At 36.0% G+C, this 110,976-nt stretch overlaps 3 protein-coding genes and 2 long non-coding RNA genes across 6 annotated transcripts in view; 2 read left to right on the top strand and 3 right to left on the bottom strand.

Moving 5' to 3' along the window:
- Positions 1–4,579, top strand: part of klf5a (Kruppel like factor 5a) — a 17,630-nt gene extending 13,051 nt beyond the window's left edge. Inside the window, exon 4 of the mRNA XM_087237344.1 lies at positions 684–4,579. Within this exon, the coding sequence (XP_087093470.1) occupies positions 684–862 (179 nt within the window). The 3' untranslated portion in view covers positions 863–4,579. The remainder of the gene's footprint in view (positions 1–683) is intronic.
- LOC147846911 (uncharacterized) overlaps positions 1–7,235 on the bottom strand; it is a 405,197-nt gene extending 397,962 nt beyond the window's left edge. Inside the window, exon 1 of the mRNA XM_087237342.1 lies at positions 7,077–7,235. The gene's annotated coding sequence lies outside the window, so the exon portion shown is untranslated. The remainder of the gene's footprint in view (positions 1–7,076) is intronic.
- Positions 7,236–41,518: 34,283 nt separating this feature from the next.
- Positions 41,519–44,115, bottom strand: LOC147846910 (uncharacterized). Of its 2 annotated transcripts, none has more exons than XR_015476002.1 (7): positions 44,041–44,115; positions 43,730–43,767; positions 43,406–43,433; positions 43,096–43,155; positions 42,659–42,781; positions 42,449–42,552; positions 41,519–41,870 (listed from the first exon to the last, which is right to left on the bottom strand). It is a non-coding gene; the product is annotated as an uncharacterized LOC147846910 (long non-coding RNA). The 2 variants fall into 2 exon arrangements; XR_015476003.1 differs by having other exon boundaries at positions 43,096–43,149.
- Positions 44,116–49,164: 5,049 nt separating this feature from the next.
- Positions 49,165–108,809, bottom strand: klf12a (Kruppel like factor 12a). Its single transcript, NM_207062.2, is given in 6 exon segments — positions 49,165–50,479; positions 55,950–56,107; positions 62,874–63,012; positions 68,696–69,260; positions 76,579–76,660; positions 108,607–108,809. Coding segments are annotated over 5 exon segments (1,122 nt in total). The 5' UTR covers positions 76,645–76,660; positions 108,607–108,809; the 3' UTR covers positions 49,165–50,285.
- Positions 52,426–55,210, top strand: LOC147846909 (uncharacterized). The gene is made up of 6 exons (XR_015476705.1): positions 52,426–52,485; positions 52,804–52,916; positions 53,884–54,010; positions 54,185–54,270; positions 54,573–54,615; positions 54,713–55,210. It is a non-coding gene; the product is annotated as an uncharacterized LOC147846909 (long non-coding RNA).
- Positions 108,810–110,976: the final 2,167 nt, after the last annotated feature.

Here is a 110,976-nt window from a genome sequence, read left to right as displayed (position 1 = left end):
TTAGCTTAAAACTAGACTAACTACAACTAAAATTAAAATAACTAAATAAATAAATTAATTAATAAATATATATATTAAACAGGAACATAAACTAAAAAAAGGAATTCATACTTTTACTAAAATAATAAAAATTAAATTATTAAAAATTACTATAAACTTTTTTTTTCTTTTTTGCATTTAAATTTTATTTTTCAACAATCTTAATTTCAAACTTTATATTTTACCTGTGAGCAATATTGTGATTTTAAATTTTTTAAATTTTTTTTCATGTTGATCTCATCTGATTTTCCATAGGGATTAGGGAGCTGACTTGATTTCAGTAGAAAGAAATAACCCTGTCGTCATTTAAAAAACATGCTAAAGCTGAGTTTTAGAAATGCAAACATCGCGCTGCTATTTATGGCCGACTATGAGTTCAGTCTTGTCGGCCTTCACCAAAATACTGAAATACTTTAATCTGAGAGATAGAGTAAAGTGAAGTTTATGATCTCGCTCCACACCTCACGGCATGTGTTTGTTATGGTTACCACCACCATGACAGAAAGAGAAATGCTGCCCACACAGATTATTCATTTAGCATTACTAATATATCAGTGAAAAGAAACCAGTTCTTTCTCTCTGCATGTTTTTTGTGTGTGTTCTATTCATGACTAAACCCAGTGTCCATTGTGCTTTGTGTTCAGGTGAGAAGCCGTATCGCTGCACGTGGGAAGGCTGCGACTGGCGGTTCGCTCGATCCGATGAGTTGACACGTCATTTCAGGAAACACACCGGAGCCAAACCCTTCCAGTGCGCCGTGTGCAGCCGCAGCTTCTCTCGCTCCGATCATCTCGCCCTACATATGAAGAGGCATCAGAATTAGATACACTAACTCCAACAGACACACATACTTATTATTATGCACTTGAAGTGATCGACTTCTTTCTTTCTCTACACCACGACGAACCTTATAACGTTTAGGGTAATCTCTCTCTGACCTGTCGAGAGTGTCGACTATAAACAGACAAACTTTTGATATTACTATGAAATCCAGTTTCTTTCCTTTGGATATCGTAATGTCCCTTTTTCTCTCTCTATACATGAACTTTCCGTTAAGACCCTCATCTCATTTTGGCTTTCTCAATTAATAAGACAAATAAGCTGTCTTGTGTTTGAGGCTTTCGTCCTCTGATTGGAACAAGAAATGGAACTAACACAGGACTTTTTCTTGTACATCTGCAAAGCACTAATGCTGGGTTCAGACTACACAATATCAGCCTGATGTTGGCATGATTTGGTTAAAGTTGTGGTGATTTGTTAACAAAAATGGATGTCCCAAGGCAAAAATTAATAGTGGAAAACAATTGACACTGTCTGGAACACTTCGGAAAGACTAGCGTTTTTGGGTTTGACAAATTGGGTAAGGATAAAGACCATAGAACACGCAAGAAGTGTCACTTCTATAGTTTTAATTAGGGGAAAAGGTAACAGTCAATTTGGCCACTGCAGTGCAGGAAGTCCTGCCTTCTAGTAAAGGAGCCAATAATCGATTATTGTAGACTGACAATTCTCCAGGGGCGGGGGAGCTCCATGTTTTTACAAATCTCATCAAATACTTGCCTCGCAATCATGATAAATAGATCTACATAAAGCTTGAAATCTTTTAATTGAAGCAACTACAATTGAAAACAAATGTTTCCTGGTTTTGTTATCTGAACGAATGTGAAATACAGTCCGTCTGATCTAACCTTATGAATTCTTGCCTCCGCCATTCAAATGCAAATCACATGGCAGCAACCATTGAAAGCCCACAAACTTGTAATTAAACAGGTTGCTGTTATTTTGGGAGGAAAACATCAGTGTATATGTCAAATTCACCATCAGGAATAAGATGGTAATTACTTCAGAAGGCGAGCATGATCGAATGCCACATAATTTAGAGAATCATCATGATTAACAACCAAGTTATCTGGTGTTCAGTTTAATGGGTGATTCCAAATATGAAATTTAGTCATTATCTTGGCAAACCGTTTTCTATAGTCAGATGTTTCCCCATTCAAAGAGATTGTATCCCCGAGAGGCATTTCAAAAATGGCCACTGAGTACAAATACTGGCCTTAAAGGAACTTTGGTATGGATATGTCCTCTATATACACCCTTTCGTGTAGATTTGAAAGATGCATATGAAGAATATATCTTTACCAAAGTCCCTTTAACCCAGCAGACACACAACATCATAAGACAATAATATTAGGTTAGATTTAGGTCATCAATGTTTGACGTTCAGTAATGACATGAAATGACGTTGATATTTTGTTGATTTTGATTTGTGTTGGAAAGTGACCAAAACCCAACGTCGAGCCAACATCGTAAACCAATGTCATATTGACATCAAATACTGACATTTATTCATCAGGTATGGCAACCAAAATCCACCGTCTGATAGACATCATAGTGGTAACGTCCACACATCATCAAGCTGTAATATCATCAAACCTTGATATATATATATAAAAACTTGAATTTTTTTACGTTGCGTTGGAAAGTAACCAAAATGCAACGTCTGTCCCATTTTGGACATTGACGTCAGCCTTTCGTTGGCTTCTGACATCAACCCAATTTTCAATTAAAATGTAACGGGGTACAACGTCAGTCTGATGTCATGTTGACGTCCTGTGCCTGCTGGGTAAGGCAAGTATTTGAGGTTAAGCCAGATAAAATGTTAAACTCATCCGGGTCACGGCACCAATGCAACCCCTCTAGTAGGCTTTTATTCTTGTTAGTGTGTTTACCACCTACAGTATGCCATGCTGGTTCCCATCTCGCTCAAACCTGAGTGAGAAGAACCAAATTAAGTTGTACAACTGTAGGTCTGCTAAATGATCTTAATGACTTACAAAAATGTAAGTACAAAGTACAAAGCTCACTACTTTCTCAAGAGGTGTACTAGCAACTGATACATCCGTTTAACATCTCTGTTAGCGTGTTCACATCACATCCTAAAAAATGTCTGTTTGACAATCTTGCCCAGACTGCAGTGAGTAAAACCAGAGGGGTTATATTGGTGCTGTGACCCATGTGCGTTTAACCATTTATCAGGCTTTATAACCCTTTTAAGTCAGAGTCTTGTAATCTCCCCCATTAACACTGCATTGTTTTTTTAATGGCTAGGAGCTGAGGATACATGTTACTCTCTCCATAGTTTAATCGCTTCTTAGTGCGCCAAAGATTAAGACCTGTAATTCAAATAGTGCACAGAGTGTGCTGAATCTAGAACAAGATTGTGTGACCCAGGGTGTTGTGACCCAGCTGGGAGTGAGGTTTATGGGGATGAGTGTGATGGCTAGTAGAAACTGTGCGAGTATTCCCTTTTTAAGAGGCACACTGGCAACTGATGCTAACAGCTGCAGTCTTAAACATCCTTGTTAATGTGCCTGTCTCCCATTTCAAAAATGCCTGTTTGAATGCTGAATATTGAAAATTGGTGCCGTGACCCGGATGATAGTGGGGTATGGGGGGTGAGTGTTCTTATTATAGTTCTCACCTCCCATGGGTCTCATGATGGTTTAAATTTTGCTCAAAGCAGGGCAAGTAGAGCCAAGGGTGTTAAACTGACATGTTGGAGTTTATTTTGTCCACAACTCAACACATCTGAAAAAGTGACTATCAAACCAGACAAAAATATTGTATAATCTGAACCCAGCGTAAGACACAACTCCTATTTTACTTTGCACTTGAATTAGACTGGAAAAGCTAAATATCTATGTATGATAGATACTTTTAATATATATCACTGGAATAGTTACTGCTCATACTGGGGTTTCAAGTACACAGCCTCTACTGCTATTCCCTCTTTTTAGTTTCTGAAGTGTTTATAGCTTTGGATGATAATGTGCTGCTACTGAACAGCAATTATTCGATGAATTATTAAACAATGGTATAGAAAAAGCAATGAGGAGTGGAAAAGGGCTTTAGACCGCTGTGTGATTTGTACAGTCTCCTTTATACACAGAAGCATGCCGAACATTCGTTTTCCTACTGTCGTTGATGCATAAGCTCATATGAATGTACGAGACCACGGTGACTGTTCTTTTGAAGTAATGCCTTTGGAACACATTTCATCTAAAAGTGCCTTTTCGTGTTTGTTTTTATCAGCAGCACACACTGAAACCTTTTGATCATAAAAAACAGACAATAAAAAGTACGGTTAAGGTTACCGTCACTGCAATTCGGCTGCCTTTCATAAGTTAAAAGAGGGTTAAAATATTACCTGGTTCTTTCTTGTAAAATCGATGTATTTATTGCATTGGCTTTGTGAAGTGGAATTTGACAAGTTTTGTGTAATTGAAATGCCTTAATGTAAATACTATCATGACATTTTATTGTAAATATTATTTTGATTTATTTTGTTGCCTTTTTTTTGGAAAAGGAGGGCATCACATTGCTCTGGATTTTGGCTGTGTGACTATTCTCATTTTTTTTTTTTTTGGATTTTTATATTTCACTTAAACTTATTTTGTAGATTATATTTCTAAATTTGTTGTCATTTTTGTCTACTGATTGAAATGAATTCTAATAAAATCATCTCCATAATTTTTAATGCTTATCTCAAAGTAATTCTCTCTTGCATACTTTTTTTTTGTTAAAATCTACAGGATTCATTTATTTACAAAACTATCATGATGTGTGTCCAATAATTTCCTGCTGCTAGAAAATAAAATAGACAGAAAAATAATTAATCAACCTCCCTCAAAGCAGATAATCTACGTTTCAGTAGTTTACATTGGTGTATACTTAGGCCGGGGTTCCTGTTCACTCCCTCTAAAGACACTATAAAGTAGTTGACCAATTTCTATTTGTTGATGTTTCTAAGGTCCAAGAAAAAAATACTACAAAGAAGTGAAGATAAAACTATCATCAAAGCAGAAACTATGTTTCAAAGATCACTTGAACCCTTGCCACAAAGTTTGAATGTCCCTTATCTGATGGTTGACATCGTAAAGCAACAATTTTCACAAGTCAAACAAACCTTCAAGCTCTGAAAAAGAAAATTAATGGGAATTCCTTTTTATGTCAACAAACGTCAAGAATTAGAGTGACGTTAGCACAATATCTCAGTGTTATGCTTCAGTATCCAGTGAAACACATTTAGATTTTAACATCTTGCCCACTAAAATATAAAACATGTACAGTAAGTGATAGTTGATTAGATATTAAAATGTAGTTGTCCGTAAAATGAAAGCCAATGGTAATTTAAAAAGTAAAGAATATGTTTTTTTGTTTTTTTTCCTGCAGAGGACTGAAACTGTTTTGAAATGACATGAGAATTAGTAAATAATGAATTTTTAGAATTGTCACTTTGGCTGTTTGTAGACATATGCCATATACACTCACCCGCCACTTTATTAGGTACACCTGTCTAACTGCTCATTAATGCAAATTTTTAATCAGCCAATCACATTGCATCTACTCAATGCATTTAGACATGTAGAAAGATGATCTGCTGCAGTTCAAACTAAGCATCAAAATGGGGAAGAAAAGCATGGATACATCCTGCCTTGTATCAACGGTTCAGGCTAATGGCGGTAGTGTAATGATGAGAGAAATCTTGGCACACTTTGGACCCATTAGTAGGAATTGAACATCGTGTCAATGCCACAACCTGAATGTTGTTGTTGACCATGTCCATCCCTTTATAACCTCAGTGTACCCATCTTCTGATGGCTACTTCCAGCAGGATAACGCTCCATGTCATAAAGCGTGAATCACCTCAGACTGGTTTCTTGAACATGACGATGAGTTCACTGTACTCAAATGGCCTCCACAGTCACCAGATCTCAACCCAGTACAGCACATCTGGAATGTGGTGGAACGGGAGATTCACATCATGGATGTGCAGCTGACAAATCTGCAGCAACTGCGTGATGCTATCATGTCAATATGGACCAAAATCTCTGAGGAATATGCCACGAAGGATTAAAGCAGTTTTGAAGGCAAAAGGGGATCCAACCTGGTACTAGTAAGGGGTACCTAATAAAGTGGCCGGTGAGTGTATGTTCAATAATTCAATATATTGTGATAATGAACATGCACATAATTATATCATGGCCACAAAATACAGTGATTGATTAACTTTATAGAGTGTTTTTAAAAAATCTTCACATTATCTTAACATTGTTAATTTCTTAGTTAAACTCTCAGAACTGAACTAAACTGTTTCAATTCAATATTATATTCTATGTGAAGTTGCTTTGACACAATTCATTTATTCATTTTCTTGTCGACTTAGTCCCTTTATTAATCTGGGGTCGCCACAGCAGAATGAACTGCCAACTTATCCAGCAAGTTTTTACACAGCGGATGCCCTTCCAGCCACAACCCATCTCTGCGAAACATCCATACGCACATTCACACACACACACACGCTAAGGACAATTTAGCCTACCCAATTCACCTGTACCGCATGTCTTTGGACTGTGGGGGAAACCGGAGCACCTAGAGGAAACCCACGCGAATGCAGGGAAACCACGCAAACTCCACACAGAAACGCCAACTGAGCTGATGCTCGAACCAGCGACCCAGCAACCTTCTTGCTGTGAGGCGACAGCACTACCTACTGCGCCACTGCTTCACCCGCTTTGACACAATCTACATTGTTAAAGTGCTATAAAAATAAAGATGACTTGTATTAAATTAATGCTTAATAATATGTTAAATTGTTGTACATTGTAAACATTTTATAATATTAAGTTCAGTGTATTTTTTTAAGTGAAGTTTTTTTTATAAATTAATTTTATGAGAATCCCCCTTCCACTCCTACTCCTCCTCCTTTCCTAGATGGGTGGCACGGTGGCCCAGTGAATAGCACTGTTGCCTCACAGCAAGAATGTCACTGGTTCTAGTCCTTACCAAGCCATCCGGCGTTTTTTTGCTGAGTTCTGTGCTTTTACACGTTCTCCCCGTGCTGACGTGGGTTTCCCTCAGGTTCGCCAGTTTTCTCCCACCATACAAAAACATACAACTTAAGTTAATTAGATAATCCAAATCAGCACCATAGACATGCTCCTAGTAAGTAGTTATCTCTTGAGAGCAATCACTATCTGTTCATTAGCTACTAGCATTGAAGTTCTCGAGATCTACCTGAGCTCAAACTCCCCTCTCGCATTGCAAACGGGAGGGAGCCCTGGGCTCTAGGATCTTATAAGCTCAGGGCTCTCTCCCAGGACAGCATGCCAAACAAGTTTTATAATCAATCAAAAGTGTGAACTTTTTAACAAATTTTAACATTGTTACTGTCATAAATTGTAAAAGTCATAAATCTCTATTTCTCACTGTTGATTTTAATTCATTAATAATAATTAATAATTCATTAATTCAATTTAATGTGGTTGAAACATTTGTTTCTTTGTTATTTTACCTGTTAAAGTAACTTTTATTTTTGCAGTTTCAATATCAAGACAATACCATATACACCGATATAACCACAAAAAACTAAATCTGATACTTTCAGAAGCCTAGCTGGGGGTTAATTGAAGATTGCAAAATTACAGATGGCATTAAAGCACCATAAAACATTTGCTGAAAAGTAAGTTGATTTAGGCTAAGTGGTTAGCATGATTGCCTCACAGTGGGAAGGTTGCTGGTTCAAATCCCAGTCCTTTCTGTGTGGAGTTTGCTTGATTGTGTGGGTTTCCTTCAGCTGCTCTGGTTTGCCTCATGTAGTATAGGTGAATTGGTTAAACTAAATTAACCATAGATTGTGAATGTGAGAGTGTGTGGGTGTTTCCCAGCACTGAGGGTTGTACTGTCATTGCTGGGTTGTGGCTGGAAGATTTGTGAAAAAACAATTACCGAAGTAATCAGTGGTTCATTCCAATGGGGACTCCGATAAAACAGGGAATAAAGGAAAGGAAGAAAAGGGAGTGAGTAACTTGATCTTAGAATTTGGTTTCTATTTTAATAGTTGGTCCTTCATGATATTACTGGAGAAAGTGATGATTCCTCTGCTGACAGGCCAATAGATCCCGTCCACAATCCACTTTGACTACTACAAACATCCTATTTCACTTCTGTCAAACTGTTTAAGCAGTGTCAACCACTGTGAAATAAAAAAAATGACATGTTGTGTTCCGAATCAGCATGCACGGACAATGGGTGAAGGCACTGTTTGCTTTTAGAGGCATCAGCGGTTTCTTGGGGTGCAACCGAATTACAAGCTGCCAAAACGTTGGGGACCCCTGCGAGCAAAGAAACAATACAGCTTTTGATATGAGATCAGGAAACACCACAAAGGAAAATAAATGCTTTCATTGCTTTTCAAGAGAAGGGGAATTTCTGCCTCTCTTCTACATATGTTCTTAGTTTGATTCCTCGGACAAACCTCAGCCCCTGGACATAATGAACTTCAGATGTCAAAGGCAGGCAAACAATGGAAGCTCCACTGGACCCAATCAGGAGGTTCTTCAAGGTTCCTCCTGAGAATTGTTACTCCTACAAGTCCTCTAGCTCTTTTTTCCTCTCCTGCCTCCCCCTTTCCGTAGCCTACATGGAGGTTTGAAACCCCTAGGGTGAACATTATTTCTCTAATGCATAGGGCCCCTAGTTTTTTCTTTCTTTCTTTACTTTCAGCCCTCAAAACATCATAAGCTGCACTTTCTCATAACCTGTCCCAGTCAGATCAATACAAATGAGCCTCCCATTGCTGTAAACAAACAGAATTGCCAAAGATGAAGGAAACTGATTTATTTCTCACAGATACTGCATGATGTGAATGGTAGGATAAAAGGTGATGGTGACCTGCTGAAATTATAATCTGTTCTAACACTTAATGTGTCCATTTGTCATGCTGACCAATACAAATGCTGTTTGGTTTAAGTTATTTTTATGTGAGCTTTGTGCTTTATAAATCATTACACTTTTGTCAATGGAAAAAAATCAGTGGTTTAGCTACATGCTTTTCCCTTGTATGAACACAATTTGTGTGTTATCTTGATTACCAGTTTCAATATAAACCACAGTGCATTATCTGATTGTTAGTTTTATCCTTTCAAACTTTTATTATCATTAAAACTTAATTTTGAAGACTTGCTGTAAATCCTGTAATATTCAAATTAGCTGTTATGTAAATTCATGTTAAATAATAGATATACACTCACCGGCCACTTTATTAGGTACACCTGTGTAACTGCTCTTTAATGCATATTTAATCAGCCAATCACATGGCAGCAACTCAATGCATTTAGGCATGTAGACATGGTCAAGACGATCTACTGCTGTTCAAAAAGAGTATCAGAATGGAGAAGAAAGGTGATTTAAGTAACTTTAAACATGGCATAGTTGTTGGTACTAGACAGGCTGGTCTGAGTATTTCAGAAACTACTGAGATGCTACTGGGATTTTCACGTACAACCATCTCTAAAGTTTACAGTGAATGGTCTAAAGAAAAAATATCCAGTGAGCGGCAGTTCTGTGTGCTTGTTGATGCCAGAGGTCAGAGTAGAATGGTCAGACTGTTTCGAGCTGATAGAAAGGCAATAGTAACTCAAATAACCACTCGTTAAAACCGAGGTATGCAGAAGAGCATCTCTGAACGCACAACAAGTCAAACCTCGAAGCAGATGTGCTAAAGCAGCAGAAGACCACACCGTGTGCGACTCCTTTTTTTGGCACACTTTGGGCCCATTAGTACCAATTGAGCATTGTGTCAACACCCCAGCCTACCTGAGTATTGTTGTTGACCATGTCCATCCATTTATGACCACAGTGTACCCATCTTCTGATGTGGCTACTTTCAGCAGGATAACGCATCGTCATAAAGCGTGAATTATCTCAGACTGGTTTCATGAACATGACAAGAGTTCACTGAACTTAAATGGCCTCCAGTCACCAGATCTCAATTCAATTGAGTGCCTTAGGGATGTACCAACCTAGTACTAGAAAGGTGTACCTAATAAAGTAGCCGATGAGTGTATATTTATATATAGAGTTAACGTTTGGTGCATTTCTTTAACTTAAAACATGTGCAGTGTATTATTGATAATACTAAGGGGAAGCTTGACTAAAATTGGTAATCAAATCACAATATCAGCCAGAAAATAGTATAAATCGCTAAAACATAAGTAAACAAATCCAAAAGCCACAGAACCTTGTTTATGTCGCTTGCCACAAAATGGCATAAAGCTGCAATTTTTAGATTTTGTTTGTTCATTTTCAGATTCAAAACATTTATTTTTGTAATGTAAACAAAATGAAAACATTAAAAACTGGACTGACAATTTTAATTTAGAACTTCTACATTAAGCTGCTTTGACACGATCTACATTGTAAAAGTGCTAGAGAAATAAAGATGAATTGAATTGAAATGAATTTATAAATTTGGTCACTATAATCTTGATGAAATTTTTACACTGTTACATGTCAGTTGAACCACGAGGTTTTAACAATGTTATTGGTTCCTTTTCTAGACTCTTCTGCGTTTTCTGACCATTGCATGGTGTATGAGAGAGCTCTTGAATTTCATCTAAAACATCTTCATTTGTGTTCTGAAGATGAGCGCAGGTCTCAGGGGTTGGAATGACATGAGGGTGAGTAATTATAAACAGAATTTAAATTTTTGGTTAAACAAACCAATTAATTTGCAGTTTTTTGGATTGGGAAAATAAGCAAAAGAGTCAATTTAATAGGTCTTTTTGTAACCCAATAAAGTTCAAGCACTTCAGGTGTCAGTTTTTGGACAAAAATGGTGGTGTGATTTACAGCAGTCCACAACTTTTACGTCTTCCCTCCAGCAATAATCATGCAGCTGGATGCTTGGGTTAAATTTCTAAAATCAAGGCTGCAGCCTCTTAAAAATTCTAAAGGAGTTTCCTGGACATGCAGTCTTCAGTTTTTCTAAACTTTATAATACCCCCCAATTAAGAGAAATATTCAATTTATTTCATGTTTATTTCTATAGTGTTTATACAATGTAGATAGTGTCAAAGCAACCTAACACAGAAGTTCTAGTAGTATTGAAAATGTGTCGGTCCAGTATTCTGAGCTGAAGTTCAGTTTAGTTCAGTTCAGTGTGGTAAAAATCTAATATATTTGATTTAATAAATATGACAAATGAATGAGTACAGCAATGTGCTGATTCTTTTGTAGGCCAGCCAGAAAGTTAGATTCACACTAGTTCCCTTGACAAAAGCCATTGGCTTTTAAATAAATATTATAGATAAGTTTAGTTTATAATAGAATAGTTTTGGATTCTCACATGTTTTTTTCATCATGATAATCTTTACAAATTAACATTTTTAAGTCCAAATCCACCAAATACAAAAAACAAAAAAGCAAAAAAATAAATAAAAAAAAATAAAAATTAAATAAATAATAATAATAACAATAATAATAAAAATAAATCATCACCACAATTAAACTTCTAAAATCTTTCAGCTTTTATTTAAAGAATTTATATTTATTTACATTTTTACTGAAATTCTGAGAACACGGACATAATGAGGCTGTGGATGTACTAGTGGTTTTCACATGATGGCCTTTAATGCCACTTACAACCTCTGCATTATCAGTTAGCCAATTGTTCACTTATTCAAGACTAGTAAATATTTTCCATACTCACAAAAATACATTTTATTTAGTAAAATATAGTGTGGAAATCATGATTTTGTGTTTACAACATATTTATTTCAAGCCTCTAAAGATGAATGCATAAAAACCCAATGATTTCAGCTAGAGGAAATTCTTCTGGGTTCCGGCCTATGAAAACACATCATCCCAGCAGCAATAAAAGGAGGATAATCATAACACTCGCCAAGGAGAAAAGTGTCAAACTGGCTTAGGAGAACAAATCAAATGCAAATGCAAATCAAATTGTTGGCTGGTACTGTAACTTTATTATGAACACATACTGTAATCAAGTACATTTGTGACTCTGGACCATGAAACCAGTCTTATGTTGCACAGGTTTATTTTTGACAATTACTAAAAACAAACTGTATGGGTAAAAAAAATTGATGTTTCTTTCATGCCAAAAATGGTTAGAATACTGAGTAAATATTCAAGTTTCGTGTTTCCAAGTTTCATATCTTGTGAAATTTCAACCATAGGTATATCAAGTTTAGACTTTAAAAATAAGTTTTATCAGTATTTTGCTTTTTTTTTTTTTTTAAGAATCTTGGTCAAATATTGTTTTATCATGTTAAAGTACACATCAGTGGAAAATATTTTTTTCAGCTTCCAGATGATGTTTACATCTCAGTTTTAATCAGTTCAAATGGAAGAAAATGATAAAATCACCATATCAAAACGTGCCAAAAGCAAACACAATCTACAGTCTGATAAAAGCCAGTAGATAGAAATGTTACAACATTTAATACATTTTTGAGCAAGTATTAATGGTGTGCTGAATTTTCTGTTTGCTTTAATTCTCAATTTCAGATATTTGACTAATATTAGTTTGGTTGTCCATGGTTACATTTACCCTCATAAGCTTTTCTGAAGCTTTCTTTAGAACTTGGTGGTGACATGGAATTTTAGAGACATAATAAATTCCAAAATGATGAGCCATGATATATCTTGACATTTCTGTGACAAAAGCAATTTCACTAAAGACTTGAGTGACAAATAACAAAACATTTTTTTCTTTTCTTTGATATTCTTCAGTTGTTAGGCACTTTGAATAAAAATGTCAATGAGTAATGAATAAAACAAACCACATTAAACCAAACATGTTCAAACACAAAAGTCTCCTAAAAGGCTCAAAATATACATTTACAAGTCAAAATTGTTAGCCCTTTTGTGATTTCTTTTTTCTTTCAAACATTTCCCAAATTATGTTTAACAGGGCAAGGAATGTTTCACAGTATTTCCAATAATATTTTTTTCTTCTGGAGAAAATCTTATTTGTTTTATTTCAGCTAGAATAAGAACATTTTTAATATTTTTAAAACCATTTAAAGGTCTAAATTATTAGCCCCTTTCAGCAATATTTCTTTCGATAGTCTACAGAACAAACCATCATTATACAATAACTTGCCTAATTAACCTAACCTGCCTAGTTTACCCAGTTAACATACTTAAGTCTTTAAATGTCACTTTTTAGCTGAATACTAGTATCTTTAAAAAAGATCTAGTAAAATATTATTTACTATCATCATGGCAAAGATAAAATAAATCAGTTATTAAAACTATTATGTTTAGAAATACGTTGAAATCTGTAACCCTGTAAAAAATGCTTTTCTTACTTTGATTTTGGGTCTTGATTCTAGTACAAACATCTAAAAATTCTTATATCAAGAAGAATTTTCTAGGCAAAAACCTAATGTCTTGTTTTCAGAAATAATAAGCCAATATAAAGTGAGTTTTTCCATAAAAGAAGCAAAATAATGTGCCAATGGGGTGAGCAAAAAACACGTGTTTTCTTTTGAAATAAGATTTATTGGTAGATTTTTTTTTCTTGTTATAAGGAAAAACCTATTTCATTTTGGCATATCGTTTCTTAAAACAGGACATTATGTTATGCTTGTCTGGAATCTTTTTTTTTTTTTTAAATTAAGAATGTTTAAATATTCAGTCTAAAAACAAGACAAAAATCCAAGTAAGAAAAGCATTTTTTGAAAGGGGAAGATTATACAGTATTCTGATTTCAACTGTGTAGTCTATTAATTTTTTATGCTCAGATTACTTGTTACTAACAGGTGAGTAAAAATAAAACTATCCTGATCTCAGTGCACTTTTCTAAATCGACAGAACTCATGTAAGCGTCTGCTCCAATTACTCCAAAAACATCAGATTTTCCTGTTTCTCCTTACGCAACTCAAATATGAAGTTTGACTGTTTAACTTACAAGTGCTCCTCATATTTACTGAGTGTGAAAACAGGGACTACAGGCTCAATGAGCAGATTAGAAACAATTAATGTCACATCTGGGCTTCTGGCCGTGGGCCGATACAACATGCTGCTTTTGGTGCAATTTTTCCAGTGTAGCTTTACAGACCACCCACACAGAAAGGAGGACCTGTTCCCTACACACTGTGGAAACATAATAAGCACTGAACGAACACATGGGAGCCCCGGCTTATGGTTCTAATCATGTTCTTAATACCTTAATGGACAGTGGTTTCAAATGGGTACTTTCCCCTCTTAAACATCAACATTGCTGCTCCTGCGGGGGAGGGTTGGCTCATGGCGGATCTCCACATTTGTTTGCCATTGCTGAAGACAAACTTAAGCTTCCAGAATGCTGGTACGCATCTGTGTGTCAAACCAAGAGTGATTCAGCAGCCTGCAGGCTCTGCATTCGTGATTCAGTCTCTCTGAACTTTCACACCTTAGCGTGAGGAAAACAAAATGGCAGCCCGATAGCCATCAAGCATTGTGAGTTGACACAATCTCATGAGCTGATGCACTAAAACAGCTGCCGCTAAAGTAGTTAGCACGGGTGCGCTTTAGTTGATTGTGTCATTGCGGAAGCGCGTTAACATGTGGTGAGCGCTTTGTTTGTTTTTATGCTTTGTTTAATAAGTAGGCTACTTTAGTGGGCCATTTAAGTCATACGTAGGGATGGGACTAAACAGATTGTTTATATATTCTGAGTTAGCTTAAGAAAATATAATGACACAACCACAAAAAGAAATTCTGAATGAATGTTCAGAACCACTATGGATAGAGGATTTTTCACATTTAATTTAAGACTCATGTAAGACAGTTATGATGAATCCGGGAAACCACAAAGCTTATATTTCAGCTCTGTGACTCATAGGAGGAGTCTTGTAAAGGATGTAATTGTGAGGTTCAAATAAATAAATACACTACCACAATAAAGTCTTGTCGCCTATTTACGTTTTAGGAACAACATATAATAACTTGTGTTCTAGTTAATCATTTGGTATGAGAAGTGGCTTATATAAAAGGCAAATGCCTTTAGATTACGTTTATTTTACCAAAATAAAATATAATTATGCCTTGATTTTTAAATATTTAATTAGGACAGTATAAAATCATGGTGCAGTGGAAAAAGAATGAATATTGTGTCTGACTCCCATGAGCTTGGAGGACTGCATCCATACATCTCTGCAATGATTCAAATAACTTATTAATAAAGTCATCTGGAACAGCAAAGACTCCCAGAGTTCATCAAGATTCTTTGGATTTATCTTCAATGCCTCCTCTTTCATCTCACCCCAGACATGCTCAATAATATTAATTTCTCGTGACTGGGCTGGCCAATCCTTGAGAACCTTGGCCTTCTTAGCTTTCAGGAACTTTGATGTGGAGGCTGAAGTATGAGAAGGAGCGCTATCCTGCTGAAGGATTTGCCCTCTCCTGGGGTTGTAATGTAATGGGCAGCACAAATGTCTCGATACCTCAGGCTGTTGATGTTGCCATCCACTCTGCAGATCTCTTGCACGCCCCCATACTGAATGCAACCCCAAACTATAATTTTTCCTTTATCAAACTTGACTGATTTCTGTGAGAATCTTGGGTCCATGTGGGTTCCAATAGGTCTTCTGCAGTATTTGTGATGATTAGGACACAGTTCAACAGATGATTCATCTGTTTTTTTTTTCTCCCAATGATCAACTAGAAGTCAAGTTATTATTTGTTGCTCTTACACCTGGGATTTATGACAAGACGTTTGTCAGGCAGTAAACTATTTTATTTTAGTTAATTATTTAATTGATTTATTACCATATTTATTTAAGATAAAACATGCAGGTGTTAAATTGTATGACAAATGGCTGTGGTGCAATGTTATTTAGGTATTGTTGATATATCATTCGTGTTTGTAAAAAGTTCGAATTTTCATATTTTATTTATATTTTGTTTAACATTTTTATCATTATTTTATATAATTGAAATATATTTTATTCATTCAATTATTAATTAATTAACTTTTTAAATTTGTTTTGTTCCTTTGTTTATTTGTTCATCCATCCATCAATCTGTTAATTCGTTTGTCCGTCCGTCCATCCATCCATCCATCCATCCATACATACATCCATCCATCCATACATTAATATGTTCTTTCATTTGTTCATTCATTCATTCATTCATTCATTCATTCATTCATTCATTCATTCATTCATTCATTCATTCATTCATTCATTCATCAGTCTGTTCGTTGGTTCATTCATTTATTCATTCATTCATTCATTAGTCCGTTGGTAACACTTTAGAATAACTATCCATTATAACTAGTTAATAGATCATTAGTAAACTTTTAGTTAATGAGTTCTAAATGACTTGTTAAATAAAAGTTAATAGTTTGTTAATTATTTATAACTGTGCCTTATAGATGGCCAATACATAAATTACAAGCTGTTAGTTAACAAGTTCTAAACAACTTGTTAACTGTATTTTAATGATTTATAACTATACCTATTAAATTAGTAATAGATCATGAACAAGATGTTAGTAAATTACTTGATAAACACTTAAGTATCAGTTAATAGTTTATATATGTTATTGGGACTTTATTCTAAAGTTGCAACTATTCTTCATTTATTAACTGTTAGTAAATCAGGAATAGTTGCAACTTTAGAACGTCCCAATAACACACATAAGCTAATAACTAACATTTAACTAATGTATTAATTCACACTTTACAAATCAGCTGTTTATAGTTTGTTAACCATCTAATAACACCAGTGAAACTTTTGTTGAACTTTAATAAAATAATTTTTGTTTATTTTGTTTTCATGTTTAGCACAGAAAGTGCCCAAACTTCATGGGTTTGTACTCTGATATACTGCTGTTCTGCCATGTGATGGCTCAGTAAATGTGTTTCTATACATTAAACACAATGTTCAACATTTCATCTGTGAAGTTTCTTTGGTAAAATACAGCACACAGAAAAGCCTATGAGTGGAACAAGATTAAGGTAAAAAAAAAAAAAAAAAAAAAAAAAAAAAATATATATATATATATATATATATATATATATATATATATATATATATATATAGTTTTTTTTTATATCACATCATAATTCTGTAGCTTGAAATGGTTATTTCAACTATTTGCTCTTCAACTAAGTATCACTGGTGTTATTAGATGGTTAACAAACTATGAACAACTGATCTGTAAAGTGTGAGTTAATATATTAGTTAAGTGTTAGTTATTAGCTTATGTATGTTATTGGGACGTTATTCTAAAGTTGCAACTATTCCTCATTTACTAACAGTTAATAAATGAAGAATAGTTGCAACTAGAATAAAGTCCAGATAACATATAAAAAAATAACTGATACTTAACAAGTCTTTAGTAAGTAATTTATTAACAGCTTGTTCATGATCTATTACTAATTTATTAGATATAATTATAAATCATTAAAATACAGTAAGTTGTTTAGAACTTGTTAACTAACAGCTTGTAAGTTATTTATTGGCTATTTATAAGGCACAGTTATAAATAATTAACAAACTTTTAACTTTTATTTAACAAGTCATTTAGAACTCATTAATTAACAGTTTATTAATGGACTATTAACTAGTTATAACAGATAGTTATTCTAAAGTGTTACCAGTCCATTTGTTCATTCGTTTGTTTGTCTGTTCGTCCATCCGTCCGTCTGTCCATCTCTTTATTCGTTCGTCCGTCCGTCCATCCGTCTGTTCGCTCGTTCGTTCGTCCATCTGTCAATCCATTCATTCATTCATTCATTCATTCATTCATTCATTCATTCATTCATTCATTCATTTGTCTGGCTGTCTGTCCATTCATTCATTCATTCATCCCCACATTCATCCGTTCATCAGTTCGTTCATTCATTTATTCATTCGTTTATTAGTTCATTCATTCATTCATTCATCCACACATCCGTTCATTAGTTCGTTCAATCATTCATTCGTTTATTTTTTAGTTCATTCATTCATTCATTCATTCATTCATTTGTTTAATCACTCTGGTTTCATGTTAATTATTAAAATAATTTCTATCCATGTACAGTTAAGTGAGAACTGAAATGAAACACTTCTTTGGCAACTATCTGAAAATTTGTGCAAAGGAATACATGAATATAGGGTGGCACAGTCGGTAGTGCTTCTACTGTTGCCTCACAACAAAAAGGTCACTGGTTTGAGCCTCGGCTGGATCAGTTGGCATTTCTGTGTGCTACATAAAACATATGCTGGATCAGTTGGAGGTTCATTCCACTGTGGCGACCCCTGATTATTAAAGGGACTAAGTTGAAAAGTAAATGAATAAATATATCCACCTTTTCCTATGTCTAATGATGCTTTGCCTGAATAATGGCAGTAGCGTAAATAAACTAAAAACAGTAAGTGAAGGGTTTTAAAAACAGTATAGTGAGGTGTCACTATGCTCCCCACAGTTCATCTATTGAAAATTACAATACAATAAACAATAAATAACCCCAAAAGTCTTTCTGCAGCACTTTCACGAACACACATTGAGCATTATAGTATCGTATGCTGTAGTGAATGTAAAGATAATACACAGTAGATTTGCCACAGATATCTTTGTGGTAATGTCATGTTAAATACCAAGCCAATGTTAAATACCATTTTTTTCATGACTGTAATAAAAACAAAGCAAAAGGCCAAACATATGTCTCACTTAGTTTTCACTGTTTTGTTTGCATTACTTGTAACAACCTTATCATTCAAAGCGATCGCTTCTGTTGTGTTGAATTGAAGTTCTCCAAATTAGAAGTGCAGCCCATAAGAACTGACCATCTGTCACTAACAGCTCAACGTAATAAAAATAAAGTCAAATAAAATGCAGAAGTAATGCTGGAGAAAATAATGCCAGAGAAAAGGCTCTTATGAGTGTATGTTGTACAAGTGCAATTGGCACAGATTGCAAAGAAAATGTCTGATTATTACGTGTTGGTTTCAGCTCTGTCACAGAATGCGCCGGTGTTTCTCTGCATTTCAGACTGTTTCTCTGTTTATAAAAATACCCCAAAGCCTATAAAATGGTGTAACAGCTTAACCATTGTAATGGCTGATCGCCAAAAGTTATTACACCTTTTTATATGTTTAGCAGTTTGTCAAGATCGTGGGTGACCTCACTTTTCATTGAAAACTCCATTAATGATTACTCAGCCATGCAGCCTGTGTTGATTTCTATAGGTTTTTGCTCAAAGTACACTGTAATAAGTCACCATTTAATCGGTTAATGTTTATGTAAATATAAAACTAGGGTGAAGACCCTCTTGAGTGTTCTAAAGAAAGAAAAAGCATCTGCTAACACAGCTCCAGAAAATCAAGACATGAATGAGAGCATTTATTGATTTACTATCCACTGTCACACACACATATGCCATAAACCTGACGGATTTTCTCAATGGCCACTTATCAAATGTAAAACAGAAGAACGACAGACCTCCTCCTTCTGTAAACAGCCCACTCTTACCTGCCGCACTCACACGCATGATTAATGCCGGCCATTCAGATATTAGATTAGTTTATGGCAAATCTACATTCAGCTTTAGAACTAAGAGTTTTTAAATAACTCTTTGTTGGATCTTGTTTTTTTCTATTCCTTTGAAACTACGTCAAAGCGTTCTGTTTCCGTCTACGTCATTGACAGGCCTGGAATTTCTGCAGATGTTTTCCTTCATCTAATTTATTATAATTGCGTTTACTCTGTTTTGAGCGATCGGACACTTGTGTTGGGATCAAACTCGAAGGCATGCACAATTTATTTTAAATAATTGTGATTTTGGCAGTTTAATATTCCATTTATGTTTGCACTGTAAAATACATTAGCAACAAATAATAACTTGACTTCTTGTTGATCATTTGTAAAAGTGGCAGAAGGTCAATTTTTCTAATGAATCATCTGTTGAACTGCATCCCAATCACTACAAATACTGCAGAAGACCTATTGGAACCCACATGGACCCAAGATACTCACAGAAATCCGTCCAAAAGAGTTATTTCTATATTTGTCTGTAGCATGCCAGTTTGAAACATCAGTTTACATTTCCAAACATAATTTTTGTCATTAATTTTAATTCTACAGTGAGATTATTGTCTGCCCACAGCCAGTTCCACACAAAGATCTGATCTGATCATCATCCAGTCTGTCTGGAATTCCATGAAGAAACAGATCAAACTGGTGAAAATAAATCCAGAAGAATTGCCGGCACCATCTTTATAATGCTTAAAAAAAAAATAACATTAATAACTACCTGCAAAGCTACAGTACTGTTTAGTTTTAGGCACTTTAAAAATCAAATCAACATTTGGTAGACCACACTTTGCATTTAAAACACTTGGAACATTTGTTCATAGTTTTTCAGGTAAGTTACATATAGAAATATTGAGTGGGCAGGGTTTTAATTTTTACTCAATTCCTCTTAGCTTTCACTGGCAGCAAACTAATGGTCACTGCCATTATCAAAGAAGAGCTGGCATCTGTTTGCACGGCACTTCAGGAAGCACAGACATTTTCAAATTATTTGGCACAGCCAACCAGTTAACTGTCTCATTACATAAACAATAGAGTTACAGAATCCCCAAATCATCACCACTTTGTCTTCTTTACTTCTATATTTTATTTTTCAGTGGATCAACCTTCACTGATAAATTGTTCACTTTAAGACTAAACATAGTATATTTTGAGTTTATCCAGACTTTAAAATGATATGGAAAATATTAGAAGAAACGTTAACACTCTGTGACTGTTATAAGCTGTCAAATGCAGCTTTGTTGAACTTTAAAGCTGTGGTATAAATGAAACCTATAGGATTTTTTAAAAGAAGGAGCTGCGTATGAGACTGATTAAAACTTCCGAGGATTTGTAATGTAATACTTTTTGCCAAGCCACCCATTTCAGAGAATACCTGCAACCATTTATAAACAGTTAATTCATAGTGCACATTTAAGCTAAACCTTTAAAAAACTCACATTGTAGCCTTACATCTCTGGTCATTCCTTTCATGGAGTGTTCATCATCAGTCAATCGATCAATAATATTTTTTGTTAGTATTTATTCGATAAATATGATTATGTAGGTGCCACTTTTGACTGCTTCAGACACATTTGTCATCTTGGAATTGTTATCACTCAGTAAAAATCAATAGGTTTCCAAGACTATCTTAAAATATTGTTTTGTTCCTGAGTTCCTAAAAAAATTAATTCCTGAAGAAATGAGATGACCTGTCACAGGTGAAAAGCTCTACAATTTTAGAGTTAAATTTGACATTTATCTAAATGTGTTCAAAATATAATTTACATAAACTCCTAAATTTGTTAAAAAATAATATATGTGTTCAATATTTTTTATATGACTGTTTATCTAACTTAAACTTATAATAGCCTCTATAAATTGCTGCTCTGTGGTTATTTGATTGATTCTTTTATCCTCATTTGTAAGTCACTTTGGATTAACGAGTCGACTAAATGAATAAATGTACCATAAATATAAATATTCAAATTCTGTAGAACATAGGGTTTGAATACTGCTAAATGGATTTACTTAAAAACTGAAAACAGTTTGTCCTGTTCTGTTTATTTGTTCTATTTGTTTGTTCTACTGCTTGCTATTTGCTTCATTGTTCCAATTGTTTACTTGTCTTTAATACACGTAGTCTATTTGGCTATCAGGGCCTGCGTGTTCTTGTTTCTCACTGTATATTGCAAAATAGTTTTACAAACATGACAAATAATTCACGATATGATTATTTTTGGTCACATCCCCCACCCATGTAGACAGTAAAGTGTCAATGAGCTGTCTTAAGGTATTATGGTGCTTTGAAAAAGGGTGGAATGACACACAATCTAAAATGCACAATCATGCACAATAGACAAGCAAATGGCAAGCAAATGTCACGCAAATAAGAATAAACTTGTCAAGATGTGTCATACTTGACCAGACTCATAAAAGCACAGCAGAAGTTCACTCAGTCCATCCTTCTTGCTTTAAAAAACAAAAAGGTTTATTATGGTGAATAGCTGAGCTCTATTAATGGATAATCCGTATGATGATTGGCAGCAACCCAAGCCTCTATGACAACAGATAATTGAAGCTAATGGGTTCTCATAATGTTTTCATTCACTCTCTATGTAAGATGAGCGCCATCACTGTTGGCTAGCGACACACACCTGCTATAAAACACACAATTTCCCATGGACATAATGGTTTTTATACTGTACTGTACATGCTGTATAATTTTTTCTCGTACCCCAAGCCTATCCCTAAACCCAATCCTCACCGAAAACATTCTGCACTTTTATATTTCCAAAATACTTCATTTGTCATGATGTATGAGCAGTTTTACCCATGGGGATGAAAAAAATACAGGGACCCAAAAAATGTGACAAACCCAGATATTTACGTTGTGGTTATTCAGTAATTTTCTTTCAGCTTAGCCTCTACTTTAGAGGTCGCTACAGTGGAACCGGCAACTATTCCAGCATATGTTTTATGTAACAAACTTCTGTCCAGCCACAACCCAGTATTGGGAAACATCCATACACACTTACTCACACACATACACTATGTACAGTTTAATTCACTCAATTCACCTATACCGCACATCTTTGGACTGTAAGGGAAACTGGAGCAGCCCAGAGGAAACCCACGCCAACACGAGAAGAACATGCAAACTCCACACAGAAATGACAACTGGCCCATCAGGGACTCGAACCAGTGACTTTCTTGCTGTGAGGCGACAGTGCTAACCCCTGAGCCACCATTTCACCCGGTTGAGGTTATTTAGGTATGTTCAGTGCTATTTGCACGAGTTATGAGAAACCACAGCACATTTTCTTAATTTGTTCGCATTGTAAGGATTTGCAGCATGTTTTATTAATGTTTCTAAATTGCGAGGATTTATAATTTGACATCACACCGATGTTCTTTCACCTTTCTTAAGGCGTCACAAAACACTAAAACACATTTTTTGAGATGTTGTCAGTCAAATATCCATCCCATGTTGCTAAAAACACTATTAGAACACTTATATTTCACAAAAAAAGTAAAATTGGTTGTTTTTGCGTTGTTTTAGAAAATTTGTTCTTCCGGTTTGAAAATACATTTTTAAGCTTCATCACAACAATGAGATCATTGTGTAAATTCCAGCATAGATATTGGCTGTTTGTACTGGTGGGTACAACGTGACGACTTTGAGTTTTCATCATTAATTCATGAGATAGACTTGGTTCACAATTTTCCCTCAGTCACATTTTTCCTGCGATGAGAGCACAGCTCCCAACTCACACGTCTCACATTTGTGGATTTTAGTTATCTGCTAACATGCAACAAAAATATGTTTGTAAGGAACATTTTTTACCCGAGAGTTTTGCATATCTGGAAATGGTGAAATCCGGATATGCCACTCATCTTCTTTAAAAAAAAAAAGATGGTCCTGTCAGATTTGGTAAATTTGTGATATTTGTTCATGTTCATTCAGATGTCAAAGTTAGTTAATACGGTCAGCAGTACTCTTTCAGTTTTTAGAGACATACCTTAGTCAAACTTATTTAGTTAATAAGTTTACAGTAATATCACTACAATATTATAGACTGAAACACCTGCTGTAAATGCTGCTCTCTGAATGTAAACGTAAATACCTTTAATCAAGCTATTATGGCCATGTAGGATTTTTGCTGCAAATGATTTTCGCCGCAATTTGTGACAAGATACACACACGGCTTTTTGATGCTTTTCTCTGCACCTACTGAGTCTCTGCATCTACTGAGAAATGTGGAGTTTTTTTTTCTCCCATTACACTGCATAAAAATGCATTTCTTGCTTAGATTTTTTGACTTATTTCTAGTGCAAATATCTAAAATTTCTAATATCAAGAAGCATTTTCTAGACAAGCAAAACATATTGTCTTGTTTTGAGAAATAATACGCCAATATTATGCGAGTTTTTCCTTAAAACAAGCAAAATAATCTGCCAATGGGGTAAGCAAATTAATCTTGCTTTTTCTTTTGACGTAAGATTATTATTGCTTACCCCATTGGCAGATTATTTTGCTTGTTTTAAGAAAAAACTCACTTAACTTTGGCATATTATTTCTCAAAACAAGACAATATGTTTTGCTTGTCTAGAAAATTCTTCTTGATTTAGGAATATTTAGATATTTGGACTAGAAACAAGACAACAAATCTAAGTAAGAAAAGCATTTTTTGCAGTGTAGGCATGCATAAAATGTCCCTGAATGAAAGTGAAAGTGTCAAACTGCAGTTTGAAACTCTGGAGGAAATGTTGACAGCCTGGTGACACAATGACGTTAATTGAATTATGTGCTTTAACATGTAAAACAGGATCATGAAAGGAACATTCAAAAATCAACTCATATCAACTTATAAAAACACCTAAATCATATTAATGTCTTATTCAGATTAAGCCAAATACTTTGATGACTGATGTAAACATAGTCGATGTCTTTCTCCCCTACGTCTATATTTGTGTTGCCTCTGTCAAAATCAGCATGTGCATGTCCTGAAACTCCACTTTCTCTCTTTTGCCCCAACACTCCCACCTAAACAAAGGACTGACCCACTTTACTGACTATTTTCAAATTAGAGGTGCAAAAACCCTCTGCTGAGACATAAGGGGTTTCAAGGCCCTTTAAGGTAAAAAATAACTGGCATTACTATAGTTTTAGAGATATATGATCGCCACAATGTGATAAATACTAGGCAACAAAAAACATAACGTACACGTACATACACACACTTGAAAATGTGGAGTTTATGACGACACTCCAAGGCAAAATGTAAAAAAATCTATATAAAAAAGTAAGTAATGCTAAAGTAACTCAAAAGTAATGTACTGCATTACTTACCATAAAAAGTAACTAAGTACCGGAACTAGATACTCAATATTGTAACACATTACTTTCAAAAGTAACTTTCCCCATTACTGCGTACTCCTACTCCTGAACCCAACCCTCACACGAAACCTGCAAAATTTTGAAGGTTAAAATACCCCATTAAGTAGGTTTTTAATGGTTTTGAATTACATGAACATAAGGCACACACGCATGCAAGCACATACACACACACAGCGCTAAGGAGAAAGATATTGATTCATATTAAAGGTTTAAGCATTTGTGTAATGCCACAGTCATGTTCTCTGTGTTTTCCTTTTTCATTTGTTTACAGAAAACAAACGCTGCAGGTGTGTCTGGCCTTGGAGAAACAGGTTAGATGTGTCTTGTTATTAGATGGACACTGGTTGATGTCAGTGAATCTGCCACAGGGCAGTAGAGAAGATCCTTCAGATTCTTCAACCTCAGATGAAACAGACCAGGTGGAGCTTGTATTTAAAAGAATCTGCTAGTTGTCTTTGTGGGTGTGTGCAATTCAAAAGTAAATTACTGTTGAGTGTAGATTAAGATGAAAGAGATAATGATGTGAGGTGTGAATAAACATGGGAAACAGTTCATTTTATCATACACTGTAGTATTGCAATTTAAAATACACGTTTTAAAATTGTATACATTTTAAAAAGTCATTTTGTCATATAGTGGTGGCAAAACTAAATTTTTAGAACTATTTCTCCATCCTTCAAAAGTCTGTTTTATTAAAGATTTTACTATTTAATGTAATTTTATAAACTTTTAAGATTATTTTATAAATTTTTTTAACTTTCTATAGGCAAACAATTATAAAAGAATCATCACTTTTTTGTTTGATATACTTTAACTAAAAAACTACTTGAACACTGAATTTATAATTTATAGTTATGTGTTTCAGAAAAACACTATTTTTTTATGCTGTGAAGTGTCTTTTCAATTAAAAACAGAAATTGAAAGCATTTTGTTTTGCACAATGACTTGTATTCAAACACATTTCTATAAATTTTTACACAACACAATATATATTTAAAACTATATATATATATTATATATATATATATATATATATATATATATATATATATATATATATATATATATATATATATATGTGTGTGTGTCAAGTCCCATGAAGCATTGCACTTTAGGCACACTATGGTCATGCTTTTTATCAAAGCAACGTGACGTATTTTTAATGTGGGTCAAGACAGGCCAAACTTACATGGCCCACATATCAGTTTTTATCATCTGGGCCAAATACTACACTTTACATCTGGCCTAAATCTTAAAGGTTCAGGACACCCTGGAGAACTTTTTTTTTATATTAACAGATTTGTTAAGACAATGTTAGCACCTGTCAGCTTTAATTGTGGGGAAAACTGGATAATTTTGAGCTTTTGTCAGCTAATTTCAGCTTCCGGGTTTAAAATGATTTTTGGGGCGGGATCAAAATCGGCGACGTAGCGCAGTACTGCAAGTGCAGTGATGACGCGTCGGTTTCTCATTATTATTCATAGCGGAGTTTTCTTATCCTATGAGAAGAGCCGGCTGCTTAATTATTCATGAGAGCACGTGCTTTCCGAAGGCAGACCTGCCAGTTTCAAGCAAGCTGTGAGTGAGACACAGACCAACGGCACGCAGTAGCCGTTCATGAAGGCTCGTATGCGTTTGTTTCCATGATCCACGGGGTTTGTTGCATGTTTTTTCCCCGCGATCCTGTCAGGGCCGATCATACAGCAAAGCTGTGTGTGTGCTGCAAGCATTTTTGTCGGGAGAGCAGTGCGAGAATTGAAGAATGGCGGATGTTGACTTTTATCAGGAGTTCGTTCACATTCAGACACATTGCCGTGCTGTTGTGTTTGCCTAAATCCTCCAGATTACCAGCAGGGCTAATGGTTAAAATAGACAGGTCAGGAGACCTGAGCACTGAGTCTGCATTGAAGATCTGTAATTTACACATGGGGATAGAGGAAGAATCCTCATTTATAGTGTTAACATAAACACACTTATCTTTATAATGATATAAATTGTGGTTATGTGTATATGAAATTACGAAAAACAAATGTAGCAGGGCATTAAATTACTGTTTATTTCTTTGCATTTTTACTTTGTGAACTATAAACTCATGCATCTCCTCACGGTTTGTGTCTCAGTGAGCTAACTGTCAAAACCAGTTATTTGCTCCCCTTCTCCCCAGCTGGCCACGCCCACTTCTTCCCGATGCTCACAGAGCTCCACGACCATTAATCATGCATCTTTTGAAAAAATTCTGAAGTAGATTTTAACCGAAAGTGGGGCGTTTCATGGCCCTTTAAGTGCCGTCTTAAAGACGATGCCACCTCTGGGCCATGTTTGGCCCACATGCTGTATGCCAGTGCCGGATGAATGCCTATATACAGGAGAAATCAATATTTGGTGGGGTATTGATTTTCGGTCACAACAAAAGAAAAGGTATTCATTGAAAAAATGCTAGAAATAAACAAAATATATGATTTTAAATGATTATAAATCATTTAAAATATGAAATAAAAATGAAAAACCTGAACAGCTATTATGGCATAAGTACATATTATAATGAAATGATACAGATGTTCAAATAAGATTAAAAATACATTTTTACATTTCTAAAACATTTTATTCCTAAAGGAAGACCTTCTGAGAGTGAATGAGTTTAGGAAAATATGAAGTTGAAGCTGAATTTAACACCAAACCAGTCAAGTTGTGACAGCAGTTAGAATGAACATAAACAATGTGTTTTCCATTTACTATATATATTTATATTCTAATGTACTTTTAACCCAACCGGAACTCCAGCAATCTGGTCATATGTGGGTGGTGGAGATGTAATAAAGCCCTGTTTGACTTTCAAAGTCCCAGGACATATCTTTTCTGTTAGTTTATGGTATGCATATATGTCTCGGAGGTGGCGAGGCAATTGGTGCGCAGGCGGACAGTCATTCCTTAACTTTCAGAGCGACTTTCTCTTCCCCCTCACTCTTCTCCAGGGGGTTTCCTAATATGAACTGACCGCTCACATTTTCTCATGCTCTTGGAAGCTCTCATTTTTAATGCACACGCACACACACACGATAAACACGTGGATAAGACACTTATGCGCACACACATCACAAATTCACACTTGGGGAGTGGGATGCCATTTGTAGGGACATTCCAAATGAAGTAAACATGTGGATCTCTTTATAAAGGCAAAGGAATATTCAATGCTTTGTAAAACATGACTTAAATCATTTCAGTAAACAAAGACATTTTTTTAGTAGAACTTTCGGTAACACTTTAAAGTCAATTCAGGCTATTAACCACTAGTTATTACCTGCCTTTTATTAAGATATGAACTTTTATTATCATAAAGAATCATCTTATTCCACATCCCTATTTATACCAAAAGCCTAAACTCATCAGTAAGCAAATAATTAGTAATTTATCATGCTAATTAATATTTGTTAATAGCGAGAATTTTGACAAACAACTAAAGCTTTTTATATACATTTCTGGAGACTGCGAAATACATCCCAGGAGGTACGTTTTTCCGCAGTTTTTATTTTAGAGAAAAAAGGCTTCTGTTTACACAATTTCAGATTTCAAATTTCTCTCACGAGTGGCAATCGTGCTTGATGTTCTCAAGTAAATCCACCAGAGACCACTGTCGATTGTCTCACTGAGTCATTGACTGACCCATCCTCCATCCCTAAACCCAACAGATAGTGTTTTCAATAGCACAGTCTTACCAGATTCATCCACTTTCCTCAACCCAACCTACAGTTTAAAAAAGCAATCCAGAAAAAAAAAAGTTCTCATTTTTTTTTTTTTTTTACCACATTTTTGGATTTTACCACATTTCGCCCTATTTATTTGTTTATTTTATTTTTGTCTTACCTGCTTTCTGGAACTGTTCTTTGCCAGACTCGAACCCCATAGACAAAGTCAACTCTGCTCTGTGTCTCAAGTTTACCTAACGAACATGTCGAGCTAACTGACAAACTGGTAACAGCGGGAAAGCCATCCAAACATAAGGTAAGCAGTCAGCTGGTAAATGGGGAAAGGAACGGCATTATACCGCCCCGTAGCATTTGTTTTAAAGAGGAAATGCAGTCATACATTCCTCTGGCTACATTATTCACGATCTCCAGAAATGTATTTTGGGCTACGTTTTCAAAATGAGCCTATGTTAGACATAAAGTGTTACCAAACTTTTGCGTGTGTGTCATGAGTGGGGCAACAGATTGTTAATTATAATTACTTGAAATATTGAATGCACTGTTTTGTGTTTGTTTGCACAAAAATCACATTAACACAAATCTTTAAATGTCATTAATAGGTTTGTGTAACTATAACAAAATCTCTCTTTTTTTTTATTTTTACAATAGCTGGCCTAATTTTACCTGTGGATCATGCAGAAAAGTGATCAAGCATTTTCAGTAGTTTTTCTTCACTACAACAGTAACAGTAATGATGATGTCAATGTACTAAAACACATTATAATAACTTCATTTCAAAACAACTCTCAGAATAACACTTCATTTCAACACATTAATGTCTGATGTAAAGCATGCTGGGAACTAGAAATATTCTTTCATGCTCAAAAAATTACTTTTGCTGCTTGTTAAAATGAGTTAAAGCAACACAATTCATATATTTTTTGTACAATCCATTTAAATTTGTAGAAATGAATAAGTAAAATGAACAGATTTGAGTTGGGACAAGATGAAGGAGTTGTGGAACCCAGCATTTTTTTTATAGTGGTTAGGTTAATTTTAATGTAATAAAATTTCAAGTTTACGTAACTGATTTTTATTAGGTACAACAAACTTTTCAATAGGGGTGGGACAAAATATCGATATGCCAATATATTGTGATATTTCCAGCCACGATACATCATCAGTACTCTGGTGTCAAGCATCCATTTTTACACTGCAATGCCAATGCAAAGGTGAAAATCCTGAAAATCAGGCAAATGAATACCTTCTGTTCAGGCTGGACCAGGTATTTGTGTGTTTCAGACATCCAGCTCTCTCCAATCTTCCGCTATTTTCTCCCTAACAGACCTGCTTTTAGTTCGCTAGGTTACATGCAAGTGCCCGCAGTCAGTGCTGTGTGACTTTATACAGGAATTTGTGCTCAAACTATTGCATTCTGCCAAAATGAATTAGATAAAGATATCAACAAGACATAATTTGAAGGGCCTTGCATTTGCTTAACCAATGCAGACCTTTAGGGAAGTCTTGTAGATGCTTTTATGAAAACTTTGGCTGAAAATATTAGACAGAAAAAAATGCTAGAATGTCCTTTTTGCTGGAGACATTATATGTGCTCAGAGGAGTCTGTGCTCACCTTTCTGAGCATTCTGATCAGTTACTGTTCTTAAAAGAAATGTATTAATTTAGTAGGAATGCAGGATTTTGCATTAAAAATAAACCAGGGCTAAGCCTAAAATACATCAAATGAGTTGGCCAAGTCGCAATAAGTGTCTCAAGTTTGCAGAAAACTAGAAAGCAAAAAATTGCTATTTTGACAGTTTTTTCTTAATATGTATATTCCACAAATCCAGCAGGCATACAGCGTCATAAGACATTAATATTAGGTTAGATTTAGGTCATGAAATCAGGTGACCAAAATTTAATGAATTGCCGGCATCTAAGGATAACATTTTTTTTCCAATAATGACATCAAATTACGTTGATATTTGGTTGATTTTAGGTTTTGGAAAGTGACCAAAATCCAACGTTTAATAGACGTTATAGTGGTATCCTCCACACAACGCCAAGGTGTAACATGATTAGGCGTTTATATTTGGTTGATTTAGGTTGAGCATTAGGCATTGACGTCGGCCTGATGTTGAGTTCTAACATCAACCCGATTTTCATTTCCAAACAAAATCCAATATTCCCACGACGTTGCGATACAACATCAATATGACGTCCTGTTGACGTCCTGTGCCTGCAGGGAAGTTGAGCTGCTGCTGCTATGACTAATTTAGAGATGTGCACTTTTCAGTCACTGCTCTCTGCACATCAGCATCTTTAAGCTTATTTGATAGGTGTATGCTTTGTTACAGTGTTTCAATTCTGTGAATTGTGCTGTTAATAAAAGAAATGCGTCTTATAACTTTTTTTGATGCATTTGTTTTATTCATATAGACAATTTCAAGGAATGTAAACAATAACAATTGTCCTAATGTATTTTCTGTTTTACATTTTAATTTCCATAACTTCTGAGATTCCAAAATGTCCACATATTGATAAATAATGTTATGATAGCTGTTTTAACTTGAAGATATAATTGAATTATGTTACAGTCATGAAATAGTATAATAACAAGCAGGAAATGTTCATGCGCCAATGACATTATCACATTGAAATGATCTATACAAGCATTGTGATATATCATGGATGATTTTCTTCTGATATATCATAGAATCACTGATATCGTTATTATCGTGATCAATACCATGGGCAAAATATTGTGATAATATCAAATCCTCAATTAACCTATGATTCCCACCCCTACTTTTTAAATATCTCAATGAAATGAACCCAATCATTTCATTTAATTAATATCTCTGTTTGGTTTTAGAGTGATGCCCTACACCCTTTCAAATACTCAATTCAAAAGAATAGGGGAGACATCCAATAAAACTCTGGGTATTATTTTAACTCAAATTTGGGGAAATTATGCACAGACTGGGTTGAATTTTTTATACAATTTTATAACCTCATAGATTTTTTAACTCTCATAGAGCACTGAGTATTCACTGGAAAAACCCTGGAGTGTTACTGGGGGTTATTATCGGACCGTTAAACATTTATGACTTGACAAAAAGTAGCAATAAAAATGTACATATTGTAATCAATGTCAATGAAGTTACCATGTAAGGTCTCTTGCCCAATAAAGAGTTCGCAACATTTGAGTTGAAGCAACTCTGTAATGTTAAGGGATGTTCACTTGCATTTGGAATTTGCCCCTAGTCTGCTTGTCTACTTGATGGATCAGACGGCTGTGCATTTCTTCAAATCTCTTTCGCTCCCCTTTGCACACAGCTGTGCTGTTTTCACTGTTCACATTCTCTTCAGTGTTGATGGAAAACAGCATTCTCAACTCCCTTTTCTAATGTTACATTAGGGAGCTTTGACACAATAGCATAAAAAACACCAAACAGAATTTAGCTACCGACCCCTGAACCTTTACCTCCCACCCTCACACACATATACACACATGCACGCACACACGCACTGACTCACTGACCTGAGTGGGAAGCTTTCTGAAGCTTTTTGCTCATACCACTGAAGAAAGTGTGCAGATGTTTCTCAATCACTTCCATCAGGAGCACTGGTTAATCAGGCTAAATGTCACGATTCCCAGACATCCTAGAATGTCTGTATGGGCCATCACAGCTGAACTGGCATATCTGACATATCTTCAGCCATATCTGTCCACATGCATGGGCATTATGCCTCACGGTAAACGATAGCTACATGTTGTACTGGATTTTAAGATTCACTGGAGGGCTCAAAAGTAACAGTCCACCGCAAGCGACACATGTGAGCAAAATTAATTCTCTAATAAAAATGTCTTTGCAGGACAGAAAGAAACTTTATTTAATAAAATACCAAGTTTATGTACATTTTCTCCACCAGTACTCTGTTTAGAATAATTATTGTTATCAGCCTCCACAAGAAAAATATATAAAATGTAATGTAAACTTTTTTTTTTATCTTCTTCACATTTATATACGTTGCAACTAACTGCACAATTTGTAAGAAATGTTACAGGTAATGATATTAATATTATTAATTAAATAGAATAATGCAATATTCTGTCAGTTATTTGCATGGATACCTAAATTAAATAAATAATAAATATGACAATTTATTACTATGCTTACAATTTTATTTTACAGTTTTTCTCAGTCACTTTGGCACATTTCTTACAAGACTGTTTACATTTGCACAACAGTTCATACATCTCTCTAAACAATTAGTCATTTGTGCACATCATAGTAGCAGTTTCTCATTCCTTCCAACAAATTGCAAATGTTTTTGGACATGCTTCAATTGCTTTAATACAACTCTCCGCTGTTTTATAACATTACCATTTGCTTATGTCATGTCAGTCAAAATTAACTAAACTTGAGTGAATGCTGAATAGTCATTCCATATGAAACTAATAGTCCTCATTTCATTACTTGAGTCATTACATACAGAAACGTTGAACTAGTTGTCAAAATCTGTCAAGAATTTTTTTTTTTATTAAATCTTTATTTTTCTGAAAATGTCTTCTAAATTAAACAATTTGATGAATGATTTACAGACCTGTATACGTTGTAGATTCAGTTCCAATATGTTCTGTTTATGTTTGTTGTAAATAAGAGTGTATTAATTCTTTTGTATAGTGCTGTGAATAATTTTTTTTTGCAATGGAATGAGTAAATTTTCATACTAAAACATGACAGTCATTGGACTATCGTGTTCATAAACAGTGGTGTCAGGACTTTTCATCTTGATGATACTGACGCTTTGATTGACATCAATACCTACTTTTGAGGAATGAGCTCTCCATTTTGAGCATGCGACTTGCGCTTGCAGGTTTTCAACTAGGTTTTGCAGTTTGTACTAATTTTTTTGAGAAATGCATTAACTGTTGTGCAAATGTAAATAGTGTTGTGAGAAATGCACCAAAACCACTGAGAAAAACTGTAAATATCACCGGCTAAAAATAACAAGGGCTCATGTAGTGTTCAGACAAGTACTTTTTACACCAGCATATTTACTTGCAATTGAAGATTATTTTAGCAATGTAACAGTACTTGTTCATAAGTAGGAGTTTTAGGTACTTTTTTCAACCTACAGTAGACTGTTATGTTGGGGTTAGTTAAATAGGTTTATATGTTTATGTAAAGTTACTTGTCCTTGCTAAGTAAATGTCTATGAAGGTTCAGTCAAAACAGCAGAGCAGAAATATAATGAATTCTAATAGCTAGCTGACATGCAGTTGAAAAGCTACCTAAAGTTAACAGAAGGTCAAAAAAGGGACTATCAAAACAAAATGCTTCCAAAATGTTTATAAACATCTTATTTATTTATTCAAAAGAAATATTGGTCACACTTTACAATGCTAATTAATGTTAGTTAATGTATTTTAACATGAACTAAGAATGAATAATACTTTTACAGCATTTATTAATCATAGAAGAACATTTGTAAAAAAATTATTCAAGTCCAAATTCAAGCTAAATAGCATTAGTTAACACAAACAATGAACAACTGTAGTTGAAGAAAATACTGTATTAAATGTATTGTTCATTGTTTGTTGATATTAGTAAATACATTACCATTAACTAATACAATCTTATTGTAAAGTGTAACCAGAATATTAACCAAAATACGTTTTTGGATGCCATAAATGTAACAAAAGTAAATCGTTAACTTCAAACGGCATGGAATAACTGGCTAATCTGGAAAGGGCAGTGTGTTTGGTGGAGGCAGATGAGTCAACGAAGACAAAACACACACTCTTAGCAAAGCAGGCAGGGATCTGGGGCATCGTTCTGTACACTCTCAGAAAAAAATGGTACAATGTTGTACCAAAGAAGGTACAAACCCTTGTCACTGGGACAATACCTTTTTATGGAACAGAATTGTACCTTAAGACAAAGAAACTAATTTGTACCATTGCAGTTTGTACCTTTTAAAGACATGATTTGTACCATGGAAAACCAAAATGTACCTTTGGTTTTAAACCTGCAGATACAATATTGTATCTTCATCAAAGGTACACTCATGAAGGTACCACAACAGAGACAAGACACTTTGTACCTTAACATTGTCAAATGTGTTTATAAGAACTATTTAAATGCATTTTGCTTTATCCAAAATGTGTCAATAATAAAAAAAGGTTATTTTTGTTTAGATGCACCTTTGCCATTTACAATAAATAATAAAAAATATTTAACATAAATCAAAATATCTATTTTTGCTAAACATTTTACTTTGTTCTCCAATTTTCACACAATACCTTTGTAATCACTTAAAAGTTAATTAGTTGACTTAATTTAAAAATAGAAATAGAATTATGCAAAAGTATTGTAACGAGATTTGCACAATGTTTGATTAGATTTACAATACTCAAATGTTTGCCTGAACACTTTGCACAGGCAGGACTTTTGCAAGCTCACGTGCGTAGTTGAAAGCAAACGCCAAAAGGTGCAGATATCAATAATGAATTTATATTTATCAGAAAATTCTTACCGAATGTTTTATAAAACTGCCTTAAATGTTTAGTCTACAATAACTATAGTTTTGTTTTACCAGAACGTCCAACATCCAATAGAATGTTTATGAGTTTCTTTAAACATGTTTTTAAAGGATGATTTATGTTTTAATTTGGAAATTATTCATAAAATCACGTTGCCTTTCCAGTCATATTTATTTTCATAGATATTGTAATAAAGAAGCAATTGTCAAACACTTTTTATGAGAACAATAGTGTACCTTCATTTCAGTTGTACCATAAAAGGTATAGAACAGTATCATAAGAGGTCTTTTCTGTACCATATAAGGTACAACCTTTACGAAGGCACAAAATTGTTCCAATTATTATTAATGGAACATTATTTGTACCACAGTATACCTTTTTTTTTTTTACCTTTTTGGTGTGTAGACAAACACCTTCTGTCCTGGGCAAGTTCATAGGGATTCCCTCACTTCCGTGAGAATACTGATGACTCAATGAGGAAACTGGGGAAGAAAAAAAGACAAAAAAAAAGAGAAGAAAACCCAGCTGTCCATCATCCTAACCAGACACAACGGCCTCCCTCATTTCCTCACCTTGTCGTGACCATTTGTGGATCATTACACTTGCGGTTTTCCAAAAATCTCTCCAGGTCCTAAAAAGGGTATATAACCATGGCTTCATCCAACAAATTTGACCTCTCAATCTCATTCCTGACACGAAGAGGAGTTACCAGATATTTACCAGAACTCCCCTCCCCGATGGTCAATTAGTTGTATTAGAAATGCAGTCTCAGAGCTGCCTGTAATGGGAGTAAATGGGAAATAAATGATTACGTGACTGCATTTGTTTAGCTGCTCGGCGGTTAACCGTCTCTGGAACATTATGTCACAGAATTCTGTTATGGCCATAAATGGTTTCATCCTACATTTTACAGTGTGGTTTTTTAGCCATCATTTACAGGGTTTGCTGAATGCCATAGACAAAAATATATATAGCCTATAGTTATTTTGTGACACAACAGTTAAGAATTCATTGTGTCAATTCATTGTGGCTCACTGTAAGGTATTGTACACATTTTCAACCTAGTTTATTGGGGAAATATGGCTATTTTACATTTTGGTGAATTAATGGGTACACAGTAATTTACATTGGTTTAATCTCATTCACAGTGCTTGCAAAATGTTAGTTTCTTACTAATTACAAGAGTCTTTTTACAATTGTATTCAGTACTGTAATCTTGATTACCAATTTTAAGTAAAGACTACTTTTGAATTATTTATTGGATTATTTTTTATTGTGAAATCTTGATTTTAACTTAGATTTAAATAGAATCATTGTTTTAAAAACATGACAAAACATTCTTTAAATAAATTAATTACATTCTATTATATTAACATTATGAAAAGCATTATATATATTTTTTTAAGTTTTCCAAAATTGGTTAATATTAATCAAATAATAATAAAAAAATCTAATTAAAATGAACGTTTGAACTCCCATTTAAAAAAAATCAAACAAACAAAAAAGTTTGCCTGCATGACACTGTGATCATTAACCTGTAGTAATGAGTTAAATTATTCACTCACACTTTACAATAAGACTTCATTAGTTAATGTATTTACTAACATCGACTAATAATATTTGAACAATACATGTACAGTATTTATAGTTCCACATTTTACTAATGCATTATTGAAATCCAAATCTATTCCTGTTAAAGGGACCCAAAAAAAAAAAAAAAAGTATTTTGAAGAATGCTCAAAACCTGTAAACATTGACTTCCATAGTATGAAAAACAAATAGGAAGGCAATGGTTACAGGTTTACTGATTTAAAGCGTGTTCAAAAGAAAAAAAGAAAGAAACTCATACCTGCCCCGTAGCCAGCCTATTAAAAGGGGTGGTTCTTTTTTATTAAAAATTGGGCCTTTTTGTAGTTATTCGCCTCAAATTATAAGGTTCAAATACTGCCTTTTAGTGACATTTTACAAACTAATTTGTGCTGGATTAGTTTGTCGGATGGCTATGATTACCACACCTTTTGATGCAACAAAAATACTTTCTACATTTTTGTCTAAGTGCTCATCAAGCCATTTTTTTGTTGACAAAAAATGTTTATTTAGAATTTTAGAAGTATAAAAAAAAATATTGTTTTTAAATGCTAATTTAAAATTTGTCAATCTGTTTTAAACTTAAATTAAAAACTGTAGTCTATATTCAAATAACAAGCTGGCCAGCTCATTTCCTCAGTCTGCGTTTGTCCATTTAAATAATAAAAGTCTTTTTTCATGGGTTATTTTGTTGGTTATTCTACTTAGAGTCTTCTTCTATTGGTTATTATCACAATTTATGATGGCATACTGTCAAAAATGGGACAAGTTATTTTATATAAGAGCCAAATTCTGTACTTTGTCAGAAGAGGGGTGGGTCTTTCAAGTTGTCACCTATTTAATTATTCATTTATTATTTATTTATAATATATAAGACATAGAATGACAAAATAAAATATTATCAACAAGAAAAAATGTAAATGAAAACAAATAAAAAAGCTTAATTATTGACTGTCTTAGTGCTATCACTTTAAAATAACAAATGCTGTACATCTCTCTATTTTTAGGCTAAAACACTGCTTTATTTATTTATTTATTTATTTGTTCTTGTAAGTATGCAAACTCCACACAGAAACGCCAACTGAGTCGAGGTTCGAACCAGCGACCCAGCGACCTTCTTGCTGTGAGGCGACAGCACTACCTACTACCTAATTTATTACTAAATAATAATTTTATAATTAAAATTTTATTACTAAAGTATATTTGTAATCTGATAATGTAATCCAGATTATACTGGGCAGAATGTTCAAATGACTGAAAACATACATATTCATATAAAGAAGCCACTACATTGCTAAAATGTGAAACAATTATGAATAGCATATTTTTAGCATATCAGACTATTGTGTTTAATTAGGATCTAAAGGCCTTTGACAGGACATAAAACTTCAGAATATGATATTACTTCAACTTCAAAAACATTCTTTGAGGCACCATGCAAACATTGCCAAACATTTACTCTCTCTCTCTCTCTCTCTCTCTCTCTCTCTCTCTTTCTGTCACTCTCTCTCTTTCTAGATTAAACCTTCAAGTTGGTTCATGCAGCAGTATTGTGCGTAACAAAGCGTGACTCATAGGGTGGTTATAAAAAGCACACCTTTACAATTATCAGTTTAGCCTTTGAACCTCTGGGTGTAATTTTGCTGTAATGGCACCAGTATAATTGTGACTACAGCATGACAGAGACTTTGTGGAGTCTGGCAGCCTGCAGTACAAGTATACTGCAATCACTTTTTTTATTCGTTTGGCACTCTCCTGATGCCCTGCGGTCTGTTGTGAAACCTGTAGCTTTGCACCGCAGATTTGTACGGACATCTGATTCATGCTCAAACCTGCAACCGCTTCACTAAACCTCGTGCGTTTGGCTTCTGCTCATCTTATTTGACTTTTTTTTATGTGACTTAGGTAAAAGTGCTTTTTGATCACTGGTGCACAAGATTTTGTAGCCATGACAATATCTTCAAAGGCTCTGAGCCGGAATTTGAGTTTTTAACCATTTTTTTTTCATGGGCCTAAATTTCATGCATGACAATCATTTTACAATTCAATTGTAGTAAAATCACCCTCACTCCCAAAGAATTGCCTACAATGTAATATTAATATCACTCGCTGGCCACTTTATTAGGTACACCTGTCCAACCGTTGTAAACAAAACAAATTTAATCAGCTAATCAAATGGCAGCAACTCAATGAATTTAGGCATGTAGACAGGATCAAGACGATCTGCTGCAGTTCAAACCGAGCATCAGAATGGAGAAGAAAGGGGATTTAAGTGACTTGAAACGTGTCATGGTTGTTAGTGCCAGACGGGCTGGTCTGAGTATTTCAGAAACTGCTGATCTACTGGGATTTTCACGCACAACCATCCCTAGGGGTTTACATAGAATGGTCTGAAAAAGAGAACATGTCCAGTGAGTGGCAGTTCTGTTGGGGCAAATGCCTTGATGACGCCTGAGGTCAGAGGAGAATGGCCAGACTTGTCAAGCTGATAGAAAGGCAACAGTAACTCAAATAAGCACTCGTTACAACCGAGGTATGCAGAAGAGCATCTCTGAACACACAACACATCCAACCTTGAGGTGGATGGGCTAAAGCAGCAGAAGACCACACCGGGTGCCACTCCTGTCAGCTAAGAACTGGAAACAGACTATAATTCGCACAGGCTCACCAAAATTGGACAATAGAAGATTGGAAAAAAATTGGCTAGTCTAATGAGTCTCGATTTCTGCTGTGACATTCAGATGGTAGGGTCAGATTTTGGTAAAACATGGATCCATCTTGCCTTGTATCAACAGTTCAGGCTGCTGGTGGTAATGTAATCGTGTGGGGCATATTTTCATGGCACACTGTGGGTACATTAGTACCAATTGAGCATTGTGTCAATGCCACAGCATACTTGAGTATTGTTGCTGACCATGTCCATCCCTTTATGACCACAGTGTTCCCATCTTCTGATGGCAATTTCCAGCAGGATAACGCACCATGTCATAAAGCTTGAATCATCTCAGACTGGTTTTTCAAACATGACGATGAGTTCACTATACTCAAATGGCCTCCACAGTCACCAGATCTCAATCCAGTAGGGCACCTCTGGGATGTGGTGGAGCGGGAGATTTGCATCATGGATGTGCAGCCAACAAATCTGCAGCAACTGCGTGATGCTGTTATGTCATGATGGGCCAAAATCTCTGAGGAATATTTCCAGTAGCTTGTTGAATCTATGCCATGAAGGATTAGGGCAGTTCTGAAGGCAAAAGTGGGTCCAATCTGGCACTAGTAAGGTGTACCTAATAAAGTGCCTGGTGGGTGTATATGTTGTTTGTGATGTGGCATCATACAGTACATTCAAATTGGTGGATGGATGATGAAATTTCATCAGGTGTAAGCACACTGTAAAAATGCTGGGTTCCACAAAATCGATTTATGTGGGGCAACAAAGGAATTAAGTCAACTTTTTACAAATTTAAGTGGATTGAACATAAAACAATTATGTTGTAAACAAAAATGAGCAGTAAATAAATAAACAAGCAGTTCGAACAAACACCATATGTGATTTTTTAAACATACTTCAGGTTTTTTTTCTAGTTTTTCTCAGAAAAGCAGACAGGTACAAAAATATTTTAAAAGCTAAATAAGAGGTTGCAAACAGCATTAAAGGTATTTCAGTGCTTCCAGACTCTTTTTATTTATTAGGTCATATTAACCCTTTGACTGACCTTCTACCAAACTGTTGACCATGTTCTTACTGTTATAAATAATGACTGTTAAAGTCATTTAAAGAATGACTGTTCTAAATAATAGCTTACACACAGCATTTCTGGTTTACAAAAAATAATAACAAAATATAATACTGTTCCACTACCACACTTGATTTTGGTTTTATTGTTTAAAAAAAGAAAAAAAAAGAAAAGAAAAACAAGAAAACTTGTTAAATGAGAATCTGAAACATTTTATGGCATACTTCAAAAAATAAAGATTATTTAGTATTCAATTCTTTTTTTTATTTTAAACAGACATATACCATTCGGTAAAGGATGATATTTTAGAAATTATGTGATTTGTTGAAAAAAAATGTATATTGAGTGTGTTAACTAGTGACATTAGGAGTTAGAAATGCAATCTAAACTTTTTTTTTTCTTGGTGGAGTTAAAGTGTTAGAGTGCAGGAAAATTGCAAAGGACATGGTTATGTATGTGTGTGTGCAGTGCACGCATATTTATTTTATTTAAAATAAAATTTGGCTAATCTCTACTCTAAGTCTCGGTTGTTATTTCAGGTTATTCTGTGTATTCAGCCAACAATTTAGTACACTGTAAAAAATTTGACCTTAAATTCACAGTAAATTACTGGCTAATAATTGCATTACTTTCACAGTAAATTATTGTATGTAAATTCACAGTAAATTATTGTGAGGTAGTTCACAGTAATTTACTGTGGTTTTGTCACAGTAAATTATTGTGAAATTACAACCATATATTGTAACTTTACAGTAGATAATAAAGTTCGTTACGGTAATTTCACAGTATTATCTTGTAGAATTAACTATATTTTACTGTGAATTTGCAAAACGATTACTGTGATTTAGCAGTAGGTTGCAGTTTAAATACCTGATTTAACTGTAAAGTTACAGTTTTATCCCGGATTACTGTAATTTAACAGTTTGGTGCTGTAAAATTTCAAAGCAATTTTAGGTCACACAAAAATGAAAATTCTATCTTGATTTACTCACCCTCAGGTTGTTCCAGCTCTGTTAAAAATGTTTTTTTTTGTTAAACACAGGAATAAAAATATCAAATATTCCTCTTTGTGTCCAAACAACCTGAGGATGCGTAAATGACGACAGAATCTTCATTATTGGGTGATCTGAAAAGACTCTAAAATCAAAATAAAAACAAACACACATACATTTTACAGATTTATTTAACAGCTTAATGACATCCGTGTAAACATTTCAGAAAACTTTCAAAAGGTGAAGGTGAAGCCTCAAAAAATACTATAAGAACATATTCATAAAAAAATCTGACATCATATGTAGCATACATATAAAAAGCAGTGCTTCAGAGTGCGCTCTCTCTCTACACATATATACACACACACATGAGAGAGAGAGACAAAACTTCTTGCTAAATTAGGCAGTCGTCTATTCAAGGTCAATCATTTTCCTGATAATTTTACACACTTGCTGGTTGATGTGTCTTCTCTGCTTCTTTGACTTCGTCTGTCTTCCATCTCCAAACTGGTGCCCAAAAAGCACCTATAAGCAAAAGAGCAGACAAACAGTTAGCTTCATACAACACTACTGGGACACTACTGCTGCACTAGAGAGCAAAATTACTGTTAGCTCAGTTTGAACATGCTGACAATACTGTAGCTCAGTCAAACTGCAATTATTTAAACAAAAACATCTGAAAAACATTTCCATCACAAACACACAATCAAGAACAGTCCAACAACAAATAGTGGTTTTAATGACCTAGGCAGAGCATTTTAAAACAGTTGATTTGATTTACACCTTCTGTTTACAGACTATAATCTAATGCTGGGTTCACACTTATTGCAAAGTTAACACATGCATCACAGTACTTGCTCTTGAATACTAGCAGGATGTTTCTTGCATCAAGCTAATTTTTCATGATTTAAATATTAGGACAATTTTGCAAAAAAAACTTGATTGAAGTGATATAGCACTTGTGTTGTATTCATTTCAATCAAGTTTTTTGCAAATATTCCAAATATTTTTCAACGTTTTTTGAGTTTCACTTAATTTGTGCTGCCCAGTAAAAATTTCCCACTATTTATGCATTTGCAATGACTTGTATGTAATCCACTCACCTGAATAGGTAACTTCACATATGGTATAAGAGCCCCATCCTTTTAAAGACAGCTTCCCCTCTGGTCTCCAGCACAGACAAACAAATTGTGTCTGCAACACGGCCCTTTATAACAAGGGGACAAGGGGAGTCATGACTTGTGCTCCTATACATTCCTTGTTTAACCCCCCCAAAACAAGCCCTCAGTTACAATATTTATTGTTGACATTACCTTAAATTCCAGAGTGCAAAAGGCATCTTCAGCATACTTCAGTTTCAGACCAGATCCAAAGTCAGTTGTGAAATCCAGGTGAGGTCCCATGACCACTCGACCCTCCGAGTCCAAGGAATAAGACTAAAAGGGGGAAAGAAGGACTAAATTAGAGGTGTTTGTGAATAATTACATTTTGTTTGTAGAAACGAAGTTGACATTCCATGCTCTGCCTATTAAAAACCAAGCAAACAAACACACATGCCCAGTAAAATTGCTAATAAAAATAAAAACTATAGTTTAAAAAAATCTTTGTCTAATATTTACTATACTACTGGAGGTACTGGTGGAACTTCTGGAAGAAGAAAAAGAGTTTGTACAAGAAACTGCTCACAACAAATCTGTGAAAAACCTGACATTTAAAAATCTAATAAAAATGAGGAAGGCATCAACATTACCTTTAATAATCAAGCGAGGGTTGATTGGTAGCATCAGTGTTTCAACATCAATGGCTGTGGCTGCAAAAAAAATATGAATATAATAAGATTAGAATAAGACTCAACCTAACACACGCACACACATACTCTCACTCTCTCTCTCTCTCTCTCTCTCTCTCTCTCTCTCTCTCTATATATATATATATATATATATATATATATATATATATATATATATATATATATATATATATATATATATATATATATATAGGTTTAGATTGTGATAATGAATTTAGGTTATATTTGTGTGCTCAGAATTTACACTCACCTCACACTTCAGCTATTATCAGGTACACCTGAACACCAAAAAATAAAATCTACAGTTAGTGACATTATACAATTAGTTCTCATTAGTAAATGTTAGCACTGCATTAACACCAGTGAGAAATATACAATATGTACTGTGTTAGTGTTAGTTTAAAAGAATACAACTGAATTGTATTATAAGCCTCATTTAATAAAACAGTTAAGACTTGTTTCATAATGAGTTTAGTTTAGTTAACTAACTTAACGTTAACGTTACAGTGAACAAAATTAACGTACATGATGGTGACTAACCGTAACGTTAACTTAAGAGAAGGTCAGAGCTTACCTTAACTTTAGTCATTTCACCTTTACTTCAGTCTTGTACTGAAACAGAAAATGCAGTTAACAAGAAGTTAATTAAAGAAAATTCCCTTTCTTTTTTCAGGAACTAACGTTAACGTTATGCTAATACCTCAGAAAACACTACAATCACCATCTGGCGTCGTTAATTTCTTGTTTTAAAAAAAGGCGCGCTTAAACCCTGTACGTGCGAGTACAACTGAAGTACTTGGTAAATTCCTGTTAAATGACATGCACTATACAGAAATACACATACAACAATCATTTAACGGACAAAAGTCATATTTTAACACTTACCGAGGATGAATCCGTTGGGTGAAGAGACGACGCGTTGTCTGTGGTGATGGCGCTTGTTTGCGGTTGAGTCGAGTCGGTTCTGTTAAATGAATCGGCTCCTTTAAGTGAACAGTAAAGAGTTGAATTCGGCTCCTTTAAGTGAACAGTAAAGAGTCGAATTCGCCTGAAAACGATTCCATTTTGTATAATATTGTAAGACGCAAACATATAATTCATTAATATTTCATCATATTGCTTGGTTCGTGTACTGCTTGTACACGAATTGCTTGTTGATGACTATGAGCTCATGAACACGTCTGATAAAATATCTGAATCTGATTCAATGTCACACGAGTCCTGAACCGAAGCAGTGCAAAAGTAATATATTGATTGAAATATAAAGTTAATTATTTTCTTCGCCATTCAAAATATTACATATCTCTGATTTTAACAATAAGAATAAAGTTCGTTTGGAGTGTATTTATTGAGAAATATTATTTTTTCCTCCCAGGATTCATTTTGCACCAAGCTGCATCAAGCTGTAATGGTGGATGAGAAGGCACATAATATTATAAATATTGCTTGTAATATGTAATGAAATAAAGTTTTAACACTTTTTCATGCGAGAATGTAGTTCTTCAAAACTCAAATCTGTGGATTGTTAGTAAAGATTGTGTGTAATTTTAAGTGTGTTTTGCCGGTAGCAGAGATCTATGACTTCCAGGCGGTAACGGCGCTCATTACTCATGTATCCGCCGAGAGGCGCCTGTCTTCAGGCTAGACATTGGGACAATTGCCCCGTCTTCGATGGCTCTCTATGCGTCCGAAAATGAAGTTTTAACTGTTTTTCATGCTAGAATGTAGTTGGTTAAAACTCTAATCTGTGGTTTATTTATATAGATAAAAATTTATATATATATATTTAATTCTAAATTAAAGATTAGTGACCTCCAGGCGATGACAGGTGCCCAATACTCATGAAACCGTCTAAAGCAGACATTTACCCTGACATTGAAATAATTGTTGGCTGTTTAACAGTCTTTGGTTTCATTAATTAATTACTTTTTATTCCAGTTTATTATGTTTTGGCTAAGCACACAGTTATGTTCATTAAATATTATTTCCTATTCTATGTTAACTGTATAAAATTAAATAAAGGTGCAGTACAACCAAAAAGATGTTGGTAACCAAATCGTTTTGGGGGCTATAACATTCTGTTATTATATGTTAAAAGTTCATTTGTATTAATTTCTGCGTTGAATTAAAAAAGGTTTGAATTTCTATAACTAACGTGCAAAAGATATAGCCCTTTTCACAGTAATTTGCTGTAATCATGCTACCTGCCGTAATTTCACAATAAAATTATGAATACAACATATTACTGTGAATTTTTCAGTTAAATACTGTGAAGGGGTACTAATGTAATTTACTGTGAAAAATTACAGTAACTTGTTGTGAAAACCTGGAAATTTTTTACAGTGTATTTTTTTCAGACCATTTGATTTTTTTATACTACAAATACATAGTTGAGTGAATAGACGTGTTGAAAGTACATCAGAATATGATTTCTAACATTAAAAATAACAGATGTTTAATGGCATGAAATTCTTCTTAAATGTAAAAACCCAATTAAAACATGACATTGTGATTAAATAACTCATGGATGCGTTAAAGTAGGAAAAAATAAAGAGAAAGTAAGACAAGTGAGCAGAACTTGTGCCAACTAAAATAGGAACATCCTGCCTGTCCATTCTCTCTCTTTTTACCCTTACACATTCATGCTGAATCTCTCTCCCTCTCTGTGTTTTGAAGAGCGCTCAGCAGTTGTGTTATGACAGAGATTCTTTTGTTTGGATTATGAGGCAGAGGAAAGGGGAACAACAAGCCTCACTTCTGTTTTTACTGTCAGATAAACAATATTTTCATAAGGTGTTTCTCATCCTCTCAGATCAGAGGGAGATGACTGATTGAGACATGCAGGATCTATTTCCAACTAACACAAACACACTCAGTGTGTTCATTCGCTTCTCATCCATGTGGCTGTGGAAGTGTGACTCTGGCCTTTGATCACTTTAGCTTTTTGAAGCGGCAGTCATTTTGCTGGATTCATTGCGCATCCAGGTGCTGTTACTCATTCATTTGTTTAAATTTGTATGCATAAACTCTAAAAAAAAATAAATCATAAAAAGATATCCAGTGCTCAGCATTTATAAGTACACCCATCACAAATCTATCTTTTAAATATTTTTAATAGGAAGCTACAATATTATATTTGTGCATATACATTAGATTAGTCAGTACTGAAGCCAATCCGAAGCTAATCTAACAAAATAACTTACGATATTATGACTATATATTATATGGATTATTTGTTACAGAAAAATATTAAATACAAAATTTAAAAAAGGTAAAATCAAGAAGCAACAAAAATGGAAAATTTAATTGAATTATCTTTCAATATCAAAATTTGTTTGGTGACTAAAATATTTTTAATAAATATATCTGTTTAATAAATGTTTAAATGCACCAAAATACATTGCCTATATTCACTGAAAAATGGATACAAATATTCATTTTTAAAAATAGGGTGTCCTCAATTATGCTGAGCACTGTAGCAAATCAAATTATCTACTGGCAGAATGATGTATTTATATTCTGTAAATAATACCAAATTTTTTTTATTTGTATTTACAAAATACACTATGAATGAATTTGCATGTACATGAAGTTACAAAGCAGGAAATCCAGCAGGAATGTCATTAATCATGCAGGTAAACCTGTGAAACTGATCTTAGATCAACATTAAAAGGTCATACCAACCACAGACAAATAAACGCAAAAGGTATGTTCCTGAACAAAGATTACTACACACTGTTAACTATACTACATAATAATAAGTCATTCTTTCTACAAATTCTGAAAAGGTATTTTTTGAAAAACACTGAAAAATACTTGTTTCTGCTGTTTGTCCAAATTACTTATTTAAAATGAGTTGAAACATTATTCTTTTCAGATTTCTTTTGGAACAACTTAATTGTTGCATGTTCAGTCAACTTAAATGTGATAAGCTAACTTAATCAATTTGGAACCCAGCATTTTTTTACAGCGAATATTTCACTTTTTCAACAACAAGAATGTAGTCAATTTTAAGCTAAAATATTTTAATATTTTAAAATAGTCTTTCATTCAAAAATAATTGTGTTAATCCATTGTTTATTTAAAATGTTTTTATATATTCTATTTTTATTCGTGTTCGTGTGGGTTTTCTATGGGTGCTGGTTTAACCCACAATCTAAAAGGCATGCAGTATAGGGGAATTGGATAAACTAAATTGGTCGTAGTGTATGTGTGTGTATGAAAGAGTGTGTATGGGTGTTTCTCAGTACTGGGTTGCAGCTAAAAAGGCATCGGCTGCATGTGTAAAACATATGCTCTAAGTTGGCGGCTCATTCTGCTGTGGTGACACCTGATGAATAAAGGGACTGAGCCGAAGAAAAATTAATGAATGAATTATATTTTATTATTTATATATATATATATATATATATATATATATATATATATATATACACACACACACACACACACACACACACACACACACACACACACGGTTGGCGGTTCATTTTGCTGTGGCAATCCGAGATTAATAAAGGGACTAAGCCAAAAAGAAAATGAATGATGACTGAAAACTAATCATTGAGGACATTTGCAAAAGGAGGACCGATTAGAAAAGTGTTCCATATGATGCAACCAGACACGCAGATAAAATCTAGAACATTTCTGAATCATTAAATACTTTGTGCCAATATCCAAATATGTGGAGGTCACGAAAAGGAAGACGCTCCCTGATTGAACCCACGCACCTGCGCAATCACCAGAGAAACCAAAGGTGTTTCATCATTACTTAACGAACGCTGACAACACCCAATGGGAAAGATGGCATTTGTTTTCATTTCGTTCGTCAAGAGTAGGGTAAAGGTGGGTTAAAGGTTAAACTGCGTGTAATGAACTGACCTGCGAGATAGTGTCCAGTTTAGGACTTAACAGCTGTTTGAATAGAGGATAGTGAGACTCTTTTTTTTTTTTAACCCTGGTAAACTGCTGCACCCCTGTGGTGGGTTTTAAGAAGCACATTTTATATGTATTAAAACTGCACATATTATGTATAATATGCAACAACTGCACTAAATAGGAATATTATATTATTACAGATTACCAGAGAGTAAAATAATAGGGGAAGAGCAGTTGCAACACTTTTTGCATTTCCTTTAGTTTTACAGAGAATGCCAAACTTTTAATACAATAAAGCCACATCTATTTGACACCAACCGACATTGCTGTAATGTGTACATATGATAATGTACAGTATGCAGAAACCTCAACAGACAAAGTCAAACTTTGCAACTGACTCCGAGCAGGGGGACGATTGCAACATTCATTAAAATGTAATAATAAGAAAAATTCTAAAACATCAGTTTGGATTTTAGTTTTATTTATTGGTAAACAGATTAAATGTAAATTGGTTAAATTGTTAAATGTGTTAAGTTGGTCATAAAATTACACTAAAGGAACAAGCAACAACCAATTGCCAGGCTTAAAAAAAACTGAACAAAAAATATTTTTTTCACTGAAAATCTACACTGAAACTTTACTAAAATACTTCTTTGAACTTTAAAATGAATTAATTGTTAAAAAAATTACTTAATAACTTGTAAATAACTTTTTCAAATTAAATAACATAGTGAAACAGTGATAAAATTAAAAGTGTACATTGTTATTATGGTAAGCTCTTAAATGAATTCTGTAATTGGGGACAGTTGAGACATCCATCCATCCAAGTCTAAGCATTAAATCATATGCAACTAAGATTATTCAATAAACTCTGCTCTTCCTTTATCCTCATGACCGACCGTCATCTGCTTCTGCTTCTTAGTCAACTCTTATATTTAAGAGACTGTTGAATAAAAGGTTTGGGCATTGGTGAGTCTGCTCGCTGGCTTGTTGTCTGGATACCCAAAGAAACAGACATTTTCTGACAGGATCTGGCATCCGGGGCTAGATCTTATTAATCTGGAGTGAAGAGTGTGATCTAACATTTTAACATTTCATAAATCATGTTTAAATTCACACAAGAGTCTTTTCTGAACATACAAATCGGTGCTTTTATTCATGCCTTTTTTTCTAACATATACTGTATTTATGTATAAATTCACAGTTAAATCCATATAAAACTGAAATGTTTACCATAACATCATTTACAGATACATCATTGTAAAAGAAAATAATAATAATAATAATAAAAGGACTGCCCATTTGACGATCATTTACACTCATGATTTTTAGTCATCAGGGTTCCCTGTAAAATACTATAGATTTTGGCATCACATATTAATGGACAGCGGGGTGCAAACTTGGAATACAGAACAAATATATGACATACAATACAAACAATACAAACAAACAAAATGATATACCACATGGTAGAGACTATAAAATATACAGACATCTGCTACACTAGTTTTGTGCACAAATGATGCAGGGAAAGTTTAAAATGTTACGTCGGTCTCCTCACATTCAGTTATACATAAAGAAACAAAAACAATTTCAAAATTCATAATAAAGTGATAACTGGAGGAGCCCATGCAAAGCTGTGAACTTGCAGTAAATACTGTGATGTTTGTTTTATTGTCTTTTTGTGTGGGTTTTGATAATGTTGTAGGCCTATGTACTAAATTCTACACACTTACAGCCATGCCTTTATTACCCTGCAAACTATATTTTGTTTGTTTTTTGTTTTTCAAAGTGACTTTTACTTGCCAAACGCATAACCAAAGCTTGCACAGAAAATATTCAGGCTCCTCTTTGATGCTTTTTAAACGAGAAAAATAAGTACAACATGATTTCTAAATAGTTTTGAGAGTTAAAAGAAAAACCTTCAACTCCATTAGGTGTCCATGAGTAAACCTGAAGGAAACCTGTAGGCCTATATAAAACACATTTAACAGCACATGGCTTTTAATAGTTCATTATTAAAGACTCAAGGCTCCCACCTTCACGAATAAACCTCACCTAAAAGTGCAGAACAATAAACCGTATGAGGGAAAGGCAAATAAATGCTGATACATATCTATCCAATTCCATGAACTGACCATACCTTTCTCCTCATTATTGTTGTGCGGGGAATATTTCCAGAGCTTCTGCATGCGGCACTGGCAGAAAGAGACCCGCTCTTTCTGCTTGTTTTGTCCGTTGAGTGTGTTTTTTCACACTAGGCATGTTTGTGGAGCGTGTCTGCGGCGATGGAGGGCAAGGTGGTCCGAGCGGGAGAAACTGCGGTCACAGTCGCTGCATTTGAACGGTTTGACGCCGGTGTGTTTGCGGTAATGTCGCGTCAGTTCGTCAGAGCGAGCGAACTTCCATGTGCAGTTATCCCACGTGCACTTATATGGCTTTTCACCTGCGAGATGGAGAAAACCAGTGACATGTCAATAAAAGAGACGTGTTGCGCGACAGGAAGAGACCATTTATGACAAGCCCATACATCGTTTAATTTCTATTTTCATGCTATTAACAGTATTTTCCATTAAGTACAAGGGTGTTTCTGTAATTGCATGTACATTTGGTGTCCAAAAAGCCGTAATTTTCTTTCAGCTTAAAAAAATGTTTACATGTTTAATTATTTATAGAAATTTGTCACTTGTTAATATAGATAGCAAGATGTTAAATGCCATAACAACAATATTTTCTTTAAAAAAGTGTCTTATATTGGCAAAAATCATGATTTCTTATGTCTAAACTAGTGTCATTTTTCTATAATGTAGGCCTATCATTGTGAAATCAAAATATTTCGTTTTACTTTTATTTTGGTAATTTTTGACTTTTTTGTATTTATAAAAGTTTCAACTAGTTTTCCTAATTTTACAACATTATTTTTTTTATCAAAGTTTTATTCAACAAAAATGAGTCTGCAAATAAATTGTTACCCTACCATACCTTGCCTTTAAATTGGTGGAATTATCTCACACAACTATGTAAAAAAACACCCATTAGTGGCAATTACATCACTTTTTCTAGCTGATAAGATATTTTAAATAATAAAAAAATTACACAGTTATTTTTGGAAACTGTATATATGTATACACTGCCTGACAAAAGTCTTGTCGCCTATCCAAGTTTTAGGAACAACAAATAATTTGACTTCTAGTTGATTATTTGGTGGCTTATGTAAGGCTCTAGATTATGCTTATTTTAGCAAAATAAAATATGATCATGCTTTGATTTTTAATCATTTAATTAGGACAGTAAGGTCTGACTTTGCTAAGACAAAAGTCTTGTCACTTAACAGAAATATACATTAACAGAACCTCTGCAATGACTCAAATAACTTATTAACAAAGTCATCTGGAATGGCAAAAAAATAAAAAAAGCATTCCTGCAGAACTCCTTTAACAACATTTTTGGATTCATCTTCAATGCCTCCTTGATCTTACCCCAGACATGCTTAATAATGTTCATGTCTGGTGACTGGGCTGGCCAATCCCGGACCACCTGGACTTTCTTTGCTTTCAGAAACTTTGATGTGGAGGCTGAAGTATGAGATGGAGCGTTTTCCTGCTAAGGAATTTGCCCTCTCCTGTGGTTTATAAAGTAATGGGCAGCACAAATGTCTCGATACCTCAGGCTGTTGATGTTGCCATCCACTCTGCAGTTCTCTCGCACGCCCCCATACTGAATGTAACCCCAAACTCTAATTTTTCCTTTACCAAACTTGACTGATTTCTGTGAGAATCTTGGGTCCACGTGGGTTCCAATACAGGTCTTCTGCAGTATTTGTGAGGATTGGGATGCAGTTCAACAGATGACTTATCAGAAAAATTGATAAATCATCTGTCAATCTAGTTGATCAATTTCCAAATGATAAACTAGATTGATCATGTTATTATTTGTTGCTCTTACAACTGGGATCGACGACAATACTTCTGTCAAGTATATATATATATATATATATATATATATATATATATATATATATATATATATATATATATATATATATATATATATATATATATATATATATAAAAAGTAGTAAACAATTCTGTTACAGTATGTGAATTGACAGTCATGTATGTGTGAGTTAAAGAGAACTTGTGTTTCTCTCTTTTTGTGTATCCACAGGTGAAATGTCATCTTGCTTGAAAGTGTTGAAAGGTACACAGCAAATTCACCAGAGTTAAATTCTCGGTGTTGAAGCATTTGAGAGTAAAGTGTTGACGTTAAAGAGTTAGATTTTGATAAATGAATATAATAAGAGTTAGAATTGTTTTTATTCAGTGCGAAATCAAGGAGTTATCTTTTCAACACTTGGTGGTGTTATTTCCAACATCCGGGAATTCATGCAGCCCCAGTCACTGAAGAATTTTCCAGATGCCATTTTCCATCTGAGGTTTAGAACAGCAACTGGTGAGTCAAACTACCTAAATGTTGGTATTTTACTGACTTTCTTTAAGGAAATACAGTTGTAAACATGTTGTTAAGTTAATAACTTTAGAATGGAGTTACAATTTTAAACTTTTGCGGTTCATTCATGGTCGTTTGTGTATCTAGCTTAACTGCATTACTATTGACTTCTTTTCAAGAATGTTTTTATATGCTCACGCATACATAGTGCATAAAAACATCAAATGTACATGTTCAACACATTTCTGTCACGCTTAATGCCATTTTGTGCGTTGTTACCCATCTGTAAAATAAAATCGACACTTCTCCTTTAATTCCAAGCAAACTAGCGAGGGAATCCCCGGAGCCGCCTAACGTTAGCCTACTCTGCCCGGATGCTAACGGCAACACAGGACGGTTTCCATAAGCTCTGGAGAGTTTCTAAAACATATCTGGTGAGTAAATGAACATATGCTTACTTGTAAAAGGCTTTCTGACTGAAACAAATGATTGTTTGTTATTCGTGTACGTTAATTTGGTTATTTTAAACACCGCGGCCCTTTTAAACTGGTTCATTCGTGGCCGTCCATATACCGTTAACGTTAGTCCATAACTTAGACTCGTGTGATAACGTACGCTTAAATTATATTAAGTGTTGACAACCATTAAAGTCGGAATGTTAACATTAATGTCTTTAAATGACCGCGTTTGCACTTTATCAGACATTTAACGTTACAGAAGTCTCCCGGAAGTTGCAGGACTAACGTTAACGTTATCCCGCAAATGCACAGAGACTCCCAGATGCCCAAGTAGATGCCCGCAAATGAATGATCATCTCCCGGATATCGCGCGTCTCCCGCCCGGTCATTAAACACTTTGCACGCCCCTCTCCACGACTCCACCGCATCCCTCCCAGCTCTTCAGGTACGTCGCGCGCAAGTCACCCCCACCGCTCTTCAGGTACGTCGCGCGCAACTCATCCCATTGCTCTTTAGGTACTCATCTCTCCCGCTACCTCCCGCAAATCAACTCTGTATCCCCCGAAAATGACTTTTCCCAACTCGGGATGTCTGACGTTAGTAAGTTAGGCTATTTCTGTTGTCAGGAACATCTTAGTCAAGCTTTTTCTCCCGCATGATATTGTGCTTAAAATTAGGCTAAACTTAGCATGTACTGTACACAACATTTCCGTTTTATTAGTGCGTTGTAAACAGCCACCTGTCTGTAAATTAATCAACTGATTCATATTTGAGCAGCCTAATGATGATACAGTTTGATTTGTAGATTTATTATCAATAATCAACATCTGAATCAAAAGATATGTGAAAATGTTTGAGGCATACTTTGTGATGTTCATCTCTCTTTTTTATCTGAAGGTTATGCATATGTGTTAGATACTAATGTGTTGTTGTTTTTTAACAGCCACAGTTCTCTGTACAATAACACAAGACCCTGTGACGGTGGCTGATTAGAGACGGATGGTGTATTTCCAGAGTTGGTGAAATGACCAAGCACACCTTCTTGGTCATATGTGGTGATAATAATGAAGGTATGTTGTATAAAGTTCTGTATTTGTTTTACAATAAGCTGAGAGGGTATTAGAGCATTAGAGAATAACAAATGACATGAAGGTGATAAGTTTTGTATTGTGGGTGAACTGTTACTTAAATAATGTTTTGCTCTGCTTTGCACTTTTTCTCTTCTGCTTATCCTAATATTTTAGATTATATTTGGACCTGAAACATCTGCTAGACTCCAGGAAAGGTGGCGTCAATACTGGACCTGAAAGGGCCTAACAAGTTGAATCTGGTAAAGAAACACGCACACACACACACAAACACACACACACACGCACACGCTTACAGAAAACTGTAAGTTTATGAATATTTTTTACACTGTGGCCAATATTTTGGGGAAGTCAGCATCACTAAATGATATAAAAGATTTTAAGCTCCTCTAAATTTTGCTCCAAGTGTGTTAAATTCAGGATTGTGGACAGACAGCTGCCTGTTTTCCAGTTCTAGTCATAGTGGTTAACCTAATTGTTTTTGGAGATCCAACAGTGATATATGTGTTTTTTCTACTTTTCCATATCCTGTCACCTCAACCAGCTGGGAGAGTCAAGTTGTGGATCATCATGTGGATTTTCAAAAGGTGAGTTTAGATTTCTTGAATGTTTTATTTACTTTAAATGTTATTTTAAATATATCATAGAATTTGATTGCAATTTGTTTTCAAACATTTTTCTTAGTCATGCTGGAGTCTTGAAGAGTTCTTAGATGAGCATCACCCTACAGTATATCCGTGCATCAGGAACCACCAGACGAGCGATCAGCAGCTACTACTGTACATCGTCATGGATAAAAAGGTCATCCTGTGGCTGGGAAGCACTTCATTCACAGGACATGCTTGATGAGATTTCCTAGCTCCAGTTTGTTTTCACACAAGTTTACAGCATTTATACCTTCATTTAAACTGCTGTGTTTGATATGGAGGACCAAGGAAACACCAGAAGTGAAAGATTTGCACGCCAAGTTGTTTAAAATGTAATTTCAGAAGAAAACTATGAGTGACGATATATTGAACTTTCAAATTGCTCTGATGAAACATCAAGTTTGGACATCATATTTTGTTGATACTGTCTTTACTAATAAAACATTTAAAGCAAATTTGACATTGTTGCATTTTAAAAATTGAATGAATTGTTGAAGTTGTGAATGTTTTCAAATAAAATGTTTTTATTTTGTAATTTACAGTCTATTTGACCTTTTTACCATATTTACACTCAAGAGAGTTGAATAAAATAATATATTACACCAGGCGGTGTTAAATATAGTTACATTTTTTAACTCTGCCCTGAGTTAAAATTAACCCTTACTTCGGTGTCAATGTGCCAACCCTTTTGAAAGTGTTGATTTAAGTCTGTTTTGAGTGGACCCCATGAGACACTTTCAAAGTGTTGAAATTAACACCCATAGAGTTGTTTTGGGTCCCCATATTTTGCTGTGTAAGGACTGTTTTTCTAATAGAAAAAAAAAAAATCTTGCAATGATTTATTTTTATTTCTAGAAATTATCCGATTTGTCTGTAACAAAGTTGACTAACAATACTATGAAGAAATCTGTTTTCCCTAAAAGTAAAGAAGGGTGTTTGGCTAGCACCAACTTATTAAACTGAATATGCTTTTAATAATATAATGGACATAATTGTTGTTTATAAAGAGTCTTTCCTTAATTTTTTAAATGCCAAATATACCTGCAGTTATAAAATCACCCACAAGAACTTATACATTAGCTACAGTAGCTACTAGTGCTTATTCTTTAGGTCTTGTATATTATATAGGCAACTAGTACTCATTTATCTGACTTATTTACAAAGTATCTAAAAAGTAACATGGAAATTGATATGTTTTACTGACTAAATGGCTTTCCTTAGAATGATTAGAAGGATTAGAATGTATATAATGAAGTAATTGTACTCTGGCTTACCTGTGTGTGTGCGTCTGTGGGCTTTAAGGTGAGAGCTTTTGGTGTAAACCTTATTGCAGCCCTCAAACTCACACCTGTGAATGCGTCTCCTCTTTGAGTCTGGTGATTCTGAAGGCCTGGGCCTCCGCAGACTCTCAATACTGAACGGCAACAGGGAACTGCAATTAGAGCACATGATTTCCATTATTAAAAGCAACTAGACCATATAAAGCTTATTGCTTATGAATACATACATTCATAAGGCCTCTAAACTATCAACTAAGAAACTATAAGCTATCTATCAACATATCAACAAACTTTCAAAAATTATGAAAAAGCATGTTGCGCACATATGCTTTGATCCCAATAATTAAACACAGGCCTACAAGCCTTAATCGAAAGCTTTGGTCTTACAGATAATTTAAAAACCAGCATCAAAACAGTATACTGTAAACTGATATGTATACCCTATTTTTATTAAATAAAAATGGAACAATGTTAATGTGTAAACATCATGCTATAACAATAGTATTTCAATCAGAAATACTATTCAAATCATTTTAAAATATTATTTTATCAAATAAAATAACGTTTCCCTCAAATATAATTTTTCTTATCCTACTGTATGAAAAGGTGTGTGAACTAAATCACACTGAACGTATACTACTTCATATAGCCACAAGGTGGAGCTATTACACTAATCACACTAAACGTATACTACTTCATATAGCCACAAGATGAAGCTATTACATTCTCAGAAATAAAGGTACGCGAGCTGTCACTGGGGTGATGTCTTTTCAAAAGGTACAAATTTGTACTTAAAAGGTCCGTAATAATACCTCAAGGGTACATAATAGTACCTAAAAAGAACAAAAGTGTTCCTCTTAAAATTTTAGGTACTAATATACACTATTGAGGTACCAATATGGACCCTTTAGGTACAAATGTGTACCTGTTGAAAAGGTACCACCCCAGTGACAGCTCACGTACCTTTATTTCTGAGAGTGTATAAAATTCATAGAATCAAAGAACTGCCTATAAAAGTCGTCATACAAATGTCTACACAAGAAAATAGCTTCTTTTGTTTTCAATGTTTAATTATTTCTTCTTTTCCAGCTAATAATTATCAGTTATAGCAATTCTTAGTTGGATTTCCCTGAAAAGTTTGAGAGTGTAAAGGGATAGTTCACCCAAAAATTAAAACGCTGTCATCATTAACCCACACTTAAAACATATTAGACTTTCTTCTATCAAACACAAAAGAAGATAATTTGAAAATAACTAGATACCCAAGTAACTATAGACATATATGCAGGGGTGGATTTAGTGATTTGGGGGCCCATGCACCCTTTGTTGTTTTATAATTGTTTTATTTATTTATATATTTTGCAGGGTTTTTTGTATATTACTGAATCTCCTTTTTCATGTTTTATCTGAATGAAATCTCACATTTGAAATTATTTGTTTTCTTAAAATAAATTCACAACAACAACAAAAATACATTTAAAATAAAAAATTGTTTTTAAAACTGAATCTTTACCTGACTTGACTGTGGATTGCTCCATGATGAGGGGTGCAAGACAAATATAAATATCTATACCTAAAACCTTTACACAGATGCAGGTAGAATTATAAGTGTTTTGAAATATGTTTTTGTATATTACACTTTGCCAGCTGCAGGTACAACCTGTGTTAAATAAATGCTATCTTTAGCCAAAAATGTCCTCCCTGTCATTGTCCACCCTGTCACAAATTCTCCTTGACAGGGTGGACATATGCATTCTTATTGACACTTTATTTATTTATTTTATTAATAATTTATTGTTAATTAGCTAATGTTTTTATGTTACAACACTTATACACACACGCACGCACGCACACACACACACACACACACACACACACACACACACACACACACACACACACACACACACAGACTACACCAGTATATTCAGGAGGATGTCCTTTTAAGGTCTGTATAATGGAACTCATTGACTGTTTAAAATAAAAACTTACAGTCCTAAGCATTTGTACATTTATGTGAACATCTGTAATCTAATTATTTACATTATTCTGACCCCCCCCCCCCCCAAAAAAAAATTCTTTATTTTCCCATTAATTATCATATTGATAAAAACTAATTGATAACAGAAGAGCAGTCATAGTGGCTCAGTGGTTTAAAGTAGTTGGCGAAAACAGAAGTTGAATTCTTGAAAACTTTTACAACCCTTTTAAATTAACCCTTTAATATTTCTTGTACCTGTTGTTTTTCAAATGTTCCTCCATATTTAGTTCGCTAAATAAAGCCAATGTCCACTCTGTCATCTTGTTTTTCACCATCATGTTCAACTTTTATGAAAATAAACAAATTACTTTTAACCTCACCAAAACATCTTGTGTGATTTCTTAACCAATACGGGCCAGTTCATATTGTTTGAAAGCTTGACCAAATATTATAGATATTTTGAAAAGAATGTGCAACGATTGCAAATTTTATGGGGAAATACATGTTTGTCCATTATTTCATTGTTATAAATAGGCTTTTTCCATAATCTAAAACACGGGTCACCAATTTCACCAGTTTAGGACCAGTGTCCCTGCAGGGTTTAACTTGCCTCAACACACCTGCCTGGATGTTTCAAGTATAACTAGCAAGACCTTGATTTGTTCAGGTGTGTTTGATTAGGGTTGGAGCTAAAATCTGCAGGACACCAACCTTCCAGGAACAAGTTTGGTGACCACTGATCTAAAAAGTTGGGTCTGTAAAGGGACACATTACCTTTCTGAAAATATACTTTTTTATAATCAGACTGCAATGAGAATATATTTATACTACTTTAAATTTGTCTATGATATGGTTGACACAATTGTTGATTATTTGTAAAAAGCGCAGGAGCTTGACCAACATTTATTTCTTAAAGCCTTAGGCCTAATTATTACAACAACTATGGGGTTAAAATTGAAAATCTCAAACTTTTTAATGAAGATTTTGATGTCTTTAAGGCACTTTATAGTGATAACGACCCCCCAACACAATACAGAATAGAAACAATGGCTTAACCAATAGAGTTTAGATACTTATAAAACCAACATGCAGCAGATTGAGCAAGAGTTTGTCAAATCTGTTCCACGTGGTGGCGCTAATGGTGCAGAAATTATAGCCTATTTTACAAAGCTACGTTGACATTATTTCTCATTAAAGATTTGAAAAGAGCACCAGGGGTTGATTGAGGTAAAATGATCCTTAAGACCTCACTGAAATCTGGCTTTATAAAATGTTATCTTAAATTGGATAAAGGAAGGCCTACTTTGCAGAGGAATTCTTTTCTGAGTGGCAGGTATTTTCACCCCCCACAGAGACACTTCCTGTTTCTTTTGGGTAGCAGGAATGAGGGGGGTAAATGTGTGTGTGCACGTACATGTTCATGTGCAGTCAGAAGGGGGGGGTCATTCATGGGCACCTGTAGCTTTTGGCTCAATGTCTTTTGGGGGCCCAAAGAGGAAAAAAAAGAAAGAAAACATCCTAGATATCTTCTCCTTCCTTTAACAATATCTACATTTTTAAAAACACATCACTATTTTCCACATTCCATCATGTGCAGCTTGGAATTTTTTCGTCCGAGGTCAGAGGAACACCATTTATATTGTGTTTTAAGGTATGAATCAATGCTAGACTAGACTGTTGTCAACAAGAAAGAGGCAGAGAGGGAAACTGCAGCTGCCATCAGACTAAACTCAGCACAGTCATTTATGTTCCGTCTTTTGTTTGTATGTTTCCCAATGGAGAAAACCAGAGGGGCTTTCCAATGGTGGGGACGTGCAGTCCAGCATCGCTGTCTGATGATCAGTTTTATCAGCTGAATACAATAACAAAGGTAAGAATAAAGTCCATTTATTATTCGCTAGCTGATCACAGGTCAGAGGATACATAAACCTGCATGAGTCCTGCACCTGTGTCCACAACACATTCAACCTGAAGCACACACTCCCATGGAGACTGAGAGCACTTCCTGAACATCAACTAGTTTAACAAGGTCGTGCGTTTGGCTTTTCAGGAAACGCACGTACTGGCAAAATGCTTTTCCTGAATACGCTGTAAATCTCTTTGAATAGGCATTTGCCAAATGCAAGAATGTAAACATGTCTATATTAGGATGTACTATAAATGTTTATGCAAATCTTTAAATCTATTCGTAAGTGTTAATTACTTTTTAAATTGCAAATTTGGGTTAAAACTCGCAAACCTAAAAAATGTGGAAGGATCAATGAAACCCCTAGACTGAAAGTTAAGGACCTCTGTTGAACATAACAGTTTGAATAGTTTTTTAATCACAGAAGTCAGTGGTTGCCATAATTTGTACCAAGATTCTTTAACATATCTACTGTTGTCTTCAAATATAAAAAAAAAAGAAACTCAAAAAAGTTTGGGAACAATATAAGGGTGAGTAAATGGTGATTAAATTATTATTTAAGTCAATAATTTTTTCAAAAAGCTCTGAAAAATGATAATCTGATAATAATAATGACAATAATAATCATGATAATATTAATAGCAAAGCAGTGGCGCAGTAGGTAGTGCTGTCGCCTCACAGCAAGAAGGTCGCTGGGTCGCTGGTTCGAGCCTCGGCTCAGTTGGCGTTTCTGTGTGGAGTCTGTCTGTGGGTGCTCCGGTTTCCCCCACAGTCGAAAGACATGCGGTACAGGTAATTTAGGTAGGCTAAATTGTCCGTAGTGTATGTGTGTGTGTGTGTGTGTGTGTGTGTGTGGATGTTTCCCAGAGATGGGATGCGGCTGGAAGGGCATTCGCTGTGTAAAAACTTGCTGGATAAGTTGGCGGTTCATTCCGCTGTGCCGACCCTGGATTAATAAAGGGACTAAGCCGACAAGAAAATTAATTAATGAATTAATGAATGAACAATAATAATAATAATAATAATAATAATACACTGTAAAACCTAACAGGAAAAATCACTAAACAAAATAAGTTAGTTTTATAACTTATAATAAAAAATAGTTACTTTGACTTAATGAAAAAGAGTAACTCATAAACTGATTATATTAAGCATAACTCAAACTAATTGAGTTATGAATGAATTAATTCTGTTTTTTTGTGGTTATTTAACTTTAATGCTACAAGCAATATCAAAATATTTGAGTAGCTATAGTTGTTTATAGTTGTAATAGTTCATTTTGTTTGAATTCACTCTATTAACTGAAATCATATAACTGATAACTGAACTTTGTTTATGTTGATAACTGAAATGTTTAATATTCTAAATATTTGATCCTATAAACACGAATAATCTGTACATGACTCTCTCTCTCTCTCTCTCTCTCTCTCTCTCTCTCTCTCTCTCTCTCTCGATATATATATATATATATATATATATATATATATATATATATATATATATATATATATATATGAACTTTACAGTACTCAAATCATTTGGTTTCATAACTTGAATGGTTTGTCGCAATCGGTTTGCTTAAACAGTTTGAGTTAACTTATCAGGTTTTACAGTGTAATAATAATAATAATATGAATTGAGTCTTTTTTATTAAAGGTTTTGTGTCAAATTTTATATTCACTGCAAATAAGCAGCATAAACAACTACTACATGTATCACTGATTTCTTATTGAATAAAAAACCAACAGATCAAGTCACTCGCTCACACTCCTTTCTCTAATGAATACCTGTGTCTTTTCCAGACACAATTAGACAGCATTACCTACTGCTTGCCAATTTGCACCCATAATGAGGTGACTTTTCTTATAAATAAGAAAATGTATGTTGCTTTGCTAGGTTTTAAACAACTAACCGTAGAATGTGTAAAGGGGGTCACATAAACCTTTGTTTTAAGATATTTTAACTTGTGTACTATTACCTACACTCTAATTTTGCAGAATTGTTTCAACTTAAATTTGGGTCAAATATTGACAAACCCAAATTATTTTACATCAAAATTCTAAATCCAACAGCTGATTTTGTCCATATTTGACCAAGCATATTTATAGACTCATATTAACCCTTATTTATGTCACATGGGATAAAAGCAGTCAACATTTAAAAAGGATCAAAACCTTTTATCAAAGTTTTCCTTTAACTATTAAACAACACCAATTCTTGATATAGGCCAATTCTGCTTTTTTTCAATTGTACTTTAAATGCTGACTACTGTATATGTATTTACTATGGACTTAAAGGGACATTTTACTCCAAAATCTATTAAAATCATTTACTCATCACTTTTTCCAAATACAATTGAGTTTCTTTCTTCTATTAAACATAAAGAAAAAAAAAAAGAAAAAAAAAGAAAAACTGACATCCATAGACATTTATTAAAGTTTAGAACCCATTGAGTGTGAGTAAACTATCCCTTAACACTATATTTTTGTAGTTCTCTGTTGTAAAAAGATCCGCCTATCAGGTCACTCAAGCAAACTGGTCACATTTATACGTGGCTAAAATCTATGGAAAACTATGGGCATTCTGTTCATTGGCATCTAAATTGTGGAACTCTTCACCCTCTGATATTCGCAAAGCAGAATCCCTGAGTATTTTTAAATCTCTTATCTCTTAAAACTTACATATTTAGGGTAACTTTTATTTGATTTTTAGATCTATTGGTATTATTTTTATTTCATGTGTTTTTAATTATTTTTTATTATTATATTTTTCTTTGCATACATCCTTGTATGTGTTTTTTACTGCTGCACATTGTAAATGTCTGTAAAGTGCCTTGAGATGCTACTTTTAAAGGCGCTATATAAAAATAAAGGTTATTATTGTATCTTAAATCTTACATCTTTTAAAATTCCACAGGATCATGTTATTGCAGGCAGGGCTATAAAAAATCATTGATCACATTAATAGATAGACATAGGTTAGTTGTAGATGGATTATAAATATTGCAGATGAATGATGAAAGTGTCTTTACTCTTGGACAGCGCGGGCGATGGTCAAGGCGGTGGATCCTGTTTCATTCACACTCTCCAAGGTCACGTTGGGCAAGTCGTCATCCTCGCTGTCACTCAGAGATCGTCGCGGTGACAGTCCATCTGCCATTCGGTGCATCACTGAATAAAAACAAAAGGTAGGGGGAGTTGATTTACAATATGTGCGCACTGTATGACCAACATATTGTTAAAATACATCCCAGCCCAGTTTTCTGTATTTGATTCACAGTTTGTGAATCGTTTGCATATTTAATTGAATGATATTTGTCAAGAGAGTTGTGATCTTAGGTTCTGCTGTTTACTGGGAAATGAATCAGTTGTACTGGCTCTTTAGTTTTAAAATGTGATTTAACACATTTAAATCTGTTTTAATCATTTTTAATTTATTATATTTTAATAATTTTTATGTTTCTTGTTTATGCAAAGCACTTTGAATTACCATTGTGTATGAAATGTGCTATATAAATAGACACTTTTTACATTTCTGGGTTTCTCAGTAGTGGAAGTCGTCATAGTTGGGAAAACTTACAGCGCAGTGAATAGGAGAATACAACAAATATTTTTTCTTACGATCGTATTTGCTGTAATAACAATAAAACATAAAAAAACTCCACGATGATGCTATCAAGACTTTCAGAAAAAGAAAAATAAATTGTGTGAGACTGATGACGGCAGCCAGAGGAGAGAATAACGTCAAATTTACTGTCTTGTCCCATAGATGCTGCATTAGAAACACCTCGCACAAGTTGTAATTGTTTTTGTTTTATTTGAAGCAAAGATTAAATTGTACATTTATAAATTTATATCACTTTTTTTTTCTTAGAATATTCGAAATATTAAACACCTTCAAGGATTTAAGATGCTGATGACGTGTCATAATAGGCTTTTGAAAAGGGTCCCTTAATGTGCCTTGCCTTGCCATAGCACTGACAAATGTATAATTGTAAACTAATGGCACTATGATTATCGTTCTAATAATAGCTTGGTACAGCAAGGAATATCTTAAAATAGTTCTTTTACCAATTTATTTACTTAACTTATTTCAAAGTTTTTTTTTAAAATAATGCATATACAAGGATTCATATTCATTATTTCCATTTAGTGAAAGAACAATTTTTTTTTGTGCATGAAAACAATATATACAAAAATAAATATACATATTGTCACCTTGGATTTATAAGGTTCTATATGCGTTCTAAATGATTTTGACATATTGAGCTTCAAAGTTTTTGCATTACATAGCAAACAGTATGCGTGTAATATTTGTTTTTTAAATAAAAAGTCTTAAGATGTAAACGCCTAAAAAAAAACATCTGATAATGTAAATAAGTTGTCATTTAATAAGAATATGTCAATAACTCAACTTTGACAAAAATGTCAAATAGAACCTTATAATTCTAAGGTGACGATATATTGTTTTGATTTAAATGACTTTAGTGTTGTAACTGAAAAATAAACAGATTTTATTCAGATTTATAGTTTTTTTTTTATTAAAACAACATATATACACCAAAATATCAATCTAAGATGACCTAATTTATTTATTTAGAAATTTAATAATTTATTTATTTATTTGCCATCTTAGATTTATGTTTTGGTGTATATCTGCTATCCATCCATCTATCCTTCCATCAATAATTATATATAAAATACAAAATACTAATCACTGAAATATTATAATTATTATAAACAAAATTAAAGTTCAATGGAATATTTAAACTTAAACAAGTAATTTTGATTCAAACAATAAGAAATAATTAAAAATAAAAGGAAATAACACACTCTCATAGTGTATTCAATTAACATGATTAATATTATTATTATACATATTTACCCCATTGGAATAAATCTATTTTCATTAAACTCTTTTGACTTCATTTTTGCATAACATTTCTGAAACCTTCATACTTATTTCAAACAGAATAAATAAAAGTTTACTTGTTCCAAATGTGTATGAGTTATTTTCTTCAGTTGAACACAAAAGAAGATATTTTAAAAAATGTTGGTATATGAAACATTGGTGGTCAATGTTGGCTTCCATAGAGGGGGTAAAAAATTGGTAAATGGAAGTCAGTGGTGCCCATTCATTCTGGAAATTAACTATTTTACTATTCCTTTAATGTTTATTTAATTCCAAATATAAAACAAGTAAATATTAAGAAATAAACCATTCGCTGTATAAACTATGTAGATTTTACATTTCAACATTCAGTTATGACAACCTCAAGAACTAATGCCCCACACTTGCCATTCGGAAGCACACAAACATGATAAGTGATGGCAGAATTTTCAGTATTTTTGGATGAACTCCACCACAGCTCAAATACCAGAATACAGTTCAGTCTGTTCCAGTAATAAGAGAGCCGGGCATGTTTGTATTGGGTTGTTTTGCTTTGTTTGGTCATAATAGCAATTTCAAAGGTCTCCGTTGTATTCGTGTCATTCCATGTCCCATCTTGTTGCCATGGATACTTCATGAGAGACTGCAGAGCGTAAGGGCACGGACCCTCAAGACAGGGGGCTGCTCTCCGTGCGCCAATCTTCAACCGTTTTAATGAACCAAAATTGGATCATCAAAGTGTGAACGGCACAGGCCTAATTATGTGTCAACCTGCTTGTTTGCACACACTGTGTTCTTCTGATACTGATAAATGCTCTTCTCTGATTGGTCGGTCTATAGCAGAGAGAGATCCGAGACACTAATACAGGACATAAGACAGAGTTATATGACATTGGACATTCTCCAACCTCTATCTGTGCCTCCCCCCAGAGGAAAACAAGAAAAAAAAGAATGAATAGAAAGCCTTCCTAGCCCATTAAAAACAGATATGTTGCCCAAAGGCAAGCTTTCCTTGACATAAAAAAGGGTTTTGAGGACGAGTTTGTATGTTGGAGACATGAATGACTGATGAAATACCTCATAATCAAACCGAAGTTAAATTTAGAACATCACTCAAATCATTTTTTATATTCAATCGTCTTTTATATATCCCTCCGGTTTTGTGTCCCTCCAAATATGCCTCTTATCGCAGTTGCTATTGTGTTTCCGCTGAATGCTTTTGTCCCTAATAAACCCAGGTGCCCTCTTTTAGCTGAGCAGAATTTCTGCCGTAGCATGTACTTCCTGCGGGGATGTAGAGACTGCCTGTTTTGAGGAATAGAAAGAGGCGAGCACAATGGAGCTGCACTTCATAAGAGCTGAGGCTGTCTAACACACAGCCAGCTCTGGGTTCTGTCACTGACCCTGCCAGCAACACGGAAACTCGCAGAGAGGCTTTTAAACACCTACAGAAAAAAGAGGGAGGAAGAGCTTTGCAGGAGGATGGGATTTGCTGCAGTCGTTGAGGCCTTGTTACTTTTAAGTGACCTTATGGCAGTGATTACTTAATGGACTGTCAAACAAATGATGTCAAGTCGACTTGTTTGAGGAGGCACATGAATTAATTCATTTTTGATGTATGGTTACAAGGGGAATTCTAACATACAGTATCAAACAGGTCACATCAAAATTGAGTCACACTTTATTTTAATGTACAATTCAATAATAATAATTCAATAAATGTGATTATTTTTTTTTTATTTTTGCAATGGGCAAAGGGATTTTTATGAGGTAGTTGGTGTGAATCATATGGAAATGTATAAAAAAGTAAGTATAGGGATTCGCCCATAAACTACTGTATTGATATATTTTTTTAGCTTTTCTGTGTTTTTCTTAAAGGCATAGTTAACCCAAAACTGAACATTCTGTCATCATTTACCCACCCTTCAGTATTCATATTTGTTCTGAACAACAGAAGACATTCTAAAAAAAAATGGTAACCACTGTCTTCTGTAGTATTTGTGTTTCCTACTATGGATGGTTACAGGTTTCCAGCTTTCTTCAGAATATCTTCTTTAGGTTTACTGAACCCATAAAGTGGGGCAGCATGGTGGCTAAGTGGTTAGCACTGTTGCCTGGTTGCTGGTTTGAGTTGGCATTTCTGTGTGGAGTTTGCATGTTCTTCCTATGTTGGCGTGGGTTTCCTCTGGGTGCTCCGGTTTCCCCCACAGTACAAAGACATGGGTGAATTGGATTAACTAAATTGGCTGGAGTGTATGAGTGCGTCTGTGAATGCGAGAATGTGTGTGTTTCCCAGTGCTGGGTTGCAGCTGGAAGGGCATCCACTGCGTAAATAACATATGCTAAAATAGTTGGCGGTTCATTCTGCTGTGGTGACCTCTTAAATAGAGACTAAGCCGAAGGAAAATGAATAAATGAAACCCATACATTTTTGTAACCAATTGAAGGTCAGTAAACAGTGAATAATTTATTATTTTTATGTAAACTATCCCTTTAAAATGTGTAAGCAGATTGTATGAAAACTTTGTATTTAACAATAATTCTAATAAACAAGATAAATCAGTTATTCTTTTTTAAAAAACATAAAAAATAAATAATAAATAAATAAATAAAATAAAAAAGCACCCAGTAAACTTGATTGAGTTTAGCTTACTAAAGGGCCCTTGACACATATTATATACTGTATATAGAATTAGAAGAAATTTGTTTCTATTGTTTCTGTAGTGAGATTTATATGTATTTCATATATATTTATATGTATCTATATGTTTTTTTCCATTCAATTAATAGAATTACTTCAGTATTTAAGTTATATTTAGGCCCACATTGAATCTGCGCACGCAGAAATCCACAGATTTCAGAAGATGTTTATCCCAACATTTAATCTATGTTTTCACTTGTGTTAGTGTGTGTAAATTTATATTTATTCAGTTTTAAATTTATTGTACTAATATTATTGAAATATAATAATAATAATATTTAAATGTTTATAGATGATTTATTTACAATACAGTTTGTAAAGTAATATTTTCTGTATTTTAGTAGAGATATTATATGAGAGACTTGCCTTGTTTATCTAATAAGTGGATCTAATTGGATTTGCATTGTAAACATTAAATAAAAGTTAAAAATTTATTATTTGTTGATTTCATACATTAAGTTTTTAGTTACTAGTTATATTTCAGACATTACTGAATACCTGCCAACACTCCCATTTTTCCCAGGAGTCTCCTGTATTTCAGACCCATCTCCCGTTTTGTTCTGTCTCCCGGAAAACTCCCGGAATTTCAGCAACATTTCCAACAGTCTCCCCCCTCACCAACTCCCCAGCCCTCACCCACCCCCACCGGTTTCATGGATTTTAAAAGGCAAATGTAGGCAGGTATGCATTACTGTAATCAGAAAAGTAATGTAAACACAATATAATGATGCAGTCAGAAATACATTACTTTTTTAAGGTAACTTACCCAACAACTGATTAAAAATATATTGTAGAATCTGAGAAAAATCTAAATCAGGAGTGTCCAAACTCAAACCTGTAGGGCTGGTGTCCTGCAGATTTTAGCTCTAACTTGCCTCAACACACCCGCAAAGGTGTTTCTAGAAAGCCTAGTAAGAGCTTTATTAGCTAGCCCAGGTGTGTCTGATTGGGGTTAGAACTAAACTTTGCAGGACACCGGACCTTCAGGACCGAGTTTGGACATGCCTGATCTAAATATTGAGAAAATTGCCTTTACATTTGCACAAATTAAGCACTTACCAATGCATATTACAGATTAATTTTAATATATTTACAGGAGGAAATTTACAAAATATCTATGAAACATTTATTTAATATCCAAATGATTTTTGGCAAAAAAATAAAAAATAAAATCAATTAATTTATGTCAATGCCCTGTGCTATAATCATACAATATAAGATTGCTTTTTAATTCCAGGGTCACATATAGACTTCTGTCTCACCTTTTCTGTGCATCCTGTTTTCCTCCAGAAGTGGCATCATGAGCCTGCTGCTGCCCAGCGAACCCACCCCAGGGTAGACCAGCGGCATGGGCTGCACCACCACCGGCACCCGGCGTGGATGGATGTGGACTGGACTGGAACACGGAGGCATCAGCTGGGGTATGTGCAAAAATGACTGCCCCCTGAGTCCCCTGGATGGAAGAGATGACACCACCGGGACAGAGCAGGATGGAGACATCTTCAAACGAGGAACTGGGGTTATGACCGATGTGGAGGAGGACGAAGGCATGGATAATGATGATGGGGATGAAGATGGCAGAGACTTGCTGGAGGGAGAAGAGCGTGGACAAAATCGTATTGATGACGAAGAAGACGAGGGAGATGAAGATAAAGATGAAGATGCTGAAAGTGACGGGGAGGTTCTGGCTTTGTTAGTGGAGAGATCCACAGGCTCTGTTTGCGTCTGGAAGGGGTCGGACAGGAATCGTCTGTCATCCGGCTGTGTCCGAAATCTGCGGTTCAACACCAGCACACCCATCTCTGTGTAGTCATGGATCACAGGAGACTGAGAGGAAAGAGAAAGAACCCAATCAATCAGCTGTTAAATGATTTTCAATTGATGAAGCACATTGTAAGGTTTCGGAAAAAAAGCTCACAAGTTTTAGTGAGGAATAATTAGGTCTTAAAGTAACAGAAAACAAATACAACATTATGTCATTTGAACCATGGATGACTTTCTGAATTTTGCACAATACAGAACACATTTTTGGAATATTTTCTATTGTGTTCTCTAGAAGAAAGCCAAAGGTCATGAGAAAATGATGAAAGATTTATTTATTTGCACAGGGAGAACGGTCCCATTCATTTTGCTTTTGTAATATTTATTTATTTGAATTTAGATTTAGATGCAAAAACAGATGCAAAAACCTCTAAGTGCTGTCAGAAAAATTTTTCTATCCTCTAAAATTAGCTTTTTTCCCAGCCTCTTATGTTTATGTTCAGTTATTTGACTTTAACCCTTGTGACTGCTCAGGTTTACTACCTTTTGCTAGGTTAGGGATGAAAACATCCACTAAATTAAACTGCTGTAAAAATGCATCAGATCTTTTTTTGTTTTTTTTTGCATAAATCTGTTCATCAACCTCAGATCTGATCAAAACTCCTAAATGTTTTTTTTTTTTTTTTTTTAATTATGGGATTTTAAATGCTGAAATGGCAGATTCAAAAATGATATCACCAATTTGGTGGAAAAAACACACATGACATATTTTTAATATAAAAAGAAAAACTTTGGACTGAACTGTTTTTACCTTTTATCAGTCTTGGATGTTAAAGATTAGTAACAACATTGCCTTTGATGCATTGTTAGTTTTTGTGCAGCATAAAATTTTCGAAATATGCGGCTGTCAATCAATTTGGTGGGCGGAGAACTCCTACATTACATTGCGGTGGGCCTCAAAATTGCAGGGATTTAGAAAGTCAGGAAATGTAAAAAAGAGAATTTGTGTTTTTATCACTCAAATGTGACTGGACACACTATGCCTACACACAGTTCTGTCCAAATAGCTTACAAATGTTGATTTTCATCATAGGTGCCTTTTAACGTTAAGGCAACGTGTTTACTCATTTTTGTAAGTAAAGTCACTAATACAGTGTATCAAATATTACAAGCCCTCCTGTCAGAATACATGACGTAGTAAGCATGTGTTCCAAACATCGTTTTTGAATGTTGTTAATATGTTTCATTTAGAACTTTTTACAATCCACCATTTTTGAGCAAGAGCAGGAAATCGTGCATGATAGTGGATGACATTCATATATTGCATGTTCAAACAGAAAAAAAACGATTGTGCTTCATTTTAGGTTGTTTTCTTTTTACAATGAGAAAGAGGTGTCTCACGAATACATGAGATTTGTTATTTTACAGATCCCAAATGGTACTGAATGTGACCAACAACTATAATTGTCACTGACTGCAGTAGAATGAAAGATCATACTTCATGTACAATGCTTTAAATCAGGGGTTTCCAAACTTTTCAGCCTGTGACCCCCAAAATAACAATGCTAGTGACTCACAACCCCCAAATTACTCAGAGGTGGTTATAAATATACCATTGTTGTGCACACAACAATAGGCCTATATAAACACAAGCATATTGACAACACAAAAATGTGCAACAGTCTAACAACCATATCCCTTTGCTTAATTTAATATTAACCTCATCTAATGAGACTGCTGGGCACAATGTTTTCAGTCGATTCTTGGTTTAATTTTGAAGACTGCCAATCAGAGATCATTGTTAATGCTCAGGTGTTGTCTGTATTTATTTTTGTACTGTATTTGATAGCCATAAAGGTGTCAAAAAGTTTAACCTAGTGCTATAAAATCAATCTGCTGCAGCTGATGCTATTGCTGTGTTGCTAATCTAATGTAAGCACAAACAATAAATAAATAAATAAATTAAAGGCAGATGGCTTTTTATTTGCATGTTGTTGTTTTTTTTGTGTAACTATAAACCACTATTTTTATCTTCTGTGGGTTATGGATAAAACATGATAATAGGGTATATGCCGAGCTAGTGTTGTTCCCATACTGATAAACTTCCGGTGACCCGTTATTGTGAGTTTTTTTTTAATTTTTTTTTATTCAGTTCCTTTTACAGCATTGATGTTGTAATGTAATTAAAATACATTCAGGATCGGCAGGTTAGCACAGAAGCTCCATTGATTATACTGGGGTAAAATAGATGCTCATATTATAAAGACATGGCGGGGGGAAATGTAATTTACTGCAGTGCTTCTTTTACAATCTGAGCCCCACTTTATATCAGATATCACTCAGTCAGTGGAGATCACTGATTTTTAAAAAAAACAGACCTTAAACACGCAGATTTTGCATTGGCATTCAATTCACCGGAAGCAGTTAACCCAGGTTACTGGCAAATTAAAAGTCATATTAGCATGCTTCAGCATATACCGTATTGTAATAGTTTAATAACATTTAATTTATGTTTTTGTTTAGTGTTTCTGAGATGCTGAACCAATGACTGTAAAAAATATGGACGACGCGACAGCCCTTTTTCCCATTGAACGCCTTGAGGGCAAAACGCCTGCTTGACGGGCACAAACTGTCGCAAAAGACTGCTGAAATTGGAGCCAGACATGCGCAGAAGGATTGTCTGATGGAGCCAGAGGAGGAGCCGCGAAAATGAGCAGAGTCGAGCTTCCAATCAAACGCTTTATGTAAAATCAACTACACCCCCCGAACTTCTCAGCATGCGTTTGCTGTCATATCAACACAAATGGATGTAATAACGTTAACAAATATGAGGGTTTTATATATTCAATCGCGCCAGCTCCAGGCCGCAGCGCATAACTTACTCGCGGCGTCGCGGGCTGATTCCGGCTCGCATGCGGCAGCGCCTGCTCGCTCGGCCGCCGCATCTGGCTCGATTGACTCGGGCTGGAATTGGGTAGTGAGTCCAGGCATCCGGAGTAGGTCCAGCAGAGGTAACATTAGTCAGTCTGAGCTCTAAGAGATAAGTCTCCGGCAGGCGAGAATCTAGCCGGAACTGTGTTTTGCTATCTGGGTGGCTAGGCGTGTATCAGCAAACTAATAAAGCCCGAAAAAAGCCCTAAACTTAGCGAATAAACAGTGTTCCACCAGGATCATGTATGTTTACTGCTGAACTCATTTTGTCATGGTAAAATAACACAGAAATCGAATAATAACATTTCAGTCTACTTCAGTCTCCTGCCGAAGCTCAGACGCCGCGCTTTGAGAAACTGTCAATCACAGCTGTCAATCACGATGACACGCCCAGCATTAAATTACTGCTAAAAACAAACTGTTTACAAAAATGAAGATCTGCACCTATTTCAGCACAATAACCAGTGCCTTAATCGACCAGAACCATCTTTCGGGACATTTTATTGCAAGTGTAATATTTTTTTTTATTTGGGCTCAAGTCTCCTTCATTAACACGGAGGAGGCGGGCTTTATGACTTGTACTGCAGCCAGCCCCCAGGGGGCGATCTAACGGCCGAAACCTTCACTCAAACGTAGGCTTGCGGCACACTTGTGCTGAACCTACAAGTATAAATTGAGAGTAATTGTCTATTAAATGAGAACAAAACAAATCACAAAATGTGCAGAGAAAAAAAAGTGAAGAGAAAGCAGTCTTTGAGAGATTTACTGACTCAGCAGTTATCCCAAAATAAAAGTAATCATCAGTAAATCGACAAAACATTCCAGTCAAACATGTCAGAAGCACTCACTCAGACTCAATGAAACCATGGACAAAAAAAGTGGTCTGCTGGCAGCATTATTTCTAGCCCAAAAATTTCCCCTCCTCTCTTTTTACTGTGGTTGAGTTGGAGGCCGTTCAACCGAAATGGAACATGTTTTGAAACTTCATCTCTACCCTGTTTCTCTCTCTCCCGACTCCTGCTTCACCTTTCCCACCTCTCTATCCCTCCCCTCCAGCGCGGCCCACATGCAGCCTCTCGTATGGGGGGCTACCAGTCATTATGGCTAATTTTCCAAATCCGAATAGCTTCTGGTGAAGACGGCTTTAATGGGGGGAGCGGTGTGTTTCCAAGAAAAGGGGCTTGGCATGGAGCCCACTCAAACAAGAAGCACGTTTCAGCGTCTGCACTGCCTGTTGATTTAGCACACTTCAAAGCTGAGCTATACGTGGCCCACGCACATCCTGCACTCGACCCCATCCACGACACGACAACTGTTAAAACGGGTAAAACATGGTGCAAAATATTGTGTGTGTGTAGGGGGGTTTAACTGCATGCTTTAGAATGGAGAGAGAGCTTTAGGTCTCGGGGAGAGGGGGAAGCACGTGTGTATGTTTATTTGGTTAGGCCTGAAAATCTGGCAGGCACCCTGAAGACTCCAAGCATGGGACACCTTAATCTAAACCACTAGACATGCAATACACAAGAGGAGGAACCGCCCCCAAAGAGGACATAAACAACTATACTTTTTTTTTTTTTAAAGGACAAACATTTCAGAAGAAAAAAAGAATTTTTTTTAGTGAAGAATACACAAATTCTGGGGCAACACAGTAGCTCAGTGGTTAGCATTGTCACCTCACAGCAAGAAGACCGCTGGTTCGAGTCCTGGCTAGGCCAGTTGACATTTCTGTGTGGAGTTTGCATGCTCTCCCCGTGTTGGCGTGGTTTTCCTCCAGGTGCTCAGGTTTCCTCCTCAGTCCAAAGACATGCATTACAGGTGAATTGAATAAGTGAATTGAATGTATGTGCGTGAATGAGTGTGTATTGATGTTTTCCAGTACTGGGTTGCAACTGGAAGGGTATCCGCTGTGTAAAACATATGCTGGATAAGTTGGCGGTTTATTCCGCTGTGGTGACCCCTGATGAATAAAGGGACTAAGCCGAAGGAAAATAAAAGAATGAATGAATGAATGAATGAATATACAAATTCTGTCAATCAATCAATCAATCAATCAATAAATAAATAAATTGTTTCTTATGCTGCACAAATATATTTCTGACAATAGGCAAAAACAAACAAATATTGAACTGAATTAAATTCAAAATTATGTTTTTTCATTTATGCCAAAAATATAACATTAAATAAGAGCATGTTCCACGAAAATATATTTTTAATTTTGCTACTGTAAATATGTCAAAACTAAGTTTTTGATTAGTACTATGAATTTTAAAACACTCATATCAAAGACAATTTTCACAATATTTTGCTATTTTTAATGTTTTATTAACAAATGCAGTATCACTTTTTTTTTGATGACTTATAACAATAAAACAAACGGTTCTATTTAAAACACAGTGGAGTTCAATGCTGTATGCACAGGTCTGCCTTGACTTGATTTTCTCACCAAAGTCTCTGCATTGTCAGGTGACAGTGTGTACATTTTAACAAAATCAGATTAATTTACATAATTTATGTGGAATATTTAATTTCAGTTAGCTTTTAATAATAAAACAAACAAACAAAAATGGGCGAGGCAGTGGCGCAGTAGGTAGTGCTGTCGCCTTACAGCAAGAAGGTCGCTGGTTCGAACCTCGGCTCAGTTGGCGTTTCTGTGTGGAGTTTGCATGTTCTCCCTCCGGGTGCTCCGGTTTCCCCCACAGTTCAAAGACATGCGGTACAGGTGAATTGGGTAGGCTAAATTGTCCGTAGTGTGTGAATGTGTGTGTGTGGATGTTTCCCAGAGATGGGTTGCGGCTGAAAGGGCATCCGCTGCTGGATAAGTTGGCGGTTCATTCCGCTGTGGCGACCCCAACAAACAAAAATTACATTAAATTTGAATTGACATTCTCAAAACCATCCTAATCATTCTCCCTCTCTTCTCAGATGGGATGGTAGGCTAAATTAATGGTTACCATGGGCCAACTTTGGCCCACAGGCCCTAGTTTGGGCGTCCCTGCAAAGTTATACATCAAGCTGAAAGCTTTATTTCCTTTTTATGTTAAATATAAATCTCAATAAAAAAAATATTGCACTAAGGACTGGTTTTGTTGTTCCAGGGTCACAAACAAACAAACATTGCTTTTTTAAATAGTTTAAGCCCTCACAGGCATTTTACGTAGGGTTAACCTATTTTGGGTGGATCAATACAGGACTAATTAGGCCAGAAAAATCATTCTTGTATGATTTATTTATTTATTTTATTTGTTAATTTGGCAGGGACAGTGTACATTAATTAGCATTTCTGCAAATTCACCGGAAATAGCCAGAGGGCTATTTTTCATCTGTTGTACCTTGCCCTTTTGTTGTTCCAAACATATAAACCTTACATTTGCCACATGATGTGCTTTTTGTATGTGTTTAAGCAAATAAAAGCAATATGTAAAACTAAGACCAACAAACACTCCTTTATATGTCTTTGCAGCTTGCATGCTCTTATTAATTCCTACACTGTAAAAATAATATAATCAATTCAGCCTGATCTCTTGAGGAAAACACAAATATTTTTTGTTTTGTCAGTTTACTGGCTAATTTGTACAAATTCGTAGGAGTTCAGTCGTTTGAAAATGTATGATTTTTAAAAGGAGGCGTGGCACTAAACCCTGCTTCTAAACCCAACAGTCATTGGGTTAAGAGCAAATCATAATAAATTGTACAAATTAGATTTCGATTTGTTCGAATTCCTACGAATTAGCCACTGAATCAAAAAGCTACAAACTGCTGTAAGATTGCGTTGGATCAATTAGTCATGAGAGCATATGTTTTTAGTTCATTATAACTTAATAAACTAAGTTAATCGAGTTCTAACTTAATTTAATAAGTTATGCAAGCTGTTTTAAAACAGTTTAACATAAAATAAGTTAAATGGACTCATAAGGTTAACTTGATTCAGCTTCAAAATGTAAGGCAACCAGGATTTTTTTCAGTGTAAACCCAAAACCATAACCACATTTATTTTTCAGCCTTGCATGAGTAAATACGCTTATTGTGGCAGTGTTTACACAATCATAATAATTAAGCAGAATGAAGCTGCCTATTATTGTTTGTAATTGCTATAAGTAAACACAATCTAAGCTAGAGAGGAAATAAGCATTTGCGGTCCACCATAATTAGCTGTCCTCAATGTAAGCATATTTACATATCAAATTATATAATAATAAAATACATTTGATCCTTTTATGAATTATTAAAGAATTATTTTGAGGCTTTGTGTAATGTATCTACCAGAACACTGTACTTCTGTAATAAAATTTGATTGGTAGGTTGTTGTTTCAAGAACAGCAACAGATTACATCATTCCTTTGCTTGCCTTCTTACTGCTCCAGACTGTACTGATATTGTACAACTGATATTGATTATCAAATACCATCTTTAGTTTAAAAGACAACACCTGTGTGGCATATGTTTGACCTCTTACCCGTCTCTGTGACTCTGCAGGATTGATTTTAACTGGCAGGGTTGGCATCCCATCCAGCATCAACATCCTGATAGCGCTGTTCCTGTGAGGGATGGAAGAAAAAAAATGTTATTTAATGTTTTATTATTTGTTTATCTGTGATGACACGACATAGTAGAAAGCTTTCAGTCTTGGATTTGTCTTACAGATCATATAGGAGTTATGCTTTATGTCAGTCCAATAGATAGACTGTGCGAGGATAACAATAAACACATGTCAGAGAGCACGCCAGATGGTTTAATAAGAATTAATATATCATTCTGAGAAGTGTTTACTATAGCTACTAAGTGAAGAATTTTATAGTCATGTTTATGAAGATCAGATGCGTTGACTTTCGAAAAATCATTTGTTTCTTATCATTCAGAGAGTTCTGTTCACATCTCCCTTTGTGAGCACAGCAACTTGACAACAACTGACTTGTATTTTGCCAGTGAGTCTTGTTTTAGATCCTTTTAAATCAACAATCTTGAATTATGACATCTGGCATGCCATAAATGACTCAGTGTGGAATGTTCTGATACATAACTGTTCATTGACATTGCCCATGTGTCATATTCAGTTAGGATGTCATTAAACATATGCACTTTCAGTAAAGAAGGGATGATTATACAGTAGAATTTACACGTTTTGCTGGACAAGATTGTCAATAAATACTAAAAAAATACATTTCCTTTATATATTACAGGGATATATCCTCCAAAAATCCAAATCCAAATCCCTCATCCTCCATACATTGCAATCGATTTGTGTTAGGACACCAACGCAATTAAAGTGGAAGTAAAGCAGCCAGTCAAGTTTACATTATAAAGTGGATTTCACTTTAATGAAAATATATATTACAAACTCAATTGATGTAAACATTTAGAAGAAAATGGTATGTTTTACTATAGCTTTTAGCACAAGGTGCCGCCATCCTGGAATATTGCTGTGTCTGACGTTCAATTCTGAAAACTTATTGCTGTATACATTTCTGTAGAGAGCAAAATACATCCCAGGAGCTATGTTTTTTTGCAGTTTTTGTTTTCACCAATTTGCCAGAGGCCGCTCTGTATGCATTTTCAGATCTCGAATTTCTCTCACATGTGCCATTCGCGGCTGCTCTTCTTACGTGAATCCACTAGAGGCCGCTGTCAACTGACTGACCAACCGACTGATCCCCTCACTCTCACCCTTCCCTTAACCCAACTGATAGTATTTTAAAAAGCCCCAAATGGACCAGTAAACCTTCCGTCCCAAAAACCCAATGCAGCCATACATACCTCTGGCTACATAATTTGCGATCTCCAGATATGTATATAGGGCAAAGTTTTCAAAATGAGCCTATGTTGTTCTATCCCCTTAGCTGATCAGATGCAGTGGAAGTAATGGACTGAACACAGAGAAAGCCTATTTTAACCCAATGTGTGAAGTTGTGGGTTTAGAGCAGGTAAAAATACAAGCATCAGATGTGTGTCTGATATATGAACATATTTTTATTCTGATTCTTTTAAAAACCAATTGTTTGATGCACTTTGGTTCATTCTCTGTATTACTCTGCCTGACTAAAGCTAATCAACTTATTTTGTGTTCAAAATAAACTAAGATCGGGTCAGTTTTTCACATGGCAGGTATTAACCTTCTTCATACATGTTGAGAGATCAATTTGATCGATTTGAAAAGGGACCATGTCTTGACAATCCACACAGATGTGACTTAGAAAAGAGTGAAGTTGTGTATCATTAAAATTGTTGCAATAGTCTGAATGTAAATCCCTTCATCAGACAGCACTGCAACAGCGTGAGAGAGTGGACCAAAGTGCATCAAATAAAAACTATTAAAAAAGAAAAAACATTAATTTTTGTATTTATAAGACACAACTTTGACGCTTGTATTTGCACCAGCTCTGCGATGCACATTCACAACTTCATGCAATAGGCTTTACAGTCTCCGACATGTTCAATCCATTACTTCCAATGTATCTGTTCAGCTGAGGGAACGGAACCAAGCATGTGACATCAGACACATAGATATTCCAAGATGGTGGCACTTTGCACTAGCAATAGTAGCTATAGTAAAACATGCCACTTTCTTTGAAATGGTTACATCACTCGAGTTTGTAATGTATATTTTCATTAGTGGAAACCAATTTACAAAAAAATGTAAACTTGCCTGACTGCTTCACCTTCAAGTTAATTAATTAGTTTTTACAAACTAACTCCCGATCCCCCTACAAAAAACCTCTCAAGAATTGTGTTTTTATCAGCTCATTTTAAATAAGTAGTTTGAACAAACAGCAAAATTCATTTTTTGAGTGTAGACAGCAATGTTTCTGACTAGTTCAAAGACGATACCAAAAAACGATACCAAAAAAAACCCCAATCAAAACAGTCCATGCGTCTTCAGTGGTTCAATCTGAATAGCATGCTTTTTTTGGCCCATAATACGTAACATAATTTTTTTTTTGTGTTAATATATTACAGAGCACTTGTGGTGTTATTGACGTGGGATACAGGTAAGGTTAGGAACGGGTTTGATGGTATGGGTGAGTTTAACGATGGGTTAAGTTGTAAGGGATGGGTCACCAGTAATTAGCAATGTAATTACAGAAAATGAGTACAGATGTGAGGGAGGCACACTGGCTCAGTGGTTAGCACTGTTGCCTTACAGCAAGAAGGTTGCTGGTTTAGGTCCTGGCTGGGCCAGTTGGCATTTATGTGTGAAGTTTGCATGTTCTCCCTGTTTGCGTGGGTTTCTGTTTTTCCCCACAATCCAAAGACAAGCGGTAGTTGAATTAAATAAACTAAATTGACCGTAGTGTATGTGTGTGAATGTGAGAGTGTATGGGTGATTCCCAGTGCTGGGTTGCAGCTGTAAGGGCATCCGCTTTGTAAAACATGTGCTGGATAAGTTGGCGGTTCATTCCGCTGTGGTGACCCCTGATAAATAAAGGGACTAAGCTGAAGGAAAATGAATGAATCAATCACAGATGTAATTCCATGCACATGTTTTTTATATTTAAGTATATTATAAAACTGTGTATGTAAATAATATACCACTTGCTTAATTTAAATGTAGGCACATAATAGTTAAAGCCACGTAATATAAAATGAGATCAAAAACTGAAACCATGCTATAGTAAATGAATGAAATGTTCTTACTGCAACAAATAGTTTCCAAATTCCAGACAGCAGGAAAATGGGAGGTGTGAACCATTTACACTTGCACAAATGACTAGAATTCAAATGGACAAGCTGTTACATCCACTAGAATCACTCTAACAAATACTACTAATTCCCTGCTGCTGTACTGTCATAATAAATTGAATAATCTTCTGCAAATTAATAGGTCAGTTACTTGATATTCATTTTATTTTCTTCAATAAGGTTTTTGAACTCTTAAATATTTTTGTTTCTTATTTTTGGAGTTCATAATGGCAGATTGATACAACTTTCCAAACACTAATCCGGAAAAAATGGTTGCATTAAAATAATACACTATCAATAAAATAAACCTATAAAATGATTCGACATGTTCTCTTAATTTTCCTATTATTATTTTTTTTATAATTTTATTAATATCTAAAATATGGTGCAGCAAATATGCAGGAAGAAAAGATAGTAAGAGAGGACTCTTGCAAACCTCTATGACAAGTTTCTGTAAATATTAGCGCTACAAGAGAAACTTTGGTGTTGGCATCAGAAAGTCTGACCAGAAACACTTTTATGCAGTTAAATCTGACAGACAGGTTGAAGCTTTAAAGCTCTAGAATAAGTTAGAGTCACTTTCTTTTTTTAATTTTAGTCTTAAAATGAGAAGAGCGGAAACAAGAAATTGATTGCATTGTTTAATGGTATGTTGGCTTTATTTGGCCAATATAATATTTATGACAAAGTAAAGTAAGTTTGAACTCTTAAACAACATGTTTAGATGCCAAACGTCTTTATGAATGTGATATTTCATGACATATGTTTTTAAAAAGCTTTTGATCAATGGTATATTCATTAAACATTTTTCTTAAAATTTAATACTGTATGAATCAAACACAAACATAATTGCTAATAAAATGAACTGTACTTTATTAGGTTCACTCTTATTAGCTTATTGGTCATTGACCTCAATCACACCTAATTGCTTTGATCCCACTTTCTTTTTTACTTTATGAATTTACATTAAAACTAGCACTAAAGAACTGAAACCTTGGCAACTGTGCCCTCAGAAACTTGCATAAAAGTCTATTCGGAAGTGTTGCATAAGTCTGAATGCTCTCTTGGTTATTGGAGGTCATGAGGTTAGTCCTGTCTCATAACTCCACTGCACTGATAAATAGAGGAGGTGGATTATATCTGGAAATCACCTGATTTCTTCCTGCTACTGCAGTGCTTGCAGATTCATTAGAGAGACTGGAAACTGCTGACTGTTTTGGCTTCTGTTGACCTGGTTAGTTTACCTCCCTCTCTCTCCCTCTCTCTCTCTCTCTCTCTCTGTGTGTGTGTGTGTGTGTGTGTGTGTGTGTGTGTGTGTGTGTGTGTGTGTGTGTGTGTGTGTGTGTGTGTGTGTGTGTGTGTGAGTGACTGTAATCCCTGGCACACAGGATGTAGGAGGAAACGGGTGGGGTCAGAAGGGCTGTGCCCACTTAAAAACCATGCTTTCAAATGTGTGCCTTGTATTCATGTATACCTTGCTTTTTTAATACAGTGAATGTCCAAACCCAATTTAAAAGCATCAAACTAAAAACAACTGCCTATGAGCGTACTTCCCTATGAGATTTTCTACTTACATTTACATTTAGTCATTTAGCAAACACTTTTGTCCAAAGCGACTTACAATTGTGGAGGCACCATGTTGCCTGAGTGTTGATTGACAACCATGTTGAATGAGTGTTTCTACACATGGTTTGTTAAGCCCACTCATCTGTGTGTAGCACACTTCATAAATGCAGATTGTATAAATTGTAAGAACAAGTCCAGTGCAAATGTGCTACACTGATGCAATTGTCAGTTAAAGTGTCAGCGAGATGAAAGAGTTTGTTTTCTACAGGTAGTTTGTCAAACCCACTCACCTATGTGAGGAACATTCACAATTAATAACGGTTGTTGTGTAGTGAAGTGGGGGAGAGACAGAAGGTTCTGTTCACGGGGGTTCAAGTCTGAGATAGGTTTTTAGTTGTTGTTAGAATGACAAATTTAAAAATGTGTAGTATGAACTTAGTTGGACTGCAAGCCTGGATTTTGGAAGGATCTTGCACACTTATTTTGGTTGGTCAAGCTGACATAACTGGTCAGGTCTCATAACCAGTTGACCAAATCAGATATAATTTGATAAAAGCAGGCCAAACCAGATAACAGTTGATCAACCCTGACCAACTACATCCATCTTAAATAAGGTAAAACCAATCAATCATCTGTGGCTAACTTTATTTTGAGTCCACTTTAGACATTCCAATAATGTCAAGCCCACTCCAGTGCAAATGTGCAACACTGATGCAAGTGCCGTCTAAAGTGTCAGAGAGATGTAAGAGTTTGTTTTCTACAGGTGATTTGCCAAATCCACTCACTAAGGGACACTCACAATGATTACGGTTGTTGTGTGGTGAGGTGAGGGAGAGACAAGAGGGCTTCAAATAGGCATATCAAAACACAAGCATGTAGAAAACAAAAAAAAAAAAAAACACAACAGTGTAACAAACAACTATATTACTTTATTCCAACATTAACTTTAACAAATAAGATTGGTAGGCACAATGTGTGTAGCACAGCAAGTTCATTGTTTAATTTTGGAAAGCACCACTCAGAGATCATCCTCTGCATTCAGTCGCAATCTGTATTTATTTTTAATGTACACGAGTGCAAAAAAGGTCTTTTTGTGCAAGTAAGCAGTGCAAAACGACATCAGTATATCTACAGTGGCCTTGAATAGTTAGAATTCTCGACTGTGATCTGAAAAGCCACCATCTTCGAATTAAACACTGTCTTTAAGGTTCAGTCGCTTGATAGTTCAGTTCAACCAGTGCATCCTCTAGGTCAAATGCCAGATTTGCTCTAAACTGATGCAACTGCTGTGTACTTAATCTAAAGTAATCACCACAGGCGTTGCAATCCAACAACAACAATGAATAAATAAATAAATCAAAAGGCTTATGGCTTCTTATTTATAAACTTTTTAAAAATCTTTTGTTATTTGTGGGACAAAGAGTTATTGGCGATTCTTTTTTATAGTAGATTCATGCAGTCTGCAACCTCCTGCTGCCGATCCATTGTGCAATATAAACAAGCAGCAACTGAATTCAACACCAGATAGTCATTTAGTGTGAAATCAGCCAAATTTATAAATCACCCAATGTAAACTCAGTTGGACTACAAGCCTAGATTTTTCACAAGGCTGATTTTTCTAGGGTCTTGTGCACTTTATTTAGTTGGTCAAAATGATATAACCGGATACAAACCTGACCAAACCAGATAAACGGTGATAAAACCAGACCAAACCAGATAATATTTGATAAAACCAGACCAGCTACATCCATCTTAAATAAGATAAGACTAATCAATCCTTGTGTGGTAACACTTTATTTCGATAGTCCACTTTAGACATTCCTATAACTTTACGCAACTCTGTAACTACATGCCAAACTAGCAGTTATAATAGTATTAGAAGACTATCTGCATTGCATATGCTAGCACATATGCTTTTTTTTTGGGATGGACCCCAACAGATATTCTGTTAACTATAAGTAACTTCACAGCTACATGTCAGCTTAATCTTAACCCTAAAATTATACCTACTGTAACTTTATCTGCTAATGCACAGCTAACACTAGTATGCTATTGCAGCGTGTACCAACACACTAACATCAGAGTCGACCAAGATTAGACACTGTCTTTTTGAGAGTGCTGTCAAATCAGATAAAGTCGAACAAAAATCATCCTTGGTACATTTCACTGAGAGAGAAAGCGGTGACTCAACATTTTTGTAGGGAAGTTGGCAAGTTTCATCAGAATGTGACCTTGGGTCAGAGCTGCTTCCTGCCCACTGCCAGACTTTACTGATAACCAAGCTCAAACCTCACCCAGAGCATCCCCTGTACAAACATCTCCCTCATCTCCACTCTTCCCTTCTCTCCTTCCTCCCCTGTACAGATAACAGACACACATCTGGGTCTGTACTCATAAAGCGCTGGGATACAGCTCCAAGATCAGACCTCTCCTTTTTTAAATTGATCTCAGTAACTATGTGCTGAAAAATTGAGCAGATCCAAAGACACTGCTCTGGATCCATCCCCAAGATGCAGACTTCTTCTGGATTCTCCTGCTTTGCGTAATTGTCTTTTGCCAAAAAGCCCTGAGTGACTTCAGACTTTCCATTTCAACAGAGCTCATTTTCCTTGGCAGGACAATTTCTGTCGGATAGAGCCAGGACATTGTCAAACCTCCAAGAGAGAAAAAGTGAGAGAGAAAGAGAGAGAGAGAAGAAGAAGAAGAAGAGAGAGAGAGAGAGAGTGTGTGTGTGTGTGTGTGTGTGTGTGTGTGTGTGTGTGTGTGTGCGCAAGTGTGAGGAATTGCTGGAGAGGTGTGCTGTTACATTATTTGAGTCAACTATGAACGCACAGCAGCGTTTAAAGAATTAATTGGCCAGACCCTTGCAGTAAAACAAAGCCAGGAACAGTTGCGGCCACTAATGTAAACATTGCAGTCTTCTGAACTGACTCTTCTTGTTCAGCACATCTCTGAACAGTTTCATCTGAACATGTCATTCCAATAAGTAGGCCCATAAATAATGGCTTCTCATTTTTGGTTCCTGTAAGAGTGTTCTCTTTTTGTACCTATTAGTGTCTCAGTTTTCTACTAAATCATTAGTGGGTCTCAAAATGTGCTAACTTTTTAAAGATACTTACATACAAGCATACTTTACATACATACATACTGTTGGCTTGAAAAAAAAACATATGCTCAGTCTGAAAACGTAGCCCTATATACATGGAGTTATATTTTGGAGTTTGTCTAGTTAGCTCACCATATATTGAGTTGGTCACGATAACGGGGTTTGAGTCTGGCAAAGACCAGTTCCGAAAGCAGGTAAGACAAAAACAGTAAAAAAAAAGTAAAAAAAAAAAAAGTAAAAAATATAAAATAAACTTGTAAATCTGAGAATGTGGTAAAAATCAGGCAATTTTTATTTTCTTTTTCTGGACTGCTTTTTAAAACTGTCAGTTGGGTTTAGGGAAGTGGGTGGGCGTGTCAATCAGTGCTTTTGAAAACACTATTGGTTGGGTTTAGGGAAGGAGGAGGGTGGTTCAGTCGATTGGTCAGTCAATCAGTTAGTGGCCTCTGGTGGATTTACATGAGAACAGTAGGTGCAAATGGCACTTGCGAGAAAAATTTGAGATCTAAAAAAAATGTACACATTGGCCTCTGGTGGATTCGCGAAAACAAAACTTAGCTCCTGGGACGTATTTGACGATCTCCAGAAATTTGTGTAATTACTGTCAGGATTTACTATAGACCCTCATTAAATAAAAACTCATTTTAATACGTTAATCAGATTTCAGCTATTTAAGTTATACAAAATTTAACCCAATGTTTAAAGTCAGATTCATTGATGTAAGATGACATTTTTTTACCTTAATAATGTGCAATAGCAAAGAAAAAAAAAATAAAGTTACATGAAAAAATAATAAATTCTTAAAGGAAAGTCAAAGGTGTCCCAAAAGCTTTGATGAAACACTACAACAAATGGATGTTGGAGAGAGTCAGTTCACAGAGTCAGTAATCATCCAAGGACTCTCGATCAAACTAACTGACCTCTTGGCCGCCCATTTAACACACCTAGTGGAGATCTATCATCAGTGGTTGTATAGAGATTTTGGCATTAAGACTACAATAATAAACATTTCAGACAAGATGTTGATGTATGAAATCCTTGAATGCTCTTTATGGGTGAAATGGCCTTCTTTTTTAGCCTTACAATCAATGCTTTGTGTGAAAATTCATCTGCGCTTCACAGCGTTTAAAGAAAATAAACACTACCGAACGTCCTGCAGATTCCTCAAATTTAGTTCAGAAATCAGGGCTTCTGCATTTTCCACTTGCCTTCAGAAAGTGAACCAGGAGTGAACACGCTCACTTAAACATCTGCAATTGATTTGAGCGGAGCCTGGAACCCCTCTGTTTAAATCTGTCAGTGCTAGAAGCACATAGGTTAGTATTTACTAACCTCATGTGGGACCTACTCGCCTCTTGCCATACAGGTGACAGCAGGTCAAGTCTTCGTGTCTGCGAATGGAAAGTCTGTCAAATGTCTATGGTCATTTATCACGTATATGGAACACCAAATTGATCCAAAAATTGTCCTTTTGGACTTGCAGAAGATAAAGAAAGTACACTGCAAAAAAATCTTATCTAGTCAAGAGATACAATCTAATTTCTGGACAAAAATTCTGGATGATTTTCTATACATCTATACACAACACAATACCATGTGAGCTCAGATTGTAAAATTATTGTGACTATTTTAAGATTATTATTATTATTATTTTAGTTAGTAAAGCCTAAAGTTCGGTTTTGTACCTGCACATGTACCTTAATTACAATTAGAGACATAATTTAAGTATTTTAAAGACTTATTTTATATGTAATAGCTTGTTTTAAAGGGGACCTATTGTGCAAAAATAACTTTTATAAGGGGTTTGAACAAAGTAGTGTGAAAACAGTCTGTGAAAATAACCAGCGTCTAATGGTAAAAATGTGTTAATTTTATTTCTTAAAATCACATTTTATAAAAACAGGCTGCAGAAACTTTGATTGACATTCTCTCTTTGTGCATGATATCAGAGGGGGAGGTCCCACACATTAGTGACAATCTCTCCCTGTATAGGACAGACCTGGATTGGCTAATCTGGAGGAACGGGAGTATTCCCGGTGGGCCGGTTTGTTTTTTGACCGCAATTGCCAGTGTCCCTAGCTGCTTGCACTCTCAGCAATCACACTTTTTTCATTTATTTATTTATTTGTGTCACCGACTCGGTCCCAGTCATTCCCCTCGCTGACCAGCAGAGGTCACCATCTCCGGACTTCTAACCATTACGTCATCCTTCTCACTCAGATCCCAGCACACCTGTTCTCCATCTCACTAATGACCCACGTACCACATATAAGCAGCTCACACACACACTTCATTGCGAAGTCTTGTTTAGCCCCGGCCAGCATTTCTGAGCGTTCTATCCTGCCTGATCTCCCGTTTACCACTTCAGCCCGTTCCTCGACTCTGCTCTGTCTTCTGCCTGCCCTTGACCTAAAGCCTGATTACACGGACTCTGATTCTCGCTGCCTGCCCCTGACCTTAAGCCTGTATTACGGACTCTGAACCACGCTGCCTGCCCTTGACTCAAGCCTGGTAATCACTCTGCCTCTGTTATCTGCTAATCACCGTTGAGTTGTATGTTGTATGTTCGCACAGCCGTGCGAGGAGTTGATGTTTAAGTGTGACTTAATAAATACTGCAAAATGGATCCCTCCGTGTCAGTCTCCCCGTTACAGAAGACTTCGCCCAACACGGATCCCGCAGCCATCCAGGTTTTGTCTCACGAAGTCACAACACAAGCTCAGGTATTGTCAACCCACCAACAACAACTAACACACCTAACTCAGTTAACAGATGAACTGGTGAAATCCCTCCAAAACCTGCAAGCTGCTGTCACTGCGCAACCCACCGCCAACTACTCTCCAAGTCCACTTGTTGTTGCACAACCCCCGATGACTTCCGGAGTTCGATTGGCTTTTCCTGACAAGTTCTCAGGTAACCCAGCAAAATGTAAAGGCTTTCTATTGCAATGCAAACTGTTTATCGCCCAACAACCCCATCTGTTTAAGGACGAGAACGGGAAAATTGCTTTTGTGTGCTCACTGCTCACTGGGAAAGCGCTAGACTGGGCTACTGCAGTTTGGCCAGACAGTACCCCGATATTTCCCTCGTTTAATGACTTTCTCAAACGTTTCTGCACTGTGTTCGATCATCCGGAGGGTGGTCGTAACGCTGGCGAGGAGCTATTGTGTATCCAACAGGGAGATCGCTCCGCAGCTGAGTTCGCCCTGCAGTTCCGCACCTTGGCAGCGCAAACTGGCTGGGCTGACGATCCGCTTGTCACGCTCTACAGAAGGGCTCTAAAGCCAGAATTGCAGCGAGAGATGGCATGTCGTGACGATGGGAAAACTCTGGATCAACTAATCGAGCTTTCCATAAGGTTAGACACTCTCCTCCGCACTCGCAATCCGCTCTGCTCAATTGCTTCCAGTCCTGTATCCCCTGAAACCTCCGCTGAACCCATGCAATTGGGTAGAACCCGTCTGAACCCAGAAGAGCGAGAACGACGGAGAAAAAATCACCTGTGCATTTACTGCGGACTTCCAGGTCATACGAAGGTTTTATGTCCCAACAAGCCTCTCCCTAGAACCCTCTCGGTGAGTGCAACCACTATGTTCACTACCACTAATAATGTTGTGAATCTACCTGTCACTTTGAGAAACGATGGAGATGAGATTGAGACTATGGCCATGATCGATTCAGGAGCCGCTGGTAACTTTATTGATTACACGTTTGCCACCACTCACTCCATTCCTTTAACCTCCTGTGATTCCTCCATAGCCATCACTGCTATAGATGGGCGCCCTTTGGGAGAAGGACGTATAAAATTCCAGACCCTGCCAATCTTGCTTCAAACAGGCTCTCTCCATGAAGAAGAAATTTCCCTTCTTGCCATCAACTCCCCTAAACACTCTGTGATTCTTGGGTTACCATGGCTACAACAGCATGACCCTCAAGTCTCTTGGAGAACTGGTGAGATCATAAAATGGAGCAATCAATGCTTTACCCAATGTCTGCATCCTGTTTCCCCTATCCAGATCAACACAATTAACAAGACCGAAGACTCTGAACTCCAGCATGTTCCTGATGCGTATCACGATCTCACTGAAGCATTCAATAAGCAGAAGGCTACTAAGCTCCCTCCTCATCGTGATAATGACTGTGCCATTGAGCTGCTACCCGGCACCACGCCCCCTCGTGGTCGCATCTTCCCTCTCTCACAACCTGAAACTGAGGCTATAAAGAAGTACATCTCTGAGGAGCTAGAGAAAGGATTCATTCGACCATCTACTTCTCCCGCTTCAGCAGGGTTTTTCTTCGTTAAGAAGAAGGATGGCAGCTTACGCCCTTGCATTGATTACCGAGGCTTGAATGAGATCACAGTCAAATACCGCTACCCATTACCATTGGTTCCTGCCGCCCTTGAACAACTCCGATCCACCCAGTATTTCACTAAGTTGGACCTCCGTAGTGCCTATAACCTCATCCGCATACGACAGGGAGACGAGTGGAAAACCGGGTTCTCTACAATTGACGGCCACTATGAATATCTCGTTATGCCCTTCGGCCTAGCAAACAGTCCTTCCGTGTTCCAGGCATTTGTAAATGAGATATTTAGAGACATGCTCAACAAATGGGTCATAGTATATATTGACGACATCCTGGTCTATTCCAATTCGCTATCTGAGCATATCCAGCACGTTCGGGCAGTGCTCAAACGTCTCATTAAAAACCAACTGTATGCAAAAAGCTCCAAGTGCGAATTCCACCAGACCTGCATCTCATTCCTGGGCTACATTATCAGTCCAGAAGGCGTGGCCATGGACCAGCAAAAGGTTGACTCTGTGACACAATGGCCGCAACCCGAAACCATCAGGCAACTACAACGATTCCTGGGCTTTGCTAACTTCTACAGGCGCTTCATACGGAACTTCAGTTCAGTCGCTGCCCCACTGACCGCCATGGTCAAAGCCAACAATGCTCGCCTTAAATGGAACCCCGACGCTGTCCGAGCATTCACCCAGCTAAAGACTCGCTTCTCCAGTGCACCCATTCTGCGTCATCCTGATCCCGAACAACCCTTTGTAGTCGAAATTGACGCGTCCAACACTGGAATTGGAGCCATCCTGTCCCAACGATCCCTAGTGAATAAGAAGCTCCATCCCTGTGCATTCTATTCTCGCAAGCTTAACTCCGCTGAACGGAACTACGATGTGGGAAACCGAGAACTCCTCGCCATGAAAGCTGCGCTAGAGGAATGGAGACACTGGCTTGAGGGCGCAAAACACCCTTTCATCGTCATCACTGATCACAAGAACCTAGAATACATCCGGTCTTGTAAACGTCTGAATCCTAGACAGGCAAGATGGGCGCTGTTTTTCACCCGATTTGACTTCCAAGTCACCTATATCCCTGGTTCGAAAAACATCAAAGCAGATGCTCTGTCCCGCCTCTCAGACGATGAGACCTCTGAAATCCCTGACGAGCCCATAATCAAAAGTCCTCTAATTGTCGCTCCCATCCAGTGGGATATAGATCAGGAGATCCTCCAAGCCGCCGAAAATAATCCTTCTCAGCAGCCCTGTCCGGAGAATAAAATCTTTGTTCCCCCGTCGCTTCGAGAAAGACTCATCTCCGAGGTACATGACCACCCCAGTTCCGGTCACCCAGGCAGCACAGCCACTGTGCAAATGATTCAATCCCGCTACTGGTGGTCATCCATACACAAGGATGTAATCAACTTCATTAACAAATGCTCACCCTGTCAGATGTCCAAACACTCCCGTCACCGTCCAGCTGGATTACTCCAACCCCTGGAGGTGCCACATCGCCCCTGGTCACACATCGCTATAGATTTCATCACCGGTTTACCCATATCTCAGGGCAAAACCACCATCCTCACCGTAGTGGACCGGTTTTCAAAATCCTGTCGCCTTATCCCCATTTCCAAACTGCCCACAGCCATGGAAACGGCCGAATTACTCTGCGAGTGTGTGTTTCGATACTATGGTCTCCCCGAAGACATCGTGTCGGATAGAGGTCCCCAGTTTACATCCCGACTCTGGTCAGCATTCTTTAAAAATCTCCAAATCAACGTTAGCCTAACATCCGGCTATCATCCCCAATCCAACGGGCAAACAGAGCGCCTGAACCAAGAAATCGGCAGATTCCTCCGCACGTATTGTCATTCGAACCAGAACGAATGGGCCAAATTTTTGATGTGGGCAGAATATGCTCAGAACTCCCTCAGAAAGGCATCTACAGGACTAACCCCATTTCAATGCGTGCTGGGCTTCCAACCCCCGCTCTTTCCCTGGTCCGGTGAGACCTCTGAACTCCCTGCGGTGGATACCTGGTTTAAAAACTGCGAAGAGGTCTGGAACGCAGCTCATACTCACCTCTCTCACGCCATAAGGCGTTTCAAGGAACAAGCCGATCGACACCGACGTCCTGGTCCCATGTATTCCCCAGGACAATGGGTATGGCTTTCCACCCGCGACTTACGCCTCAAGCTGCCCTGCAAGAAACTCAGTCCCAGGTACGTGGGTCCTTTCCAGATAGAAAGACAAATATCTCCTGTTTCGTTCAGACTGACACTCCCTAACCATTTTCGTATTTCCCCCACTTTCCATGTCTCTCTGCTCAAGCCTGCTGCTGGTCCAGCCGAGACGGATAGGGAGGTGGCAGCCGGTGAACAGGGTCCCCCGCCTCTTATGATTGATGGTGAAGAGGCCTACCAGATCCACGAGATCCTGAAATCCAGACGCCGGGGCGGACAACTCCAATACCTCGTTGATTGGGAGGGGTACGGCCCGGAGGAGAGATCTTGGATTAACCGCAAGGACATCCTCGACACTACACTACTGGAAGAGTTCCACTCACAACATCCGGAGATGCCGGCCCCTCGCCCCCGTGGAAGACCCCGGCGTCGAGAATTGCCTCACTTCAGGAGCCGTTCGTTGGGGGGGGGGCTCTGTCACCGACTCGGTCCCAGTCATTCCCCTCGCTGACCAGCAGAGGTCACCATCTCCGGACTTCTAACCATTACGTCATCCTTCTCACTCAGATCCCAGCACACCTGTTCTCCATCTCACTAATGACCCACGTACCACATATAAGCAGCTCACACACACACTTCATTGCGAAGTCTTGTTTAGCCCCGGCCAGCATTTCTGAGCGTTCTATCCTGCCTGATCTCCCGTTTACCACTTCAGCCCGTTCCTCGACTCTGCTCTGTCTTCTGCCTGCCCTTGACCTAAAGCCTGATTACACGGACTCTGATTCTCGCTGCCTGCCCCTGACCTTAAGCCTGTATTACGGACTCTGAACCACGCTGCCTGCCCTTGACTCAAGCCTGGTAATCACTCTGCCTCTGTTATCTGCTAATCACCGTTGAGTTGTATGTTGTATGTTCGCACAGCCGTGCGAGGAGTTGATGTTTAAGTGTGACTTAATAAATACTGCAAAATGGATCCCTCCGTGTCAGTCTCCCCGTTACAATTTGACCATAGCCTCACTCTTTTTTTTCATTATTTTGCCGCAACTTCACTCTTTTTATTTATTTTCTCGCAGCCCCGTGAGCAAAATGTAGCCTGCAGGTTAATGATGATGTAACTATCATTCGACCCCAATCAGCGGCACCTTACTGAATATAAGAATTTGAATAATTAATACTAATTAATATTACACCTGCTCAATCAAAATCAGATGACTCACTACATTAATAAATCTGACAACTTGATCAGAAATCTAAAAAGAGGAGAAAAAGATTAAGCCATCAATAGAAAGTAATACTTTGGTTAAAAGAGTCTTGCAGATAACAGTGCAATACTTATTTTTTTCTTCCAAACGCAGCAGCATAACAGCGTCATTGTGGTGCAGTGGTCAGCTCGTTTCGTTACGACAACGCTAACCCAAGTTCGAACCTCACATGAGTAATTTTTTTTTTCATTTTTACTGTTAAGACATACAATGTGATACTGTTTGGGTTACTTAAGTATGTGTACATATTTTATTTTTATTTTTTGTGTGACCGTTACAAAGGATTGGATATCTATAAAGAATTTTGCACAGAATAAATTGCAGGAAAAGGACATTTTGATATTTTAAAGAATAGTGTTGGAGATTTAGCCACCCTTTAATGTTCTCATATTTATGAAAAACATTAGAAGTTTTAAAGCAGTTGTTTCCTTGAAAAAGACATGATAGTGTCATTAGGAACTGAATAGGAAATGACGTTATTTTAATATAGTCAGTCATGAACTGAGGTGGGCCGGTCTACGGCTTGAAACTCCATGGCTGAAAAGGAGTACCACTGGTATAGGACATTAGTCTTGTTTTTGAATATGCCACAATGCTGATACATAGAAATTTGAAAAGAGAGCTGGAAGCACAATCTCATTTGAATTTAAAGCGACAGTAGCCAAAAATGGCACAATTTGGTTTAAAGCCTAAAAGGGGAAGTTTCAAAGAAATTATGAAAGAAAATTATGAGGTAAAACTTCACAAACAAACTCTAGTGTCATTAGAGACTTATTTAAATATTTAAAAAAGGGGCATAATAGGTACTCTTTAAGCTTGGCCATTTAAAAAAAAAACTCTCAAATCACACTTGGAACAAAATACATTCCTTTACAATTTGTTGCATTAAGCTTCCTTATTTTGAAAATCAACAATTAATAATTTTACTACTGTTAAGTCTTTGTTTGAGTTAAAAATTTTGGACATTCTGCATGGATGTGTGATTCTGATTCAATTCAGTAATCTTGTTATACGAATAAATTCTTTGGCATATTTTATTACAGAATTTATAATGACAAATGAAGAGGAGGGCAGTGCGGTGGCGCAGTGGGTAGCGCTGTTGCCTAACAGCAAGAAGTTCACTGGTTCGAGCATCGGCTGGGTTGGGGTAGACGTTAATAAGGCTACGTTCACACGGACATGTGACACGTGATTTTGTCTTGACAGTGTGAACAGCACAAACTGCATGAAATCTGATCCTTTTAATTCAGATTTGTGCCACTTTCATATGTACTATTAAATCAGACACATCTGATCTGATGTTTTGCGATGCAACCGCAGTGTAAACGGTCATGTATGATTTCATGTGACTTTCAGTGACATGCGTCATCATTCTGTGCCGCAAACATCATCTACCCTGCAGCAGCTTAGTAGAATGGCACACAGGGCAATTACTTTACCACAGAAAGTTGGTTGTAATTTTGCAAATAAAAATTTGAAGGCAAAATTGGTGATTGTTAACCATTCTGGTTAACAATTGGGGAGTGTCAGGGGCTGTTACTGATAGGAAATCCATGCGCAAAAGAGGAGGTACTTTCCTTTTAAGGACAAACTTTCCCTTCGAGCCTTGCAGTGTAGCCAACAATATAATTAATGGGAAATAATAAATAATTATCATAGTTAATCAGCTATAGAGAAGACTCCAGATCCAAATCTGTTTTTACATCACTGTGATGGTTGGGCTTAGGGTTGGGGTAGACGTTATTAAATACAATTAATGGGCAATTTAATAAATTCTCATTAACTTCTGGCCGCAGCTGTGATCTATAGCTGATAAACCATGTGGATGAATGATAACAGCAGACTGCCTCTACTGGCCCATATCTATCAGCTGATAACTACTGATAAAGGCCATTCAATCGAGAGATGACATTAGAATCGTCTGGATCAACACCCATTCTTGTCTTAAGACGATTTTATTGTTGACAACCATACACTGACTGGAAATAAGTGTTATAATATTTCTTTTAATACCATTTCTTTATTAAAGCCTTATTAAGTTTTTGTATTTTAAGAACTCTTTCAAGTGTTCTTCAGCCTCCGGCGCCTAGACTGCAGCTCCGCACAGGAAGTTTGGCCAGAGAAGAAATGGTCATGACCAACTGAGCCTGTTTTCTCTTGAGTTTTATTTTCCTTCACTTTCGTCAATAAGTGAAGGTTGTTCCTTGTCACTGTCGCCACTGGCTTGCTTGGTTTGGGACTTGTGGAGCTGTGCATTGTTGGATTAGAAACTGGACTGACAGTTTCAATTTACTAGAACTTCTGTTAAGCCGCTTTGAAACAATCTACATTGTAAAAGCGCTTTATAAATAAACATGAATTGAATTGAAATCTTGCATGTATAAATTATCTTCCAGCACTGGCAGATAATTTGACTTGTTTCTAGTCTGTATCTTCTTAAATCATTCATTTATTTTTTTGCATTATATGTTTTTTTTTTTTTTTTGCAAACCAGAATGCTCTGAAGAGTGAAAGTGTCAAAACTGTTTTCCTGTTTCGAAAACAACTCAACTAAACCTCGAGATGCAGTCTACATTATTTCCTTTTCTTCCTGTCTGTAATTTTTTTCTTCTTCATCTGCTATTTTCACACTGCACAGTGTGTGGTGGCGCATGTATTATTACAGGTTCGAGATCAGTTTCAGACTGGAGAAGATCAAGACCTTAGAGAGTGAGCCTGTTCCCAGATCAGGTCAAAAAGATGACAAATGGCATCTCGGTCACAGCTTGGACTGGTTTGCTGTGCTCTCTTCCATGAAGACAGCGGGCCAGAAACATCTGAAGTTCTCTCTCTGCTGTTCCACTGGACAGGGTGAGACAGATGTGTGTAATTTGACTTGAACTATTGAACCGCATGCCGTCAAACTGTTTATTATCAGAGGTCTGGCACACACCAGGTTGCGCAATATCTGAAGGCCGTGTTATTAGGCAATATTGTGCAATATGTGGCGTCGACCATGAAGAGTTGACGAAAAAATGTGCTCCTTGAGAATGAGTGCTCTGGAAATTTGGGGCAACCATCAAATGCTTTTAACATTCCCAAATGCAGGTCAGTTGACTTGGAAGCTTGAGTCAAACTGATCATTAAGTGACTCACAGTGGGCTTCCTGTTTTTCATCATAAGAGGCAGACTCAAAGAGCCACATTTTTGGATTGTCTGATTTAAATAATAATTAATGAGAACAACAAATGTGCTCAGCTGAGCAGTCTGTTTTGCACTTTTGTACTGCATTACATCTTGCTGCCTTTACATTTGTAATTGCATCTTAAATTGTAAGAGAACTGATGAGAGAGGACAGACATTTTCAGTTTGGTTTCTGCAATTTATTGTCCTGCTAGAGCTGGATTGAAGAGCTATATAGCCAATACAGATATTTTAATTTTGACGTATTCTGATTTTATATCTAGTCTACACTCTATCAATCTGCACATACAGTTGAAGTAAACAACGTCTTATACACAAATGTTAAGCCACTTGGCATAGTAGCCAAGGCACACATTGTCTACAGTAGTCAACACTTGAAGTGGATCAAAACCTCTCATCAAAGATGTCCTAAAACTAATGCTCAACACCCATTCTTGTCTTACGCCCCATTCACACGGGGCTTTAGCGTCAACGCTTAACTGAAGGCGTGTCTGAAGTTGGGGCTGAAGCGATCCTCATAGAAGCGTCAGCAAATTAAATTTCAATCAGCAATAGGCCCCTGTCTAGCTGGTGTATTTGCATACAGCGATCTGATTGGCTGACGCTTCTGTCGGTGCTTGAAAAGCTGAGCTAGTCCCAACTTCTGGAGCAAGCAACGCTTCTGGAGCGAGCAACGCTTCTAAAGCGGCGTCGACGGGTCCACAATGCAGTTCGGCAGGGCTTGACGTAACCCATTCAAAGTGAATGGGAAGCGTTGACTCTGACGCCCCGTGTGAATGGGGCGTTAGAACAATTTTTTAAAACTTTTTGATCCACTTCAAATGTTGACTACAGTAGTACAATAGCATTAAGCCAAACATTCAACAAAGTACCCTATACCTAAGGCTCAGTGATGGGAAAAAATAATAACATGTTTATTTCAAGTCTTGGTACACGCTCTGCACTACTAATCAAAGAAGCAGCAGCAAAGCAGATCATTGCCACCAAGACCAAACACTTCAACTTTGCTACATGCATATTAATTGCCATACTAAATCTGTAGTGCAAGAAAAATCGGTTCAAATGCAGAGAAAGTATCATTGTTAAAACCTGAACTGTGGCCTTGTGCCCATGGCGAAATCACAGAACGCACTGCAACTCTTATGACATAACTCATTTAATTGTAGAAATAAAAAATGAGCAGTAGCAGTGCAATGTATGTGATTCAGTCGTAGGCATGAGGCCACAGAACATATTTTATTAATGCATGTACCCTGGGTTTAAACCTATGTTTCTTTACAAACAAACTTCTTTGTCACAATTTTGAGTTTATATCTCAAAATCAGGACATTTCTACTCAAAACGGAAATTCATATAATAGTTTTAACTTTGTAGATTAGATTCTAATCTCAGAATTTAAATTAAAAAATTGCATTTGATTGCATTAATATTCCACAGATATGAGGCATTTAGTTTTCTCAAATTTGTGATTGATTTTTATTACAACTGTAGACTTTGTTTGTATTTTGCAATAATATCTTGAGACTTTATCTCATAATTAAGAGTTCAAATAATTTAATTGCAAGTTATATCATCTGAGTTTATATCTCACAATTGCCAGTTTGCAGATAATACTACTGAGTTTATATAATCAAAGGTTCAAGTTTGCATCTTGCAATTCTGAGTTCATATCTGCCAATTTTGGATTTATATCTTGGAATTCTGAGTTTATATCCTGCAATTCCAAGTTTACATCTCACTATTCTAAGATTACACGTTCTCACAACACTGATTTTATATCCATTTTTTTCCCTCCTAGTTGTGAATCAATTTCTCATTAACACATCACCCATTGTACATCAAATGCCTTCGCTATTATAAAACACAATTATAAAGAGAATTTTGTAGTCAAATAAAACATCACACTCTTAACAATATTCAGAAAATTGATTACTTTCATAATACAGTATGTCAACCGGTCCAAATAACCACCCACTAAGGTGTTTGAAAGTCTTGTCTGTTTCACAGCTGGAAGAGATCTGCCCTCATTCCCATTAGGCTGTGTGGACTCATGGGGCAGAGATAGCCCTCCCCAGCTGTCCTCAGCATTGTGGGAAAGCCTGAGCCTCTTCTAGTGCACTGCCAGAAAAGACTCAACCCCTAAAGCACAGCGTGAGTGCCAGTAACCAAGCATGCTAACTAGCGTGACCGCTAACCACCCAGAGACTGCACATCATACAAAGAGTAAACTTACAGAAAAGAAGCGAAGAGAGAAGGGAAGCAGAAGGAAGAGAGGGAGGACAGGAAAGGATGTGATCGCTAGAGATTACGCAGCCCTTCCAAAACAGACGATAACCACCAAGCACTCGTTTTTCTTTTTACATACTCAACAAGGCATTTTTAGCCCTTTGAACGATATTAGCCCTAGTTCTTTCCTGAGTGTTATGATGCCCCTGCTCGTAATGAGCAAGGCAGCTGTGTTTGTTTTCCAGCAGTGAATGCTCACACAGGGCTGGGTAAGAATTGTTTTTCGTTCTCTACCCTGGATGAAGCTGGAAAATTCACAGCTGCAACTAAAGTTGGGGGAAAAGTGAGTTTCCTCATCTAGAAAAATACCAAATAGGCTGTTATGATTTAAAGTTAAGTGCCCTCATGTTGCATGTGTTGTAATACTGCTGTAATCAATCAAAATTCTGGATCGTTTAATGCAGTGTGTGGATTTTTTTTAGACCAGGGGTGCCCAATCTTTTTTGTATAAAAAAACCTCAAATATCATCGAGAGCCGAATACCAAAATATATTACATAAAAGTTGCCATGGGTAAGTTTCTAATTTATTAGAAAACATTATTTTAAATCATATTAACTAATGCAGTATGACATTTAAAATGATAACTAGCATACATTTACATTACATTTACATTTTACATTACATAAACAATCACATTCATAACGGTAGAGTTTAATGCTGAATACACTAGTCAAGCAGAATCTGCCTTTGCCTTGATTTGTCCTCTATCTGTTGGGTGACAGTAAATTTAGGGTGCTTTCACACTAGCACTTTTGGTCCACACCCGGATTTGTTTATCGCCAGAGTATGGTATGTTTAGCTAGTGTGAGCGTGTCTTCTGAACTCGGGTGCGAACCCACAAACCTTACTCGGGTCTGTCTGAAAGAGGTTGTCTGGAGTACAGTTCACGCAAACTCTGGTCCAGTTCACTTCTGGTATGAATGCAATCGTACCAAATAATGGAAGTGAACCACCAACAGTACAACAAACTAACGTTTTCATAAGGTTAATTTATGTGTGTGTGTGTGTATCTGTCTGTCAGTGTATCATGTACTGTACCTTGTTGACAAGTGGGACTGAGCCAGTTATAGCACAGTTATAATGTCTCCTTCAAAAACAGCTTCTGCAGACATTGTGTTATGTTATGAACATTTATACAATTTTTTTTTTATACTATTTGCTTTCTGTATGTCCAAAACCAAAAGATTTGGTAAAAGCAGAACGAGATGTGCAGACGGCTATCTATTTTGCCACTTTGCTTTCATGTCCATCACCTGGCAACAGCCGTACACACAACAGCAGCTCGATGACCCTAGTGTACAAAGGGTTCAGAAGGAAAAAAGACAGTGTGAACACAAACCAACCTAGAAGATAGCAAGGAGGGACAATCGAACTTGGGTACAGTCCAGGCAATTGAACCAAGTGTAAAAGCACCCATAAACTAAATCTGATTTATTTACACCGTTTAATTAAAACATTCAATTTCAGTTAACTTTTAACAATAAAAAATGAAAGAAAGAAACAAACAAAAGGTTTAGATTTGAAATGACAATCTCTAAACCATCCCAATCATTCTTCCTCTCTTCTCAGGTGGCATGATTTAACCAAGTTAAAGATTACCATGGGCTAACTTTGGCCCGCAGGGCCCAGTTTGGGCATCCCTGTTTTAGACAAACCCTTAGCCATAGGTTAGGAACTAGTTAACAGCTTGTTCAAAGCACACTTTTTACCATTGCAATGCATTTATTATCTGGGAATAAACCTATGATTGTTACTGTATGGTACTATAACACAACCCTCTACTAATGGAGCTAAGGCTGTTGCGGTGAGGAAAATTCTCTTTCAGTGAACCTTGATGGTTCAATAGTGTAATTTGTGGTATTACCACCAACAAGCCTTGCATTTGCATGGATGGCCGAGAGGTTAAGGTGTTGGACTTAAATCCAGAGAACAAATGCCATTGTGGGTTCAAAAAAACTGGTCAGCTTTGGCCTAATGATTAGAGACTTGTACTTGAGATCCAATCTAAAGCAGGTTTAAGTAGATTGAAGAAGGGGAGAGTGAATATCCAGCACTCACTTCCCCCCTCAATACCATGGCTGATGTGATTCCCTGATGTGAAACCCCCAACTGCTACCTGGGCATCTTTGTATATGTTGTCCAGTTATTATGCATGACATATTTTAAATGACAGTGAGGCATTTTCTTAAACATTTTTCAAGAGTTCACACTTAGCTGATGATTTATAATAAGCCTGTTTGGCATGCTGTCCTGGAAGAGAGCTCTGAGCTCAAGGGATGCTCTAGCCCAGGGCTCCCTACCATTTGCAGGGCGAGAGGAGAAACTACCCCGCTGATGTGGCTAAAAGTGAACTACTTTAAGAAGGAAAGATACTGATGCTGGGAGCTAGACTATAGTGGCCAGGTGGCTTAGTCAGTTTATTGACTCAGAATCAGTTTATTTAGTTGCAGGGGGAACATGCAATTGGCGAGGACCAGAGCTAGCGGTGTTCTTGCTGTGGGACAACACAACAGTGCTAGCCACTGGGCTGCCATGCCACCCAATCTAGGTGAAATAGGGAGGAGAAGGGGAGAAAGGGGGTTTCTTCCAGATGAAGATGGTTGTGGAATTGAAGACTGTGGTTATTTATAGTAACTTAGGAATCATCTGATTAAAGGATCATGATTAGCTATCGCAGGACCGGCTGTGGTCAATCATAAGCACGTGATCCTTTTGAAATTAGTTTATAAATAAACTTTACTTATTTATTGTTATTAGCCAAACACAAGCATTTACTTTTTTTTGTAAATGTTGCATATTGACTGGTTTAATCATCTGGCTCTTCCTTATTTTAGTTATAAAAAGAAAAAAAAGACGAAGTATTGCCAAACTAGTGGAATAACGTTATCTGTATTTTGAGACAGCAATAGATACATATTTTACATATTGAGCAGTGACAAAAGTGCACAAGGCAATGTCTTATGTCTTACTGGTGGTAGGGATGCTATTTTAGGAATGGTTCATATTTCAGGAAAGTGACAAATAACCAATACAGTTGCACAAGTTCCAGGACATGTTGGGAAAAGTGGAAGAGAGCACGCAACTGCAGGTGAAATCCAGAGAAGAGGCTGAACTGAGTGCAAGAGGAAGATGTAAAGAGGTCCAGAAGAAGAACAGGTTTTTGCTCCTCCAAAATAATTCACCCTGACAGCAGCAGTGGAGCTGAAGGGAACTGTCTGACTCTGACAGATCTCTAACCAGGAACAGATCCCACATGAAACTCTCCCTCTTCCTCTTGCACTTGGAGGTCAGGCCCCACCAGGAGGGGTTGTGGGGTCAGAGGTCAAAGTTGAGTCAAAGTGTTCGCAGGAAGTGCATCCGCTACAGGCTCTGATCGTGGAGCTCAGTTTTTAATGGGCCAGGCGGTCACTGGGGAGATCTGCTGTTTCCCGTACTGTACAGGAACCACCCTGCCACTTCGCTCTCTGTAGGCTGGTGACTCACAAAGGAGATTTAGTTCCTCTGATTTCTGTTTTGTGTGCACATGTGTGTAGGTGTGTGTATGTGTTAGTGCGTGCTGCGTGCAAGCATCTGGGTTTCTATGCCAGGAAGAGTTGCAGTTGAATGGGAATCGGTTAGAGTGTAAATGGCTGAGCTAATTTCAAGATACATTTCCATTAGCTGTTTTGGCTGCCACGGCCAGACTTAGCTTTGAATATATAGTATAGATTAGGGACTTTTATTTATTACTTTGTTTTGTTTAAAGTCAATGAAATAATCAACTTAATTAAATTGTGCAAATCTATGATCTGATGACAGTCCTGAATCAAAACCATAGATCCCAATTTATGTAATCCAATGCAATCTTACATCAATTTATAACTTTTTGATTTAGTTGCTTATTTGCAGTGTTGGGCAATAACGCGTTACTACGTAGTAATATGTTACTGTTACAGCATCACATTTGAAAGTAACTAATACTGTAACACATTACTTTTAAATGTATTAACTCTGTTATCACTACAATATGATGCGTTTGTCTGTTACTTGGTAAGGTGAATAATGTTGGCTGCAGTCTAGCCCACATCTTCGGTTTACAACGGCGACACACTGTGGAATTAGTAGATGCCAACTAGGCCTGTCAAAATAATCCATATATTGACATATCATACAACAAATGAACATGACCTCAATCATTTTGCAATACATTGTGCAATACATATCGACCATACATAAAATCCTAGCAACATTTTAGCTGTGCAAAATCTCAATCGCGTGGGTTTCCTCCAGGTACTCCAGTTTCCACACAAGTTCAAAGACATGCGGTACAGGTGAATTGGGTAAAATACAGCTAAAATTGTCCATAGTGTATGTGTGTGAATAAGAGTGTATGGGTGTTTCCCAGTGATTGTTGCAGCTGGAAGGGCATTATCAGCTGCATAAAAAAATATGCTGGATAAGTTGGCAGTTCATTTCGCTGTGGTGACCCCAGCTCGAATAAAGAGACTGCGCCGAGAAGAAAACGAATGAATGAATAAAATGACTATAAAATTACTATGACTAGTAATGACTATTAAATTAAGAATGAAATATGATGTGTTCTTTGGAAGAGTGTACTTGCATTGTAATTATATTATATTGGCATTCTGGTATTATATAATGAGTGGCATAAAATGGTCTTAAAATTGCAATAACATTGTTTATCGCAATATATTTTTGTACAATAAATTGTACAACAAAAAATAGATATCGTGACAGGCTTAATGCCAACCAACCACCATAAAGAATATGTGTTGTGTATGAGGTGCCAGACTGGACAAAAGTCAATCAAAAGCAGAGACAGATTGCGCATGAGGTACACTAAGTGTGCGCGCGAGAGAAACCAAGTGCACGCAATAGAGGGCAAGTGTGCTCGCGAGAGACCTAACGCATGCAAACATTAACAAAAAAAAGAAAATAAATAATAAATAAAAATAATTTAAAAATTACTTTAAAAGCAATGCATTACTTTTTAGTGAGTAATTGAGTTACTTTTTGAATAAAGTAACTAGTAACAGACTATTTTTCAGTTACTAACACAACACTGCTAATTTATATAAACTCATTTTAAGGATGAGTATTATTTTAGTATGATATGCTCATCCCCAATGACATCTGGGTTTAGGGGTGGGGTTTGAGAGCAAGCCTTTGTTTTAAATACCTTTTTTATGAATTAGATCATATGGATTTGTATGAATTAGCCAATTATCGGACAATATGCAAAATATTTCCTCATGACATTGGGCTGGATGTTTACACCAGACACGAACAATTGTGGCACAGCATAGTGAAGATTATATGTGGATGTCAAATGTTTGTTATCTTTAATATCAGAGAACAGAGAATGTTCAGATAAATGTCACAGTTGCTACAAAAACATCAGAGAAAATTGATTATGTGTAGAACTGCAGAGAAAATCAGATTTAGTGGGAAGATTGATAATTTGTTAAAGTAGTAGTCATGAAGGATAGTTTGTGTTTCTGGTGTAGTCCCAAATGTTATTTTAATTTACTATTAAATATTACAGTGGATGAGGTTAAATCCAAATGGGGAAGAAAAAAAAAGATCAGGATGAGTGTCAGGCTGCTGCAAAAAAATCATGTTAATATTAGAGCCACCTTATAAATAGTTATGAAGTTAACATTGGTGATACATCCTTTTGTGTTTCGTGTGAATGCAGTCTGTGATTCATTTTGTTTTATTGAATAGAATGTGCAAATATTGCAAACACAGAAAGTTTTTCATTTGGACTCAGACAACAGCATTGTCAAAACAATGGCAATGTCAGTCATTATCTTGAGCAGAATTAACAAAGTACAGAAGTCTGTCATTGTTGTTCTGGCAGCACATACAGTACCTCAAGATTAACACACTATGTATGGATATTACACCACAGTTTTTACAAAAAAATATTATTATTATTATTATCATTATTATTATTGTACTATCATTGTTTACAAGAAGATCATAATGGTTTTGTTTTCAATACCTTGTAGATTACTGTCTTGTAAATTAATGGTCAAAATGCTTTTTTTTTTTTAAAAGCCATTTCCTATAAACACCTCCATGTAGATTTTTCAATATGTCAACTAGCACTCATTAAAGTAGTAGACTATATGCTTAACAACTACTCACACTTTATTTTGATGCTCTTCAGCAGACATTTACTGACTCTGAGCCTCTATTTTGACTGTCAAGCCTAACCTTAAACTAAGAGTCTTCTAATGCTCTACTGATATACCAATGAGAGTCAGTTGACAAATAGTAGTAAAGTTACTTAGTCAACAGAATATTTAGACTATCAAAATATAATCTGAATGCAGAGACAGATTTAACCAATATGCAAGGTAAGCGGCCGATTAGGGCCCCAGAAAGTCTGAGGACCCCCAAATAAATACCTAGAAGTATACATGATACTATAAATTTTATATAACATTGTTTTTTACCATAAAGAAGCAGTGGCGCAGTAGGTAGTGCTGTTGCCTCACAGCAAGAAGGTCGCTGGGTTGAGCCTCGGCTCAGTTGGTGTTTCTGTGTGGAGTTTGCATGTTCTCCCTGCGTTCGCGTGGGTTTCCTTCGGGTGCTCCAGTTTCCCCCACAGTCCAAAGATATGCGATAGAGGTGAATTGGGCTAAATTGTCCGTAATGTATGAGTGTGTGTGTGTGAATGTGTGTGTGGATGTTTTACAGAGATGGGTTGCGGCTGGAAGGGCATCTGCTACGTAAAAACTTGCTGGATAAGTTGGCGGTTCATTCCGCTGTGGCAACCTCGGATTAATAAAGGGACTAAGCCAACAAGTAAATTAATGAAAGAATGAATGTTTTCTATCATATTTTGAACGGTGAGGGTTTAAATTTTTTAAAGCTTTAATGTAATTAATTAATCCGTGCAAATGTGTCCCCCACTTTCAATTATGGACAAGTCCAGTAGTCAAAGAGTAAAGGTTAAGTTTTAAAAACAAAATATTTTATTTATGATGTTTAGTTGTGAATTCATCTTAAGAAAACAAATAGTTTCAAAAGTTTTAAAAGGTGCTTTACATGTTATTAGTATTTTGCATTAAGATAAAATGTAGATGTAGTTGTAAAAAGCAAAATAAAAATAAATAAATTAACGTAAAAAAGGTGCATTTTAGGACTTGTGAAATTTGGACCCCTTGGCTGGAATTGTTTAGAGCCGCAAAATCACTAACTTTGCCCCTATCTAAAAGCATATAAATATAACAATGTCTGTCTTGCTGTAGAATGGGAATCACAGACTACTCCGTTTAGAACAGAAAATTTGTCTCTGTGAGGAGCAAATCTGCTTTGAAGCAATGCAGCTGGACATTTGTGTCTTCGAACATCTTGCTTAAAATCTGTGCATTACTTGGCTTGAGTAATTTATGTAAAGGCAGCTGGTAAATGTAAAAAAAAAGTGTGTGTGACAAAATATCCGAGCTGTTAACGGAGCTTAGAAATGTAAATGTTCTTCCACTGACATGCTATAATATATTACTGTATAGTATACATTATAAAACAAATATCAGCTGTCACAAGAGTGATACCTTTTTAAAGAGACTACCATGTACTATTTAGGTAATAATATTTACATTTTCTGTAATAATATGCACTGTTTAGGAATAAATAAGGTGCAAAACTGTGACAACAGTGACACATGCTTTTTCAAAACACAAACAAACATAAAAACGTCGCTTGTTTGTTTAATTTAATGGCCTGTTTCCACTGAGTGGTACAGTACGGTATGGTTCAGTTCGGTACAATTTTATGGCCATTTCCACTGTCAAAATGTACCTAAAAGCAAACTGTACCATACCACTTTTTGAGTACCATTTGGTACCTAGCACAACAAAAGGGTACCAAAAGGCGGAGCTACACGCTCAACTGGATGCTATTGTTTTACAGAGATACGTCACTCACTCCTGCAACAAGCCAGGAGAATGAAAACAAAGCAACCACCATTTTTAAAAACACAGCTGAGACATTACACCGTAATAATATATACATATAATAACGAGCCATGGTCGACCAAAGCTTAAACTAACTTGTTGTTGTATGGATGAACAGCCAAAGAAAAACGAGATCTGCCTTGTCCTGTTTTTGTTTTTATGAGGCTGACTAAAAGTGCGAGTGAGTTCATTTTCTCCAGAGAGCTCGTCGCGTGTCTATATTTAAAATAACAAACTTCTTGGGCTGATGATAACGTGCCCGTGATTATTGAAGTGCTTCTGACATCCGATCCTTTTAGAAATTGACAAACGCGAGAGTAAAGTGCGAAAAAACAAAGGAGAAGCCAGAAAAAACAAAGGAACAAATGATTTTTTCAGCAACCTAAAACACGAATAAACTGCCAAATTTAATTATTATCATTGTCTTTCGGACTATTATGAAATCGGAATGACGGAATTACTTTCTAAAAGAGGTTACATGTGCTGGCAAAGATTAAAGATACAGATGAGAGGTTTGCTCTGACTGTGAGCTAAATGTTTCATGTTTTTGAAGCCAAATAAAGAGTAAATGTATGCTGTGTGTAGTGTTTCTGTAATTGGTAACATTTCGGAGACTGTAAGGGGCTGTATTTGTTCATACTGTATATGTTGCATTTATAACGTTAATTATATTTTATAATTGCAGAACTACAGTAGGCTAATTTTTCATCATTGATCTGCAGTTATATTCAAATCAGTTTCACAGAAATGTTAGTAATGAACATTTACACACAGGTATTTATGTGTATAAAGCCTCTATTTTGTGAGAAGTGCTTCTCATATGATATGTGAACGATCCCTACAGCTTTACTTTGACATATCCTTAAGCGAGAATCACGTCGACTGAAACTTTCTTTCTACCATCAGTACCCTTTTAGTAGAAATGCAAGCCTCATAAAGGTGACCCGTACTGTACCATACTGTACCACTCATTGGAAATGGGCCATAAGGTCAGTTTAGTTCTTTTCAGCAGTGGTGTATACATTTTATGTATATTTATTTGTGTATTTTAAATAATTAATTCATAAATACCAAAAAAAAAAACTTCAAATCTGCATTGAAAAATATAAATATAGATTATGATTAAAAATACATTTATTTATTTTTATTCAAATTCAATTAAAATTGTTCTTTAATTGCTTTAACTTTAATTTTACTAATTATTTTTTTAAATACTTAAAACACTTTTTTTCAGTACCATGTAATTGTTAATTTCACTAAAATGTATATTTTTGTAGACAGTTCATTTCCACTTAGGTGAAAGAAGAAAATAAGATGAAGGAAAGTGACTGACTAAGTAACTCAGTTATTAGTAAGTAATGTTTTAAATAAAACTCATGAATCATAAAGATCAAAAAGATCATGAATTTTCACTAATTACAACTGAAGATTTAGTCATACTAATAGTAAACACATCTAAATAGACAGTGTCTTAGGATCTGTGTCTTAGATGTCTTTTAAATACAGTATTGATCTATGAATGTCTATATTCTAATGTGTTTTACAATAGGCAAGCAACTAACCTGTGCCATCAAATCCATCACAGAAATATTTAAAACGCTTTGTTGCATGTAAAATTGTGTCATTTGTACTTGATGCCGGAGTGTGATCTCACACATAACAGCCACAATCAAGACTCAAATGAGTAATAAAAGTTCTGACTGTGAAATATGAAACTTTCTTACCATGAAGACCTACATCAAAATATATTTCTACACCTGATTCACACGCCCACTCAATCTATTGATTCAGGTTCTGTTTGCACAAAGCCCACACATCCACCCTTCAGCATCTCTCTCTCTCTCCTTCTCTTTCGCCCACTTTGTGTTCATAAAGCCCATCTACAACAACAGCCGTCCTGAGGGGTGAACCTGCCAGAGCCCCAGCTGGCTCTTGGGTCACTCAGACACCACTGTGGAAAGTTTGCTTATTTAATTTGACAACTTAGGTGAAGAAATGCATCCAAAAACACCAAATCAGTGACCTCCGAACTTCCTCACTGTAACTGCAACACGACACAAAGCTTATCCGGTGCAGACGCGACAGACACTCTAGAGGAACTCTCAGGTGCGGTTTCTGTTCTGCGGTGCAGAGGATGCTGTGTATTTATAGATGCTTAAATTGTTTTTAACGCGATTACTGCTGTGGTTTGCTTAAACGATGTCTAATTATTTATGTAGAGCTTTCAAAGGCTGATTGACTTGGCTAACAATTTAATTTCACATACTTGAGAAGGAAACCACTGGCAGACGGACAGAGACCAAATCATCCATGCCAAATCACACCAACAGATGCAACAGCTCTAGTTCCTTACTGATCCTCAACAAAGCTGTACTGTTCTTTTACAGTACTGCATTTATCATATATTGTTGTGTCAAAGGCAAGTAGCTCCTACTGTATGCAGAAGTGTGAAGCAGACAGAAAAAAAGGAAGTGACTGCAATTCTGAAGTCTTTCATAAGTACAAAGAAAATATAAACAAAATCATCTAGCATTGATATAACATTCATAAATGTGCAGATTCTAAAGTGTTTCTAAGGCTATAACTGCCTGTGCAGCCATTCTACAGTATGATGTAAGAAAAAAAACATGCAGTAAAAAACAAATACAAGATTGCAAAACTGTTAACACATTCTATAACATGTTATAATACGCTATAATAATTGATTACATATACAGTAATAAATATTATAAATAAATGTATACACCTTCCATAAAATGCTAACTGCAGAGCAAATGAATTTGAGAAATATTAATGACAACATATTATGTATTGAAACACTACTTATTAAACTATATCTGTTTCTCATTATACTCTTATTTACAGTGTTATTTCTAACATGACAGCTGACAGGTCAACAGTCCAACAAACTAACTGTCTTAAAAATGACAAACTTTAAACAAAATAACAGTACTGACCTTGTTTATTAAGCTCAGTAATTGTGAGCGAGGACTACTATCCTTACAGCGTTCCTCTGTCTCCCTGTTAATTTCTGTCTTGTTTTCCTATGTCGCACTTTTTTGATGTGACCCCCTTCTCTCTCTCTCTCTCTCTCTCTCTCTCTCTCTCTCTCGCTTTCTCTCGCTCTCTCTCTCTCTCTTTCTGTGTTCCCTCCTCCGCCGTGTGTTTCTCAGGAGGAAATGAATGGACGGCTCACACGGTGCTGTTCTACTCACAGTGCTCATGTCACGTGACCAGCTGAATGAAGAGAGGGGGTGGACCCTCGGGCTGCCAGGCGGAGGACAAGTGTGTGCGCGTGTGTGTAAGCGTCTGTTAAGTTACTGTATGATCATACGAGAGACAGGACGTGCCAGACTATGAAAATGTAGTGGGTGTTTAACTATGTGTTTACACGTCAGCTGAGTTTTGCTGTGGTAGTAGATATATATCTAATCATCAGAGATTATTTTGTACACCTCAACCAAAAAAGGTAAGGTTTTGACATCAACTTTAAAGGTCTGGTGAATAGCATTACTATTTTACGCATATCTAATCAAGTGTGCTCCAAAATAGTCAAAATTTGCATTTAAAAAGGGTCACCAAATTTGTTCCTGGAGGGCTGGTGTCCTGCAGATTTAGCTCTAACCCTAATCAAACACACCTGAACAAGCTAATCAAGATCTTACTACTGTATTTATACTTGAATCACCCAGACAGGTGTGTTGAGGCAAGTTGGAGCTAAACCCTGCAGGGACACCGGCCCTGCAGGACCGAGGTTGGGGACCCCTGCTCTATAGTATCTGACATGTCTCGCCCCTTTCATTTGATGCGCTTGAGCTCAACCACTCACACTGATCCTATCCTACTCTATGTGTCTATGTCCCGCCCTCTATTTATGTTTTAGTTGAGATTACGTCACACATTGAATAAAAATGCACATTTCAAAACACTTCATGGGACCTTTAAACATTCACACACTCGTAAAGTTCTGTCATGAAACTCTATTGGATGTGTAGGTTTATAGGTGACATCTAGGTCCAGACAGAATCTGCGGACAAATTTTGTACTATTTCTGCGGATTTACGTGGAATGATTTTAGCAGTATTGTAACTAAAAATCTAATATATGTAACAAAAATAATACCTTTTTAACTTTTATTTAATGTTTACTACACAAATTCAATTAGGTCCACTTATTTGGTTAACAAAGCAAGTCTCTCATGTAATAGAACTACTAAAAGACAGAACATATTACTTTACAAACGGTATTGTAAATTAATCATATATAAATATTTTAATATTAATTATTAATATTATATTACAATAAAATTAGTGAAATTAATTTGAAAACTGAATAAATATACATTTACACAAGCAAATAAATAGACTAAATGATGGGCTTAAAATCTGCAGATTTCTGTGCGTGCAGATTCCGCGTGGGCCTAGTCATATCTTACCTACTCTAATACATCATCAAATACATGGCACAGGTGATTGATTGCTGTTGCTTAGCAGCCAATGAGCTTGCTTCTCAACATTTAAATGCCTTGGGTTTTATCTGAAATCGCATATTTCCCTACTATATAGATTAAAAAACAGCTTGTGAGCCAAGTATAGTATTCAAAAAACAGTAGGAGAGAAGTACCTGGATGACTTAGTACTTCTGGTGAGATTCTGGAGTGCACATCCAATGGATGCTATGCTATCCCTTGATGCCACACTAGAGAATTCATGAATGTGAGTTAAGCGATTTAATGCAGAGTTCAGACTGCATGATTTTAGCCATGAATTTAGCTCGTTCACTTGAAATCTAATCACCCAGTGTGAACATTTAAAGATGTGATTAAAGATAATTATTGAAAGGGGGTTCAATAATTCAGATTTCAGCTGTACACATTAATTTCCATACAAAACCTGTCCAAGAGTTGTCATGACTGAACTACAGAACCACCCTTTTTTTTGGTTCTGCAAAGTTTTTACAAATGCTAACACATCAATTAGGGTGTCATGAAACACTGATATTGGTTATAACCATAGTATGTCAAAATAAATACACATACGTTATTGTAGCATATAAATAATTATGCATCAGTGGTGTTCTGAATTAGCTTAAAGGGGCTAATCATTTTGACCTTAAAATGTTTTCTTTTAAAAATTAAAAACTGCCGAAATAAAACAAATAAGACTCTCCAGAAGAAAAAAATATTATCAGACATATTGTAAAACTTTTCTTGCTCTGTAAAACATCATTTGGAAAATTAAAAAAAAAAAGATTTAAAGGTGGTTATTAATTCTGATTTCAACCGTATGCTACACATCTATATCTAGTATTTTTTGTCTGTTTGTTTT

This window comes from Danio rerio, chromosome 1 (genome assembly GCF_052040795.2).
Source record: "Danio rerio strain M-AB ecotype USA chromosome 1, GRCz13ab, whole genome shotgun sequence".
NCBI lineage: Eukaryota > Metazoa > Chordata > Actinopteri > Cypriniformes > Danionidae > Danio > Danio rerio.
The sequence above is the reverse complement of the archived record's forward strand: the minus strand, read 5'-3'. Positions and strand labels throughout refer to the sequence as shown.